Raw genomic sequence first — 144,179 nt, forward strand, 5'->3', positions numbered from 1 at the left:
AAACCTATGAGCATTCAGTACCTAAATACCTACCTGGATCTAAGTGATTTGTTGATAAAACACTGAAAATCAGATCTGGACCTTCCAAACTTCCAGCTGGTGACCTAAGCCCAAACCACCTTTGTCTGCCAGAGGGCAGGTGAGTGCTCACCCAAGAGCCAACCAAACAGCTTGTGGCTGTTTTACAGGGCTCTCTTTTGACTCCAGCCTAGCCTGGGAACTCCAGTGGCAATCAGAGGGCCTGGGAGGCTGGCAGAGGGGGAGACTGAGAAGAAGGGTTGTGTTCAGAAGAGATGTAACATCAAAGTCCTGACCACACACAGCAGTAGATATTCTACAACTTTTTTTCACAGAAATGGGGAGCTACCCTTGTTGTTTTTTGGCAGTTCCCAGTGGGAATAATTATATTGTACATGCCTTAAATTCCCTCTTTTGCAATGACAACTGGATGCAATTTCCTTAGGAGTCTCACAAATGAAGCGCTCATATTGTTGGAAGCCATTTAGTGAGTACTGCAATGTTTCCAGAGGTGGCAGCATCTCTGCAGAACCCCAAGTGATTTCTGGAAACCTTTCCATAGTCTATCATGCACTTTGGGACTCAGTCAGTGAGCAACATGTGAGAGTCCTGGGCAGCATCTTTTTGTTAAATGCACGCTTCTTATTTCTACACCTCAGACTACCAAGATAGCCTGGTTGGAGGCACATACTCTTGCAAGTCAGAATTTGAAATGCAAGCCTGAGGTTTTAAAGATTTCATATGTTCTTGGGATTTGGGTCAGGAAAGGCCAAACCAGAACTGAAACCTGCCCTTGAGGTTTGATTCTGGTTCATGCTTAACATAAATATTACTTTTGCTAACCAAATGCTCCCTGAATAACTGTAAGTAGCTAAGGATAAGTCTCAAAGGATTTTATGACATGGTTCTGTCTGATAGCACAGGACTAGATACAGTCCAGCAGATCCCTGCCATTTGTATCGTCCTGTGATTAAAGAGCAAGACTCACTGGAGAGGGTTGCTTAGGGAATCCTCCATACAGAGGCAAAAAGTTTCAATGGTCGTTTTTGTGGGGAAATTACTTGGAGGCCACATGCGGATGCACTAAGGTGAGATATTTGGCAGGAAGAGGCAATATTCCTTTTGTTCTGAAGACATAGAGAAGTGAATAAATACTTCCCATAGAAAAAGGCTGGAGGGCATGGAGCAAAATGCCCCTCTGACAATGGAAAGTACCATCTCCCTCCTGCCTGAACACTGCTCTGTGCTTGTGGAGATTGCCAGCATTTGATGCTACTTATTTTTCAGACTGTTCTTGTTTGTAGACAGGTGGCTTGCGAAGACCTTCCTGCCAACACCCCACCAAAGTATTTGACCACTGAGGACAGCCTGCAACATGCTGCCAGTGTGCCTTTGGGTAGCTAGTGAAAGAGCACGATATCTAAAAAGATCTAATGAAGTTCAACTCCTGCCAAGCACGTGTTTGGGTGATCTGTGAAATGTTCAGTGCATAAGGAGAGGAGGGAGGATCAGGAGAAAAGCTAATGCAGCTAGGACTTGAAAAGCAAGGTCCAGGAGAAGTAGATGACAGATAAAGGAGGCAGAGGAGGAACAATGTGTGTTGTGTTTGGGGGAAGGAGCAGAAGAAAGAAAGAACGTGGTTGTGTCTTTTCTTGTTTGGGAGGGAGGCTTCACATAAGATAGCTTGTTCCAAATACCCAATCTTTGCCTAAAAACACTCCCCCAGTTCTTGGGAACATCAGAAATAACTCAGTTATCAGCCAAACGCTTTGGTCTCTGTGGAAAGCACAGTGCTCTTACTTGGGGCGAGTCAGGCAGAAGGACCAGCGTGACTCCCTTCAGCAGTGGTGATGGGCTGGTGGCCGGGAGGACGTTAAACCCTCCGTTCTTGCCTGCCTCTGGATTCCTCCAAACCTGGGGGCTTACGCTCCTGGCTGCCACCATTTCCACAGGAAACTGCAGTTTTTCTCTCCTGAAAGCCTGGGACTTCCTTGGAAATGGCCCTGGGCTTGTGTGCAAGCGGCTGGTAGCCAAAAGCAGCTGAGGGTCCCTCCCCGCTGGGGGGCAACCATCCATGCAACACCAGTGGGGCTGTGCCCGAGGGATGGGGGCAGCCCACTTTTCCAGCTGCCTTGGTTGGCAGCTCATGCCGTGACACCTGGCCTGGCATTTCCTCACGTCTCTGAGATGCCTCCCCAGCCCTGCTTTTGCTTTCCCCTCCCAGGGCCAACGTGCCCCAGGCCTCAGTGCCGCCGGGGGAGCCAGCGCTCCCACCGACCAGCCACCCATCGCTTCAGACAAGGTACTAGTATTTCCAGGCCAGATGTTAAAATAATCTCCCCCTCCTCCTCTAGGTTTTAATTGATCCCTCCAATCTCCCCAGCTCCCCAGGAAAGGACTGGAGGTCTTTGCCGAGATTAATGAATCCCAGAGCAGGCTTTTCATGCCTTCAGCTGTAGGTCATTAGGAGCTGTTACGGTCTCTTAATGAGAACATACCCCCCAGTGCCCCTCGCTACCCCACACGTCATCCTCTCCCACAACGCCATGGGATTCAACGTGCCTTTTTATCCCCTTTTTTGGAGCACCCCTTTTGTGCCTCCCACAACCACTTAGTGCCCCTGTGGCGTGGCGAGGTCTCACGGCTGCACTCCCCGGCATGACCTCGTCATCGTTGCATCCCACAGATGCCTACCCATGTCCTGCGTGCATGCGGACATCTCTTGCTCACACTTGCATGCGTTGCCTTAACTGTGGGAACTCCAGGGAAGTCAGGCATGTAGAGCAATGGGGAGTGTTTTTGGAACAGGCTTGATTTTTTTCTATGCCAGGGATTTCTTGATTTAAGATGGTGCTGACTGTATTTCTCCCCAACCTCTCCTTCAGTGCTTGTGGCAGTGTGTTGTTTCTTAGAGCATCTTCCTGACTTAGGTGCTAAAGGTGCTGCCTGTTTCCTGAGGGAAGAAATCTCAGCCCCTTGGCAGATGACCAGGGAAACCCTCCTCTGGGACAAACAAACACGTGAAATCGGCTCCCCTTTCCCTTGGTTTCCTTCCTCATGGAAGGTGGGGCTCCCATCCACATATGTCCATCTAATGTCATGCTGATGCTTGATGCGGCTGTAGGAAGGGAGCTGGAGCCCAGGCAGGTGCCCTTTGATGAGCAGCACTATCCTTCCAGCAGTTATGGGTAGAGCACAGAGGTGGCATGGAGGCACTTCTGTCTTCCTGTTGCTGTTTTCCCCTCTTTTGCTAACTGTGATAATTCCTTAGGTGTCCTTATGGCAGGGCAGTCATCCTTCCCCTCACCTTACGTAGCACAGTATTTTCCAGCCTGTGGTCCATGCAGTTTGCGAGGCAGCAGAAGTTGGTCAGTGAATGGTGTGGAAAACAATACAAACCATAACCTTTCTACACACACATTTTCATGCATGCAATCAAAACAGGAGGAAACACAAAGAAATAAACAGATGCTCAAAGCTGAGCTCAATTTTTACTTGGATCTAAGTACAAATCACTCTGGTGACTGCACCATATGATCCCTTCAGTTTATTCAAACAAGGCTGGGCAGACCTTTGAGTAAAACACATTGAGAAATGCTGGTCTAATGCACATGAGGCACTGTGGAAACTATGCAGAACTGGCATGAAACAAGGTAAGCATATGCTCCTGAGGTGAACTAGGTGCTAAGAACCAAATCCTGCCCTGTCATGTAAAGCTGTACAATGTTGAAGGGCTGCCGTTGGCCTCTGAGGAGTTCATCAAGGCTGTACTGCATTTTTGTGGGTGCTGTGGGAGCATATTCTGCACAACACTGCGGGCTGGTGCCCTGGGATATTGGTGAGTTAGGATTTATGGAGTGCTGAGAACAAGGGAACAATGTCTCAAACTCCATAGATCCAGTAGACAAAACACCTTTCTGTCTACAGCATGGGAGAGGAAAGGTGCTGGCCACACTAAAACCCAAGAGCAGCTACAGGATATGATGGCTGTCCAACCCCTGCTGTAAATTCCGTCTTGTTTGCTTAGTCTACATGCAAAGAGAGAATTTGCCCCCAAAAGAGGGAACCAGTCTAGGGAGCAGAGAACTAGAATGAAAACTGGCAACTGCTACAACTTCAAAACTCTCTCCCTGCCTGGTCATGAGTGAGTTACACTTAACCACATCTGCCCCTATCCTTCAGTGCTGTTTGTTTATTCTTGGGGAGCAACATTAGCTATTCAGTCATCAAAGCATCAGGCACTGGTAGCCAAAGTCCTGGCCTAGAATCACCACAGCCTAAAATGCAGAGTCCGCTCTGCTGTGCCCCTCTTGGGTGTTGGCAATATTTGGAGATACAGCTCCACGTATATGGTGCCTGTGTGGTCTAATTACCCTTCATTGCTACTCTTGCCTGCCTGCTAACTTGCATGTTAATTTATTTGTCCCAAGATGCGCTTGTGCATCTGTTCCTTATTTCCTCTGTATGCTTTTGTTTTCTTGCTAAATATGAAAGGAAAGGAGATGAAATGTATTGAAGATCTTGATTTACAGCTTCAGTCTTTCACTAAATCTGCTAAGAACTGGCTTCTCCTCTCCCCCTCCTCTCTACTCTTTGTGATAGAAGGAAGACATCCAGTAAAAGCATAGCAAGCTGTAACGTGGGCACTAAAGCAGAGACAGACTCTTGTCATTTCACAGACCACAGCAGATAATGGGAATTCCAGGCCCCAAGCTGATCCTGGGCATGTTTTTCATGATTTCTTTACTCACTAGAGCAGTATCATACACTCATGATTTGATTCTTCACAAATGCTCTTATGTCACTTCAGAGCTGGTGGCGATGTATAGAGCTAGCTCAAGACACAGGCTGTCTAAAGCAATAAAGAAAAGACAGGAGCAGAACAGAGTGTCTACTTGAGAAGTCATCTCGAACTACTGGAGGTCTGTCCCTCTGACGTGCACACAGCCGGTCTCTCCCCTGTGAAACTCTGCTGTCAGCTGACAGTCTATCGGTGGAGCAGACCTAACCTGACTCCATGACTTGCTTCAGCATATTCCTTCTTCACTTGCTGTGCTCTGGCCATCGATTCTTCACTTGTGTATATGTCCTAGTGAGTGTGTGCCACCTGAGGGGAAGGGCAGAGTCACAAGAAAAGGCAAGGAGAGGACAGCTCACTGAGCAGATGTGACAACCTATGTACTTCAGGAGGTCACGGCCCAGATTCGACTCTCCTCTTCTCATGGTGAGATGGTGAGGCAGACTGAGCTGCTTTGGGACAGGACTGAGTTCTCCTATCCCCATTGCAGGATGTGGAAATGAGGGGATAAAAGACCTCTCACTCCAGGGACTTCCTTTAGCAAACCTTTTCAGTTTACTCAATCCAGTCAGTATCATGGGGAAGAGGAAGAGTTAACAGCTGCTGATCAAGCCAGAAGGTTGCTGTACTGCAGCTTGGTGAGGAATAGCTATACGAGCAACTGACTGACTCCCAGCCCCTTGAAGAGTGACTTTTGGGTGGGTAACGTCCCACCTAAAACCTCGTACCTGGCAACCCATGCTGCCTCTTGGTTCAGCAGTGCTGTTGGGATGAGTGGGATTTGATTCAGCTAGGACAAGAGCACCTCCAAGGAAGGTCACCGAGAGCCCTGTCCTGTCACAACTGAAGACCTGTATGAAGAGTAGCAAGCTTTCACTCAGCAGAAATTACTCCACTCTCTCGTTTACTGAACAATTTCTCACTTGCATACCCCAGGCCTTGCCTCACAAAGCACTGAAACCTTGAATATCATGAAAATGGTGTTTCTCAGCTTCTTGAAAGATCTTTACCTTGAGTTTATGATGCAGCTTGTTTGAACAGGCTATACCTAATCACTCACCTTATTTGACACCTGCCTGGGCTTTGACTGCAGAAGCAAAAAGAGAGACCAGCTTGTGCCCACTGACTATACATGGCTGCTTTGACACATCCTGCTACCGTGTGGGTCTAACCAGCATGCTCAGCCCTCCAGGGACTGGGAGCCATGTCACACGTGTGGAGGTGGGAGCAGCTCACCTCTGAACGAGGCAGCAGAGTTGCCTTAATCCAGCAGTCCTGGCCAGGCCAATTCCTGGCGGTGGGACGGAGACCCTCAGGCAAACACCTCTAATGTTTGATTTCGCTGATAAAGGAAGATGACAAGCACCTTGCAGAAGCTGCTCTCTAGCCCACGGGATACAAAACTCACCTGCTAGGTTGGCAACCGCAGCACGCCGCTTGGTTAGAGGCAGGATTGCTGCAGGTCGCTGGTGTGCCGCCTGGGGAAGCCAGTGTGAATCGTTCGTGTAGGTGCACCCTTTGAGGACCACTGCGAGGCCCACTTGCAGCTTCCCCACTCTGGCTTGCCCGAGGAGGCTGTCCCAGCTGGACTTGGCCCATTGCATGGAAAACCACTGACTGTGGCATGGGACTAAGTGAAATATCAGTTCCCAGCTTAACAGACAGATTTGTTATGTATACAATGAATTACCAGCTCTTTCAGTGTAATAATTGTTCACACATTGTTTCTCTGCCTCTTTCACTGTTTTTTATGATTCATGCTGTTTGGTTGCCCAGTTAACATTTCCAAAAAGAGGTTTTTAAGCTCCAGCCTTCCCCCCCCCCCCCTTTTTGTTTGCCTGGTTTATGGGCCTGAGAGAAGTGTTTCCAATCATGATAATATCTTCATGTTTTGTTGACAAAAGGTCAACCTAGGAATAAGCCAAACTGGTTTTAGGAAAAATATTTGCTTATTTTGTAAGGGGAAGTGTGTTGGAGATCAAATTTATGAGGGTGAAATTGAGTCTGGTTATTTAAAGGATTCTGAAATAGGAGCTTCCCACCCACTCACAAGGGGAAGAACAAGAGCTATAAATTGCTTTAAGCTGAAGGGAATGTAGAAATAAACTATGTTTCTGTGCAGAAGGTAATAGTATCCAAAGCAAGAAATAAAAAGAGAGATTAACAGACAACAGCTTGCTCACTCTCTCACACACAGCACTTGTTTCACACTAGCATTCCTTACAGAAGAAATGTCACAATTTGTCCCAAAATCTGACCTTCCAGTTCCACAACAACCATCCTCTATTGGCCAAACACTTATTCAGACTCACAAAAGAAAGATCCATCAATTTAGCTGGTCACGCAAATCCAGTTTGTAGCATGCTCTTTGCTGCTTTCTCTAGCTTGACTTTAAATTATTAGTTCTAAGTCATACTCTGCAAACACTTAAATGAATAAACAACCTTACCCATGCCAGTAACCCCACTGAAATCAGAAATTCTTTATTGAAATTTGCATGAGCAGTGTCACTGAAAAAGCATGTTTGGAGGATCATCTCCGAAAGACCTTCACTCCCTTCACTGAAAAGACTACCCCATAGTGTAACAAGTTGTCATCCATCTCACATATAATATAAATTTGAAGAGAGAATACATATACACATATATATACACACACACATATATACACATATATAGACATATACACATATATGGATGCATGTATTAGAATAATTCAGGTTGGAAAGGACTTCTGGAGGTCATCTTGTTTAACCCTCAGAAACCAGGGCCAACTTAGGTCAAAACTGCAGAATAGTTGGGGTTGGCAGGGACCTTTGGAGATCATCTAGTCCAACCACCCCTGCTCAACAAGAACCAGTGAGAGCAGGTTGCCCAGTGACTTGTCCTGTCGGGTTTTGAATCTCTCCAAGCACAGAGATCCCACAGCCTCTCTGGGCACCCGTCTTGATGCTGCAACACCCTCATGGGGAAGAATTTTTCCTGATATCTGAGTGGAACTTTTCTTGCTGCAACTTGTGACTTTTGCCTCTATCCTACCACCGTGCACCTCTGAGAAAAGTCTGACAAATACAGGTGTGTATACACACACACACACACACACACACACACACACACACAGAGTCACATCCTTTCTTAAGCTTCCTCCTCTATGCATTAGCTACCATTCAACAGACAGCAAGCTAAACGGAGCTGTGATCTGAACCAGCAGAGCTATCCTTATTTCTACTAACTCTGCACGACTGTGGAAAGAATCTGACATTTTCCCCTTTCTCCTGCCATTGCACAGCTCCAGTTGCTTTGTATTATTTAGACATATGCCCCTGTCATGGCTTGGGACATGAAATGTTTTTCCTCTTTAAACATGATTGTTACAAAATACAAATTGGAGCAAGAACTGTAGTTAAAAAAACCCTTTCTAATCAAGTCTCATTGACGCTAGTTGCTTGTTAGAAAACACAACAGAACATAAAGCAAATCTTTGCAGCTACCACAGACAGAGACAAGTCATTCTCAAAGACTTTAACTGGTTTAGGTTAATGCTACAGTCATTATAGATTTCAGCAAATTCCAGATGGAGCGGAACTAGGACAAAACAATGAAATCTCATTTGCTGTAAATTTTGTATTGTTTTTAAACAAGATCACGATACTGTTTATAAATATCCTGTGTCTCTCTGTATAGCCACCATAGATCAACTCCTCAGGACTGGGGAAGAGCTAGTGCAAAATGTTGCTGGATACAACACTTTGGAAGTTGTGTACACCCTCATTTATAGGCCCCTTACAGTCCTAAGAAGAATGAAGCCCAGTTAGGTCCCAGCACAGAGGCAAAAGTGAGGAAGCTCGCTGGCAATATTGCTGGGCAATCCTCTTGCCAGGGAAGCCATTCCAGATTTCATACCCTTTCTGTCCCCTAAAACAGTTCATGTGATCTGGCCTGTGAATGGAAGATTAGAGAGAAATATATGGCCAGTGCTTACAGGCATGCAGGCTATTTCTGATAGAGTATAAAGGAGATTAAAACATCTGTACCTGTGGGCCACATGCCTAATTCTCTCCCTAATGAATGTTAGAGCTCTTCTCATTCATGCTTTTCTTATTTTATAAAATGACAGCACTTATTGTCAGAGCTGTAACCCCTTACCGTTACTTTGTATCCTAAAAAGAACGGATCTTCACATTTGTCTTTGGGAAGCAATGCGGGTACTAATCCAAGACAGGATTTTAACTACCCTAGTACCACGACAGTTAACCAGGATAAATTTTTGGCACAATAACATTACATCTCCTGCCCATTTGCTATCTCTAAGTGGCCCATCCAAGTATCTAGAAAGCTTTTTTGTGGACAGGTGTGGTTCAAATTCTTCCATTTCCTACACAATAGTCATCCTCTCCTGCCTGCCTCCCACCCCAGACATCTCCCACATCTCCAGGGAGGCAAGACACTTGATGGCACCTTTCAATCCCGGCTGCCAAAGCTCTTCACAAACATAGTGAAGTCCTAGACCCAGCAAAGGAGATGAGAGTTTGCTAGTGTCTTTTAGAGAGATCACGATTTCACTTGTTAAATGCTTCTGTGTTCCTGTGAAATTAACCACATTTTACTGGTGGGCAAATTGGGCAGCAAGAGGTAAGCGCTGTAGGAAAGATATGAGGTTGCAAGTGAGTCAGGATAAAAGCTCAGTAGTTGATTCTGCTTGGGCCTGAGCCTGAAGCGTTTAATACTTATCTACATAATTTGAACAACAGAAGAGAATCCGCAGATCATCAGAGCTTCACGGTATGTTTCCTTGCATGACTGCTTCACAAGAACAGATGACAGTTCTCAGGCAACTCTGCTAATTTGGAGAGAGAAAACGGTTTCATCTGTTTTGTGGTGAGACACACCTGAGAAGCCAAGAGAGCTGTTTCAGGAGGAAGCACAGAAAAGGTCTGGGTACTTACAGCTGTGCTTTCAATGCTGGAAAACAAATCATTCCACCAACGACCCCATTATACTTAAACACTCTAGTGTGTAAGAGCCATTAGGATGTTACTGGCTTGCTGTTACAGAACAGTCTGGAATGTGTTTTCTTGAAGAAGTGTAAAGGGAATGGAGGTGGTAATTTATGATGGGGGAATAAAGAGATGAATAAGTAAATTATGAGGATTTCACATCAATATTTCCCTGTTTTTTGCAAAGAAACATCATCCCTGCTCAATCATGAGGTGATGGCTCTGCCATTTGCTAGCTGAAGTTCATGAGAGCAAATCTGAGCACTTCCCTGACTCTGCTCTGATTAGGGAGAACAAAGAGGGAGAGGCGTAGCCAGCTCCCCCCGGCTCCCTCGCACCGTGCCATTTCAGACTGCCAGCTCAGTAGCCAGCAGCCTGCTCAGCTCGCTCCAAAGGGCAAACATACCTCCTGCCCAAAACAGCTTACAGTCTGGGAGCCAACCCTTGCAGCTGACTGCTGGCAGAGGTAGGAATCCAGCCTGCAGAATCAGTTTGGGCCTGGACCTAAACCAGGCAAAACCTGGCAAAACCAGAGATATGACCTACTTTGTTTTGCAATTTTACCTTTGATGGCTCTTCAGTGAAACGCTCCAAAAGAAAAGGGGCAGCTGAAAGACAGGCACCCAACAAAAAAAATTTTGGTTCAGGTCCCACCGGGACTGAAGGTCCCGTTCAAATTCAACAAAACTTCAAAGTACGGATTCAAGTTCAGTTCCTGTTTGGGGGCAGAAGAGAGAAAACCATGGTCCAGACTAGTTTCTGGTAAAGTTCAACTCCCTGAAAAATTGCTTGTTCAACTCAGGAGCAAGACAGAAGTACCAAGGGAGTTTGGGAGGAAGGCTGAGTTGGGGATGGACCTGAGGATGAAAATTAGCAGAGGAACTGGCTCAGCACAATGTGATTCTGCCCCACAGGGAGCAATGAAGCTTGAACTGAACTCAAAATACAAGAGAAATAATGGCAGGACAGAGGAAGGCCAGCAGAAACAAAGCAGACTAGACTGAGTCTGGTGGGAAAAACAATACAAGATCAAATTAAAGCAGGAAAAGCTATTTTCAAGGGAAGACTTCAGAAGGTGTCTGCTAGTCTCTGCCTTCTGTGTGGAGAGAAAATAATCAATTGCCAGACAGAAGAAACTGTAACAATCTACTCACTAAACCTTTCCCTCTGGAACTGCCTTGAGTCTGCTCCATTTTTATGACAGAAGCTTGTTCTTAAAAATTTCCTTAGCATAAAGGTGTATGAAGATTTTGCAGTTCATATGGACATTACGTTTTGTCAGAGTCTATGTGTTACTTTTAAACCAAAGTACTGCACACACTAGATACTGACCATATGGTCAAGACTTCAGTATGACAATTATATTTATATATATATGTATATCTAGGAGTAGAAACATGATCCCTATAAAAAGGGAGGATTAGTGTTTTTGCCTAGAGTCAGGGGGGCTGATGAGCCGTCCAAGCACTCTTCATCACCTCGGTCAGTGCAGATGAGTTTTGACCTGCTGCTCCACAGCCTAATCTCAACTATACTTCCTCTGAGTAATCATCTGCCAGATGGATTCATATCATATGCTATTCTTAGCAGGCTAAACTCATTTCTAGGTGTTAACGAGAAACTGGATTTGGAACAGGTACTCAGCATAAACAGACAAGGCACTTGAAATGCCCTAAGACTGCAGTTTCAGCAGACCGCATCCAGCAAAAGCATAAACTTGAGTTTCAAGTGGTTTAACAGGTCAAAGCAGAGAAACAAAGCGATATATTCATGTTTGAAAGTGTGCATACACCTGCATATACATCCACACAGCTGCATAATCAGCAAACCACTTCCACAATTTAAAAGCATAATTAAGCAAAGCAGGCTGACATATAAGCTTTTCCTTTAACTTACAGAACACCTCTGACATCTTACCTCACTTTCATTCTGAAAATGAAATTGAGAGCTCCTAAGACAACACTTTATTATCAGAATGTAAAAAATAAATCTAAAAAGCCCTCATATCATTTCTACAGCTACACTAAGTACGTATGTATAATCTGTACCCTAGAATGTGTTGCTATACAGATATCAAAATACATATTGCTTTACTTGTAGAACTGCAAACCAAAATATCTTGCAGTCAGCTGCCCAAATATTAGGTGCTTGTGGGCCTTAGAGCACTGATGCCCTATAAATTTAAGAATATTTATTAGGTGAATACAGAACTGGAAGTTTTGTAGCAGAGGAAAGTAAGGATAATAATGAGGTAAACACATGTTGCAAAGAATATACCAACTAATTGCATGCTCTGCACAGGAAACAGCAGCTTTAAACAATCGCTTCTTGAACATGGAAGCAAACCCTGCACACTGGCTACAGGATGGTATACTTATTAACAACAACTCTCTGGGTCCTGTACTTTCTTACAATACTGTAAACTCAGTTCAACAAGTAGGCAACCAAATAGGTTGGTATGAATGCTCCTTTCCACTTCAGAAAGTGCAATGTTACATGCATGAATGTAGCTTCAGTTTTCCTTAGCTAAGTAAGAGGAGACAGTCTTCAGGGTACCATACCCTAAATCATGTCAAGGATTCCTTTCTTGAAGTTGGAAAAGGCACAGGGTGCAGTAAAATCTGTACATCATGAGCTCCATCTGGAGGTTATTTGCTCTAATCTGTGGTTTTGAAAGTGGAAAGAAAATGCTGTGGTGCCTGGGTCAAAATCACCAAGCCCCTCAGGGATCCTGAAAAAATGACCATGCACACCAGAAGAACTGGCTGATGGGCTCCTGAAACAGAAACTGAATTTGTGTCAAGTTTCATATAGAGAATGGCAGAGACAGAAACCCGGGCATGCAAGCAAGACTGTCCTGCTAGACCACGATTACCGACCCAGACCCAGGCTTGGGTGTGTAGCCTGCCACCCCCTGCTCTTAGAGACCACCACTGTTGCAGAAAGCAAGGGGAGCAATAAGAGCAACAGGGGTGTTGTGGAGCAGAAAGACCATGATTACTATCGGGTACAGAGGAGGGAAAGATGAGAAGGAGGGTGTAAAAGGGCTGGTGGCCCTGATAATTCAGGGGCCTGGCCTGACAGGCTAACGAAACAGAAAATACTGTTGCAGTGAAGACCGCCAATTAGGAAAGCTAGGCAAATTTTGCATCACAATGAACATCTTGTTGGCAAGGGGTTACAGGGGTTACAGGGGTCATGAGGACCCTTAAATACAAACTGTTTTTCTGAACTGATGGGGCAGTGAACACATCTCCTACGAGGGCAGAAGATGATGCCTCTAGAGAGCAAGGGTGTGTTGCTTTCACTAGTGAACTTCAGCCTTTACATGCCAGAGAGGAGGAAGGGGACTCGGCTATCAATACTTACGTTTTATGCGAGTTCTGGTAGTGTTAGATGTGGGTGTTGTTGAGGCAGCACCTTGTCCGTGGTGGTTTGTGCAGCCGGATGTGTAAGTGGGGTGTGTGTGTGTGTATGTCTGGGATACACGCTCAGCCTTGCTACTGGTTGAACTTGCAAATGGGAGAGCAGCAGACACATCCATGGGTCTGGGCTGGAGAGATATCTGGCTCCCCAGATGCACCAGGCTGGGCTCCAGTGGCCAGGCAGGAGGGATCCCTGGGTCCCAGAGCTGGCCAGAGGCAATGGTCCTATACATCCCTGAACACCTGTGCTGCTACCAAGGAAGACTCAGGAGCATTATGTCCCACTGTCTAAAGAGCAACTTGTCCTTCCTGGAACTGTTCATCCATTCCTTCCCCCGGCAGAGGAAAGCAACACTCTGCACTGTGTGTGATGCCCTGATAAGGCCATTTCTGAAATTGCCCTGAACACCTTGAAGGGGGCTGTTCCATTAACATCCCATCAGATGTGTGGGGATGGGAGAGAATTCAATAAAAGCCTGAGTAGTACAAGTGTGTTCTTCAGAAGAAAGAAGCTGCTGGGGAAGCAAGCTGGCAGGTTTATTGGGCCTCTTCTAAGTTCTGCTTTTCGGCTTATCACAGGGCTTTGGGTAAAGCAGTGATGGAATATGCGGAATATGCAGTTTTGAACACCCTGTTAAAATGCTCTATGACAGAGGCTTTTACTTCATTGCTAGTAACAAAATGGTGAACATTAAACAGCTTTAAGAGTTTGTTTAAAGGCTGATTTAAAAATTATTTCCTCTGGTCAGGCTGTAATTTGTAAGAACTGTGCTGCCTGCTGAAAATGGTTTTAAAATCCCTGGTTATTTCACAATCTGTTTTGCCTTTTAGACCAATGGCCCGGGTGTGTTTGGCTAATATGTCTGTCACCACTCAGATGTACATAACATTGTCATTATGTTTGGAAAACTGTTGCATATCCACCAAGTTTGCCTGCCATTGTGCATCGATCTCTGCTACAATTACCTTGTGTCTTGTGAAGTGCTTTCTTGCCACCCTGAGTAAGCATCCTTGTTTGCAAGACAGGTTGCCTCAGCTTCTGTTCAGATCAGCAGTTTGCCTTTTAGCAGCTTCAAAAAGGGGTTTTAGAGCTCCAAAGCTTCCCACCTCCCCAGGAGCATAGTAAATGCCTTTTAACAGAAGGTTCAGAGTGGGCAGGGACAAGGAGGATAGGGGTGCCTGCAGAGCCAGGCCTCAGGGCCCCTTAGTGGCCTCCTAGGACAGGTCTGTGGTCCTCAGGCATGCTCTAGCTTGTTCATGCCGCCCTCGCCACTTTTGGCAGCACACAGCCCTCTGGAACTGCTCCCCACATATATCTTAGGACTTCTTCAGCAGCCTTGTAAAGTAGGGGGTCCTGAACCTGTCTTTTACTTTTATTTAATTATTCCTGTTCACATTAAAACTTTAATTATTCATTTCTTTAGCTTTCATTATATATTTGACACCTACGCTTTTATGGACATATATCACTGAGTAACAGAATAGTTGGGGCTGGCAGGGACCTCTGGAGATTATCTAGACCAACCCACCTGCTCAGGCAGAGCAGCTTGAGCAGGTTGCTCAGGACAGCGTTCAGTTTGAATATCTCCAAGGACAGAGACTCCACTACTCTTTGGGCAACCTCCTCCACTGCTCAACCACTGCTCAACCACCCTCACACTAAAGAATTGTTTTCTTACATTCAAGTGGAATTTTGTGTTTCAGTTTGTGCCTGTTGCCTCCCGTCCTGTCCCTGGGCACCACCAAGAAGAGTATCTGCCTTTAGTCCCTCCCATCTGGTATTTACACACATTGATAAGATCCCCCTCAGCCTTTCCTTCTCCAGGCTGAACAGTCCCAGCTCTCTCAGACCTTCCTCATTTGAGAGATGCTCCAGTCCCTTAATCCTCCGGGCCCCTCACTGGACTTGTGCTGGTGTGTCCATGTCTCTCCTGCACTGGGGAGCCCAGACCTGGATCCAGCACTCCAGGTGTGGCCTCACCAGGGCTGAGCAGAGGGGAAGGATCACCTGCCTCAACCTGCTGGCAATGCTCTGCCTAACAGAGCCCAGGATACCCTTAGCCTTCTTTGCCACATATATATATTTATATATACTTTTAAATATCTTTAGGTATATAGAAATATATACCTGCTGTGTATATATATGCTGTGTGGACACATAAGTACATATACTTTTATAAATATATATAGAAATATATAGAGAGAGACTGAGAGACCAACATATATCTTTTTATACAAGAATGAACATTTCCTGGCTCAAGAGGAGCATGTAGCCAATCAGAGGGTGATCTGAGATGACATGGGTATCACAGTGTTAAAATGGCAACTAGCCAGTCACTAGAGCAGTATGAAAAAAACCACAGGAGTACGGCATTGTCAAAAATGGTGGCTTCTGTGGAGGTAGTGGGAAGGGGCTTTCTCTTCTGAGGGACTTCCTGGTAAACTGGAAGAGGCGGCTGATCAGGGCAACCAGTCACTAGGCTGCCTGAGAACATGTGGGGACTGACAGCATCAAATATAGTAGTCAGCCAATCCCAGATCACACCAAAAATCACCAAGGTCGAACCAGCAGAAGAAAGCAGTGATTGCAACAAAGGCTCGTTTAAAGGGATTTAAACAGGAAAAAAAGATGACAAGAAAAGCTTAAACTTATGCTCACAAAAAGTGATGATGAAAAAAACATAGGGTTAAAAAAAGTCAAGATTTCAAAATAATGTTTCTGTAAAATGGATACCACCCCAAGTGGTTTTCTAAAGGCATTCTATGTAGCAGTTACATAATTGGTCCATCTAATCCAGTAAAAGTGCAGTAAGCAGCAGAAAGAGTGGTTCTGAGCTTGTACTGGAGAATCTGTATCCCTCTCCTCCCAAACATGAAGCAGTTCGAAGTCAGCTCGGTAGTAAGACAAATTTAGATTCTTTCAGCAAACTTTTACAGCACTGTTTTTAGGTAGTCTTGTCACCTTTTCATAAAGATGCCTAATCACTCTCTTAACCTTACTTTATTCTTGCCTCTAACACCATTTGGTGGTAAAGAAGGTCATAGCCTAATTAGGTATATAAGTATATTCTTGATTAATGCAATTTCTAGAATGCCATCTCTGAATTTAAATGCCCCACTGTTCTTGCGTTGTAACAGGGAAAGAACAGACTTCATTAAAAGTTTTTCCAGGATATCCTTTCATTGTATCTTCTGTTACCCTCTTATTTAAGATAAGGAATAACAGCCTCTTCAGTTCTCCAGAGTGTTTTTGCACTCTTGTAACACAGTATTATCATCATTCCAAGTCCCCTTCATACTGAGTGTTCTAGCAACTGCATTCCAAAAACTGCATGAGGGAGGAGTGGAAAGAGTTGTTTTTTAATTAAAAGTTTTCAATCAGAAAAAGTGAATTGTAGGCTGTTTGCCTTAACTATTATTTTCAAATAGCAGCAATAGAGCAAAACACTTGTGTTTCTCATTTTAATTGCATAAAACCAGCATGAATAAATTTTATCAAGCCTGTAGGTATACAGAGGGTGTTTTTCTTTAACTATCTTTGTATACTTTTACATACAAAAGGGGAAAATGAGTCTACAGGTCCACACCAAATGTAAAGGACATGGTTAAAATTGGAAGGAAGAGGCAAAATGCGTGGGCAAGAGTCAGGAATCTTTAAAAAGGTTTTTAGAAAACAAACAGCAGATGCAATAATGAAAGCTAATAGTCAGAATGGCTGCTGATGTCCTTGAATTTGAAACAGTGTTTCAAAAAACAACTTTTATCCCTCACTTGATGTGCAGGAAAGAGTCCAAAGTAGAGCAGTCCTTTAAACCACAGAGCACTCTCTGGAGTCTGAATCTTAGTAGCCATATTTTTCATTTAGATGAGTTTTGCCATCACCACTTTGACCTAATGAACAAAGAGGAAAATGTTATATATTTTTTCCTCTGAGATGAATTTGTAGCAAAGTATGAAATAGTCTCTAGACAGCACCTGCCAGATGGGCACAACGAGAACAACAACATTTTGATTTACACTTGTAAGTGTGTGCAGGTGCGTTTCCCTTCCCTCTTCTGTTGTTCTCATTACACCAGCTTAGACAGAAAATAAGTCTTAACTATTAGCAGGCAGAGAAAGGAAATGGAGCTCCCTCTTATGGGCACAACTGGCTTGGCTCTCCCAGATCATACCTTCTCCAAGTTACTGAATCGGGTATTTTGTTCCATTTGATTCATTTGCCATGGAAGTGCAGTCTTTTCCTCGAAGGAGGATTCACTAGGTTATAGTTTTCTCTAGTGAAATTTACGCCCAGTTTTCTTATTCCTTCTGGAGCCTGTCCATGTTTTAAGCCCATAACAGCCTTATTAAAAAATGACTGACTGTCATGAATTTACCAAATGTAGGTTTCTCTAGTAAGTTCAAAGATTAGCCTTCATGCATGATCCAGGACATCAGAGCAACTGAAAATTCATTACATTGTTAACAATAACCACACTTAAATAGAAACACTTGGAACTGAAATAAAAAAAAAATTCATATATTGGATGCATGCACCAGTTATTCCATACCTCCACCAAAGAGTTAACAAGACCTCTCTCCAGAATACATGGCAAAGTTTGTAATCCAATGATTTTTGAAAAAAAAATCTACAGAAAGTTTTTAGGTTCCAGTCTTCTACAAAAACTGGGAATGCTAAGATTGCTGAAGGATTTATCCCTAGTAAAGTTTTGAGCTTCTCTACATGTACTACATGTGAAAGGAGGCACCAGAAAGATGCATTCAGTATCTCTGGAGTTAAACATACACTGCAACACAGAGGTGCAATCAGAGACTGTGGACATAGCTGAAGTACCAGGAGTAATGAAACTGTGCTACAGACTGTACAAGGTCAGTCAGGTCCCCTTTAAGTACTTATTTGACTAATGTGAGTGTCCCTATGCATAAATCGTATCCTCAATGGTTGTGTATACAAAATCGCTTCTTAGGAAATTCCTGTCACATTGAAAGCTAAAGAATGGGTTGAGCTCTCTGAAGTGTTAGAAAACTGAAAAACAAACTTAAGGTGCATCTGCCCATTTACTTGGCAAGATCAAGCTACTACAGAAATAGTCAGCATTTCACTACAAGACTTGCATAGCCATACAAGAAAAATCTGGGGCATAACATGCCAGAAAACATCAGGTCTGAGTAAAGTATTTGTGGATTTTTTTTTTTTGGCGCTACATTACAAGGAAACCCTGACTACTTATTAGATAGATTCTTGAGCTATAGGAATAAAAACCTTAAGTGGTTGATACCTGCAGGAGGAATCCATATGCAGTAATCTGGGTCATCATCTGGATACTGTGAGGAGAAAAAAGACGGTTGGACCTGCAAAAGGAGAAAAGATGTTAAAGGTGATGCAACCCGGCTGTGTCACAGTCACATAAATCTCTTCGATCCAGTTCATTCCCAGTAAGTCACAGAATCGTAGAAACGTTGGTTGAATGGGACCTCTGGAGGTCATCCAGGCCAACCTCCTGCTCAAAACAGAACCATTACCAACACTAATATCAGGTCAGCCACTGCCTTCATACAGAAGAGCTGGGCAGACTAGTCGAGGGAGATAAATTTAATGTAACACAACAGTTTTACTGAATAACAGAAGTGTATTTGACATTTTCTGTTTCAATGAAAACTTTTCCCTTCCTCCCTCCAGCTCCACTGCTGGATTGTTTAACCTTATCGCCCCAATGTTATGGTAGTGTCATTCAATATCAAATTTCTTTACACAGGATAAAACTTTAGAAGTTTCAAAAAGGTGCTTTAGTCATTTAAAGCACAATCCAACTGAAAACTTTGGGTTTAAAGTCATTTTCAAGTTGGAGTATATAAGAATTCAACTATTAAGTAAGGGTAACTTAGTTTTTCAAAAAAAATTCTGGTCTCACTGGCATCACTGATTCACTGCAATTTAAATACTGACAGGGCAATGCCTTTTTGTCCCCAGATTTTTCAGTTTTACCACATCAGCATCATTTTCTCAACAGCTTTTGTTTTCAACACCTGCAGATAGGTAATAAATAAAAAACCCATACAACTGTAGAGTAAAACATTGCTAAGAGCTCAAAATGTATCCATGTTACTCAGTACAGATTCCCATTACTCTATAGCATCATGACAGTCTTAAGTAGACAGCCAAAGCAATTTTTCATTCCCTCAGAATCTTTCCTTCCCCAAATTATCCTCTAAAATAGTTCTTCCGGAAGATTAGCGTTCTGGAAAACATTGTACTGTGAAGTTCAACATTTTTTAAATATGGTTTGTGAATAGCCACTTAAAATAACAACGTTGTTTTTCCAGTTTCATATGATTTGAAGTTATTTCTCAAATATTAAAATCTCCCCCCCAAAAAGCTACCAGCCCCTCCTCCCCCACAACATGCTGACCTCTGATTGTTTTTTTCCATGCTAGGTCTGAGCCCAAACACAGAGACAGCATGTGGGAAAAAGTGATTTGTAATAGGAGACAGAATACAGCTAAGCCACCTGGTATTCGGAAAATGCTCAGTGTTAGAATTCTTGGAGGAAGTTCTGTGCCGATGAAAGGTGCTGACTTGACTGCCTCAGCGTGAGAAGCTGCCTTGTCCTCCTACATTCATAGAAACAGTAAATCTTGGGCTGAAGCAGTATAAATTTACTCCCGCTTCTTTTATCAACATACTTTAGGTCAGCAATAAGGGACCATTCCAAAGGCTGCGCCTATCCTCTCCTTGGGTCCTTTGCCAGGACTAACAACAAAGGAGGCAGTTAGCACACACAGCTGCCAGGGAGTTAAGTTTCTTTAAATGAGTGGTGCAGTGTGTATGAAGAGTGTACCATCAATTTTAAGTCTTAAAATTAGATGGCCACCACAAAGAAATTGTCATGATGGTCAGAACTTATGGCCCACTTAGTGTAGTAATCTTTGATAGCAGCCAGCACAAGAGACTGAAGTACTCCAAAGGGAAGTACCTCACAATAATCAATTAGGCTAAGAGTGTGCTGTCAGAGTAGCTTCCTCCCACCTCCAGGAAAACAGTAATTGCCTGCCCCCCACAAAATTTGAAAGGCATATGCAAGTCTTATGCACGGGAGAAACATTATCTGGTACATCCATGAAATCTAATAATAATTGGGTTTCCAAAGACAGTAATTTCATATACTTGTCTCTTTCCCCATCTTCCAGAAAGGTGAAGTTTGATAATGGCAATACAGATGAGCTACAACTTTAGTTCCTCACCAGTCCAGTCTCTTCTGCATTAGCCAATGCATGTTTCCCAAGCTACTCCTCAAGCAAAGTTTTGCAGTGCCATTGGTATAGCCCAGAAAGCACCTGTGTTCTACAGAACATTTGATGCAGGGAAACAAGTGATTAGCAGAGGCTTAACACCAGCATTGCCAAGTGAAAAGTTGGAAAAATAAGTTTGTGACTGAATTGAGAGCCTCTGTTGTTTTACTATGGCTTGTATGAACACCTCTATCATTTGTGAAATGCTGTGCTTTAACTTCTCATTGGAGGCTCAAAAAGCTGTGCCTCAAGGTGGTGTGTGGTTCTGTATTTGGGTCTTGTAGAGCAGAAAAGCGCTACCATCACCAAGTCACACTTGATCAAATTGTTAGTCTACTTCACTAATAAGGAATCTCCTAAATGACACCATGACTCCTGCAGCTTAAGAGTTTCAATGAATCATAACTGACCTTGCTTGAGTTGTTTATTTTCTTAACTTTCTCAGATGTCTCTTCAGGTTCTTTACATACTGTCTCAGATGCTGAGAAGAAAGAAGATTTGTTTTTATGACACATCATAAATTACCAATTCTATCAGAAATAAGCTTATAGAAAGTTCAAAGATGGATATGTCAAAAAGGAAATCCAAGAAAGCTTACTGCAACAAAATTCACATTTAAGTCTGCTGAACATCCTGTTGTTTTTCCAAAGATTTATTGAGATTAACTTATGTTTATTACACTGTCAATCACTTAGCTGAACACCATTTAATGAAATCCTCTATTTGTGATTCTAACACATTTTTAGCTAATGGTAGATGTTAATTTTCTAGAAGCTTTTCTCTATTTGTAATCACTACAGTGACTGATTAAGAAAAACCTTTCCTAAAAGGATATGTGCCCAGCTACACTACTGCATTCTTGCCTAAGTTCCAAATATTATACCAGATGATAGAAATAGTAGGAAATGTGCTGGACAAACATGTTTAAAAATATATATATATTTTAGAGTAACATAGGTGAGAGGAAGACAGAAATGTGTAAGTATATCTGACTTTTCTGCCACTTAACCTGTGAAATCATGAGACTCATGACTTAAGTCTATGAATGAGATGGAGAAGACAGGACAACATGTTCTTAGGAGTCTGGGTTATGAATTTTCTATTTTTTCATAGAGATCTCCTCCAGATGTTCAGTACACCAAACAGGGTCTTCATCTTGATGATCTAATTTTTTTTTGTGCAAGGAGAGGAGCTATCCAGGTCATTAATATAGTGCTAGATAATGTTATGTAGTAATTAACACTGCAGAAGGACAAAACCTTCCTTTTGTAATGTGACAACAGATACTGAAAAAGAGTAAGGGGAAAACAGCATTATGTTTATGCTACTAAATTAAAATAATTTTCTTCTCCTTTCATTCTAGTTCTTTTAACAAAGAATCTCAAAGCTGTTGATGACTATGAGAACTACAATGGAGATCTTGAACATATTTGAAGTGACTTGTCCTCACCACCTCACCATATTTAGCACTAAATTGCACTGCTCACCTGGAGATTTCTCTTGCGAGGGGCCCATCCGAGATTTATTCCTCAGTATCTTTGGCTCAGGCAGGAAGTGAACCCCTGTAAAACAAAGAGAAAGAGCTAGGTGAATACTCTCCAGTAACTCTGATGAGTAGAATCCCTGAAACAAGGTACAAAAGGGAACATTCAGCTACATTCATCTCAAGAAGAAATTTTCTCTTAGAAGTCCTCCAAACTATTACATCTATCAAGTCCATCACAATAAGATATTAAAAGCTCATAACTAGTTAAAACATACTTTTCAGCTTGGCCAGCATTAAGACAAGAAGCTGGCATTATGTTTCTGTCACACACGTCATTTACTGAGACTCATTATTCCTGAATTTTCACATATATCACTTTGATATGTAAAAGGATGAATTACAGGTAAGCTGTACGGAGGCAATGAAAATACCTCTCCCTTGCTACTTTTAAAATTGTTTTTCCTCTTTACAAACTGATCTGAGGCTTTACATAGACATTTGCTTTCTAATTAAGCCACTCTCCCTGCCAACAACACATTGTATTTGTTATCATATGGCCACTCAATCTAATGTAAGCAGGGCTTACCAACATAGGACCTTTCTTGACCTTTCAGATTTCTTCTGTTTCACCAAAATCACGAGAAACAGACTGCTAAGCAGAGTTCTGACATGGACTAGGTGAAATTCAGCTGTTTCTCAGCTGTTAGCACACAAACTCTAGACTTGTGGCAAAAATTTATGGAAAACAAATCTATGGAGATACTGCTGGAAACTCTGACCCAAACCTTAGGCATTTCATGTAGCTATGAAAATTCAGTTACAGATTCAGTTTTATTACTAGAACAAAAATCAAAATCCACGGTTTACCATCCTGAAGGGATTCCAGATTCTTGATCTTGCAAGGAGAACAAGCAGTGACACTAGTCTCTTTTCCTGTTTCTTCCTGTGCTGTCATTTTTGTTTCTAGTTTTGACGCTCTGCTGTTTATTGTATCTGTTTCTTGCTCCTCTTCCATTTCCTCCTCCTCTTCCTCCTCCTCTTCTGGTCCATCATCTTTCATTTTTAACAAGCTTTCAGGGATATCTGGACGCTTGACAGGCAACTTCTGCAGGACAAAAAAACTTGGGCATCAGTGCTAGGATAACACAGAGGTAGGTGTTACAGATGTTCATTACTGCAGAAAGCATGCATGTTACTGTCACAGAAAGAGCTGGTAAGAAAACACTCTCAGGATAAAAAATAGTTAGCTTTTAAGAAAAAGCCATTGGTAGAGATAGAAGAGGAGAAGAGATGCATGTTCATTGAAGAGCAGAACAGTTTTGATAAGAGGGACTCTGGAAACTGAGTTAACCTTGGATATGATCTTAGCTAAAAGATTGAGAAAAACAGAAAAGAGTGAAGGCACAGCTGCTGATGTATAGCAGTCTTTTGGTCTGAGGTCCCCAGACTGCATCTGTATGATCCACTGCCTTTCTGACTGTCTGTGCCCCAGGAGACTGGGCAAGGGCGCAGAAGGGCTATTGCCAGCAGCAAACCCTGTCCAACACCCACTGCTTGCTGCCCTGTGCAGCTTCTGCTCCCCAACACTTGCTCCTCCATGCTATTTCCACACATGCAAGAAGACTGTGTTGTCACCTGCAGGCTTCAGAACCTAAGAAGATGACTGAGAAACTGTCTGGCTCACAGCACTGATAAGGAAGAAAAACAAAGTCTGCACTACAGCTGGTCTCTGTGCCCAACTTACCCCTAGGCTTCCAGTTTTCAGCTTGAATTTGCTCCCCCCTTTCATTGCACCGAAGAGAGGCAGGGTAATCTTTTTAGGCTTGCTCTCCGCTTCCAGACTGTAACTCCCACTCCTAATAAAAATCAAATACAGAGGAAAACAGTATACAAACTATCAAACAAAGCTTCTATTTACAAATGGGAAATATCTGCAAAATAAGGATGAATATAGAGAAACCCTTTTAAGCCCTCAATTGCAGAATACAAGAGGAAGTTGCAGGAGATGACTCCTAGGTGGCATACACCTGCCAGGATAGGAACATCTATCGAACAGACTTCCTTCAACTAATTTACACACACATACTTACATATGTACGTACTGTGTGTGTGTGTATCACACACGTGTATGTGTGTATATTATATAAAAATAAAAAACAAAAATATGAAGGCACATTCAGAGGCCAAACCTCAATTTAAGTAAATTAAGTAATTAAATCTCTAATTAAGCTGCTACTAGCAAATGATGAAACCAGCATACGCTCTCTTGAATTGAAGCAGTGTTGCTAGGCAGTACTTGAACAGCCACAATTGACTTCCAGGTGCACTTCAGGGCGTGAGTGTGATTTTCATTTTATACACAATACTGTAAAATTCTCCATTTCCTTTTGGATGCAGGTTGAATATAAAGACACTATGCTCCTGGTTCCCTTCCCCTCTCACTTCCACAGTATGGGCCTATCATACTGTTGTGTGTCTGCTTCAATCACAGGTGCAGCAACAGCCAAAAGTCACTGTGGCTCTTTAAAGAGACACACCAGGTAGTTTGTAAGGCAGTGCTGCTGTTGCTTTCGGAAAACTGGGATTGCACAATTGCCCATGGACAATATACAGTAACAGTGGTTTTACAGTTTAACATTACTTACTGGGGCTTCAGCTCAGGCAGTTCTGCAGGCTTAACAAGCTTTATTAACCCTTTCAGCCTCTGTTGCTCTTTCTTCAGTTCAAAAGACCGCAAATGAAGTTTCTTTCGTGTAACACTGTCTAAGTTGCATCCAGATTTTATTTCTGTCATGAATTCATCCAAAGAATCTTGAGCTGCTGGCTGGGACTGGACTAGGCAAGATAATGCGAAAATATATACGATTATTGGTGGGGAGATGAGGATCATACTGATCAAGTCCTACCTTTAGAGAATACGGTATAAATGAATCTCTACCTTCTCTGCAAGTTTGTGTTGAATGGTAAAATTACAGAAGTTGTCAGCCCTGGAAAGATGAAAGCATGAATCCTAACAAGAGCCTGACAGTAAATGTTCATTCACTTAGATAACAAAGCCTCTCTTTTAAAATGGAATGTTTCTTTATGAGTAAGTCAGTCTGTACTCTACATTATTCATCTTAACTTCAAGATATTCTGCCTCGTAATTAAAAAAAAGTTTCCTGGCTTCTTTCTGTAGTTGCAATCTAAAAATGTAACCACACTTATGAAGTATGCTGCACCACTGCATGGGTGTTATGTAATAATATTTGCAAACCCAGAAATGAATCAACACATGATTCTGCCTCCTCCCCCAGAAGACTGAGTGCATATAAGGATAGTTTTATCTGTTAGGAGAATCACACAAAATTTATTTTTGCTTTGATGTGTTTTTCTAACGAGAACACACTGTTCTATATTTCAAAAAAATAATGACAGTCTCTGTACTCCACCTATTTTCAAATATTAATAATTGTATGCAGTCTTGACTAATTAAAATAAAACTAAGGAAGAAAACCTAGAGCTCTAATGACTAACAAAAATAAATACAGAATTCTAACATATGAATTTCAAAAGATCAGAAAAACCTCCTTTCTTGGGCTTTAACAATGCTTCAGAAGTGCTTATATTCTGTTCAACAAAGAAAACTGGGAGGCAAACAAAGAAGAAAAGTTTTGTTGCTAGAATTTTAACAAGCCTTTTGACAGGCAACAGTTTTCTGCCTCTTACTATTGTATTGAAATTGGTACACCTAATATTTACATTCATCATTATAGACATATATCTATATATGCACAAGAATAATTATGTGACCAATGATTTATTTTTAGTTCAGCTTAACTATTTAGGTAGTACTTCATATTTTAAATGTGCACAAAGAAAGTAATCGTTAAGAGTACACGTTTAAGCAATTATACATGACTACTAAACATTTACACATGAAAGCCACAATAGTAACTGTTTAAAGATTAACAGAATTGATGGGCTCCGTAAAATAAGAACCAGTTTTACTACCTGACTCCACCCAAATATAAATGATGACAAAACATGTCATGTTAGAAATTCAGCTAGAAACTCTTCTTTTTCCCCTCATAAATATTTGTGCGAACTGAGACAAAAAAAAAAAGTTAGCACAAAGGTATTGTCAATGAACAATCTGAAACTCCTAGGAGGTTGCAGCTGAGGGGAATGATTCCTAACATTTAATTTAAACACCAAAATTCATAGCCCAGGTTTCTTGTCTAGTCAGATAATCCAGAACATTTAAAGGTGCTGTTCCACAGCTCGCTTCTTTAGCCACAGAACAGTGTAAGAGATCCTTCTCTGAGTGATCTTCAGTAAGTTGGACTATCTGTTTTGCAGATAGCTTTCTCTGCTTGATTCCTACTTGAGGAACCAACAGTACCCAAGATCAGGTAGTTTTGCTTACAGGGTTATTGTTAGCATTCAATATCTGTTGCAGCAGTTTTCTATGCTATTTAAGGAAAATTAAACATTGCTAGGAGGCGAATCAATCATGGCTATTATATTTTATATTCCAGGGGAAAAAAAAAAAGATGTAAGGCTATTTACTGCAACATCAACTTATCAATAATTTTCTTCTGAACAGGCAACAAAAACAACAAGACTGAAGAGCTCTACGTATTTGATTTTCATTCGGCTGCACCAGTGAATGACGGATACCAAGTTAATTCTGAAGACAGATCAAGTTAGATCAGTAATCAGTTCTGAAGAACTCTAGAGAACAATTTGTAAAATTTCTGCGGAGATCTTTCTGACAACCACTTAATCTCTCCAGATGCTTGGTAAAAGATGTTGCAATTTAGCCTGTCATTCACTCATTGGCCTCTCTACACACTTGCCCTTTGGCTACAAATAATCACTCAGAGCAGACCAAAGTGTTTTAAGGTTTCAGAACTTTATGTAATGCAGCAACTCTGCCAGCCAGCTCAAGACAACAGTAAGAATCACCCAGGATCAATAAGCATGCTCCTGGGTTACAGCTGTAACCCACATCTGTGATTAACCTGAGACACCCAAAGAAATCAGAGAAAACAAGAATATCCAGCACGCATGCACAAACTGATGATGCAATACTTGCTATGTTTTATCCTGGACCAGTTTTAGGAAATTCCCATGCAATACAGAGTGATTTAGTATTGAAATACCTTGCAGACTACTGGGCCCAGCAATAAATGCTGAGATGGCAATTTTTCCCATGCTCTAAACTAGCTGTATAACCAGTTACAACTTACCAAACTGTGATAATGTATTACACTTCTACTAACAGTATAAAGTTCTGATGAATGACCTGGTTCTTCCTTCTGCTAGTCCCTACTACAATATGATTTAATGGTCTTGTTGAGAAACAGTACCAGCATAAACAAATGCTTCATAACACGAGAGCTTGGAATTACATATCTCAGTCAATATAAAGCATTAGCTTTTCCTGCTAGTTAATCATGAACTACTTATCAGTAAAGTCAGGCTGAAAACAATTCCTTTAATGATGCTGAACCATCCTATCAGTTAGAAAGCTCAATGGATCAGTAAGCTGTTTTGAACAGTGATCTGGTATAATCTATCATCAACAAAAATGTTGATCCAAATGAGTTTTGGTGTGGGGTTGAATTACCAGAAAGAAACGTACCCACATAACGCACAGAAGAGAGCACAGCTGTCAGATTGCTGCTAGGCTTCTTGGAGGAAAGCCCTACCGACAAACTGACATTGCCACCTTTATTATCGCCAACTCTGTTAAAAAGCTTCTTGTATGAAGAATCAACTTAAATACATTTCCTTCATGCCTTCCTTCTACTCCACAAGACATCAATAACATACAGTGACATACAGCTCTGTGTAGTACAACTTTAAACCTGTCACTACCAGATACATATAGGAACACTATATTTGAATGTTTCTGAAATCCATGCCATTATTCACAAACTTTCAACCTCCTTATTTTTAACTCGCCCTTTTTTTTTGGGGGCGGGGGGGGGGGAGGAAGGGGGGGAATATCAAGTTTTCCTCCTAAATCCTTGTTGCATTCTGATTGTAACATTTCTATGCCAGAAAACAGAGGTGTCTGCTGCCTTTTCATGCCAGTATTAAGATCCTGTGATGAGAAGCAAACTTAGCACTAAAAAGGAACACCATGAGATCACCAAGTCAAGTTTCCTGCCTGAAGACAAGCTTGACAATATTTCTTCAGTCCAGGCAGATGTCTGTGGCAAACCCCCTCACTGCAGAGCTAAGGGACAAATGTCTTCTCCCCCCTCCCCCCCCTTATCAATACAGTGCATCAGAACATGCCTCTGACATCACCTAAGCTGAGTAAGGGTACTGAAGAGCTGCTAGAAGCAAATGGAAAGAGAAGAGTACTCTTCTCCAATATTTCAGTTCCAGTAAACATCAAAATTATGCTAACCAAAGTAGGATGGATGCAAGCATTCAAGTGATTATGCTTTTGGTCACCTTTATGAAACAGAAAGGGCACAATGTTAGAATCTGAATGGCACCCTTGTAAGTTAGCAAGTTCACTGAGCGGGGCGGGGGCTAAGCATCAACTACTTTAACTCTACATTTCTCTTTTCCCATCTTTCCTTCTTAAGGTGCATCTTCAATGAAAGAAAAGAAATAAAGGATACTGTCTATATTCTGTCAATTGTTTGCTCTCCCCTTATAAATGGTTTTGGAGGGAATGGAAAAATTTGTTTTTCAAATTGGGCTGGTTTCACTAAAATGGACAGACAAACAATAATAAGTACTCAGCTCCTGTTAAGCTCCAGGAGCTTGTACACTCTCCTCCTTAACTTTGATGTTGTATGCTTTTGGAAAAACTTGCATTCATTAGCAAGTGACTATACACAGTGCATACACTCTTCATCTAATACATAGCATTAAGTATCCTCCTCAGCTAACTCAACAACCTGCAAATCTTCCTATTCCTTTGACAAAAGGGGACACTAAAAAGATGCATTTAAGACAGACATCCATAAAATATATTTTCTTCTCTCTAGTGTTCTTAATGAAAAGCACTACAATCAAAGAGACTTCATGCCTTACCTTTCCCTGAAGCCTTCAGCTTCTCTGTTATCTCAGAAAGCTCATTTTCAGCTTCATTTAATTTTGTGACCTATGAAAGAACCACATGCTTAGAAGATCTTTTTATCTTCTTTAAAACCCCCTTTTAAGAGATCCTCAAATATGCTACCATATTATCTCCATTTTTTTATTTCTGATCTTTGACCAGGAGTTTCTGGGCTAAAAAAAAATTATAGGCTAGATTGCTCCTAAACAACTTATCAGTCCTTTCACATAATGAGCACACGCTTTTCTTCCTGAAGCATAAAAATATGCATAATGCTTCCATAGCTACATTAGACCACCACCCTGATTTCCACTCCCCCCCGCCCCCCAAACCTTCTCCTATACCCTACTGTTTGAGTAGGGCTCTTAGCTATCAAACCCCAGGCAGTCCAGGCTGCTGCTTCTCTGGAGCAGGATGAGATCCTTCTTTGGGATGTGCTTTGTGCACTTGAAAGTTTGCAATTATTTTCTGATGCTTTAAAACTGTTTTAAAAGTGTCTTGTTCTGGTACTTAATTCATCTACTGTTGTGATTCATCAAGCAGAAGGTCATACTACACAGGCAAAAAACAAGGTAGTATGCTTCCACTATGATAAAGCAAGCAACCTTTTCAGGTATTTGACAGATATCCCCCACAAAGCAAAAAGCACTTTTCAGAGTTGCAAAGTTCTCTTACAGAGATCTCCCCTAGTTTATGTCAAGTTCAGGCTGGTATCTGGTGACAGAGCCTCAAGGACTGAAATCTTCTTTTCCAAAGAGACAACACAAGCAGCTGCAGGCTACTTCTTTTGCAGGATGACTCTGTCCTAAGCCATAACAGCTCTTGGTAACATGGTAGTTCATTCTCCATGGCCAGTCATCCTCTTTGCTTAAGGTAATGGATGCATGTCAATTAGCAGCAGTCAGAATGATGGTTTCTGTGAGGTGAACACTAAGCACTAAATGGAAATAACAAACTTTTTTTTTTTTTTTCCTTAAGAAGCGTCTACAGTTTCTTCTATATCCCATTTTTCCTTCTCAAAAGATTGAAGTCTCTGATTCTACAGTCACCAAATCTAGTCTGTTTCCATTCTAACTTGGCCAATTGATAGTTGAAGATGTGAAATGATTAACTAGAGTACAGGTGAATAAAAAAGAGCTTTCCTTCTTAGTAATAATATGCATATGAAAGAGTAAGCCTGGCATGTCACAATAATTCTTCTTACCAGAGTGTCATAAGTGTCTGGTTTTTCTTCTATTTTACCAGCTTTTTTCATTCTGCTGAGTCGTTTCTTTTCTACAGCGCCAGTTCGATCAAGGAAGGTATCATCATCACTGTCATAAAAATCCTCATCTTCCCAGTTCTTTGATTTCCTTTTTCGGGATACTGGGAAAGGTAAGGAGGAATGCAAGGAATAAAGTGATTACAGACCACTGAGAAATAAAACAGATTCAAGACAGCAATCTCATATCACTAGTTTAGGCCTTCTAGAACTATCAGAGTATTTGACTGGTTAATCACCTGCTTCTTGCCGCAGTACTCCCCTAGCATCCAGTAGCCTGCAAGCTTCCAGCGCACACTGTATCATTGCTTCTTTTTTCTTTCCCGCATGGAGAGCCTCTGCCACCAGCTGCTTCCCTGATGCATCATCCACAGGCAATCTGTTCAGTTCAAAAGTTTGGGAAACAGCTCCAATAATGAACAGTTTTTCAAGGATACTACTCAGATACTGTATTTGTTACGCTGACATTGTTCTTTCTATCTCACTCTAGCCTCTTTTTCCGGATTAAGTATTTTCACCTTTCATTTTATACAGTACTAATCAAAACACAAGCACAGATTTCCCAAAACATGCAGGCAAACTTTCATTCCACTAGTCTGAACAGTAAGTCTTCCTGTATCCATTCCCAAATCATTCCTCTAGAAATGCTGCAAGATAATAGGTCAAACTTCAATCCCTGAATTATTTTAAGCATCAAAATTTTAAGCAAAATTTTTTTTAAAGCAGTACAGCCATTACACAGAGACATATCTATCTGATTTGATTCGATTCTTACCTTACACCTTCTCCTACCTAATGATAGGATGATGTCAGTGGCCTCTTGCAGGAACACATCAAAAATTGCCTTATACTACTTAACAGGAATTGGGTACACAGTAGAATAAAAACTCTCTCTCTCCCCCTCCGAGAGAGCCTTGTCTCTTGCTTTCCTGATTTTCATCTCTAAGGAATACCAAATGCTGATAGACAAGAAAGAAGTGCAGACATTGAAACAGGCAGTGATTGTTGGCCTCCTTATTCAGTATCGGGGCTTAGGCCTAATTCCAATTGGCCTCCTTGGCAAGTGAGACAGACTAATAATTCCTTCAGCTTTTGTTTGTGAACTCAAAGCTGGCCTCTGTGTACATAATGTTAATGAAGGTAAACGTACTTGACTCTGCATAGCCAGCTATTGTGCCCACGATCATCATACTCGTATTCTAACTCTTCTCCTAGAGAGGAAAAGAAAGCAAGTTGTTGTAGTTACCTAAATTGCAATAAGCAGGGACAAGTTTTAGAGAAGACAAGAATGTTATTGTTAAACAAAAGAAATAAGGTGCCCATATCAAGGGAGAGGATTTGCTTTTTTTAGCAAAATGATCTTCAGATGATACTATGCTCATTTTGTTATTTTTCTACGATCAAGGCTTTTTCAGGTTAGAGATTTATGAAGTATTCCTTCACCTTTAAGTGACTTGTTCAGGAATATGCAGGTCACAGAAATGACAACCTTGCATCTGCGTGTATTAAAGTAAATCTTACTGAAGTAATAACAGTTTACAGTCCGGACTCACAGATATGATTTATATTGAAGATAAATTTATTTTTCACTTTAGAAAATACCCAAGTCATATGCAAGCTTCACTAGCAACCACTGAAAGTTTAAATCAATTCATTATTGCTATTCGCCTTTTAATACTTTTCAATTGTCTCACAATCATAGCCATCCCCAAACAGAACAGTCTGGAATTTGATTGTTTTGGATTTCTTAAATATGGCTTCAAAAGATTAAAGTGGTTTTAGTGCCACTCCAAAGGAATGCAAGATGTTCTCTGCAACTCCCAATTTAAAAAGGAGTAACTCAGCTCTACAGTGGTGAGTTAAGGGGTGGAGGAGAAGAGTAATGTAACAGAAAAGCTTTAGCTCCCACATTTTAAGTTGTAAAGAAAAACAAGAACACAAACTCCAGACTTTCCTGAATTGGGGGGGGGGGGGGAAGAGGGAGGAGGGGAGAAAAACCCCTAAACAAACACATACCTTCTCTGTCAAAAAAGCCCTGTAGGGCCTTCCTAGGATCTTTCATATAGAAGGCATCTTGTGCCTCATGAAATTCAATAGCAATGGGGTTTTCTTCAGCCTCATCCTCCTCGGCATCCTCCCCTGGAAGACGACATACAAAGTGCAAACAAAATGGAAAAAACATTGGAAAGAGTATACCAGTATATTTCAACTTTTGTTAGTTTGAAAGAAATACCAGCTACACCATTGTAGAATAAGTTTCCTTAATGTGAATATTGTTTCTGCATTCAATCCTTTCATTTTACTATTAACTATTTCATAATAAGATATAATTTTGCAGATGAACTTCTCTAAAGTGGTGAATTATAGTGGTTTTATGGGTTTATGCATTTCTGTTTAGAAAAGCAGCTTATTTTGTACTCAAAAGCTCATTAATTACAGTTTGACTAACTTTAAGATGTGGACTTCCTCTTAAAAAATTAAAGTCAGGTGTATTGTATAGCAGTCTCAAGCAATTAAACTCTACCTTTCAGGGAAAAATGTGCACACCATCACAGAAACACAACATATAGCATAAGTATCAACTCTTAGTTTCATATCCTTTTCAAGTTGCAGCCAAATTACCTTCTCCCTGATGTTAAGAGAAGTTCTAGCATAGTTCTTGTCTGATACAAGTTTGTCTCCTTTTTTTTAAAAGGAAAAGGACTACTTTGTACTAAAAGCCTTCCGCTGAATTTGGACACCAAGCATTCTCGTGAAATTCCAACACCAGTATTCATGAAGACTTGGTTTAGAAACAAAACAAACAAAAAAAGCACATTCAAGGTACATCAGCATATTTATACGGAGATGCATTGTCACTTACCCATTCCCCACGAACAGCTCATATCACTGTTCTGACTGCTCTCATTTCTCTTCTCTTCTTTTTCATCTTCCTCGTCAGAGTCCTCCCCCAACATCGTCTTTTCTAATTTTGCTTGCTGCTGCTTGCGCAGTGCCTTCAGCTGAGTTACAGTTAATTCTGACTCAGACTCCTGGTCCTCTTCAGGTCCCTATGCAGTACAAGTCATAAACTTCAAAGAAGTGTTTTAAAAAATAAATGAAGTATTTTTTCCAGACATGTAAGTTAACTACAGTAACACAAATAAGTTATAGTGCTTTTCAAAAAAGGTAATTATTAGACTATTTGTTACGGTTTGCAGCCCCCCGATACATTCATTTTAACATTCTATCCAGAGGGGGGAAAAAGAAACAAGCACTACTGTGTACTAGGTGTATTAGTAGGCAGCTCGATCTGAAATACGACTGTTTTTAAAGGCAGAATGCAAAGACTTCCATAGATCTGTTACCTGTGGCGCACATAAGGAGCTAAATGGGACGAGCACCTAAAGTCTGTTAGGTGCCTGCAGGGTGCTCTGAGCACTTTCCAGGCTCCTACTAGAAGGAGCTGCCCTTGATCACAAGGGAACATGACCGCTCTGCTTTCCTGACCTACCGCACTGCAGCGCGCCCGGGGTTTTCGGGCCGCGTGTCGCCGTCGCCCCGGCCCCCTCCCGCCGCGGCCCGGCCCCGGCCCCGGCCCACCTGCAGCAGGAAGAGGCGGGAGCTGCCGCCGAAGCGCAGCCCGTGGCCCACGCGCACGCGGCAGTAGGTGCGCGGCGGCACCCGCGCCTTGTTGAGGAAGGTGCCGTGGGTGCTGCCCAGGTCGTACACGTAGAAGCCGGCGGCGGCGTCCTCGCCGGGGCGGCCGGCGCCGCGGTACTGCAGCACGGCGTGGTGCCGCGACACCGACGGGTGCTCCAGGGCCACGGCGCAGCCGGGCAGCCGCCCCGCCAGGAACCAGCTGCCGCCGTCCAGCCGCACCGAGCCCAGCGCCACGCCGCCCTTCAGCACCTCCAGCGCGTACCCGGCGCCGCCCGGCGGGCGGCTCCCCCACGGCGGCTCCACGTAGCGCGGCGCCGGCGCCGCCACCGGCCGCGGGGCGCCGGGCCCCGGCGGGCTGGGCCCTGGCTCGCCGCCTTCGGCGGCGCGGGGCGGCGCCGGCAGGTCCGGGCGCTTGAAGGCGGCGGGCTCGGCGCTGCTGCCGCCGCCCGCCGGCTCCGTCTCCATGGCCTCCGCCATCTTCCCGGTCCGGCGCTAAATAGAGCCCGCCGGGCACGAGCACCGCCGGCCCCGGAGGACCGCGGGGGGTGAGTACCGGGGCGCTCAGCACCGGCGCTGCCCCGCCGGCGCAGCCCCGGGCAGGGCAGGGCGGGAGGCGGCAGGGGGAGCGGCGGCGGCGGCGGCGAGCGCGTCCCGCCCTCCCGCGCTGAGGAGCGCCGGCTCCGGGGGAGCCGCTTCTGGCGACGGACCGGGGCCGACTTCCGCCCCGGCGGCGGCGGGTACGGGCGGGCGCGGGCGGGCCGGGGCGCTGCGGGGGGACCTTGCGGCCGCCGGAGTGGGGCGGCCCGGGCGGGCGGGCGGGCGGTCCCGGGGCGAGGGGGCCTGCGGCAGGGCCCTCTCCAGGGGCTGGCGGCCCCGGGTTTCCCCGCACAAGCCGGGCGCGACCCCGGTTCCCCCACCAAACCGGCCGCGCGGGCAGCGCCGAGGGCAGCCCCGCTGCTACGGTGGTGTGGTTACCGGCTCACCGCTGCACCCCTTCCCTTCCCTTCCCAGGAGATGCGGCGATGTAAGCTGTTGAATACGAGCGCTGCATCCCACCACCATCAGGAAAGCTGCGTTTCTTAGTGTGGTGCCACGCGAGAACTTCCCTGGCATTGATTATTTGCTTTATTCAGAGCATCAGCTCAACGCCAGTTCTTGTTACTGTCCAAAACCTATTTTTTCCCCCTGTGACAGGACTCTTGTTGTACTATGATATTTGTTAACCTTGCTCTGGGCCTTTGAGGACCCTACGTTATCTGTATAAAAATGCTGCGCTATTGGGGTGAGATTCCCGTTTCATCTAACCAGGCCAATCGCAGCTCCTTTGACTTGCTTCAGCGTGAGTTTCGTACTGTGGAAGTCCAAGATCCTCCGCTGCATCAGCCGTCTGCGAACAAACCCCGGCCCACGACCATGCTGGACATCCCCTCTGAGCCCTGCAGCCTCACAATTCACACCATTCAGCTCATCCAGCACAACAGGCGGTTACGCAGCCTGATTGCCATGGCTCAGGCCCAAAACCAGCAGCAAGCGGAGGGCATCAAAACGGAAGACAATGAACCTCTGCCATCTTGTCCAGCCTCTCCACCTCTCCCCGATGACCTGCTTCCTCTGGATAGCAAGACCCCAAAAATGCCATTTCAGCTGAGGCACAGTGACCCAGAGAGTGATTTCTACAGGTGTGTTGCTATTTGTGTTTGTTTTTGACTGCAGGAAAGCTGAGTGTTTTTAAATACATGTGGAGTTACATGGATTTCCTTAAGCTGAAGGGACAGAGTGATATGTAAAGATTAAAATAGGCTTAGAAAAGGAGAGATGTGGATTTCTCCTGCCTTGGAAATATGCAAGTTGCTTAAAATAAATGTGTCTTTGTTTCCTGTCTATAAAACGTGGATGTGTTGTGCTGATTGCTGTCTTATTAATGTTGAGCTTAATGTTTGTGAATGGTTTTGCTGACTTCAGTGGTATTTTGTTTTGATAAGGTTAGGATGTGAATTCTTATAGTTAGGTCGCTTATTCATAACTAAATTAGGTTCATTGTAACTGAAAATTTCTAAGATGCGTGTCTAGGTGTTGACTGATTAGTTGTAGCTTCTGAGAAGATGCTTTGATAACTAATACTTGTTAGTTTTTAGTGGCCAAGTGTCTGTGATGCAAAAACTACCCCATTTCACCCTCTTTATTGGTGTTTGGTAGTCTGGTCAGATGTGGCAACGACTGCTGGCAAAGGAAACTCCTGTCTCTCTGACGCCAGCTCCACCAGCCAAGGGTTGGAGAAAATATAAAGGAAGCTTGTGTTGCTTCTTTCTCTGCAGCCAATCTTTGTTTAAGTAGTATTACCATTATTTCCCTGTCTACCCCTCCAACATGCCCTAAATTCACAAGTAGGTATTGCATTTCTTGTAGAATCTCTTGATGCTTCATACGTTGTATGCATTTATTTTCAAGGATAAATCCTCACCCCTCTAACATTCTGTTCTTAGATTAAACAGTGTGCTCCCATGAACATGATGTAGGAGAGAATAATACATTTTAGTTTCGTGAATGTGGAAAACATATATCAAAAAAATATAATTAAATTAGTTTGCCTCCAAGACCTTTAATGACCTGAGGTGGTATAAAATACAGTTTATTGAAAGATGCTGCTTCTGGTGACATAATCTCTCTGAACTGTAGAGCATTGCTTTAGTCCTGCTTTTGGAAGAGCACCATCATTCTTCTTGGAAGGAATAATGTAACTTGTCTAAAGGCATGAAGGGGAATCCAGTCCTGTTAGAACAAAGTCTGAGCCCTGTGATTCCTGCTCTTTTTGGCACTGTGGTTAATAGAACTGAGCCAGTTGTGTGCTGCATGCAGTACTCTGCTCTGTCTTCCCTGTTGGCTTCAGCTTTAACTTTAATTTTCTGTGGCTCTGAGCCATGTTTTGGGATCTGCCTTGTCTTTTTGTTGTCCCTTGCCAGTATCTGGGGTCAGAATAAAGAAATGTTATTTAACAGTCAACCACATCAACCACATGGGGGAGTTTAAGGACTAGATTGCAAAAGCTTGATAGGCAATTTCAAAATGAGGTGTTTTGTGGCTGGCAGAGGGTGACTTTATAATGGACTGCAGTATAGACTCAAATTTAATGTGTGCTTGCTAAACCAAACACATTTATGCTTTTCGAGAAGAAAATTTTCAGATTGCTGTTGTATGTCTTTTCTTACTGTTTTAAGACACTTACATGAATAAGAACAGCAGCTGCAGTTATAGTAACAAAAATAAATTTAAAAGGTTTGCCAGTGCTTGTTCGTAGTGTGTAAAATGATTTAAGGAAGACCATTCTTCCCCTTGATGAAAGATAGTACTTCTTAATTTTATGGTGCCTTCTTATGTGCCATTGCTGGATTTACAGAAATGGACTAAATGGATATTTTAGTTTTGTTTTCTTTGGCAATAACTTGTGTCTCAGAAACTTTGTGTCAATATATTTACACATAAAAAGAAAGGAATATAAGAGCAGCCATTGTGAATCAGACCACAAGTGTCTTTAATATAGTACTCTGTCACGTCTCCTTCTGTTCCCTTGTTTTTCATTTTGATCCTTTGACCTCACATCCTTGTCTTCTATTTCACTGTTGTCCCCTGGATTCATTCCGTTACTCTTCTCATATTTTTTCCTCTTAGCTGCAGCCCCTACTTCCTCATCCCTTTTGAAATAAGGAGGAAACAGAACCTAATTTACTGCTATTTTTCGGTTGTTACTGTCTTTTCAAACCTGAACAATTCTGTACCACCAGCGGATTTAATCAAGACACTGTTCCCCTCCTGCATTTTTTCCAGGCTGTTTATAATTACCTTGGAAAAATCTCTGTCCTGGCACAGATCCCTGCGCAAAGCCCTCAGCTCCATAATGGAGATCTCTACATACTTGCTTGTTGATGCTTCCTGATGTCTTTGGAGGACTCTAGTAGGCTTATGAAGCAGGACTTCCATTTACAAAAGCTGTCTTGACTTTTCCTGAGTGTATCTCATTTACCCATGTGTCTTCTAATTTTGTTCTTAACATTTCTATGAATTTCCTTGATGCAACAGAATATATTAGGCTTCCCAGCCTGCAGTCCTCACATCTCTTCTGAAATCATTAAAAGAAAATGTTTTCACATTTTCTGTCTTCTGGTCCTCATGGACCAAGGCAGTTTAAAGCAGGAGGAAACACACCACAGCTCTTCAGCTGTTTCATCCTTGAATTCCTTTAGTATTCCTAGGTGAATTACCATCTGGTCTTGGTGATTTTTAACTGTTGATGTTACTGTCCTCAAGGTACACAATAAAGGATTATCATTTGGTTTTGGTTGGTGCAGAAACAGAAGGTAAACTTAAAGCATAACTTATGAAGAATGACTAAGGAGCTGCAGACTTACAACTGCTGTTTGAACAGGAGACTCTTACTGTAAAATGGATACTAGCTTTTCCTTCTTCTCTGTTCAGCTTCCTCCAGCTAGCATGGATCTGCCTTGCAAAGAAATCCTATCTACTCGTTATGTGCCTCCCCAGATGCTTTTTCTTGTCTGTATGTGGCTGTTTCTTTAACAGATTTCTCTGCCACTCTCTTCATTTGTGTTCCCGACCACATTAGATATATGCTTTGCACTGAAAGATTATCTGTGAATGAAATTGGGAACTCTCAGTGGGAAGACAGCTCATGGCTTGCGGTTAGGAAATGTCGGTACTGAAGTAGGAAAGCAAGTGTTGGTGGCAGAGTAGGTTTAATGTTGGGAAAGATTTGAAGCAGTGGAAATTACAGCATGCAGAACAAACTTATCTTGCTGGACAGAGCACCTCTGCTTAGCCCTGTAAGCTGTCTGGTGTTCAGTGTTGTCCCACTGGGACCCAATTTATTTTCCAAACATTATCTATTGAGCAGTTTCTATTTATGCCTGTGCAGCCTTCTGTAGATGTATCTGAGATGTCTAAAAAGAGGCTTACTCAGGATGAGGGGGAAAGAGGCCCTTTTTCCAGAAGAAACTTTTATTTTTGAGATAGTGTGCTTATGTTCTTTGATACATTCTGTGACTAGTTTAATCTTGTTTTTCCAATGTTCTCCATTATTTTATTATGCTGTAGAAAATGGCTGTGAAGTGACCTTGTTGCACCTCATTTGGTAGAAATTCGACTCAAAAACATAATGTTTCATAAAACAGACATGTTCATAAAAAAAACAATCCCTCCCTCCATCTGCTGCTAACTTATGCTCACCTATGAGAGAACATAGCACTTCATTACTTCAGTTGAGTGAACCTCAGCTGTTGCTCCTTGTACTGACTTGGCCCAAACATTTCCCCCTAAAGACAGTTGCTCAGGAAATGAACCATGAGATTTCCTTTCCTTTAGGAAAAATAAATAAATAAAAGGCCTTACAAAGGAGGGACTTGGGTGAATGGATTGTGGTGCCTTCGGTGGATGGCTTGTTGTCATGTTAACTGACTGGCACAGAAAATGGGTCTTTTGTGAGTTCTGAAACCTTATTAATCCTGAAAATAAGCCTGATAGGTGTAAACTGGCATATTTGTCCCTGTGTTCCAGTGTGAAGTTCTGCGTGTTGCAGGTTCATTAACAGGAGTGGGAGAAGACTAGCCTTTGGGTTTGATGAATTTGAGGCTTGGCAGGTAGATTTCCCTCTGGAAACATACATAGATGATTTCCTATCATCTAGTGTTGGTGACCCATAAAAATCTAGTTCTCTTGGAAAAGCAAAACTGATGAGTGACAAGTTGCCCAGTGTTTCAGAGCATTTGTGATAAATTTATACTATACCTTCTGTAAAGATTATCATCTCCAAGTCACAGGCCTAGCTGTCAGTCTTGTCAATCTCTGGTAACTGAATCTTAGGGATGCAAGCTCTCTTATTTGCTTGCGACTACATGACACTGATAGTGTGTTAAAAAGGCTTGGTTTTGGATGCTGAATGGGAGCCTTTCAGGAAAGCAGTAAGTGTTGCAGAAAGTGGCCTTCTGCATAATGACAGTATTCATAAGGGTGCTTTTGGAGGTGCTGGGCATTTGGGTGACATCTAAGACCAAGGCTCTCTATCCACGATGGTCAGGAAAAAGAAGAATTTTTCTGGTCCTTCTTGGGAAGGTTTAACAGCTGCTCTCAACTTAAAATGTGTTGTCTATGTCTGTTTCTGTTTGTTTGCACTCTTATTAGGTGGTACCTGAAAGTTAAAGAAGATGAGGACGAAAAAAATATATTCTCATCTGTTGATTTGTATTAACGTTTATAGCAATATTTCAATTTTCCCTGTCTAATCAGGATTTTAATCGCCTTCTCCTATTGTTTATCATGGGAAACGGGAAATCAAGGGAAGAAAAACTAAAAACAAAACAAAACAAAATTGATTGATCTCGCCACAAAAAGAAGTGAGAATTTGGATTTGAGTGCAGTACCTGAAATTTCTTTTCTCTCTGTCTTTAATTGATTAGGCTTCAAGTTGATTATATCTCTTTCAGCATAGTGACTTGGCTGCATTTTAATCTTGGCAATTAGTTTCTTTTCCACTGGGAGTTTAAAACAGATACGACATTCTCTACTGCTTCTGAGCAGTGATATGCATTGCTAAATGGTTGCTGTATTCCAGGTTAGAAGTAGGTGAGTATCCTGCTTGGGTTTGCTGAATTCTGTGCCTTTTTTAGGTTTGGCCATAGTATTTTGCATGAATGGTATTGTGTCAGTAACAGCTGTTTATTTGTTTCTGTATTAATGATTATCAGTTTGGTGGTTTGTGTAACATAAGATGCTCTCAACTGATGATTGCTAGACAGCAGCGAGGTATGTCCTTTATTTGTGTTAAAAAAGAAAAGATTTCCCTTCTCCCCCCCGCCCCCCTCCCCCCCCCCCTTAAAAAGGAAAAATCTCCCTTCTTATATTTTGATGTTTTTTTTTTCTGGAGATCTAACCTCCTTGTTCCAATGTGGTATGAGACATGGCTTTTTGTGAACTTCTGAAATCTGTCACTGGGAGGTGGAGGGGGGAGTTAGGGAGATGTAAAAACAGCATGGATGACACTTTGGTTTATAAGAGAACTGATGATCTTTTAATCATTTTGTCAGAGCACCTGCTGTCTTCTTTCCAAAGTAGTCACATGCCTGAGTAGGAATTGGGATGCGAGTCATTTTCCAGCGATTAATAACTGGGATGAATTGATGACCTGAGATCCACATGATGTTCTTAATACCCCCTTGGTAGTACCATCATCTGCAGCTCTTAATATGGTGTGACTTCCTCCCTCCCCTCCAGTCCCCTTTATTTGAATAAGCAGAAAGTGCTGACCTGGAGTTCTTGAAAATGAAACCCCCTAGGATTTTGGTGCTGGTATGCTCTAAGTTGAACTCTCCAATTTCACTCCTCTGAAATGTTATCATTTTTACTGCTGTGTTTCGGTGGTTTTGTATGGGTCCTCTCTGAGAATCAGAGGGGACTAAGGTTCTGTAATCCAGTTTTTCAGTGAGACTGGAGGGTGCCTGGTGCATGTGTTGTAGAAACAGGGTAGTGGGAATTTTAGCGAGACTGGTGCCTCCTTTTATATAAATCATCGATGCTGTTCCGGTACTGTTTAATCAAGTTTTGTTAATGGAAGAATTATGTGGCGGCACACAAATAGTGTATGGTGTATGGGAAGTGGTGAATTCTCAGGGAGGGTTGTATAAGATGTTAGAAGAAATTGATCAGAAACAAATGAAGGATGAAATTGTTAGCTTAATTCAACCATTGATGCTGAATGAAGTATAAAAAAAAATAAATACCACACTTAGCAAGAAAGGAAACTTGATTTTTGACATCAGCATCTGAAGACAGTGTTACTGACATGGCTAAATAAATTACATACATTTAGTCATGAGTTTAGAAATCTGATTTAAGTATGTTTGCCTTTCAAAGGCCTTGTCTTATCTTCTCTTCTTCCTGTGTGGAATTTCTATTTGTTAACTCATCTTGCTGGAAAATTCAGTTGCCTGACTGTGAGTGAATGATGTTTGAAATGCTCATGTTAGTTGTTCTCTGCCTCTTCTATCCTGGATTGCCACTTCTTAACCGCTTAACAACACAGAAAAGAGGTCACCCAACCCAAGGCTAAGGAATGCTGCTCTAAGGTAGGACCTCTTCAGGCCTCCTAGCAAGGGTTTGTGGTCACTGCTTACATTGCATACTGGGATAATTCTTTCCATTCCATGCCAAGTGACTATTAGAAATGGGGGTAGGGAAATGGTCTTTTTGGCCACAGTGTAGCTTTATGAGGTGAATGTATAAGGGTGTGTATTCAATTTGCTGTTTTTTATGTGCATTTTTTGCATTATAAATTCATATCTTGTCTATCCCAGAAGCCTCTGTACCTGACTATTAGGCCTGTGACATCAGAGATAATAAGGAAGAGAAATGTAACTGAGAGGGGAAATGTTTTGCATTTATGCTATTTAAAATGCTTTTTTTTGTTTTTGTCAAGGTCCCATTTAATTCACATCTCCAGGAGAAAAGCTCTTGGGTGGGAAGGGAGTTGCTTAAGGGTTGAGAAGATTTGCATCCTACATACATGAATCACCCAAGGATTTTTTGCAGCATTAGAAGGGAAAATGAGACGTGGCAGTGCTGATTTTGAGGGAGGGGAAGAAGGGAACGCAGACAAAAGTCTTCTAGATATTATTCCTAGGTAATTGAGAAGCTGTGGAGAACCCCAAACAATTTGCTTTCACTTTCTAGCTCACCTTAGTAATGAGAGTATCTTTTGAACTGGTATCTTTCTCTCAGTTTTTGGAAGGAAGCTATTTTTGTCCTCTCTGTTTTTTTAGAGGAAGAGGAGAGCCTGTGACTGAACTGAGTTGGTCCTCCTGCCGACAGCTTCTCTACCAGTCAATGGCCACCATCCTCGCTCACACAGGCTTTGAGTGCGCCAATGAGAGCGTCCTGGAGACCCTGACAGACATTGCCCATGAGTACTGCTTGAAGTTCACCAAACTGCTACGCTTCGCAGTGGATCGAGAAGCTAGACTTGGGCATACCCCTTTCCCTGATGTCATGGAACAGGTCTTCCATGAAGTGGGCATTGGCAGTGTGCTCTCACTGCAGAAGTTCTGGCAACACCGCATTAAGGATTATCACAGCTACATGCTTCAGGTGAAGAGAACAATAGGGAACTATAAGTGCTAAGAAAAGTAACCCCAGTACAATTGTTTATTCCTCTAGCAAGTCTTGTGTCTTACTGTGGTAAAATAGAGTTAGAAAACCTCTTGGTGAAGGGGAGACATCAAGGCAAGGGGAAAACAGGATTTTTTTTCCACAAAATTGACTAGAAGAGAGAGCCCCTTACTCGTGTCCCCGCTTTGGCTAAGAATGCTGTACTGATGGCCTGCCTGTGCTTAAGAGGAGAGCTCCAATTCATGAATGGCCCAAACAAGAATACCAAGTAGAAGTAAAATCAGTACTGACTGATCAACTGAATTTCTGCTTTGATGTGGCATTTGGCTGCTTAACATTTCAGAAAGCTAATAAGCAGGCAAATAAAAAGTATTTTCTGTGCAGTGGGTTGGTTGGCTTGAGCAAGGGAGTGGTTTAAGCTGTACAGGAGGTTCAGTCTGGTAGAGAGTATAGGGTAGTATTTTACTGCTCTGAGCTGTTAAACAGTTGCTGCCTTCCACTCTAGTGGGGACTGCCTTTCTATGGATAAAGGAGAGGAATTGTTAAATCTCCTTGGAATGAGAGGTGCCATATAAACAATGATTGTAAGAATAAAGAAATAGTTTATTTTGGGCCAGGTATTCTATGAAATTAAACAGGTGCATTTTATTTAAATGATAAAAGACTTTCTGCCCTTTATGGACTCACAGAAACACAGGAATGTGAGGTGAGAATTCTGTTCCTACTCATCAAAAAACAAGGCTTGAATCAAGTAGCTAGTCCATGATCAAAGACAAAATCTGCCATGTCTAATCTTTCCAGGGGTTATGCCTTTCTCCTACTCATGGTATCTGATTGCCAGTTGACTCCTCTTGTAACAGTTTAACTTGTGCTCTTTCTCTTACTGGGCTTGCCACATTGTGACTTACAGAGGTAGTATAAATTGGAGACACCTGCAAATGTATGCAGTATGTAAATCATGATGGATTCTGAGGTTTTACATAAATGACATAATGTCATAAAATGACATAATCAAGATCTGTCCTCACTGAAAACATTTTTGTTCAAAGGGGCTGATTGCATTAGTTGAAAGATACTCTTGCATTAGTCAAAAATTTTTTTTTTAATTTGAAAGGTTATGAAACACTGAGTGTAGTTAGCAGTCCCATCCTGATACCTAGATGTTCTCTGTGCTAGAATTTGGGTTTTCTGCATTGTTCTGCTGATGCAATTAAATTTTGTCCTGCAGCTGGTCATGGTCTAACTCGTTCTGTTCTGCAGGGCTGGGGTCCACAGTAGCCTCTATATTTGGAAGTATGTCTAGAAGGAGGAAATAGTCTTTGCTATTCTTTTTCATTCTTTTTTCTGCTGTTAAAAGCCTCAGGCTTTTCCTGACTACAGTTTCCTGAATGTTGGGATTCAGTGATACGAACAAGCATCTGTTAGAAGCAAGGTTAAATCTGAAATTTTTACTTTTTTAATTGCTTATAGTTGATAAATTTCTAGAAGTAAAGAGCTGTTTCCAAATTGCATTTCTGTATTTGTTTCACTTGTGTGATTGGAGAAAACTTCTACTGTGTTCTTGCTCTGGATCTGACAGAAGGTAACCAGACCTTGCCAGTTGTGACTACAGAAGCTGATGAATATGAGAGCTGCTTGATTTTTAATGCTGGAGTAAATTTGGTACTGGCAAAGACGGGGACAGTCTTGTAGTTAAAACTAAAGGGCAAGGCTGAGGCACTTTGCTTTTGTTTCTCGCTCTGGTTAAATTTCTGGATCTCATCATCCATGAAATAGAGGTGCTCATATTTATCAAGCAAATATGTTAATGAATTAACCCTCTTTTTAAAGTCCCTTGATACAGGATAGAAGGTGTTCTTTAAGGAGGGGAGAATCTTTACTGTGTAGCTGATACCTATTTACTTGAGATGAGGTGAGATGTTAGTAATGTTCTGGGAAGAGAGCACACTGCAGTGTAGCTGCCATCAGAGTTGCTGAAGTCACTCTGAAGTCTTCAGCCTCTTTTTCTCTCCCCCGATGATCTTTCATAGGTTAGCAAGCAGCTCTCAGAAGAGTATGAGAAGATTGTCAATCCTGAAAAGGCAGCAGAAGACACAAAACCTGTGAAGATTAAGGAGGAACCTGTTAGCGATATCACTTTCCCCATAAGTGAGGAGCTAGAAGGAGATCTGGCTTCTGGTGACCAGTCTTTGCCAGTGGGAGTCCTTGGAGCTCAGAGTGAACGCTTCTCTGCCAACTTGGAAGTAGAAGCTTCCCCGCAGGCTTCAGGTAGGTGTTCCCTGCCACTGCTCAAATCAGTCCCTCAGCTATCCATGTGGTCTTGTTTCAGTTTTTAACAGCAGATTTAAATGTGAGGAAGGGGAGGGAGAAGAATGCTTTATTTTTTAGTAAAAATATTAGAGGGTGATGGGGAAACACCCTTACTTAAATTCTAAATATAAAACAAAAAGTCAAAGGTATCAATTATTGGAATTTGTTAAATATTTAACCCAGACAGGGACTGTGAAAAACAGTGTTTCATATGATGTTTATTTTTAGGGGAAGGTGAAAGTGCTTGGGTTTGGTATTGTTGTGAGGTAGACTGTTTTTCTACAGTCTTTATTATTGTTTTGAAAACTGTGGTGTTTTTTGCAGATGTAAGTACTGGGGACTTTTGCCCAGTCTGATGTAACAAAGACAAAAATAACTTTTGGATTTTTTTTTTTTTTAGTTTAAAATAAAAGAAACTGGGTTTTTGTCCTTATTTGTAATAAGGAGGAGAACTGGATTTTTATTTTTTTCAGGTAGCCTGGGATTCTTGTCCAGAGATTCATACTTCTGAAAAGTTGAAGGCCATATTCCTTGTGACAGGAATAAATTCAAGACTCTATATGGTGTAGGCACGGAATGAGTAAGGGAAATAGTAGTGATATTTGTTTCTGTCCTCCATTTTTGGAAGTCATCCTAGTAGCAGCAACCATTGTTTCATGAAAGCTTATGTGAATTAGGTGACTTATATGAATTGGGCTCATGGGACTCTCTCCTATTCTAGATTCTCTCCCCCAAAGCCTGCTACAGGTAGCTGCAGCCATGAAAAGTGAGATGATGAATGAAGTGGTTGGGTTATGGAGACTGCACTCTGTTCCTCAAAGTCATCCTTCTATGTTGGATGTACTGGAGCATACTGGTAGCTAGTATGGGAGAATGTGCTATTGCTGTGCTTGTTCTATATCTATATACAAGTTTTATTCTTTGCACTATTTCGTAGTGCTAAGTTTTATGGAAAATGAAGAAAGCATTCTCTTCCCAAAGATAGTCTGTTTTGATTTTTGTATAGAACCTGCTGAATTCCACCAGTCACTGCAGTAATAAATGTTTCACTTAAAAATCCAGTTAACAACCATGGAGTCTTTTCTCCTATTAACCCTAATCTAAGTACCATTTATATTGAGGGGAGAGTAGACCTCTGAGTCTATGAGTTGTTTTAAAAAATAGAGCATTCTGCTGAGTTTTAAAAAACACAAATCCATCTGACATTTTTTCTGGAAGCTCATATTGTTTTCTGTAGTACTCTGAAATGCGAAGCACTCACAGTTTTGTGGGAGAGGGAATAGCAGACTCCTCTGGCCCATCTGGGGTTGCGAGTGATTCATCTGAAAAGCTTGGTATTAGCATCTACCACTTGAGACCCAGAGGTTAGCTTGCTAGCTGTATATTAAATGCCTCTTGCCTCTCTGATATTGGATTGATGTTTTCTAATTAAGAATACAAGTGCTCTGTTCCCCCCTGAAAATCCCTCTTCGCTTCACAAGAGCCTTTGGAAATCTCATCACTGTAAGAAGTCCCAGTCTAGAGCTGGGCAGGCAGGAAAGAGTGTAATATCACATGGAGTGAGAAAAAGCTGCTGCAATTGGGACACCACCATCTTAAAAATACAAGTGTGAGGTCCATGAGGAGGGCAGCAATGCATCACTGTCTGAGGGCAAAACTGACATTACAACTTTTTATGTTTTTCTTGTGTTTCTGCTTATGCCTGATTGTGGGCTAGCTGCTTAATTTCATTGCAGATGGGGAAATGGAAACAAAATTGGGGATTCTGTTCCTCTACCCAGTAGGATAACGTGAAGATTAGCTCATTTGTAAAGTACTTTGAAGTTAAAGTGCTTTGAAGATGAAATGTCCTGTGTCACTGCGTAAGTAGTGTTAGTCATTAGTGACACTCTCAATGACAGGTGATAGAGCTGAAAGAAATAAGCCTGAGTGATGAAGAACAATTGATGAAAGAAAGAAACAGTAAATTTAGGGGAGAACCTTTGATTATTGTGTAGACTAGGTCTGCAACTTGGTAGAACTGATAGCATGTTAATGATGTGTCCCTTGTCCTTGAGAGGAATACATTCACTCGTAATTAACTTAAAGGGGCCTTTTCATTAAGGTTGCTGGACATCAGCAAGCACTTTCATTCTTGCTTGCTGTCTAACTCCCAAGCTAAGGTGGGCTGTGTTGTCTGCACAAAGATCTCCTAAGCCCTGGTTTGGGGTAAGCTGTTCTGGAAGATTCCTGACTCCTTCATAAGGGAAAGTTCACAGTACAAACGCATGATGGAAGACTTGTTTTCTGTATAATTAATAGTAATAGGGAACTACAATAGGTTTGGCTCAGCACAAGAAGCTTGGTTGTGCTTTCAAACTGTAGCCAAGCCCCTTGAGACAAAAGGTTTGGAAAATTCACTGAAGCTGGTTTCCTTGTTTGTGTTTTATTTTCCATGTGAAATTAACGCTACACTAGAGGGATCAGATTTAAAAGTGAGAGGAAATTTCAAGCTTTATTAATTTCTGGGCTGTTTATGCCCCTCTCAGCAAGATGCCCAATTAGTATCAGTTGCAATAGTAGCATTTTTCTCTCTCTTAAAAACTATAAATAAGCAGATATAATGCAATCTGTAATTACTCCTTTTGGGGATAAAACATTTTCTATTTTCAAGAAGTACACTTCTGTATTCTTGTACATAAAATTCTCAATCTGCTCAGATTGCACACTAGTCTAAAACTAGGAAAAAAAAGTATCACAGACTGTAACGCTGGTGTGGACTGGCAAATCTGCCATTGTGGAGTTAATTAAAATGGGAAGGTTCATTTTATTTGCCTGTTTAGCCAACTATGTGATAGCAACTTATAATTGCTGCTGATCTGAGTTAGGTTTGAACAAGTGACAGAGGAATTAAGTTTGTGGTGTATATTTTGAACTATTTTGATTTCTGAGAAGCAGTTGGGTTTGGTATTTGTTGTTTGAGTCAACTTAATTCTGTGGATATCCTGCCTCAGGTCTGTTAGTTCTGGCTAGAATCAGGGGGAAGAGAGAGCATAGAAATGACACAGTGAGCAAAGATTTGGTAGATCATTAATTGAGCCTTCACAGACTTCTTAAAAGTGTCTGTGGTTCAAGATTTCAAGTTATTATCACTTTTTAATGTTATGGCACTATTAAAAAGCCCTAAGTCCGTTCAGAGTCTTACAATGCAAGATGCCCCACAAACATAAAAGACTGTAGTTTTATCTTGACTAAACTGTCTTGCAGTGTTTTTGATAGGGTTAAATGCATGAAATGAGTTCAATGAGAGAGCAGGGAAGAGCAGGTGGGAGGATGATAGCAATCAAAGGAAGATCATGCAATTAATCTAGATGAAAGGTTTGATAGTTCTGAATGTGTTTTAATATAATTGTTCTAATCAGTCATTTTTAAAAATCCATGTGATTCCCTGGACTCTTCAACTCCCTTCTTTGTAAACATCACCTGGGATTCACCATCTAGTTGTTCTTTTGTTTTGTTTTGTTCCCCCTGCCCCTCCCCGATTCCCTTCGCTGGCATGGCTAGTTCCATTAAATTAATGTGCAGTCTATTCCTGTGGCAAACTGTCCTGTGATAACGGCCTATCTCCCAGCCAGGTGTCCGCTCTCTGTAAGATTGAGCCAAGAGGGTTTCCTTCCGTTCTGCAGAAGGACGGGATGAGATCTGTAGGTGTCAAGTACAAGAAGGCAGGCAATCTGATGACTGACTGACTGAGCAGTTCTCACGTCCCTGTGTCCCCATGCTGAAAGTTGTATTTGAGTTCTGTGCCCTCTCAATTCACCTCCTCTGCAAAACTGCAAGAAGTCCACTGTGGCTGACATCTTAGAGGGGATTCCTGACCTCATCATCAGAGATAACTTAAGTCTTGCTTGTGCAGGGTGTAGTCTGTGTACTGTTGGCATATTCATTGCTGCTGAGACACTCCTTCCTGGAGAATGATGGGGGTTCTTTAGGTTGTTTCTCATGGAGAAAACCACATAGTAGACTGCTGTGAAAGGATAGTGCCAAATTTTTTAAAGAATCAATTACTGAGCTACTTAAAAAAAAAAAAAAAAAGCCCACCAACAGACTACTTATTTATTGTTTCACACTGGTTGTTGGGGGTTTTTTGTTTTGTTTTTTTTTTCCCCAGATAGACTGTTCACCTGTTCAAAGATTACTTCACCTGTAGCTTTGCTTTTGTTCGTTCTTTACCAGTGCTGCTGTCCCTTGCACCCACTTGCCATTTGTAATTTATCCTTCTACTCTGTGACTACTGTGTGCTTTTTCTCTCTCCAGGGGCTGAGGTGAATGCTTCCCCTCTCTGGACCTTGGCTCAGGTGAAAATGGAGCCACAGGAAAATGAGGAGGGCAATGTACCTGGGCACGGGGTCCTAAGCAGTGATGTCTTTGAGGAGCCCATGTCAGGCATGAGTGAAGCTGGGATGCCACACAGCCCCAATGGCTCTGAGAGCAGCTACGGTTCTCATTCTGCTGACAGTCTGATGGGCTCCTCACCTGTCTTCAACCAGCGCTGCAAGAAAAAGATGAAGAAGATGTGAAAAAAAAAAGAGGGCCTTTTTATTTAGTCCTGATGCTGTGTAATGAAGACTTGAAATGAGCCAAGAGAGTACTGTGATGGCTATGATACGTGAACAAGGCTGGCCCTGGTGTCTGAGGGACCTTGCATGATATTATTATGAGGTTTGATGTGTAGTGACCTTCACCTCCACTCTTTGTCGGCTTCTGTGCTCCGTCCTGACTCATGAGATTGAAGATCACTCTATACATTTGTTGGTGTCATGGCTTGCTTGGATGAATGAGGAAGTTACCAGTGAAAAGTAGTTGTGAAGAGATTTGCTAAGTCATAAAATCAATGAATAATATGGGTTGGAAGGGACCTTCTGTGGTGTCTAGTCCAACCTTCTGATTGAAGCAGGACTGATTAGAAGAGGTTGCTCAGGGCCTTGTTCAGTTGAGATTTGAATATCTCCAAGAATGGAGATCGCAGACCTCTTCGGGCAACATTTTCCAATATTTGATCACAATAAGAAAAAAACAATTCTGACATCTGTTTGGAATTTCCCATGTTCCAGTTTGTGTCTGTTGCCTCTTGTTCTATCACTGTTCACCTCCAAGAAGAGTCTGACTCCATCTTCTCTAACCTGCCCATTAGGTAGTTGTAAACAGCAAGAAGATCTCCCTTTAGCCTTTTCTTAAGGCTTATGGAAACCCAGCTCCCTCAGCCTCTCCTTGCACATCCTGTGCTCCAGCTTTGTGACCATCTTGGTGGCCTTCCCTTGGACTTCCTTCAGTAGGTCAGAGCCCTTCTTGTAAGGGGGAGCACATAAGTGGACACAGTTCTCCAGACATGGTATCACAAGTGCCGAATAGAGAGGAATAATAATTTCCCTCAACTTACTGGTTACACTCTTGCTAACACAGCTTCCTATACATTTGGCTTTTGTTGTCACAAGCGCATGCTGCTGACTCCTATCTGACTTGTCCACCAGGACCCTAGGTCCTTTTCTGCAAAGCTGCTTTCTAGCAGTCAGTGTCCTGCATGTAGCATTTTATGGGGTTTTTCCATCCCAGGTGCTGGAATTTGGAGATTGCATTTGCCTTTGCTGAACTTCATGAGATTCCTGTGAGTCCATTTCTGCAGCCTGTTTTGGTCCTTCTGAATAGCAGCCCTGTCCTCCAGCATTTTTACATATTTACCCTCCAAACTGGTGTGATCCGTAAACTTGCTGAGAGTGTACACCATCCCATTGTCCTAGTCATTAGTAAAGACCTGAATATTAAAGTATTGATCACTGAGGGATGCTACTAATTCCTGACCATCAGTTGGACTTTAGATATATCTTGCTTTCATATGCTTGGAAATGGTTTCTAGGAGGATTTGCTCCAAAGCCTTCCCAGGGGCTGAGGTTAACCTGACCAGCATGTAGCTCCCTGGATACTTTTTCTTTCCCTTTTTGAAGATGGGTGTGACATTTGTCTTTTCCTAGTCATCCAGGAGCCTTTGCTGATCGTGATGACCTTTCAAAGATGCTAGAGAATGGCTTACAGTGTCATCAGCCAGCTCTTTTAGCGCCTTCGGATGCCTCCTGTCTGGCTGTATGGATGTGTGTATGTCCAGTTGACTTAAGTTCTTGTCAGTTCAGTCTTCCTCTATTGTAGGTGATGTTTCATTCCTACACCCTAGTAGGCCAAGGGACCTGAGAGGCCTGAAGGCCAACATTATCAGTGAAAACAGAGGCAAAAAAGGTGTTGAATACATCAGCCATAAAATACAAAGTGCATCCTTTGTCACTAGGTTCCCTGCACCATCGAACAATAAACCCTCCTTTTCCTTAGCTTTTTTTTTGCTGCCAGTGTACTTACAGAAGCCCTTCTTGTTCTTCACATGTCTTGCTGGTTTCAACTCTAGCTAAGCTTGGCTTTCCTAAGCCAAGCTGTCCTTGCATGCTTGGGCAGTGTCTCTATATTCCTCCTGGTCAGCCCATTCTAACATCCACCTCTGTGTACTTTTTTTCTGTGTGTTTGAGTTCAGTCAGGAGTTCCTTGTTCATCTATGCTGGCCTTCTGTCACACCTGTTTGACTTTCTGCTCAAAATGGACCATTCTTGTACTTTGAGAAAGTTGTCTTTGAAAATCAGCCAGCACTTCTGGTCCTTGTTAGAAGGCCAGAGTAATCCCCCAAGAGATACTGTCACGAAGATCCATGAATAAGCCAAAATCTGCCCTCCTGAAGCCTAGAATTTGTCTTGTTCACTTTTCTCAGCATTTTAAACACCACAATCCCATGTTTGCTGCAGCCAAGACGTTCACATTCTCAAGCAATTCATCCTTGTTAGTAACAAGTGCAGTAGAGCTTAGTCCCTAGTCTGTTTGTTGATCTTCTGATCAGAGAAGTTGATGGCCAGCTGTTCAAAGTAGGATTTTCCAGAGAGAAAGAAACAGTTTTTACTGTTACTTAGAGCTGATGCTGACAATGAAAACTTTTTCTTCATTCCATGGGATTGAGTGCAGCAGCTTCAGGCTAGCTGAGTTTTCCTATTCAGTCTCTATCTTGACAACTTAGTTTGAAAGAGAATCTATTTTGTTGCTTGTTTTTATGGCCCAGCTGACTGATGACAATTTTTTTGTTCTGCACAATCCTCAGTTGATCAGCTCAGTCTTTAACTTGATTCAGTGAGTATCTCTCAAAAAAACTAGAATGAACACGAATCAAGAATGAACAGCCACTTAAAAAGGCTCTGTACCTATAACCCATTGGGATGTTTGAGGGAGATTTACCGAGCCTCCCATTTGTCCTTAAAATTGCAAGTTTATCTTTGGAAAGAATGAGCTCCAGGCATAGTATTTTTTTTGTTTCTGTATAGCATGCCTAGTCTTAATTCTTATCTTCCTGACTGTATTTCTCTTCCACTTTAGAGGAATTTTATATTTGGCTTCTGTTTCTATATGTTTAATAAGATTGAGTGACCACAGGCTTTTATGGATACTAGAGTTAAAATTGCACTTCACAGTTTTAAAGGTTCCTCCTGGGACCTAAATTCTAGCCATTTGAAGCGTAGTTAGTTAGATCAGAGGACTGGTGTATAAGGAAATCTTTAGTTTGATCCCTCTGAGTTAATATTAGTCAAGCTGCAGCCTCCCTGTTTGTTTCCTCAGCTGTAAAAAGACAATAGTACTATTTGCCTCTTAGAAATCTGTTTGAGATTTAGTTAATATTAAAAACAAAACAACCCAACACTTTGATCCTTTGGAGAGTATTATGATAACTATAAGCTTTCCTTCCATTTGGATTGTTGCTGCTACTGGATTTAAGCAAAACTACTCAGCGTAAAGAAGTGCGGCACAATTATGCTATGCAATTGCTATGGTATAATGCAGGTAGTTTAGGTGGGGTCATCTCATTTGGATGTCTGCATCTGAATTTGTTGCTCTGGGCCCCATTTGTAGTTGAAGAGAAATAGTCATTTTTAGGACACCATTCATCTGGCCCTGAAGTAGAAGTCTAAAACAAGTCAGATGAATGGTGTTTTAGAAGTGCCCATTTTTTTCATTGTCCATAAAGTGAGTTCAACCTCACTAGCTTAGGTGAAGACTTCCACAGCATCAGTATGAGTTAAGTGACCAGACTTTAGCCCTTCCTGTTCAGGAATTGGAAGAAATTTCCCTTGCTGGGCAGATGTTTTTCCTCTTCTTTTACGCGTTGAGTTGTGCTTTCCATAGAAATTGCAGTACTGAGCTAAATGTAGACTGCCCATCGGATCTAAAACAACAGATCCAGTGTTCTCGGCAACACAGAGAATTTATCTGACTGGGGACTCAAGGCTCAGCCTGCTTTCGGTCTTGTGTCTATCTTTGATATTGTATGAGAACACCTGTAATCAGGCCTTGTAGCGTGTGTGCTTTGCCAGACTGTTGTAGTAAAGTATTTGTGAGGCCAGGATACCTAAGGAGAGTCCCCTGTGCCACTGCCAGGAGCTAGACGACAGAGTGGCTGCTGCCAGCATCACTAGCTCATTTGCAAGACTTGGAATAGGCTAAGAATGAAAATCTGCTGCTCTCCAGGGCTTTTGTTAAACCTCTTAAGTCTCAATCTTAAGTGCTTTCTTTATATTGCTCAAGTACAGATGCTCTGTCTTACTTTAATCATGCCTTTGTATTTCACGTCCCCTTTTCCACACCCATTTCACCCTGTAACACACACGCTGCAACAAGCCAAGCCTGAGTGCTTCAAGTATATTTAAATACAGTGGAAATTCACCCTCTATTGATTCTACTGTGTCGTTGCAGTGTAAGAGAGATGTGTTATTGATTCTTTTTAGGAGGCTTGTTTATGCAGAGAGATTAGAAATGCATCAGCTTAGCTTGTACATTTAAAAAATGATGGCAGAGTAAAATCTCTACCTCCTGTTCCCCATTATGATAAGTGTTGCTTCTGACATTTGTGTGCTTGAAACTTCTTTTTGTGCATGTGGAAGCTTTACCTTCTGGGTGAGCCTTTCCCCACCAAACATTTATATCCCTTAGATTTACAGTAGCATTTATCATCCATGAAATAGTGAAACTTCAAGTCTAGCTCAGTAGGTCAGATACAGACAATATACTCTTCTGAGGAATCAAGTAAGATTTTACTAGGTGTTAATGCAGCCTTGGGCAGCTATTGAGGAGTTCATTGACCATGTAACTCAAATTTTAGATTATAGTGAGATTATGCAGTTAGTTAGAGTGAAACCCTGCTCTTGCAGTGGTTGTTTTTTGATGGCTGCTGGTAAAGGGCTGTGCTGACTCACCCTCTTCAGTAGTCTGTAGTTTTGTTGGTTGTCTCATCTTTCTGTCTTCTCTTTCCAAAGGTGAGTGGATGGCAAATTGGAATATTGAGCTTTGACAATGTCCATATTGGCACGTCCAGTGGCATTGATGTCTTCAGGGATTTATTTTGTCCTGAATGAAATTGGTAGGAGCTTTGATATCAACATGGAGAGCAAGATCTGTGAATTACTAGGCTTGTAAATTATTTTGCACGGGAATCGTACGGGATTGTATATGAGCGATCGCCACTGTTTGCCTTTAGAAATATCTTCTCTTTATTCCTTTTGAAGAGTTTTGCCTGGCATCCAACAAGGGTCACTGTAAACATCAGTGTAACAACTTCGGTACACAGCTGTATGTCAAACTCTGCTACCTTGTGATTTAATTCCAAGACCATCCATACTACCTTGAATATGCATGATGCTGTGTAGAAAAAGAGATGCTTCCTGAATAGAAGTTTACAATTGAAAAAGAAAATGGGAAAATAAGATTAGGTAGTGTAGGTGAGGCCAGTCTGATTATGTGCTTAATTCTGAGACTAATGCACGTTATGTGTGAAGGATATTTTATTTAAAAAAATATTTTTTACACACTCATCAATGGAATATGTAACTCTGCCTGTGTTTATAGGGAGCAAAATTGCTTGGAAATATTTCAGGGTTTTTATTTTCTTTCTCTCCTGGAGAGAGCTTATTTGTAATTTGTAAGATAATAAAACCATCTCTAGAAATCAAAATCCTAAAGGTGTTGTGTGGACTTTTTTGTTTGCTTTGAAGAAGGGTGTGGTGAACACAAGGCCCGTTCTTGGAGTTCTGTCTACTCTTGCATGGAATTTGGAGTATGCCTTTTGCAGGTCTGAGCAAGGTACTGAGATACCTCAGTGAAGAGACAAGGGATGTTTTATTCCAGGATGTGGCCAGAGAAACTGGAAGTCTTATTTTTCATTGGTGTCAGAGGGAGGAGAGGAAAGGGTGGTAGTGCTAGTGAGCCCCAGCAATGATACTAGTACCACAGTGCTGGTATTGGCATTCATCTAGCTTAAACAATTTGTTATTTCTGAAGCACTACTGTTTATATTGTAAGACTACGCAGGAGCCCTGTTCCAAGCATTGTGATTTGCTCTCGTAGGTGCTAGCCTGCTTATTCTACGTAATGCTTTTTTATTAGGGACTGCTTTACACTGCAATGAATGCAAAACAGAATATTTTCCCCTCTGCATGTCATAATAGAGCTGAGGAATGATGTTTCACACTTGAAAGCCCTGCCAAACAGTTGAAAATAGCACCTCATGAATGAAGATATAGGCCTCTGTTACTTGGCCAGGAGAGAGGAAACAGTAATAGTACCTCCCATCACCTCTTTACCTGGGAGCAGTCTGTCCATACAACTGCTGTCCACTGAAGCATATACTAATGAATTAATTTACCAGTCAGGGTGAACTTTCCACAACGCTGACAGGGTCTGGAGGAGGAGCATAGTAATCACCAATCCAGATTACATCCCACTAGACTGAGTGTGAGCCTACTTGCATCCCAGTTTTTCTTCCTTCAACTCCAGGAATTGAAGGGCCTGTGCTTTATAATCTCTGTACTGCAGCCAGTACACTTCTAGTGATCTACTGAGTGATGGAAAATATTCTCAGTGGGAAGAATGATCCATGTTGTGGTCCTATGGAAATCAACAGGAGTTTGACTACAGCCTTTTCAGTACGATGTTTGATTAGATTTATAGCACAAGCCAAGTTTTTCTCCCTGAAAAGCTGGGTTTGCTTATAAACATCTGGGAAGAGGTCCCCATTTTCCCCCTTAAAATGTTCTCCTGTGTGTTCTGCCATCCTGTTGGGTAGCAGTTTGGGTACTGTCTGAGGCATGCAGATGGCCAAAGGTCCCTGCAGTCATTAAGAGGGGAGCCTTAGATTTCAACCATGGGTCTGAACGGGAGGTGTGGTGCTCTGTTCTGTAATCTGCACCTCAGCATCAGCTCTGGAAAGGGCCTTTCTCTGGGTGCCAAAGCAAAAGCGTAAGGGATCGGCTCCATTTCAGACTGTGCTGCGGTAGCCTTGAATAGGCAGGCTGCTGCAAAGCAGAGCGTTTGATAAGCGAGATCCCAGTGCGGGAACCGTGCTTCCTGGGGTCGGCTCGTGAGCTCTCTTGTGCCTCTGATTTTTGCTCCTGTGCCCTGCTGCAAATGCAGGGGGGGCTGGTGGGTCCCCAGGGCCTGTGGCGGGCTGGCCGCATGGTGGTGCTGGCCGCACGCAGCTGAGGGGGGCTGCCAGCCGGGGGGACGCTGCAGCCCAGGAAGGGCTTTCTGCAGCTGCAAAAGCAAACCCTCCCCTCCCCCGCCAAACCCCAAACCATGCCGTTTTCAGTACGTCTTTTATTTTGGAGATTAGAATCGCCTCCGTTTGTTGCTATGGAAACGCTCGAATGAAAGAAAATGACCTCATTACAATTTATGATGAAGTCTCCCTTGGGGCTGGCTTGGTGCCCCAGTGCCCTTGCTGCGAGGGGCTCCGCTGCTGGGAGATTGGGGCAGGGGGGGCACCTGGCCCTGGTGTGGGTGTCTCTGTGTGTGTTTGGGGGGGGGGACGACAAAGTGATAGCCCCTTTTGCACTCCTACCCAGCTATTTGCAGTGCTTTTGGGCCTGTTGGCTCAGTGGGCCAGACACAGCCCGTGCTGGTGAACCAGCCTTTCCGGTTGGAAATCGGCTTGGGGACTGTGGCTGCTTCTGCGCCAGGGCTACACATGCTGTTGCTCCGTCAGGGTCACTGCAATAGGCAACTGGGCCCCGTTGGTGAGCTGGAAGAGTGGTTGGATGTTGTGAGCGGTATTTCTTGCTTCTGGTGTCTGTCAGGGCCCTGGCATCCACCCTGAGTGCTTTTCCCTCAGATCTTGGATGCTCTGATCCCACACCATTTCTGTAGTTCTGCCTCGCTCTCAGCTTTGTGCCCCATCCAAACATCCTGCTGCCTCCACTCATCCTATGCCACTCCTTTATCTAGGTTTGCCCATGATCCCTCCTTCTACCCATGTCCTTCATTTTCCTCTCCAAGTCCTGCCAGCATTTCCATGCTCCTACTGTCTGCTGTATACTGTCGCTGTCTGTCTCAAATCAGAAAGCTGACTTAGGAAGCATGTTTTTCTTCAAGTGAAAAAAATCTGGTAAGATTATTCATCTTAGTTTTTGCCAAAGTTTTCTTATGTTTTGGTGGAGGGGAGAAAAATTGGAACTTGGAATACTTTGAAAGAAGGATGCTCTCTAAAAGGGCTAAATGTGGCTGTGAAGAGACTCCTGGGAGGAGACCTGCCACCCCTTGTTAAGAGCATTATAGAGTCCCCTGGGCTAATCTGTCCCCTTGCCCATGGAGTCCATCCTCCTGTGAGGCAAGGCAGAGGTGGGACACTGAACTGTGGGGAAACTGTGAATTTTTGGTTCATGTGCTGAGATAATCTGAGCTGTTGTTACTGTAGAGCAAGTGCTAATGACTTTACACTCCTCTGAGAGGCTGTGGAGATTGGTGAGAATTGAGCAGCTATTGCTTTCCTCTGGTGTAACACTGATGGCTCTTCTCAGCTGCTCTTTTCTGTTGCTACTGGACGAACAGGTGCCCCAGCACAGAAGGAGTGCTGGGTCCCAGGTCCAAGGTGCAGCTCCTCCATGTCTGATGCACCCAAGCCAAAGGAGGGCAGGAGGCAGGGCTTGCACCGTAAGAGAAGAGCAGGCAGGGGGGTGCTGCTGTAGCCTGAGCGGGGGCATGGAGCACGTACTGGGGTCTGTGAAAAGATGGGGTCTCCCCAGTAACCCTTGGAGATCCTGTACTGCTGGATCTTCAGATTGTCTTTGGGATCTGAGGAAATAAAACAGGCAACTTATCCTCTCAACCGGGTAAGCTGGATACCACGCAGCCCTTGCAGACTGAAGATTAGTTCAGATCTCAGAGGGAGTTCGATCTGGGGGCAGACAACTTTTCCTTACTGCTCCAATTGGCAGTTTCTTTTTAGGCAAAACTCACCAGAAAAGAGCTGCTTAACAGAAAACAAACCCTTCTGACTGCCTCTGCACCCTCCCCCCCCCCTTTCATTAAATGAAAGGGCATATTTTATAACCAAAGACCAATTCTCTCATTGGCTATTGCTCTGGAAAATGTCTCCCTTTCGAAGCCATTCCTCTAGTGTCCCTTCAAAGAGCGTAGGGCAGCAGGCAGTGTCAACTCAGTTCTGGTTTTGGGCAAAGAAAGATTTTGACGTGGAAGGAGAGCAAGGTGTATGACCTGTGCATGCAGGGTGGGAGTTTGTACGTGACCCTGTCTGTTACCCAGCATTGCTGAATACATTTATTAAAATGTAACCTTATGAAAGATTTTTCAAATTACAGAAGCTTGCCCTTTCTTGGTATGATTTTGAGTGGAGTGTGAAAAAGGCTGGAAAAATGATAGTGTTTGTAAATCTAACAAAAACAAACAAGCAAGAAAAACAGTTTTTATTGTTTTTGTTATATTTTCCAATCATGGAGCAGCCACAATGTTGGTTTTGGTGTTGCTGATCTTGCTGGAGGAAATTTGATGTGCTTGGTAAATGTCACCTGTCTGCTACTGTTGCAGCTCTTTTGAAGACAGTGATGGTGAATGTTTAGTGAAAATATTTTTATTTTTCTGCAGTGCCCAGTAGCGAATGAACGTAAATGAATGTAAGCAGACCAGTTTAACACTCTCCATCTTCCCCCATTGTCATTTTTGACTCTTGTAATACCATAATTTTGCAATTATTCTAGTCAATATAAACTCTTCTATTGTACAGCAATCCTGAATTTCTCAAATAAAGAAAAGAAGCCAGGAAGCCAACTGATGGTAACTCTCAATGCCTAAAGAAAATAACATGAAACAATTCTAACCTAAAAAGCTTAGTAACTAAAAACTTCTTTTGAGACTTCCTCATACCCAATAAAGCAGCAAAGGCACACGTCCATTTCCCAGCTTCATTGATGGTCACATTGAAAGTAAGCTGCATTTATATTTTGGTATCTGAATGTAATCTGTGATATGGCTGAGATGTCACAGTCCTACTAACTATTGGTGCCCTATAACACAGTGTATTTTTAAATAGTCAGGTAGAATAAAATATAATTGTCTATTGAATGGATTTTACTGTAGAAAAGAGTGAGTAAACCAGCTATATCTCAATATATCCAAATCTTTCACCATGACTTCAAAGAAACTGGAGAAATTAAATGAATAAAAAGATGTTCTCCTTTATGTATTCAGATCCTCTAGCCTAAAGCTCAGAGACTTTGCTGCACTCATTTCCAGTCTTCAAAAAAATGAGCTTTGCACAACAGATCAGTGGGAGCTCTACAGCTCCTACCAGTGTGATTTCTTTTCCTCTTTTCTCAGTCTTGCAATTCTGTTTGCATTTTCAGTTTTGATAAGCTGCATTCTTCTTGGGCTGGATGAAAACTGTACTTCCAAAATTAATTCCCCCTTATAAGGTATCTAATTAGACAGAATCACCCCTACAAAGGGTACTAACTAATGGCCCAATCCTGCTGAGCACTCCTGAAACAAGTGGGAATTGAAGATGCCTGGCCTTGCAATTGCAGGCTGTAACAAAGGTTGCTTGCTGCCCTGGCACAATACCCTTATGCACAGAATCTCTGTTAACTCTAATTCATAAATTCTTCACGAGACTGGTATCTTCCAAAGTCTTAAGTAAATTTCAGAACCTAGAGACACAGACTATGGTTGTGTTCATGGGAGTTTATAGGATGCTTTAATGAGACACAGAGGTAATTTTGCAGACTCATGCTGCAAGTAGATATGTACCCATGAATGATGGTGTGGGACTGTGAAAGAACTGCAATTTCTCTTTTGAAAGGTAGATAGAACAAAGACAATGACAGTATGCACAGAAAATCTGTGAGCAGCCTCAGTTGGAGGGAAACCATATGCTCTTAGAACATCTATTGACAACTCTTACAATGGTAGAGGATGTAAAAGTGAAAATAGAGGAGAGAGAGAGAAAAGATGAGACAAATTCTTCTAGGAATTGTAAAAGTAAAAAACTCCAAGTTTTGATTCCTCCCTCTCCCCCTACTCTAAATCCTGCTGCAACTTTGAGATTTCAATGATTCAGAGTGACCTAAGAAAACCTAAAGTGATGAAGACAGCAATCTATTTAGATATATATTTGGCAAATACTGATATGGTTAGCATTTCTATATGCATTTATCTATGGAGATATATATATATAACATATATATGTGGCTATGCAGTTTTCATCCTGTTATTTATACTTCTCAAAGGATTCTGAATATTTCCCACTACTGTCAGCATGTCAGCTTAGTGTATGACTAGAACAGTTTTGGGTGCTTGAGATTACCATGGGATACTCCTAGGCTTTCATCTAGCAATTCAGATAAGTGCTTTTTTTAGTGTAATTTTAAACATAAAAGCAGTGGGGTGCACATGTACTTTGAATTATGCATTCAACTCAGTGCTCTGCTGGATAAGAGCAGTACAGCAGAATAATAAGCAAAATTAAAAAAATACTTATTGTGATAGATTTATATCAGAATTTGCAGTTCATTTCTCTGGACACCTGATGCCTCTAGCTAGCTGGTGAGATTGGACTGCTCCAGGAATGATTTTATATTCTGCTGATTTGACAGCACCTGTCATTTTCTTATACACAAGTGTCTATATCACTAAATCACCTCTGCCATCATTAGTACTAATTGGCTCCCTTGCTGGACCCTCAAAAGAGCATGAAAAGTCTGAATGGAAGCTGAAGGTCTATCTCCCCAAAGAACAGCACTGATGCACGTTCTTGGGACAATCAGAGAATATAAAACAACTTCTGTTTTCACATTGCTCTCCTTTGCTTAGCTACAGAGAGGGTTTCAATATCCAGGGCTGTTACTCTAGCCATTTCTGTCAGGACTGAGTTTGCCCACAGAAAAGCTGATACAAAACATATTAGCCACTAGTAATAGTTTACTTTTAATACTTTCACATTTTTCTGCTAACAGGTGCTTGTGTGTGCAGCTTAGTGCTCTGGCCAGGTTATGATCTGTGGTAAACAGGAGAGACAAAGCTGGGACATGAGCGGAATGGAAACACCATGGGTGTCACCATGAAGCCAGTCATTTAGAGAAAACCTTACACCTTTCATTTAAGCTGTGTCATGGTTTCTTATACATCTATCCCATGATGGATAAGAGAAAGCTAATGTGTTCTTGACACACTGAAAAAAAGCATATGCAAGAGTAGGTCTTTTTACAAGAATTTCTCTTTCAAGTCCCTCCTGAGATGTCCCTAATTATCCTGGAAACTCTCTATTTTCCGTGTAGCTAATCAGTATATAATCCTGAAACAGATCTTCATTTTTGGGCAATGATTCTTTGAGGACTAGGTAAAAATTCATCCTGTGTCTTGCAAAGACATTTTTCTATCCTTTTTCCAAAAGGAACTATAAGTTTTTCACCTTAATAAGGACAAGGTAAAGGGACAAGAGGAGAGATAGAGTTGACAACTATAGTTCATTCATCAGAATTGGGCTCCATTATTTCAGATTCCCTGCTAGAATTTTTATAAATATAAAATTTTGAAATCTTCTACTGGAAAATGAGAACTGGAGCAGGCTGTTGAGAATGGAGGTGCCTTGATTTTGTTCCAAGGAAACTGAAGGGGGAAAAATAGAGTCCTTCCAACAGAAAAACAGTCTTGCTCTTTCACTGACACTTCCAGTGCCAGCCTCACCAAATATGGTGGAGTTCTCAAGGGAAATAAAATAACCAAAAGGCACAGAAATCATTTAATGTATTTTCAAAGCCTGTTCTTAATCAAAGCTATTTATATTTTCTCTTCACCTTGTCAGTTCTAGGCCTGAGGTTCTTTCTATCCTTTTCCTTTCAATGTATGTAGGTGAATTGCAGCATCCTTTCTGCTCTCCTCCATTTTCCTTAAGGTCTCTACTTGGTTTCCAAGTGAGATGCATATAGATTTACTATCTGGCAGAACACAGCATCTCTATTCCATTCTCAGCGCTAAATCTCATGCTTCAGTCGCCTTCCTGCTTTACAGTTTTTATTTGCATAAATGAACAGATTGGTACCAAAAGAATCCGGATAGGCAGCTCTGAAGACTTTAAGCCTCTTTTCATCCACAGAGCAAAAATAACACAGCAGCAATGTGAATGGGATGATTGCTATGTTGGCTAACCTCAGGAACTGAACTGGGGAACTTCAAGAGCTAAAACCATGACCTTCTTTAAAACCTGAGATATGAGGTCTGTAAGAGATCTCTAAGCTCTAAAGATTGTATATGCAAAGGAAGCTCTAGCTCACAGATTGGCTGCTCAGTTACATGATTTTCCTCTGAAAATGAGCTCTTCCACCAGTACATGCTGGGGGCTGACTGACTGGAGAGCAGCTTTGCAGAAAAGGACCTGGGGGTCCTGGTGTACAGCAGGTTGGACATGGGCCAGCAATGTGCCCTTGCGGCAAAGAAGGCCAATGGTATCCTGGGCTGTATTAGGAAAAGCTTTCCCAGCAGGTCGAGGGAGGTAACCTTTCCCCTCTATTCAGCACTGGTGAGGCCACATCTGGAGTGCTGGGTCCAGTTCTGGACTCCCCAATATGGGAAAGACATGGACATACTGGAGTGAGTCCAGCAAAGAGCACATGATTAAGGGACTAGAGCATCTCTCATATGAGGAAAGGCTGTGAGAGCTGGGACTGTTCAGCCTGGAGGAGAGAAGGCTCAGCAGGGACCTTGTCAATGTTTATAGATATCTGATGGGAGGGTGTAAAGAAGACGGAGCCAGGCTTTTCTGAGTGGTGCCCAGTGACAGGATGAGAGGCAATGGGCACAAACTGAAATACAGGAAATTCCATCTAAACATAGGAAAGCACTTTTTCACTGTGAGGGTGGTTGAACACGGGAGCAGTGGAGTCTCCATCCTTGGAGATATTCAAAACCTGACTGGACATGGTTCTGGACAACCTGCTCTAGGTGCCCCTGCTTGAGCAGGGGGGGTTGATCTCCGGATGATCTCCAGAAGTTCCATCCAACCATAACTGTTCTGTTTTTCTGTGAACCCGTAACTTTTCATCCTATTTTTGTGCTGCTGGTTATTTAGCATGTAAAATCTTGCACATGCCCCTTCTGAAATCTGTTCCTTCCCCAGGCCATTTCTCCAGCCTGTTAAGATCATTCTGAATTCTAATCCTGTCTTCCAGTGTGCTTGCTGTCCCTTGCAGTTTAGTGTCTGCAAGTTTAATGAGCGTAATCTCTATTCCATCTTTACCAAAAAAAACGAATAGAACCAAACTGAGGAACCAGACATGCAGAAGTCCATGCAGTACATCCTACCCTTCTGACAGTGATTACTAATCACTGCTCTCCACATACAGTTATCCCATCAGGTCTACACCCAAGCTTTCATCTAATCCCTATTTCTTTAGCTTGCTTGTGAATATGGCATAGGAGACAGAATCAAAAGCCTTAAGAAAATCAAGATCTCTGACATTTACCCCTTATCCATAAGGCCTGTAGTCCTGTCATAGAAAGAAACTCAGCTGGTTTGGCATCATTTGTTCTTAGCAAGTCTGTATTGGCTGCTACTCATGTCCAGATCCTAAAAGTCTGTTCCCATCAGGAGAAAGAGTTTTCCTACAATGAGAAAAAATTTCAATGAGAAAATGTTTTCCTACAATGAAGTATCATTTGTTAGAACACAAACATTCAAGAAAAAATCAGTACGTAAAACAAAACATTAGTCTATGTTTACGATTAACTGATCAGGTGTCAACCACATCAATATCACCCTAGGTAGAACTGCCTGCAGTTGCCTTTGCAGAAATTTTAAATCCCACACCAATACTTTCCTTCTGTGCTTTATATGTTGGTGGATATGTCTTTAGGTCTTATCATGTCCATTTACTACTCCTAACCACAGGGATTGAGTCACTTTTAAAATAGTTACAGACTTTTCATCCTGTAAATCCCAGTTTACAAGGGTGGCAAAAACAAGGCTGGCAAATAACTGAAGGCAGGTCATATGATTCTCAAAGCTAATACTTTCTCCCATTGTCTTTCCAGTAAGTGCCAGAATGTCCTTATCTGGGAAAACTCTGTTTGAAATAAATAGATTTATTATTAATAATATTTCCACTAGCTGTAATATTACTTGGATTTCAATCACTAGGTTACATTTCACTATTTTTAAATTATTGCATAGGACAGCATGATTCAACTCATAGCCTGCAGGCTGGATCAGCTGTTGGGTCACTTTCATCCATCTGGCTTACATCTCTCTGAAGCGTGCAGCATCTCTCAGTGGGAAGCAATGCACTGACCCCAGGTCAGCTGGGCCAGCCGGGTGCTTCATGCTGCCTTCACAAGTCAGAACTGAGTCAACACATGGCAGCTGTTCTCTGAGAGACAAACAAAATGGTAAAAAATACAGGATCTTCCCAGGAAGGTGGGAAACGTCATGGCTGAAACCTTGGCAAGGTCCAGCCAGAAGGTACCATATCTGCTTTGGACTGGAGATCCCTGTTTGAGTAGCTCTGCCACAGCCATAACTGATACCTGCTCATTCAGAGAGTAAATAAAGCTGAATTTAAGAAACAGTAAATTCACAATGAGACAATTTTTCTGGGTATTTTGAGCTGCCACAAAGCAGGGATCAAGCCTTCTGAATTCTCCTCTATCCTGGGCTGGTGATTCACTCTGTGACTGTAAGCAAATACATTATAGGTCTTGTAAATAAAATAGGGGTAAAGATCCATCCAACCCTAAGTAAATTAGCTGGAGAAATTAAGATAAAAAGTTATATATTATTAGAGGGAAGCTTTTCTGCTAGTAAATTCTTTCTCATATCAATACCTTATTGTAACCTGTCCTCCTTCCTCCTTGTCTCTACTCTGCCTGCTTCTACATGTTGTGCTTGACCACCAGTTACTCTGTTCTTGTACTCAGAAGAAGGAAATGTCAGGCCGTGTCCCACCTCTGTCCCTCTCCCTACAAGTGCTAGGATCCAAACAGCCCAGCAGGGAGCCAGCTAGTTAGTCCTGCCCAGGAGGGTGCCCATAAATGCACTCAGACTATTGAAGACCCCACAGTCTCATGAGGAGTTTAGGACCACCGTGTGAGCTTGACAGCTCTATGAGAAGCAGACCCTGTATTCAGCCTGTGGTCAAGGGGTTTGGGAGTCCTAAAAATGTCACTGGCAATGAGATCCTTCTTTAGTTGGAAGGAAGGAAAAGATGCCAGTGAAACACATCTCAGCCCAGATATGTATGGTTGTCGTGCTTATCATTACCATTGTTCATTTGCTGCAAAGCAGGTGTTAGCTCAGAAAAAACATAAAAGCCACATTCAGTGTTGTTTGTTCCTTGTTAAAATGATCTGGGCCCCTGTGGGCATGTGTTGTCTTAATATTCTGGTGCTGAGAAGTGCCACATTTTCATAATGAAAGCTGTTGCAGGAAAGCAATTCCGACCTCAGATAAAAGGAGAAGATTACACTTGCCACTCGAGTTATGGTATTAGAACAACTGATTTTATTTGTTTTCATTTCATTTTCCCTGTCAGCTGCTGCTGAACCTCTGTGCAACATTCTTTGGAGATGTTAATTGTATTTTGTGTGTCTGGATCCCCCTAAGAAATGACAAACGTTTTCACTCACAAATTAGATGTCTCTTTTCATTTAAACACCAACAAGGAAAGCTAATTTAGGAATGGTGGAGCCGTTGTTCCAGCAAGGGCCCTGATGTATGATAGAAGCTGACAGATTTAAGGGACATAGAGCAACAAACTCTGTGTTGGGAATGCAGAGCTATAAGATGCTCATTTACTTTTTCCCTCAGCTGGTTCATCAGCAGGAAAAAAGGGTCGCATCCGTGCAATAGGACACAACAATAAAATAACTGTATTTCATTTAATTTTCAGGGGTACAGTCAGGTAGTTTATGTCCAGCATTAAAGCAGACACAGCAACCTTGTGACAAAGTTCCTGGGAAAAACTGTAGATGCTTTGCCTCAGGAAAGACTGAAAGGCTTGTTCTAAGTCTTAAATGAATGAAAAGGAGGAGAGAACTGGTAAATCACATGCAAAGAGATGGGGAAGATATTGAGTATATGGATTTGTGCAACATGGGTTGTAAGGAATTTACTGGTGACGCTCCAGCCAGTTGAATTGCTGAATGAATGGGAAGGTGACCAGAGCACACTTTTTTGACTGAAGACCAGGTGCTCTTCAGGCAGGGGCACTTGGGAAAATTCACCCAACAGCAAACTCACGCTAGAGATACAACCGAGGATGGCCATTTAGCTATGGGAACTCAAGCCCAAATTTGAGCACAATGTCTAGCAGCAACATAGACAAGTATCCCAAGAACAGTTCCCCTCCCCATGCTAGTTCCTAGGACTTTATAATGACCAAGCAGAGATACATGGATAACCCATCTCAGATACTGCATCAATCCTTAGACAGTGGGAGAAGACTTTGCATGGTTGTTTGTGCAGTTTTGACAGGGTTTGTAAAATTATATTGTTCTTGAGTCTCCATTCCCAAACCCAAGTGACCTCTGAAGATATTATCACCTTTAAGCTGGTATTGGTATGTCTCTGCAGCACAGATGCTCAGAAGGTGCTAATAACTCTCTGCCATAGGCAAAACTAATAAAAGCAGCTATGCTGTAATGATGATTGCAATGGACATTCCACCGGATCATCTTGAGGCCTGCTATGAACCACAATGTCTTCACAAATAGAATTACCGTCTTGGCTAGAAGTCTTACAGTTGTGCAATTCATATTTCTTGCACATTTGCTTGTGAGTTGTGTTCCTGTGAGAGAGATTTTATCAGGTGCCCTACATGTTCCTACAGCAGTATGTGCACCAGGGAAGCCAATGCAAACAATGCATTTCATTAGGTCTCTGACTACCATTGGTCAGAAACAAAAATCTTACTACATTCATCCTTCTGGCTCTACGGCTCATTTGGGTTGGTGAACGTATAATATAATTTCTATTAGTGCTGAGGTTACAGGGACCATTAGATAAAAAAACAAGCAAGTTACCTTACTTCTGCATTCAGTCACAATGTCTTTCATGGACTTGAGTACCTGGAGGACTTTGGAAGGCATGAAGTGGTTATAGCTAACAGACCATATGTATGTCCCTGTTTTGCAGAGAGGAAAGATGTCAGGTCCCCAAACCACCATTGAAATCATTGTGGAGAAAAAAGACAACAGCACAGCATGCATCCCCCTTTCAGGCAACTCTTACTTCCAGCCTTCAGGTTCCATGTGGCCAGACTGCCTGTGAGAAAAGAGGATGTGAATGTTAGGTAGGAGTGGAATATCTTCCTCTTCTTTGCAGATCAGGCTCCAATACATGTTTCAGACCTGAAGTTCTTCTTCCATGTGTTCAAGGTCTGTTGCTCTTGATTCTCTTTTTTTCCACACTGGTATAAGTGTGCTCTGAGCAGAGGTAGCTTTGCAGTGTTTAGGCAGCAGACACTTTCTGATGGGCTTCGTGTTTCTTGTGAAAAGTGCAACAGTCTATGACCAGGATCAGTCACTCTGTTCATCAGTAAGCTGCTTGAAGATGGCTCCAAAATACATGTCCTACCCACATTTTTTTGCTTCAGTGCTCAAGAGAACAGAAGTCACCCCCATAATTACTGCAGCAGGACTGCCAGTCGCTACAGATCCTGTCAGACTGTGGCCTCAGCTTATCCATTATGGAACAGGCCTTCTTAACTGTAGGTTGGCCAAAGTAAGATGTTTTCAACTTCATACTCCTTTATCTTTTCCTGGTAATCCAATAACTTGTTAAATGGGAAGTTCAAAGGAAATAAAGCAATTTTTGTCACCCTCTTTTACTTGTGCCAAGTGTAACATAGACTGCTTGGGAGAATGTGACCTGTTAGTATGGAAATGAACAACACTGTCTGTGTCTGTCCTGTCAGTGGTGGCCCTGCAATGAAGATTGTCCCACAGCTTGGAAAACCTGCTTCAGGCACAGTCCAAATATACCCAGCACAAGGGAACCTGTTAGTCTGAGATGCTCACTGGGTTAGTGGACCACCAGGCATAATCACACCACTGGTCAGCCAGGAAGCTGAAGGGACAGGGTCTGTTCCACTGTTAAGGCCATCCCCTCTGTGTAGTGTAGTTACGCAGCCATTGACACCTGAGTTTTCAGCTGATGACATGAGAGAGTCACTAATAGCTCCACTATTTTCTAATGCCATCAGGCAATAGGCAGGGCTGCAGGAAAACTTATTCTCAAGGGAGATCACTCTGGCCCCTTGCATCACTTACAGTGTGTCTCCTCAGACACTGAAGGCACACATCATCTCCCAGCACAGCCTATGGACTTTAAACTGGATTCTGGCAATTTTACTTGTGCTAAGTAACATCATCCTCCATAAGTGGTCTTACTGCAATCAATGGAGTAAGTTCCTACATGAGTGAATAAGTCAGACAACATCTGGTCCTCAGGAGCTGGGAGTTAAAAGTCTAGCAAGCAAGCTGATTAGAGCTTATCTGCATAAAAATGGAAATGAGTCAGAGAAGGTAGTACCATATTTGAGTGCAAATGCAAGCAATTAGCTCAAAGCCATTACTATAATGGCTAGAAAGACTTTTTTATTATCATTACTGAAATGCATTAGCAGTATCTTTTTTAAAAATGTAAATACACACAGTACAATCCCATCTATTTGCCAGAGCATGAAGTAACCCCATTTCAGTGGTACGTGCAAAGAAGTCTGTGGATTCTCTTAACCACCAAACACAGAACAGTACAGAGGAATAAGAATAAAGGCATTACTAGGGAGCACTAGGGAAAGACAGCTGTGATTAGGTACAGATACCAATATTTACTCAAACTGAAAGCCAAACTTTCGAAACAATTTCTAGAAATACCTGCCAGGCACTACCTACATTCCTAGCTTCTCTTTACAAGAGCTACCACTTTTCTCTTGTTCCTCAGCAGGCCCTTTGGGAGGAGGCTCAGGGCACGGGATACATAGGTCCCATCAGAGCATATGTCAATGCCAGAGATTTTCAGAGTTGCATTTGGGGAATGGATGTCAAATGCATTGAAAGTCATCTATCCATTTCAGGGTATTCTTGGACAGCCTTGGATTTTTGTTCAAAGAAATTGTAAGTCTTCTCTCTCCACTTTATCTAATTAGCATTTCTAAAGTGTATGCAACTTTATCACTAAAATAGATGGTTATGGAATTCAAACTCTTTTCTATGAAAGTAGGATGAAGATGAAAATATTTGGTTTTGTTTGAGCTGGGGAGGTGGAGGGGTAGAGGACTTCTCCCCGACTGTGAATAGCAGTGGGTTGATCTTTATGTTGTTTTTTTCTCCATCCTCTTTTCTTCCTTGAAACAAGAGGGAAAAGAGAATAAAAGAAGAAAGCAACCCCCAAATTAGATACTCTAACAGTTGTTTTGGCCTGATTTGCAGAGGACATTCCAGTGGGAGCTGGGAGGCAGGGGCAAAGGAGACCAGGACAAATCACTCTGAACTCGTCCTTTCTCCTGAGCTCTTTCCATAGCGCCCCATTTCCCCCATTGACCAGACAGGCTGCCAGCTTAGAGGGACCTATGATCTGGCCCATCTTGGCTTTTCTCATGTTTTGATATTTCCTGTTGGAGTTCTTCTGTTAAGAAGGTGGAAAGGTAGTTTTTTGTGCCATTTTTTCACCTAGTCAAAGCAAGGAAGTGCTGCCCAAGGTTTTGGAACTCATCTACAAAATAGATAGCATAACCCAGTTCTTTGCAAACCACTTTCACATCTTCACTGTATTTATCTGAGGGGAAATGCAGCGTCAGAATTGCTGACATAGTAGCATGGAGCATTGCCCATATGAAACCAACCTTACATACACACAGGTGGTTCTCAAGTATAATTCAGAGACGATCAGTTCCCTGCAGGATACATACTGCACTGATGTAAAGCAAATCAACTACCCATGTAACTTAATCCAGTAAGCATGATTACATCCCTTCACATTTTTCCAGTGCTGACAAAGCCTAAGACAGGAGAAATGCTCTTTTAGAGAGCCGGTGAAAGTTTCCATGTTTTTCTGAGGCTGAGCATCACTTCTTCATTTATAAGTTTGGAATCTAAACTGTGCATTCCTTGGGAAATATTTACATTTGTAGGCTTTCTCTTGTGCAGCTACAGTGGTCAGGGGCCTGTGGGTATTGAGCTGTGCTGTCACAGCTCTGCAGGACAGATGCAGTTTTAGAAGAACTGCCCTTTTGCTAACATAATTTGTTAGAAAAATATCTGGAAAAGTGTAACTTTACCATAGCTGCATCTTCCCTAGCAGTATTTTGTTAGTGTAGTATCTCTGAATAGCTCTTTTGGCAAAGTCACTGTGTACAAACAGTTTTATTCATACTAGTAGCTCTACAAGTATCTGAGCTGTTAGTATGAACAGAAGGCACTCCAGTGTTACAGTCCTTCAGCACGGCTATTTGAAAATACAGGTATTTGCTTCATTAGATGGCAAGATGGAGACTTTTAGGCCAAACTGCTTTTCAGTACATGTTTGTGGTTCTCACTGAAGACAGTAGAACTAGGAAGAGGTGGGGTGGTAAAGGCTATTTAATCTTCTGTGCAGTAGTTTTCCCCACAGGCTGGTGGTAAATTCACCATATTCAATCCTTGTGGAAGTACATCTGTGCATATGTGTAATTTATCTTCCTTCAGAGGCTTCAGTGAATCTGAACCTGGCCCACAGGTGATATGAAAGACATTGTCTCCTGAATAAAGATGTATCATATTTTCTACTTGTCGTTTTGGATTCAATGAGGTGACAAATGTAAGCCTGTTTTATATTACTGTGTGGCTGCTGTATTTCTCACAACTGCTTATCATGGGTTGTCTGACAAAGACGGAAAGTCCTAGATTCTGTGTTTCTGTTATTTATATGCAAGGCCATTCTCTGTAATCCTTTCAGAGAAATGACTGAAGCCCTAGGCCCTGCCAGCTCAGTCTGACACTCATTTCTCCGCCCGAGGAGCTGCCACCCCCCAGAATGGTGTGGGGCAGTGGGAGCCAGGCACTGCTTTCAGCTGGAGCCCTCTGTGCTTCAGCCAGGCCCTTGGGTCAACAGTACTTTGAGTCACATGCTTAACTTTAAGCATGCAAGTAACTCCATCAGTGCCTGGTTCAGCTTAGGCATATGGCCATTTTCACCAAAGTCATGCTACGACCAGCAGAAGCCCTTTGGGCAGCTGTGGTATGTGGCCCAGTGCAAAGCTAGGCCACGCCATGAGGCAGGATCTCATTGCAGAGGGTTGCACTCAGCCCTCTTCCAGCACAGCTCAGATGCAGGGAGTGGGGCAGCAGCAAGTGGTGGAGCTAAAACTTCCTGAGCTTGCACCGGCTTGTTACAGCAGTGTCACTTCACCCCACTGGTGGTTACAGTCTGTCTAGACAGCAAATGGGGGTTATTTTGAATAGGCTTTTACCCAGAGTTTTTGTGGAGTAAATGGTTTGAAAGGAATCTCCTCCATGTGAATCACCATTGTTGTCTTCTGCGGATACCAGTACACACGGCAATGACTTATTTTGAAACAGGTGCTGGTGTTTTGTGCTCATGTTATTCATTGTAGCTATTTCCTGAAATACTGTTATTTGCCTGTTTTTGTTTTCTTTTTGTTTGTTTTTGTTGTTGTTTTTTTCTTTTTTGCTGCTGTTGCTGGTAGGTTTTTGCCAGGCAGCACTGCTTGAAACTGCTGTCTGTAAGCACAGAGGGCATCCTATGGTCTGTCATGACAGCTGCTAACCCCCAAGGCTGCTGCATGTGGGCGTGAAGTCATGCCAACATGTGGCTTTAGTGATGGAAACCAGCTGATACAATCCTGGAAGGTTTTGCTAACAGGAAAAGAAGACAAATGTACCTCCTCAGTGTCTTTGTCTGGGACATTGTCACTTGATTCAGTGTCATTTTTGGACTCAGAAAACAGGGGATGATTTCTGGGACAGGATTGTATTGTGGACCCCAGAGAGCCCACAGGTGTGGCAGAGTTTTGGCATGACAAGGGCCAACTTTCCAGAGGTGCCTTAAAGTGGGAAAAAACAGAGCACCAGCAGGAAAGGGCCTCCCATGAGGACACAGCCATTTCCTGTTTATTACTTCCTTCATCCTTAACCATCCTCTTTCTGATTTATCTTCTTGAAAGACCTCTTCCACTCCCAGCATATTTGCTGCATGGAAGCAAGAGATGTAGCAGGAGAGGGCTATGTCACCTCCCTTTGTTTCTCCAGCACAAAGTTTCTATATGGAAGTGAAATACTCCTCCAAGCCTCTGGCTAGTGAACAGCTGCCTCTCACTGTTTAAATGGAATAAGGAGTCTTCACCAAATGAAAGAACATAACTCCTGTTATTCCACACACCACAGCCCTTTAGAAAAAAAATGCTGATACTTGCTTTGACAGAGGAGCCCTGCATGGGTGGGTCTGGAAGCATTTCACAAGAGCGGGGTTAGTATGTGGACTGCTGCCCAAGCAGGGAACAGCGGGGTGAAGCAAGCACAGGAGGATGCACTTCATTTCAGCACAGAATGGACATCAGTTACTGACACAAACCATTAGTGGAGCTGTTTGTTATACCAACTTAATCGCATTTTCAGAGAGAATGGGGGAAAAATAATAACTCCAGTTCTTTTTAAAATGATAAATAACCACAGGTCTCTCTCCCGCCTCATATACGGTACAGTTCTAGGCTGGGAGAGAGAAAGGTGCTGCTGGGTTGTTTGGCTAGCAGAAATAGGCACTAAGGCATGAGCTCTTTTCTTACTTCCAGGCGGTGGGAAGAGTTTCTAGTTCTCATGGATAAAGCACTGAGCAGTTGCAATATAGCTCTTTGACCTCAACTTTCATATCCATCATTACTCCTTGCTGCATGCTGCTTTTTCTGCTAGGGCCATTTTAGTATAGCAGACCCTCAGAACTGAGTCCCCCAGCCCATGGCCATGGAAATTATTTATTTCCTTCATTCATTGCATTTAAAGGAAGGCTCTGAACTAGAAATTCCAATAGTTGGTGCAAAGGGCTGCAAAGGCAATAGGTAAAAATATCTAATCTTGAGCACAATCTTTGCCTTAAAGCTTGGATCATTTTTTACCTCACAGTGCACAGGGACTACACGCTTCCTGAGACACCACAGTCAGTAAGAGAGGACTGGAAGGAACCAAACTGGGTCTAGTCCCTGAGATCAAAGACAACCCAGTGCATGGACTAACTGTGCATTTTGTCTGGAAGAGATTGTACAGCAATTGTTCTATATACCCTCACATAGGACAAGCCACCATATGGGAAACATGATCGCATGGATAAAATATGGGGTATTTCGTTTTGCCATGCTGAATTGTGTTATTTTACCACAACAGGCTTTTACTGGAGTTTCCCATGATGCTGCCTTAGTTCTTGAAAAATCACAAGATTGGCCTGGAAATCATGTGATTAATAAGAAAATATTAAAGGTAGTTATATTTTTTAAGGTCCATTAGGTTTCTAAGTCTGTTTTATCTCATTGCAAACAGAAGGAGAAGAAATGCCCTTAACAAATAAATAGAAACCTGAAGATCTAGATGGTAGGCTTTTAAGATACACTGTAAATATTGCAGAATTATGATGAGCTCACAAGATTTTTCAAGAAAATCTGTCTCTTTAAAATACAACAACTCAGAGATCAGGAGCATAACTTAGTCTTGTGTTTGGAGAAATATGCTGTAACTGCTTAACGAATTATAAAAATAATAATAACAATTAATAATAGGTAAAGGCTGAAAAAAGATGAATCACTGTATTAAAGAACCCAGTAAAAATCTTTCCCTTCTTTTGTTTCTTGTCAAGGATCCTGTATTGACAGCCACATGTAGTATAACAACATATGTCAGAAAAATTCTGTGAGAGAAAGCTTGGTTACACAGATTTACAAACCTTGTGTTGGGAATCTGGGCCACGATATGACAGTCTCATGAATCCCTTATAAACTATACCCTACACAGCCTACTGAACCATGAAGGACCTGCCATTTCCGCAGGGGGAGAGCATGGCTTGGCAACATGATTAGAGTGTGTCTGGCTCTGGGACTGAGCAAAGAGTGTCAGAACAAGTTTAGGGAGAGTGGCATTACAAAAGGGACCTTGTGACACCCAGGGTTGGTCAGTCGTGGAATAGACTGACTCCTAAACACCATATCTGCACAGATGATTAGACAGAGAATGATTTCCGAACAGTTTCGCTTTGAAAATGAACAGCCCACTCCATGTGAATTTTCCAGCTGTTGTAGGTGAAGATCTTAATGCCTGGCTCTTCCAGAAGGCTGTGAAAGGACAGCTGGCTTCTCCAGATGTTGCCCATAGTCGACCACATCTCTCATGGGGTATATAAGCAAATGTTATCCTATGTATTTATTTTATGGTGCATTTGTTTTCAGAGTGAATTTATCATTCACATATGAGCCTACACCCCACAGCAGGGTGTATGCATAAAAAAGATCATTCCTCTGCCCCAGGCTTGGCGTGAACTCTCTGTGCTCTGATCCCAAAGAAAGTAACATATAATGCAGGAGCAAGCAGAGAGGGCATGTCTACTTTGCCAGCAAAGCAGAAGTCCCAGCTAAATGGTTAGAAAGTCTGCCCAAGGCATACCTGAAGGCTGAAAAGTCCAAAGGTGTGTGGGAACATTGGGCATATGGTAGCATTACCCTTTCCACTTTTAGCATCCTTTTAGAGACATATTTCTGCTGGGTTGTTTACTCTGAACCAAACAGTTCTCTACATCAGGGGTTGATTTTCAGTTATAGTAAAGCTCCTTTTTTCTGTCTTGGGAATGTAAAGGAGCCATAAAACAATAACAAATTGCATTTTTGACTACATGAAGTCCTCTTTACATTGCCAAAGCAATGAAAATTGGTCTGATTGTAAAATGAATCTTAAGCCTAAATTGAAAATTGTTGTTCTCTTAAATTGAGTCATCTTCTCCGCCTGTCCTCTGAGTATGAGATCCTGAGAGCTGGCTCCATCCTTCATCAGTGTTTGGAAACTCCTTAGCACGCATGGCAGGCTGCTGTAAACATGTGATAAATAAGTACAGCGCTACGGGTTATGACTTGGGCTTTGAATTGGTTTGAAGGGACAGTGGGCACAATGCCCAACTCAGGGTTCCTTATCCTTCAAGCAGACAGGATTTTTAATGAGAAATTACTGAAACAACAGGTATTGGAGAAGGTTTCTAAGCTGGCCAGTGATGCAGTGAGATTTCCTTACTTCCCCTCTCTTTTGTTTCTTGATGAAACTTGTATTTTTTTCCTATTAGAAAATTCATCTTCATTACCTAACACTTCCCTCATTTTCTCAGTTCAGTCCTTATGCTACATTTCAGCCATATAGGAAACATGTCTTTAAGGATTTCCACTATTCTCCCACAACAGCTAGATAGAAAGCTCTTTTGCCTCAGTTTTCAATAGCATTTGCATACAGATGCCATTTAAGCCTCAATTCATCCTTTTTTAATAGAAATGGAAAACCTTTCCTATACCGGCCAAGGTCCCTCTGGGCCAACCTTTGCACAGACACAGAGCAAAATGGCACTTATTGCTCACAGATGCATAAAATCTGTGTTTAAACTATATGATACAACACAGAGAAGGGGAGACACAATGAAGCAGATGTGGTCAGTGTGATTTCAGCATAGCAGGAGAAAGAGAATCCCATAGGGAAGGACATTTCTCTTTCAGAGCTGAACCCTGAAATGGAAGTGGCCTCTAACAGACAGGCCTATAACAGAAAGTCAGTTGCATTTAAAAGTCAGCTTGATTTAAAATTGCAACACACTCAAGGAGAGCATCTGTCTTTAACCATCATTGCTGTGCTCACCGCGGTTTCAGTTACTCACACTTTTAATGAAACCTCTTTATCAGCTCTTAAATATACTTGAAAAAAGGAAGAGAAGAGGAAAAAATTCTAGGTTGTTTCCATAGCTATATCTCCTTCCCCATAATCTGAATGACAGTCTGACACCAAAGTTTCTATTGTCAGCTGTTCCTGAGAAGGGATAAGCAATGAAAAATTTCTTGAGGTTTCCAATTACAAATGTAATGATCTCCACAGAACAGAAAGCAATATCTGTCTGTAATACAGACAGGTTGAAACAGAAGATGTAGAGGAGGAATAATAGAAAGGAGAGCATGACACACACATACAAAGACGCTTCTGACGTCTATACCTCAACGATCCTCTGTCATTATTTGCTGAAAAACTCAATTTACTTGTTTGTGGAGGAAAAAAAGGAAAAAAAAAAAAAGAAAAAGAAACAGAAACAGAACTGGTAGGTGGAGAAGGGGGATGTTCTCCCTGCTTTCCATCGTCTTTGTGCTTTTTGGAAAGCTGACCTGTTTTACACAGCTGGACACTCTTTCAGATATCTAATGACATATAATGTCTAATGACAGGTAGCAGTTGGCATCTTTTAATTTTATCAGAGTGCTGATATTATTGATTTTGGCATTTCTTGGACCTCATTCCCATCCCAGTTACATAGCAAAGTCAGATCCTTGCTCTGCATCTATCCCAAGGTTACCAAGAACAGAATCTAGCTCAGCTTGGGCAGCCAGGTTGTGTATCATCTTCCCCATCTCCCCAGTTGCAGGAAGCATTTGTCCAGGTCTGGAGGGAATATGATCAATATAGTAGAATCTGTGCAGTGTGCAAGGTTCCTTGTCAGGTTATCTGTAGCATTTTGTTGGCTCCCGCTTTAAAAACTGAAGCAAAATCAGAAACCTTTTCCTTTCTGCTAATTTTGCTTTACCCTGTTTGCTTTCCTGCTTCCTAAGGGCTTTTGTAAGCAAGCATTACAAAAATGTTTGACTCATGAGATGCATTTGCAGACAAGAAGTTGATGAGTTAGAGGGTAATTAATGCAACCAGCAGAGACACCAGAACAGCCTGGTTTTGCCAGACTGACTTATGGCAGAAGTGTTAATTAGTTGGCTTAGTTGCTGTTTTTTTCCTGAGCTTGTTTTAACATTTCTTTTGCATCTGTTTTCTCTAAAATGCTTGATCCTGATAACTTACTGTGGAGGGGTTGTTCCCACCTATGATGAGAGTGTTAGTTCTGTACCAGGTGCCCAGCACTGAAAGGCTTTGGAAAGAGAAGACTGGAGGAGTTTGGCTGGAGTGCTTAAAATCAGTGCCCTTAATGTGATAAAAGGTTTGCTGAGTCCAGCTGGCAGTGTTTAAAGGTTGCAGTAGTGCTTAGGGGGTTACAAGAGCAACAGGAAGTTTTCACTGAACCCTGTAAAGCAATGGGCAGGACGCACCACAGTGGTGAAATAAACAGACTTTTGATACAAAGGGATAAACAGCTGCCAAGTGAAGCTACTCAGATGTCAGGCAGCTTCAGCATCACAGAGCTGAAATTATAGCTGCTCGCCCTCTCCACCTCTTCTCATCTGAGGGTCTTAAAGCATGTTGAAGTTAAGCTTTTAGGCTGGAGGAATTTAACTCTTTCTGCACCCCTAGGAAGAACGGTAGCATTCTCTACTTGACTTCACTGATGAGAAAACTGTGATGAGCTGAATATAGTGTTAGGTATCACAGAGCTGAACGTCAGAAGAATGGACGTTTCAGAGAGCTTATTACCACGAGCTGCCAGCTAGGTCTCTGTTCACTGGCAGTCTGAATATAGCCTTAGTACTTTAAAAACATTGGGTGACGTTTTGAGTATTGACTCTAACAAGTAAAACATACACAGATATGTCCAGCTTTGAGGAAGGGAGGCTAGGATGATAGTCAGCTACCTGGGCATCCTATTTGTTTTGGGTGTCTCAAGGGTGGATTAAGGCTCTGGCACAAAGTAAATCAATTCCTCCTCCTCTACTTGGCTTCGCCCTGCTTGTTTTTTTCCTTCCCACCTCCATGAAGACTCTCCACAGCACTGTGAACTGGCAGGATTTGCCTCCCAATGTGGATGCACCTTCAATAGCAGCCTTGTGTTGTGGCCTGTCCTGCGGTGTCCAGGAATGCAAAGGGTGGGCACTGCTTAGTTTGCTTCTCCTTCTGATGTCACAAGTTTATTTCTTCTTCGAAGATTTTTCTAGCCTGCTTTGTGAAATGTGGGACATTCAAGGTATTTTCATCCTTTTTCATTGTGTTGCAGGGGTCTGCTCTTTGCTTATAGGCTTTGTTGTTGTGGCTAGGTGGGCAGGATGAATGAAGCTAACTACACAGTTCTACCAGTAAAAACAGTCCTTTTGTGGACTTCGTAGCTTATTTTAGCTTGGGAACTGCTCTGAACCAATCTGACAAAAGCCATGATAATCTGTATTTCTACTGGAAAGACTTGTTGGCATGATTACAGCTCTATGCCCATACTGGCCAGCCTCTTTCAGTGTATGTGCAGCCTTCGAAAGTGCGGACTGACAACTTCAGGCTCCAGCCAAACGACTGGGATGCATTTTTTCCTATGTGGTTTAGTTAAGTGGAAGAGAATAGCCTTCTCTGCACATAGCATGGCATGAAGCCTGTGTTACAGGATTTATAAAAGCCAGAATTTAGGGTCTGTCCCTGCCTGAGTGTTTCAAATCCTGGCGCAGAATATACATAAATCTATACTAGAGCCCTAAGAATGATTGTGATGTTGTATATAGTGTTACTAGTTTTGAACAGACTACTGCAGAAAAGGACAATTCACAGGAGGATTTGTATCCACACTGAGACTTGTATCACCACAATTACACTGCTAGCCAAGAAAACTAGTTTAAAGCTTGCTCTGGTTAATTTGTGACCTTAAGACAAGAATTTAGTGAGAAGTGTGGGTCACAAATCCTGATATGCTCCATTCAGGAAATCATTTGATTAAGACCCCATAGTGCTCTAAAAGTTTGCTGAAGATGTACAAATGGAGATGTGCAAATGTAGATCTTCAGATAGCTCTTCTATGGTCTTGTTACCTCAGCTTCAGAGACCATGGAAGTTGTCACATCTCATGTCCGTGGGCCCTTCACCTGTCACTGGTCTTCAGGATCAGAGAGGTTCCCCAAATAATAGTTTCCTCATTCTACCTCCTTGCTTCTTAGCTGGGATGGGTGTATCACATGCAAAAGTTTGCAGGAAGGAGAGGAGGAGTCAATGACTATCCACAGCTGAAACTGACCCAGCTGCCTGAACAGGTGAGGTGACCTTTACTTTAGGGGGGGTGCTCTTCAGCACATGTACAGAGCAGGAAGCGGAGCAGATGGTCCAGTTTAAGCCAAACTTTGGCTATTAGATCCCAAGGAGCAACAGTAGGAAAATGTGGGTGCCAGGGCCTGAGGGAGCCCAGGAGCGGTGTGCACATGTGGACACACAGGTGTGGTAACAAGGGAAGGGGGCTGGTCACTAAACTCAGGAGGTGTGGGGCTCAGAGGAAGGTGCTGAACTGGTTTTTCAGTTTAGGTGAGATGATACACCTAAATAGGTGAAAATTCTGTTTACTGAAGTCAAGGCAAGTGCAGTCTAAACAATCTGATCTCTAAGGATGGAATTTCAGCTCCAAAATGCAGCTTAGTTTAAAATACATAGTCTTATTTTTTGGGGGGGGGCTTCTGTTAGGAATGAATTTGTTTCAGACTTTCTCCTGTACTGCTGTGAGCTCAGTGCAGCCACGTTGTGCAGTGCCAGAGAACCAGAAAGGATTAATGGACAATGAAAGTGATTCAACCCTAAGGCCTGAGAAATACTCCTCTAATGCCAGTTTTCCAGCTGAGCAGTACCCTGACTTCAGTGGAATTACCCCTGATTCATACCACTGTAAGTAAAAGGACAATCAGTTCTGGAAACAGATCAAACCAGTGCTGGCTTTCAATTTGACTTAGCTTGTTGCTCACATTTTAATTTTGCAATAACAAGGGTGACTTGGATACTGATCCTATTTTATTTCAAATACCAGAATGTAGCTTTGTGGAAACATTGTTTGGATTTGGGGCCCATCTTCATCAGGCAGAACCATCTAATTTCACCATCCATACTGAAGAAAGAATAAAAACTGAACAGCCAATGTCACCGAGGAAAGCAAATGAAATTTGAAGAATGTGTTAGGTTTAAGATGAGCCATAGAGACTGGAACAATTAAATGTTTACAACCTTAGCTTGCTGTGTTAATAACTCAAGAGAGGAGACATCAATTTTTTTAATGTGATTTCTGCCTTGGTAATGTTCCTTTAAGAAGTTTGAGGCATAGTGAGATACTATAAGGTTTCATTCTCGTTGATGGGGTCTTTGCTGTGAGCGTTGTTATTCTGATCAGCTTTGACATCGTATAAAATAGCACTTATTCTCCAAGTAATCCGAGAGGCTCTTCAGAATTCATGAGGTTTAAGTCCAAATAATTATATTTATTGATCTCTGCTATGTGAAGAAAATTTCCAATCTATTGCAGACTTGTTTGGTGTTAGACCTCAAATTAGGCTATGTCAGGAATTTCTCTTTTTCTGTCTCTGTTTTTTTGATGCTTTTGTTAGGCCTGAGATTGTTCACTTGATATTAAAGGCTGTCAAAACTGCTGTAGCCAAGTAGGTAAAATAAGATGCTTGGTGCTGTAAGCAAGCTCTGGAAGAGGCGGTCCCTCCAGTGGCCCAAGGGGCCAGAAGGAGGGAGTCAGATTCTGCAGTTCAAAACTCTGATACTCTGCTTACTGCCCTGCCACTAACTTGGTGTAGGAGACTGGGTGCTCACCTCTCTGTTCTCTCTGGAGAATAAAGTGGGGAGAATGCTTCCTTGGGTATGGTGAGGTTAAAGCACAAGCACTTTGAGATCCCCAAATGTACCCTCTGCTCAAAGACTGCTTTAATGAAAAGGAGGTTCATGTTCCTGCTGGTCACGTCGTAACTAAAGGGTAGTTACCAGCACGACTTAGGTGTGGGGGAGAACATCCATCCATACTACATCACAGTCTAAACTCATTCCCAGGAGTACCAAATCTTAATGAATCCTTGCTGATGTGGAGCTTCTGTAAACCATAAGTGGATCAAATGTGTTCTCAGGTAGTCCTTTGTGCTAAAGGACCACACAACCATAGTGAGAGAGAAGACTCAATACCTGAAAAGCAGGTGTTGCAGATCAGGCCTCAGGTGCACAGATAAAGCTTCAGGTGTACACGTTCCAAGGAAGAGGTGAGGTCAGGGATCAATAAACTCATTTGGGTGCAGTTGCATCAGGACTGAACTTTATTTTTGGAGTCAGCTACAAGAAACTAGCCCAGCACTTACTCGCTGCCTGCCCAGCTCTAGCTGTCCCTTTTTTGCCTTAAGCAACCAGGTTCAGTCCCTGGTTGTTGAATGGGGATGGCCAGCAGAGGAGACAATGCCAATTGTGTATTGTTCTGTTCCATTATGGTGGCAGGCACAAATCACTACTCATGAAACTACCCACACTTAAGTAACCACAGCACTTCACTTGTTATGTGCACACATTAAAATCAATAGCTGTATTCTTCTGCGGGAATAGAACAATTGAATTGACCTTGTTGAGGAAGTTGTTTCTTGTGACAGCTTTGAACACTCTGTGTGTGTGATAAATTTGCTGCACCTGAACCAGATTTTCTTTCCTCAGAGGGAGGTGTGGATGGATGGGACCTGGCAGGTACTAGGAGTTGTTTCTCAGACCTTCTGCTACAGGGGTCGTCCCTATCGTCTGATGAATGGTGTGGCATACATAGGTAAACATGTTGTAAATGCATCCAGTGTCCCTCTGTGAAGTCCAAGGCCCAGGAAGAAACCTAGAGTCCGTCTGGAGAATTCACTCTTTAGACATAAAAATTTCTACTTCTGCAGGTAGATCAACAAGCACCTGAGAAAGCAAAACATGTACCGTGAGCTTTGCTTCTAGCCTGGAAATTATCCAGGTGCTTAAAAAAATATGTCTAACATATTTCATTAGCTCAGTAGTTCAGAAGCAAAGTCAGTGCATAAAAAAGCCATAACAAAAGTCACAGGGATGTATTAATATGTACTGCCTCATGTATTGGATGTTGGTTGGAGAAAGCATGGGCTTTAAAGCTTGCTCCTCACTGTCTCCTTTGCCTCTCTTCTCCACATGAAGTCTCTGTCACTTGACATCTTAGGAAGGAAGGCCTGGCAGGCGCTCCCTGTGCTGGGGCCACTGGAACAGAACTGGCCACGAAAAGGCCTTCCCAGTGCTCTGGGTTACGTGGCTCCCCTGCCCCTAGGCTCCGCCAGGCTAGTGCAGGACTTGCTGTGCCTGGCAAGTGATTAAGCAAGCAGGAAAGGGATGTTTGTGCTGCAGGCTTCCTTTGAGACTGGAAAGTGTTGGCAACAGTTTAATAAATGATGTCTTTCCCTAAACTATGCCTTTAAATTTAGATCTCAGTTTAATAAGGCAGTCACCACATGTTCTTTCAGGGCACATGTATTATTTAAAAAACATTTATAAAGGATTAATGCACTCCGGAGCCCCACTGACACAAATCCCTGTCATTTCCAGTGCCAAAAGCCAAAACAGACCAGCTTATTCTAAGAAATCCTTTTCATCTGTGTATTTATCTGTAAATCTGGCACTGGGAAAAATGCTACACTGACAATCTTTTGTTTATCTACAGGAGTCCTTTGTTTATCCAGTAAACAGGAACAACACAAGCAGTGGTAATACCATCTCTTCCCATGCTCAGCCAATCCTTTTTGTTTTGCATATAGTTAGTATGTTTGTGCAGAGGATCTCAAAGCTTTTGATAAATTTATGCTTACTTCTATCTTCTTTGACAATGCAGTTTGTTCGCCTGTCCCTCTGGTGTCGTGGGTAACAATTTGTAAATTGTGAAGTGTATCTGTCTGTCTTTTGCAAAGTATTTGCATATCTGCAGGTGTTGACAGCTAGAGGGCTGTTGCAGAGGGAGCTGCCCTTAAGTCACAGATAGCTGTGCAACCAGGAGTGAGTGGGTTCTCTCCCTCCACCACTCTGCAGTGGGCTCCCAGTGACTGTCCTCACTGTCCTGATGGCTGTGAACTTATTGGACAGCCACAGATTTTGTTGTCCCTTTAGCCTGAGCAGGCAGCATTTTTAAGTGGAACACAGTTTTGGCATCCCTAGTTTGCAGAAGGGAGGACTGATGTCAGCAATGCTGGAGATAAGCTTTCATATGGAGCAGTGTTTCCTATTGGAAAAGGAGTGGGAGGTTTGCACAGGATCTTAAACATCAACTTCTCTTTTGCTGACTTCTGGCACACTTTTCTGGCACACTTGCTTTGTCAAAAATACTTTCTTTGGTTACTCAGGGCCTGCAACAACCTTGCTGGGGCATTGGGAGGATGGGAGAGATTGGCTACCATTTCTTGCTGTGTCTGGCACTCCTTGTGCTGCCCCTGTTGCTGCTGTCCATCTGCCACGGGTGTCAAGGAGCACCAGGGCTCCCTCCTCACCTTTCCTCTGTCCCAGAGCTCTCTGGTTTGCTCTGCTCTTTTCTGGGACTGCTTCATTAAGCAGACACTGGATGTGACAGGAGTGATAGGAGGTTAATAGTTTCACACAACCTTATGCCCCAGGCTGGGGGAGCAGAAGGTAGGTCATAGGAAGCAAGGGAGGAGCCTCAAGCACAAATCACAACTAATCAGAGAGAGGGGAAAGAAAGGGAGGGAGAGCCAGGCTATGACTGCGATCTCAGCCCCGCAGAGAGTGGCAATGACGAGACAGGAAATAACCCAGCCTTGCTCAGGTGGTGTGACACCAGCCTGCTGGGCCCTTACCCTGCTGGGGCACCCACTGCCTGCCTGGGCTGTCCCCTTGCAGAGGGGCAGGGGACCAGGCAGCCATGCAACCCCCCCCCCCCCCCCCCCCCCGGCAGCACAGCTAGAGCCCCTGGCTTGGGGCTGTGAGTATCTGTACCTTGGGCCAGCCTCTTGCTCCTGGATTCACCACTGCTCCCATCCCTGCTTGAGTGAAAGGCTTTTTCTTGTTCAGCTCCACCTCAGTTCTCTGCCCAACTACTTGGTCCAGAGGAAGCAGTGGGGCAGAAGAGTAGAGATGTTAGGCTTTGCCATTAGCATTTCAGAAAGCAGCTGATCATTAATGATCAAGGTTTGGTTGGCACCTAAGATCTTTGCAAATTGTTGTTGTGTTCAATTCCTCTCCTGCCCTTTCCTTTCTCTGTGCTCTTTTCCCCCCACCTCCCCTTTGATTCAATAAATCAAAGCTTAGCACCAAATCTTGTTAAATTCCAGCTCTCCTGTTATTCCCTCTCTGCCCTTTGGGAAATGAAAGTTGGGAAATATATTTAATAATGAGGGTTGTGACATGTGAATAAAAAACATGAGAAATGTAAACTAGGAGAATGATCAAAAATGACTCATTAGCTCTGATGAGCAACTATATTGTTGCTAATAGGGTGGCCTAACGAGTATAGAGTAATAGGAAAAAAACCCTGCTGTGGTACTGCTGTTAGACTCTCAGCTTGGGTTTGGAATAAGCAGAGAGGAGAGTGTTTAAATCCAGTCATTTTCACTCCAGAATAAGCCCTCTTTTTCTTTCTTTTTTTTTTTTTTATTCTACATGCCCCTCTGGGCATGGGGAGAAACTGATCACCAAACTTTTTATAACAGCTTTTCCTAACAACTCTCTTTCTTTCCTTCCACACCCGACAATTCTGTCTCCTTCATCATTTCCTTAGATGTCATACTTCTTTAGCCTTTGTCTCTTGCAGCTGTCTTCCGAATTTTCATCTCCTTTGGTCTTTACGTCTGGTGCCCAGAGCTGGAGGATACACCAGCCTAGGCCTCACCGGTGTGGAGTAGAGCAGAAAGATCTTGTGATTTTGTGCAGGTGATGCTTAGTAATAGATGCCAAAATGAGACTGGATTCACCCTGAGTTTGCATTTCACTGTAACCTCAAATACATGCCTTCACGTATCATTTATTCCCTGTCTGATGTCTCAGCATTTGCTTTCTCCTTTCCAAGTTTAATACTTTGTTGAAGGCTTTATTGAATTGTGACTTGTTGATTTTTAGACCATTTTTCCAATTTATTGGGATTATTTTGAATTCAGGTCCTGTCCTATGACTGTCCTCTTAACTGGGAGCAATCGGCAGATTTTATAATGCCCGCTGTCTTTTGTTGTTCAAGTTACTGATAAAAAATTGGGATAGAGCCAGGACGCACCAGTTCTTTGGGGATCCACATGAAATCTTAGATTGATAGTTAATCACTGATACTTTTTTTTTTCAATTAATTGCACTTACAGGCAATTTCACTGAGGCCAGTAACCCCCACACCCTGATCTATGGATTGCTGATGAGCCGCAAAGCCATTGTACATGGTCTGCAGGTGATCCAAGGAAGCATTCTTATTGTTTTCCTATCAAAAGTTTGATGATAGGGCCAGAGAGAGTTTGCAAGGGAATTTATGGTCAGTTACAGTCAAGACTCCAAAAACCTAGAGTACTGCTAAGCTAGACTGTACTTCCTTAGTTTGCTTATGGTCATGTGGAGCAATATTGAAAGCTTTGCTAAAATCAACATATACTTCAGACTAGTCTAAAGCTAGTTACCTTGTCAAAGAAGAAAATTAGTTTGCTCTGAAATGAACAACTGATCTGATGCTCATTTTGTTGAAATGAACAACTGAATTTTTTTTTTCTTGACATATTCATTATGCTGAGTTGTTTTTTATCAACCTGTTTTCCTTTGGGTTTTTATATATTGATCAGGTAATAGTCTGTTCTAGTATTTTTCCAAAGAGTCTGCATTTTTCCATGTTCCCTTTTTTCTTTATTTTAAATAAAGATATTATATTTGCCCTCCCTGAGTCTTCTGGGATCTCTCCTGTATCAAGAATTTCAGGAGTAATTTCTGAATGGATCAGAGGTTTCTACAGCTGGTACCTTCAATGCTTGGGAGCGGATTTTGGAAAGCACTGATAATTTGATCATATCTCATTTACCTCAAAATTTTGTTCTTTCTGTGCTCTGGCTTGCATTTATGTCCCCTTGTTCAAATTAATTTTTGAAGTATATTATGAGGTCTGAAGCAGAGATGGATTAGGCTACTTCACCTTTTTTATATTAGGCATTGTTTCTTATTTTCTTTTTAAATAATAGCCTATACATTCTCTTTTTCTTGCCTCTATTGATACCCTAGCATGTTTACCTACCGCCTTATGTCTGTTATTAATTGTAATTAATTTTGTGCCTTAGCCTTTCTGATATTTATGCCTTTGCTATTCTTTTATGCTGATCCTTAGATATGTGGTCTAGCTTTCACTTTTTCTGTAATTCTTTTTTGATTTTCAGGTCCCTAAAAGAGCTCTTGATGCAGCTATAATGGACTCTTATTCTGCTTCCTATCTTTCTGTCACAATAGGATAGGCTGCCATTGTGCTTTAACATGGTCTTTTTCAGTAACTGCCAATTTTCGTGCTCTCCTTTATGCTCAAATCCCCTTCTCAAGAGACCTTATCTCTCATGTTGTGGAGTTTACTGGAGCCTGGGAGGGTGAGTCTGCATTTTCCTTGGGCTTCTCCTAATTCTGCCTCTCTTTCAAAATACTGGGTGCTACCATTTCATAATTACTTGCACCCAAATAACTTCCCAGAATTTTAACTAGTAGCTACCTACTGATGGCAATGAAACCTGAAAGAACTGCTCCACCAGCATCTTCCTTCTCTGAAACAAATCCCCAAAACATTCAAACAACCCGGCATGCTGTCTGTCTCTGCTGTACTCCTTTTCCAGGGCCAGGGGAGTAATGTTGCCTGTTACCAGCCACAATTTTGCCCTTTGGCTGCTTCTGTTAATTTCTAACCAAAAAAAGCACAGCTTCACCTTCTCCCTGACTAGATGGGATGCAGTAGCGATCTCTCTTGATGTCATCCTTCGTCATTTCTCTTTTCTTCACTTAAGGAAATTCTCAAGTTGGCTTCAGGGTATGGGTATGTGCAATCCCAGATCTGTTTTCATTCTGCTGACCTTCTCCTGGGCAGTCTATACCTTCCTATCCCAACATCCCAACTGTACCCCATCGGTTATGATGTGTGTTGTGATTATTGTCTCCTAAGAGTTCATGTTCTTCTTCTCTACTGCTTGCACTCCTAGCATGTGTGCAGATCACTCACATGCTCAGCAGATTGCCTTGGTCCTTCCTCTTGTCTCTCTCAGGATCCCCTTGACATTTCTCATCTTCTGTACAGCAGATCTTTGTTCTTTTCCTCACGTGTAGGTTTTGACCCTGTGTCTTTCAAACTCCATGTAAGGCCACCAGCACCCATGAGGTCAGTAGGCAAGTGTGCAGAAATGTGCTTTTGCCTCCTACCAGATGGATTTCAGCTCTTCCTGCAACCATCTGCATGGTCCTGGGGGCAAAGGTATGTCCTGTAAATGGCTATAGGCCAACAAATAAGTCAAAACTGTCAACTGTTTTTCCACGGAAAATCTAAAAAACCTGCAGCGTTTTAGTGTCTGCCATGAAATTTATTGTTTTCCAATAAACTGAAAATGTTTTGGTTTACAAAAAATTTCCTTTCCCTTTTTTTATTTTTCCTTCTTCTCCTCTGGAAATTGTCCAGGTTCTTTCACAATAATTCCCTTAAAACTTAAAGTAAATGACACTTCTCTGAATAAATTTATTTTTCTGTAAAATGGCTTTGAAGGAAACTACTTAGCCAGCTCTGCAATTTAGTGATTTCCCTCTGCTTAGAACAACTTACCCCTCTTCTTTTTCTTTGTGTTCTCTATCTATCCCAGAAGGTACTGGATATCCATTCTGCAAATCCTATGATGATGCTATCACCTGCATTTACAAGAAGCCAGGCAAGTATGTTTGCCCTTTTCATTCCCTGTTTAATTTTACTCCTGCCTGTATTAATATGAGCAGTTTTCTGTATTTGAGACGGGCACTAGGAAAGAAGAAATAAAAATCTTTACCCCAAGTACTGCTAAGCAGAGTATTACCTTATCCTCTTCTTATCTCCTGTCTTCATGATGCATATTCAGAAGAATTTTAAACAGCTCAGAGGAAATCTGCTGTGTTCCCATACAGGAGGGAGATGGAACGATACGGTCCTGTTCCCTACAGGATTGTATAATGTGCTTCATATTACTGTGTAGTCCTACTGCTAAACTACAAAGTGTATAGAACAAGGCAGAAAACACTTGCTAGAAGACAGAGGGAAGGAAGGGAGGGCAGAATGGCAAAGGAAGTAAGGTGTGAGAGAAAGATGGAAAGAACACAAGCCAGGGGGAGGGGAGAGGAAAAGAGTGTAGAAATTGAGAAGAAACAAGGCAGAGAAGGATGAGATGAGGAAAAAATACTGGAAATACTCAAAGAGGGAGGTAATGACCTTGCAAAGCAGTCTGGGGAAAGACAGAAAAAGACATCAGAGTAAATGCTTTCATTTCACTAAATACAATGCTTTCATTGTGCTTTGACTCAGGACTGTGTGGATGAGAAAGAAAACACATGAGAGAAAACAGCAGGTGGAAACCAGACAGAAAGAGAAGACAGCAAACTCAGGGACTGCAGACCAGCAATGCACGACAAAGCAAAGCAATAATGGGGAGGAGAGCTGGGGGAGAGGTGCTGTTGTGAATGGGAGGCAGGTCAGTGAACACAGAGCAGGAGATATGCAGTTGCATCTGGATGAAAAAGAAGCTGCTGAGAACTCCAGCAGGGGCAATCCCAGCTCCCCATCACACAGTGCTTTTTAAAGTTCATTTAGTGCAACCCATAAGATTGTAGCTGATGAGTTTTTCCCTTCTCACCACTGAACTGATTTTTCATTTCACAAGACAAATTGATATACTGATAGTATAGCTGCTAGGTTGGAGGAAGGTAGAACTCTGAAGGGCATCATAGTAAGGAACAGGATGCTAAAGGGCAGCCTGTAGTGAAACGTTAATGGGGAAATACTAATCAGTGCATCGTGACTTTTGTTAAGTGTCTCTAGATAACAGAGCTCCTGGAGCTTTTTCAGACAAGAAAGAGAGGCGTGCTCGTGGCATACTGTTCACTGACACAGCACCAGCTGGGTGCTGGAAACATTTTTCTGACTAGCTGCTGCGCAGAAAAAGGATTCCAGCTATCCGTGGTGACTGATTATCTTGATTTTCAGAGATATGTTCCCGTATGCCCAGATATTACTGCCCTCTAGCTAAGGGGGCCACATTTTGCTCTGAACTTGTCTCATAGCTGTTATCCAACAGCACTCCTTCACTGTCATCTCACACCACCGGATACATCAGATCCATCTCTGGTGGGGACAGTCCCCATGCTTGACAGGTAAACAGATGGCCTTTTAGCAGACTTCACCAGAGCAGTTACCATATGACACACTGCAACAGGGAGTCTTCCTATGCCACGTGACCCAACATGCTCGGCACCCCCAGATGGGGATGCAGTATTATACCCAGGGAGCAGGTTGCTGGGGCTTGTTTGAGTACAAAGTTCTGAATGGCATGTGGACCATGGCCTCTTGGGCCACCAGCGATCTCCAGATTGCAGCTGGGACTGCAGTCTGGTGAAACCCCCTAGTGCTGCCCTGTGCTGACAGCACAGATATAACTCTGTTACAAATCTCAGCAATACAGCCTGCTTTTTTTTTTTTTTTCTTAATGACTGACAGAAGCAGCCTGTGTTTTTAGCTGCTGAGACTTCTGGTTCAGTCTCCAACATATTGGCTGAGATGCTGGTTGTCAAATGAGCAGAATGGAGCCCCAGCTGGGGCCCTGAGTTGCAATTGTAATACTAATGATAATTTCAAGAAGCACAGATTATCAATAGCTCCTTTTTGAATCTGGAAGTATGTGGAGAATTCAAAGCAGCCAAGCTGGGATTGCAGGTATCCCAGTTCACTTACATTGCTGTTCTGACGGGGGCAAGGAAGCACGGATGAGAAAACAAAGATCATTATTATTAATTTTTATTGCAAGTGTAACTCTTTCCTACCTCAGTAAAGACTCATTTTGGGGTCTAGTGATTAGCTCTGATCTGATCAATATCAGGTTGCCATTTTCTCCACCAATGACACTTTCTTAATGCCTCTGAGAGATACTGGCCACAGGGTCATCTCCCTGTTGAGCAGCCCATGGAAAGCTCTGTGTTTCCTCAGTCTGAAAATTAAACATTTGGATGCTGGTAGCTGCTCTGCTGGCAGTTTCTGTTAATGATGAAGAATTACCTATTATGCTAGCATTGGGCAGCTTTGACAATTCCATTACATATTACTAATAGTGCTATTAATGTATGGCAGCTTATCCTCATAGTCTGTGTGTGTGTGCGCATGCACATATACGCGTGGGTGAATGCGGATGCCCAGCGCGAGGCAGGGACAGTGTATAGACAGAAAACATAGCTATCAGCAGAATGCAAACAGTTGCTGTTGTCACCTTTCCCCGTCCTCCTGGAGACCACACTGTCAGTGATTCTGGCAGGGGGAGTAACTGGCTTTGTTTCCCCCATGGAGCAAAAAAGGAGGGAAGCAGACTGATGGAAAAGACACAGATCCTTGGTCCTGTGGCATCCTCCTTTGCTGGGTAGTCTATCTGTGATGTGGGAAGCTGATTCCTGTTCCTGTCTTTCATTTTCTCTTCAGTTCTGCTGCCCTTCTCTCATCTTCCATCCTGGTCTTTGAACTTCAGCCTTCATCTTAACAATTTAGTTTCTGGAAGCTATCTACACATTAGATTTCCTTCTGGGCAAAGTCTAAAGCAGTGGTACAGGGCTGACAAAATCAGGAACCATAGAATTACTTTGTTTTCCGATGTCCTCAGCACCAATTTAGCTCACAGGATTAATGAATGAAACAAAATTCTTGCAGTGCTATCATAATGTAAAAGACATTGACTTGACATGACATGCATGTGACTAGTGCAAAATTGATCCCCATTTCAGAGCAGAAGAACTCAGCAGTATAACACTGGTGGCTTTTAAAAGATACAGCTGCTTTGTAGGACCGCCTTCTAGATGCTAGCACTTGCTGGGGTCTTTACAGTACTGCAGAGCTTAAAGACACAGCCCTCACTTGCTCTCCCAGCCTTTTTTCACATCCCTCTCACAAAAAACTTTCTCCTGCTGTCTGGTGCAGTGCTGTGGGCAGGTGTGAACATTTCAGCTGACTTAGCCATGACCTGGCCTTTTTTCTTAATGTCAGTGGGTCAGATAGGATGAGAATTTCACCTTATTCCCCTGCTCCCTGATTTGCCTCATCATGAAATATGAAGAAGGTTATTAAGCTTCTGAAAAAGACACTTCCCTTTCTTACTTTTTCCTTCCCACTCTTTTGATCTTAGACTATCTGCAGAAGAAATATGCTTAGAAATAGCTTGTGCATCAGTGCAGGCCATTTTTTTTGTGCCTTGAAAAATAGGACAATACCTTCCTACAGATATTGATTGTCATTCCACATCTGTGCTGTCCTCCTAACTTCAAATCAATTTGTACTTTACCAAGCTGCTTGATGTCACCTCATGACAAAATGCAAACTTTTCCCCTTCAAGGCTATTTATCTCTTTCTCTTTGTAAGGTCAGTGAAAATCACTGTTCTCTGGCCCCCCCAAAGTAATTCACCTAGTGGAGGAAATGATGAGGCAGTATTATGTCTTTTTCAACAAGTCCCCAGTAACATCAAAAACCCCCCGATAGGCCTGAGGAGGTGGGGAGAGAAGGGTGGAATTGAAGATGTTACAAGAGTCAAGTTTGAAAGCAATCAAGGGAAGGCTCAGAGTTTATATCCTGGAAATGTCCCCTCTTCCTGAATCCATTTACGGACATTTTCCACTGTTACTGAGGGGGAAAAAATTAATAATAATCCAAGCAGACTCACAAACAGCAGATAGCCATGAGCCTGAATTGGAAGGACAATTTATCTCCTCCGCCACTTTGAAGCCTTTTACCCTCAGGGAGATCCCTTGTCTAATGAAATTAATTGAATGCATCTGCAGCCTGGGTACTTCATCTGAATTTCTGTTTTTACCTTACTTAGAAGTAGCCATGCATCCGTTCACCTCCAAAATTACCAATGCCAAAATGTGTTGCACACTGCTCAGCCACACACAAAGTAATATCACAAGTACAGGTGCCTCTAGCTGTCTCTCCCACTGCCAGTCTATGCAGCCACTGAGCTGCATACACTGAATGCAGTCAGACATCTCAATGTGCATGCACAAACGTACGGGCTTGGACATACCCTCACCACTACACTGTCATGCCTACCGCATGTTACACAAAATGCCTCTCTGCCCACACACGTTGCTCAGTCATTATAGCAAGGTCACTCTCATCAGCTCACCATCCCACGTCATGTCAACTGCACACCCACCACTGTAGATCTCACATTTCAAAACCAGTGTGAAGCAAGATCATTGCTCGTGTCACCGAAATCGGGAGAAAAACTCCTTAACACCAATGTCAGGTTTCTTTCTCTTAGTAGTGTTTGATTATTCCAATTATATAAAATGCAATATTCTGACCATCCTAGAGGGGCAGGTTTAAAAGGAAATCCTGTTCCCCCTAACATTACCTGTGAACATATCCAGCAGTCTGACACGTTCAACTTCTTTGCCAATCTTTTGCCTCTTCGTAAAGATTTTCATGGTTTGTTCCCTGATTGACTAAACAGTCTGTTAACGTCATGGCTACCCCAATTAAAATACTAATAATCCGTTGATTGGTTCCCATGTTTGATTAATCAGTTAACTCTTAACATTCTAATTGTAAAAGCATGCAAAAATTATAAATAATTCAGCAACACTCTCAAGTCTCGGGTTTCAAACTATTTTCTGCATTCTTATTTGAAGAGGATTTTTATCTGATGGAATGACCTTCCATTGAGGTTCTTTCAGCAATGATGCTGGCTTAACTTGAGTGTAACGCACCCAAGGTTCAATCCCTTCTATCTTGAGTGCAGTGTAAGTAGTTAGGAGTACCTGGAAAGGTCCTTTCCACCTCTCTTGTAAAGGTTCAGAGCTCCATGTTTTTATGTATACGAAATCTCCGGGCTGATACTGATGGACAGGAGTGTCCAACGCAAGTGGTTCTGTCAAAACAATATGCCATTGGAGAGCCGCAAGGACTTTCCCTAAAGAAATCAGATATAACTTTAAATCTGTTTTTCCCTTTACATGCATCTCCCCTGGAATCAACGGCACTTGGTATGGTTTTCCATATAATACCTCATAAGGACTAATCTTACTTTTTGATCTTGGCTGTATTCTAATTCTTAAAAGAGCCAGCGGAAGGGCCTGCGGCCATCTTAAAGAAGTTTCCTGACATATCTTACTGATTTACTGCTTTAAAGTTTGATTCATTCTTTCTACCCTCGCGCTTGATTGTGGTCTCCACAGGGTATGCAAATCCCACTTGATACCCAGAATCTTGCTTAGCTGTTGGACTATATCTGCCACGAAATGCGGGCCCCGATCAGAGGACATTCCTATCGGTACCCCGAATCATGGTATTATTTCTTTGAGCAATATTTTAGTCACTTCCCTAGCTTTATTGGTGTGACAGGGAAAAGCTTCCGGCCATCCCGAGAAGGTGTCAACAAATACCAGAAGGTATCTATAACCGTCTTGTCGTGGTAATTCAGAGAAGTCTATTTGCCAATAATCTCCCGGGGAACTTCCTTGCTTAGTGGTCCCTGGAGGCGGTCTTTTCCTGTTCATAGGATCAATTTTTAAACAAACAGGGCACTTTGCCATTACAGATTTCACTATTCCAGTCATTCCCACACATATAATCGAATTTTGAAGACTAGAAATCACAGCTTCACTACCCCAGTGTGTTTCTTCGTGTCTCTTTTTTACAATCTCAGTCATTATCTGCTGTGGAACAATGACTTGTTTCGTAGGAGTTATTAACCAACCCTCTCCATTTAGGGTTGCTTTTAACAGTGATGCTAATTGTTGATCTGCCTCACTGTAATTAGGTTTCAGATTTGGGAGCTTCACCTGTTTTACTGGTACCAATGCAAGGATGCCTTGTCCAGCCGCCTCTTTGGCAGTTTTATCAGCTAATTGATTACCCACATTTACTGTGGTTTGTCCAAACTGATGTGCCTTACAATGCATTATTGCCACTTCCTTAGGTTTCTGAATATTCTGTAGAAGTTGGATAATTTCTTCCTTATATTTAACAGGTGATCCTTGAGCCGTCAGCAATCCTCTTTCCTTCCAGATGGCCCCATGTGCATGGACTACCCCAAATGCATATTTTGAGTCAGTCCATATATTTACCTTTTTCCCTTCAGCTATTTTCAGGGCTTGCTTCAATGCTATCAATTCCACCTTCTAGGCTGACGTGTTAATTGGTAAGGCCCCAGCCTCTATTACCTGTGTTCGTGGTGACCACTGCATATCCGACCATCCGTTTCCCATCTCGCACAAAGCTGCTACCATCTGTAACCAGTTCCAAATCAGGATCAGTTAATGGTTCATCTCTTAGATCTTGTCTGCTTGAATATATGTGTTCGATGGTTTGCAGACAATCATGTTGCAAGGGCTCGGGGTCCCTTACTTCTGAGTTCTAAAACATCGCCGGGTTGATTGCTGTGGTAGTTTTGAGTTCCACATCGTTCTGTTCCAACAAGATAACTTGATATTTGAGCATACGGCTTGGAGACAGCCAATGTCCCCCCTTTTGTTTTAAGACAGAAATTACCATATGAGGAACATATACTATAATTCTTTGTCCTATTGTTAATTTTCTAGCTTCTTGGATTAAAAGAACAGTTGCAGCTACAGCACGCAAACACCGTGGCCATCCTTTACTCACACTGTCCAGTTGTTTAGAGAAATATCCTACAGCTCTTCTCCACGTTCCCAGTTCTGAGTCAGCACACCCAAGGTTAGATGTTGTCGTTCATGTACGAATAGCTCAAAAGGTTTAGACAAATAGGGCAGTCCCAGTGCAGGTGCTGACATCAGGGCCTTCTTTAGATCCCTGAAAGCCACTTGGCATTCGGGGGTCCATAGTATGTAATTCTCATTTGACCCTTTCATAATTTCGTAAAGGGGTTTTACTAATAGCCCATAGTTGGGAATCCACAGCCTGCACCATCCGGCCATAACTAAGAATGCTCTCAGCTCTTGTGCAGTTCTTGGTTCTGGAGTTCGGCAAATCGCTTTTCTGTTGGTTCCCAGTCTTCGTTGTCCCTGTGAAATCTCAAGACCTAGATAAACCACAATCTCTTTCCCTACTTGAGCCTTACTTTTTGTCACAAGATATCCTCTTTGTCCTAGGAAATTCAACAGGCTTATGGTCATCTGTAGGCACTTTCCCCTAGTCTCCGCAGCCAATAAAATGTCATCCACATACTGCAGTAATGTTCCTTCCAGATTTTCCTTTTTCCATCATTCCAGTTCCTTGGCCAATTGATTGCCAAATATTGTTGGACTGTTTTTGAACCCCTGAGGTAACACTGTCCAAGTAAGTTGTGTTTTGCGTCCAGTGGTGGGGCTTTCCCACTCAAAGGCGAATATCGCCTGACTGTCTTTGTCTAGAGGTATGCAGAAAAAGGCATCCTTGAGATCAAGCACAGTAAACCATTTATGGCTCTCCTTTAGGGATGTCAGCAAGGTATATGGGTTAGCCACCACTGGGTGAATATCTTGAACAATCTGATTCACGGCTCTTAAATCCTGAACCAACCTGTATTCCTTGCCATTTTGTTTTTTTATTGGTAATATTGGGGTGTTATATTCTGATTCACATTCTATCAATAATCCATAATTCAAAAATTTAGTTATTAATTCTTCCAACCCTCTTCTAGCCTCCCACTTAATAGGATACTGTTTTTGTCTTACCGGTTTAGCTCCAGATTTTAGAACAACCTTCACTGGTTTCGCCAATTTAGACCGACCTGGAATTCCGCTAGCCCATACAACTGGTATTACTGCATCCTCTGCTTTGGCAGGAATCTCATCCTCCGGTTTCTGCATGCTCTGTAACATAAAAATTCTCGCTTCCACAGCTTTTGCTTCAGGTATTAGTAGTTGCACCTCTCCATTTTTAAAGATTATCTGTGTGTTTAACTTATCCAATAACTCCCTACCCGTCAAGGGCATCGGACATTCAGGCATATATAAAAATTGATGAGTCACCCATTTTTTCCCCAATTTAAATTTTAAAGGCTGCAAAAAGAGCCAATTTTCTTGTTTCCCTGTAGCACCAACAACGCTTACAGCTTCATGACTAAAGTTTCCTTTACAAGTATTAAGTACAGAGTAAGTGGCTCCTGTATCAACTAAAAATTCTACTTCATCATTTCCCAGCCTCAGTTTAACCAGGGGTTTGGCTGGGGATGATTCCCCCAGTCCCCTTCAGGATTCCTCATTTAATGTCATGAGTTTGATGGCTCACAGGACTGGGTCTAAGTTCCCAGCTTGAGGACATTCCCTCTGCCAATGCCCCCTTTCTCTGCAGATTGCACACTGATCTTCCGCAAATCGAGGGTGCACAAAAGGAGGTAACTTTCCCCTTCCCCTACCTCTTCTCACACCTTGGTAACCCCTCCTTGTGCCTTCCCTTTCTCTATAGGCTCTTTCAGGAGCCCTGGTTAAAACAGCAACCACTCTCCCTTCTGTCAGGTACTCCCTCCGAACATGTCACATTTCTTTTTCCTTTTCCCTATTATTAAAAGCTATCCAGGCCACTTCTAACATTTTTCCCAGATCTCTCGAATCTGCCCCTTCTAATTTTTGAAGTTTCCTTCTTATGTCTGGGGCCAACTGTCCCATAAAAATTGAAGCTAGCTGCTGTGCTTCCTCTGTTTTTTTTTTCAGGATCCAGGTTGGTATATTTTCTGGCAGTAACTTTTAATCGTTCCATAAAAGCAGATGGGGATTCAGTCGGTTCTTGTTTGACCTCATATATTTTGGACCAATTAACTGCTTTTGGCATACCATGTTTTACACCATACAATATCCATTTCTGATATCTTGTTAGAAGTCCCCGGGGTCCTGGCAGGTTAGGATCCCACCCTGGGTCTGTAGCAGGAAAATTCTGATCTATCATTCCCTGCAAATCCCCACCAGCAAGTGCTCCCTCCGCCTGTTTCCGAGCAACATTTAATACCATCTTCTTTTCAGTACTATCCAGCAGGGTGTTTAATATTACCTGCAAATCATTCCAATCTGGATCCTGAGTCCTAATTACAGTTTCAAACACTTCTGCCACTTTCTCTGGATCCTCTTTATAGTTTCCTGCTATTTCCTTCCAGGACCTTAACTCCATTATAGAGAAAGGCACTTGAACTGTTACAGGTCCGGTATTTCCAACCGCCTGCCGAAGGGGAGCCTGTAAAACCTCCCCCACTTCCCCTTGTCATCCTCTTGTTCTCCCTGCAATCGGGCTAAATCCTTCTGCCTCTTCAGCCTCCCCAACAACATCCTCGACATCCCCCCCCCACCTTTGTCGGGGGGCGACCAACAGCTCCAAATCCTCTTCCTCCTCCTGTTTACACTTTAAACACCTCCTTCCGATACTACAAGCAGAACAACACCTTTTCAACTTTTGACCCTTTCTCTCCTTCTCTAGTGCTAGTATCATTGGATCCTTTGGAATCATTCCACAATCTTTCTGCCATTCGGGGTGGTTTCTTAATGCGAAAAACAAATCTACGTACATTACTTCATCCCATTTCCCCTCCCTTCAGCAAAACAACATTAATTGTAATATGGTATTGTAGTCATTTTTCCTGATCTTCTAAAGTATACATGATTACAATGATTACAATATTCAATTAATTGTTCTCTTGGTAAGCGTACCTCCTGGCGGACCTGCCGCCTCTTTCTAATGCTTTAAAATACATCCCAGGGGTGAATTCTTCAAAATCCCCCCCCTCTTTCGACGCTTGGTTACCCATAATCACAAAATCCACAAAACAAAGTGCAATAACGTTCCAAATGTCAAATTGCCACACAAATCGAGCAATTCGGGACTCTAACCCGACTTGGTGGGACTCTAACCCACAATTGTGCACAAATACCAACCCGGGTGTTCCACAGACTTTCATCTAGCAGAACTATAACCTTACCTTCCCCTTGAGGTACCTCTACAGCCCAACCCTGCGGGGCTTTCGCCGCGTCTGACGGGCAGGCAACCCAACTTTTTAAAGAAAGGAATGCCTTTACCTTTCCCAGGGGTCTTGTTCAGAGCTCTTCAGTCCGGGGATCAGAGGTTCTCCCCGAGAATCCCTCGGTGCCGGCTGGAGGTCCTGCGATCCCACAGATCCGTTGAGGTTCAGAAGCAGAGTCCCATCTGGGTCGCCAAAACTGTCACCGAAATTGGGAGAAAAACTCCTTAACACCAATGTAGCATTAAGAAGCAGGCATTCTCTTTATTACGGTGCCGGGTACACGGGGGATAGCTCCACCCAATGTGCACACCGTGTGTCGCATCATCTAAAGTTTATATTGCTCTATCCTATGCATATGCATTAAATTTCCAGGAATGATTATACATATTCATTCTATTTCCTAGAACTAATTACTACATTTACATAATCATTACGCATGCGGTCTGAGTCTCCGGGGGTCTTCTGCGGGGGTCTCTGGTGGTCTCTGGTGGTCCCTAGTGGTGTCAGAAGAGGTGTCACTCAGCGTCTTGCCATGAACTTTGCTCTACTTTTCCATACATGGTCTCAACTTGGCCTGCTTCCTTGTTTGAGAAAAGCTGTCTTGTTCTTAACCTTGGTTCCCACTGGCTTCTGCTGGTTTATCTGTACTTTCTCAGGATGTATCATTCCCAGCTGCACTGGTGTCCTTGGGTATGTTTGTCTGAGGCTCCTGTTGAGACTCCTTCTTGTCCGAGCTGGTAACAGTTCCCCCATTCCCCCCCCCCCCCCCTTTGAGACTCTTTCTTGTCTGGGCCTTTTGGTAACACTAGGTGCTTTAGGATCACACTGCAGTCGGCCCAGGAGGTTTGGACTCTCCTCAAGTGGCTCCTTTTATTCTCCTCCTGTGTGGGAATTCATTTGTTTGGAGCCCTGTCACAGACAAAACAGTCTCCCCTCAGGGAATTTCACTTAATTTAACTTATTGCCAATTAGCATAAACTTTCAACTATCGATTCAAGTACTGAGAAACAAAAAAGACAATTAAACAGTTAGGGAAGCACCTTTCCTCCCCTTTCCCCCAGCTCCACACCAGTCCAGCACCTTTCTTCCCTTTTCCTAGCCTCAGCTTCCCCTGCTTTCGCTGCACATTATGTCCAGGCCCTCCCCACTGCTTTGGTGAGGCGACGTCCACCCACCTCCTCCGCTTCCCTTCTCCAGCCGTGAATATGTCCGAGCAGAGGCACCATCTCCTCCTCTGACTAGTTCTAGTTTTGGTGCATGGTGCTATTTTCATCCCTTTTGGAGCTGGCCAGAACCGGCTGTGACCGGCACAGGGCAGGTCACAGCCTCCTCCCACACAGGGTGCCCTTGCAGCCCTGCTCCCAAAACTCTGCTGTTTACACCCAATACTCTCGCCTCTGCGAAACACATGTTTAAAGCAGAGTTTATAATGCGTGTGCATCCAAACAGTTCATAAAAATCACTACAACCTTAATATACATTAATTATAAATGCCACCCTTCCTACCACCCACCCAGCAGTGCCGGTGGCGGCTTTGGGGTGCAGCAGCTGCTCTGTCCGTTGCTGAGCTGGCTGGAACCGGCTGTGACCGGCCCGGGGCGGCTCCCCGCCTCCTCCCACAGGGTGCCCCACTGCCGAAACCTGCCGTTTCTGCCCGATACAAACCCCTATTGCCCTGCAACAGTACTAAGAGTGATGTAGCGTTGCAGGAGGATATGGCTGGAAAGGATCACGTACAGCCACAGCCTCTAGCCCTTGTGACTGCAGGCTTCCAGGCAGTACAGAGCCTTTAGTGGAGAAAAGTCCCTAAGCATAACAAACCTGAGACATTTAGGATAACGGGTCAGATATGACAAGAATTACAGGAAGAAAGTAGGAGCCAGCGACTTCGTCTGTATGTTCTGCTTCTTGGAGCTGAGCGGGATGGACGTGCAGCTAGCCGAGAGATCAGGAAAAGGTAAGAAAAGCTCATGCAGACTTAACACTGAAGAGATGCTGGGTTTACAGCACTGGAAACTGAGGTGAGTCATATTTCTTCATTTAGGCAGCAGCTGTGCATTTGCAGTGTAGGCTTCTCACGTGTCCCGAAAATATGTCTCAATGTTGACTCAGAAGAACTTTCTCTAGAAACATGAGATCTTCACTATCCGTCTCTTGAGACTGTCAACAGGCCTACCAGCATCCCCAGAATTTTGGAGACATGGACGTTTGTTTATCTAAAAATCCTCTATATGTATGCAAACTTGCTTCATTTCCACTGGAGGACTGGGTAGCTGCTTCTGGGCATTTGTGGTGGAAACTGGGGAACTGACTGCTGCAGGATGTGGTGGTGGCCAAAAGTATAAACAGTCAAATAAACTTAGAAAAAGTTATAGAAGAAATTATGTCACAGGCTGTTAAATACAGAGCAATATCTGCCACAGAAAGTCTCCAAACAACAGATTGCCAGAAGTTAGGAGAGTGTAACTGGGAAAGGGTCAGGCTTATTTTCATCCTTCTCTTACGCTTTTCACCTCCATGTTAGTTATTGACAGTTATTACAGATACTGGAGCAATTTGATCTTTGCTATGATGTAGAATAGCCATTTCGGTGCCAACTGCTGACCCAGGAGAGTCTGAAGCCCTCAGTGGAAATGATATAGTGAATGTAAAGCTCTGATGCCCAATTAAAATGTCCTGTGCACCTTCCCCAAACAACTCTGCCGATCAGTCAGACGTGGAGAAAACAAGAAGAAGCTAAGCTGTAGGCATCAACATGGTAACGTTTGCTTGTGTTGAAGCGAAGCATTGGATTGCTCTAGGAAATCTCTTGCCTAGGTGAGAGCTGCCTTGCAAGGTGGGTAGGATACACACGAGCAGATGTCCCTAGAAGCAAACTGGTCATAATACTGAAGAGATCAGTACAGAGGACAGCCCTACTTTAATGTAGGTCTAAAGCAGAATGATGGAGCCAACACAGCAGGTGTTTAATTGACCAAATGTGAATGGGGGAGATTGGTGACAGGCACTGTAAGTTACCTTAAAAAGCTAGACACTGCAAGTCAATTGGTGTTATTTCTTCCCTCTTCTCCAGCTACAGGTCCACAAGAATGCCACAGTCATTTGAATATGCTTATATTTATTTCATGTTCATTGTTTCTGCAGCCTTCTTTTCCCTTCCCCCAACAAGCTGTATTCAATTACTGTGTTTTTCCTTTGGAGCGGATTATCTGATTTTATACAGATTTAGTTGTACATGGCTCTGGGATCGCATAAAAGTGCCAACAATATGACAGTGGTTTGCGTAGGCATGAATGCTGCATTACGCGGATAGCCAGCAGTCTGGCTTCATCTTGAATAGATGCAGATTTGTTATGTATAGATGTGTGCTTATTTGCTGAATACTTATGCTCTCTCAGCTCTGGGAGCTTCCAGGAGGCAGTCGTGTTTGCATGACAGTCTTGTTCACAGGGAAGAATAAAGTGCTTGTGCAGAACCTTTGGCCCTAAGGCGGTCAGATGAGGGAGGTTTTACTTTTCTCATGAAGGTTGCACTGAAATCAGTACTGAGCAAACCAAATTGAGTACCAGAAGCCTGATTTTTTAATGGTATTTAATTTCTTTGTTTTTTTAAAAAGGACCTGTAGCTTATATGCTCCTCTTCACCAGTGAAAAACAATGTGATGTTGCTAGCAGGCTTCTGTAAGCTTTGCTGGGAGTTTGATGCTCTTTGATGCAGTTAGGATAGCTAGATAAGGATTTGAGCCTGCACGTGTCCTCTTTCTTCGGAGGTCTAAGGACACTCACTCCTTCCTCACTCCCTGTAGTAGGTGATGGCATTGCTGTTCTGCAGTGCTTCAGTCATTTGGAAAGTATGTGGCCCTGTTTACATATAGAAATTTAGAAAACCCCTTCCCCTGGGTCATTTCTTTGTCTTGTTGTAGGAGAGTTCACTGTGTCTTGGCCATATCATACAGGGCAGACTGTGACCCACAGAGACTCTCAAGATCTTTTGAAAGGGATGCTGCTGTGAGACATTGCCATTGCAGGGTTTGGCAAGCAAGAGATGGCCAGGAATGCAATGTATGCAAAGAAATCTCCCTTATGGAGAGAAAATAAATAGCTTTTATTGGATTAGCTCAGGGGTTCATTTCTCTGGGCTTGAATTCATGTCCTGTCAGTTGCACACAGCCATGGTAGTTCTAAGTTAGTTCTGAAGCTTGTGTGTCTTGTCCTGGTGTGCCACTCTTTATGTATTATTACTTCATTTAATAAATCTTTTTCACTTGTCACTCCATACCTCTTTCTCTTCCCAACAAGCACCACTATTAGAAGCAATTAAAAAGCGGCTTCATTATCTGTTTCTGTATTCTGCAGTGCTCAAATACTTAATCATAGAGCAGATCAATGTGGATTCCTATTCAACCTGCCCTGCTCTCCTGGGATGAAGAGGCCATCATCAGTGAGGGGTAATAGATTGGCTTTTTTTTTAACCTCACCAAGACTAGCCTTGACGAAAACTTTATACTTGCCAAAGGTCCAGAGAATTGCAAAAAAACCACCCCCAAACCAAACAAAGGCCTCTCTTGCTTCTTTCTGTGAAGCAATATAAACAAGGGGAAACGATGCAACGTTTTCCCATTATCTGCACCCTGTTTAAAGCAAACATGCTCTTCCCCAGTAAATGTCTAAGTAAAATAAGGTCACAAAGAATTGGCTTTTATACCAGACATAAAAGGTGCACTAATACCCTCTGTAAATAGAGATGGGATTTGATTTATCTGGATGTATTGTGCAGTCAGTGAGGTAGCTTAATGACAAAAGACTATACCACCCTGGAGAACTTCTGGCTGTAATACTGAGGGGGAAACAGCAAGTTCATTTCAGCAGTGTGAGAAAAATTGTAATGTCCTCTTATGAAGCTGCAGGGAGAAAGGTATTGGTGATCTCCAAAGCAAGTCCTGCTGTGCCCTCCCTGTTGTTGCAGGGATACAGACCTGAGAGGAAAGTAAAGGGAAGTGCAAGGGAAGTGATCGTAGGGCATCTCTTGTCCTATGTTAAAGTAAACTGTGGAACATCATTATTCATAAGGAAACAGCCCATTGTTAGAAGGTCTGGAGAGGAAGAGGAACATGAGCAAATAGGCCTGGGCATCCTCAATTTTCAAGCCACATAAAACTCTCTAGGAAAAAAGTTGAAGTAGCAAGAAAGAAATAATCTGAAGGGTCCATCACAGAAACTTTGCGTATTGCTCTTGTCTGAAGACTTCTGCCAATTTATTCCTTTCCACTGTTTTCAAGTAGAAAGAGAGCTGAGGAGATTTTGCTTTCTTATGCAGTGGCGTCCAAGTGGCTTGGTATTTGCTTGAACTTGAAGGGAATGAAAAGTGGAGCCTTCATCAGTGTTTAACCCTTGTGTAAATCTAGTTGAGTTCCTGGGGAAAGATGTTCTTTTGTACTCTCTGAATGCAATGTAAAAGTGGAGTGGTGTGGCAAGGACAGGCGAAGGAGTGTATCTTGTATCTATTCAGATATTTATCTCCAGAGACCTCTCTTCAAAAGCTACCTTGGTCACACAGGAAAGGAGTATGGTCTGAAATAGCTAGGAATGGGATGAAAGGAACAGGAAAAACAGGACTTATACCAGGAAAAAAACTTTAAAAAGAGGTTTGTGGAACTGGAACAATGTTTGTTTAACCAAACATTTCTCCAGCTCCAGTTGCAGCCACTGGAACTCCTGCCTGCCCAGGTAGAGCTTCCACTGCTACATCTGTCATTGCTTCATATCCATATTTTTGAAGCTAGAGCAGGAAATGAGGGACCCAGCTCCTCAGCAGCTATAAATGATGTAGCATCTTGCAGTCAAATATAATTTTGTTGATTTACACCACTGAAAGGGCCAACCTCCCAGATGATTTTTGTGTAATTCCTGCCTGAGTGTCGTTCTGAGCAAATCTGGACCTGACTGTGAATCTGACAGATGTTTGGAGGGCAGATGCACACTACTGGGGTCACTGGACTCAGAAGCAAGGGAATCTAAAAATATGTTATGATTGAGGATGATGAAGACTGGCATTAAATCTCTTGTGGTTCAGAGATACAGCTTAGAAACACATCAAGAACCCAAACCCTACTTGCTTTTCTGCTTCATGAAACAGTATCAATAACACTGTATACTGATACTTAATTAATTTTTGTTTTTTTTTAATATTAGTGCTAAAGGTACTAATTTTAATGGGATTCGACTGGGATCCCGGCCCCTTTGTGCCAGGTTCTTCCTGTATACCTTCCAGAAAGCTTTCTGCTTCACAAAACAGATAATCTACAACCCTCAGAGAGCCAAAAGAAGAAGACATCTAGAAAAGGAAAATGGTGGTGACAGAGCTGGAAATGTAACCAGATACTGAACTGTAGTCTAATTGCCCTATCCACTAAGACACAGCTGTTGAGAAAAAAATGAAGGCATTTCTTTGTGGCAGTCTTTGACCAGAGGATGGTTGTGATTATGTGCCAAATCTGGTTAAAATTAAGAGTAGTCTTTCCTCTGCTGCCTGAGGCATCCGGATCAGTCTCTTAAGGAACAAATGTGACTGCTGTAGGAAACTGAGACAAGTCCTAATGTAGGAGCTTGGCTTTCTGAACACCCAATGAAAGCTGTATTTAGTCACTTTTTGTTGTCTCCAATAACATTCATGTGGGCAGAAGAAATACAGGAGGGGAAATTTCATAGTAATAAATGCAAAATACTATGATTTCCAAAAATGGAACAAATAAACACTGTACAACTTGTATGGGAAGACAGAACAAAAAGTTGACCTTAGCTGAATTGTCTTTATTTCACTCTTTTCTCCTTAATTCTTTTCTCCTTAATGATCTGTTAATATGACTGTTCTCACAGAATCAAGGCCTACAGATGCTGATAGGGAACACAAGACTGAGTGTGATGGTGGCAACTGAGTCACAGGAGGGCCTCTGCTTTCCAGAAACACTCCATAGCATGAAAATGCTGGAGAGCTAATGCATCTTGCATTTCTGTGAACAGTAAGCTGGTTCAGTTATAATGATCCTTCTAGGACAACACTGAGTTGCCAGGTGGTACTATGTCTCCAGTGTAAGGAAGAGCCGTCTTTCATCCTGAAGGAGAACTTGTGTTGAGAAGTCTTCCTTTCCAGAGCAGTCACTCTTCAGAATGACTTTAATGGAGCTGTGGGTGCAATGCCCATCCAGCTGGGTTACATGCAAGGGAAAGCCCAGCCCATGCCAGGAAGAGAGGCTAACAGAGAGGAATGCAGGAGCTTTTGAGAATTCAGTGCAGGGGAAAATGGGAAGGGAGAGTTTGTGGCATCCAGCCTCTTGTTACCATAGGGCACAAGGCATACCATGTATAAGTGAGTGTAATCTCAGAATGCTTCCTTGCATAGTTACTGGAAGAATTGGAGGAACTGACTTGAGAGAAGGCTGTTGGGAAAGGTATAGGAGGGCAGGAAAGCCAAGAGTTAAAGTCTTTTCTGGACAGAGCAGGGCTGCCCTACAGTCCAGAACTGCCATAGAGCTGAATGAAAATGCCACTCTCCCCTGTACCCCTGTGCCTCCTCATACTCCTGTTGTCCTCCCTGAACCACACCTTGTAAGGTGCCACAGGCACCCTTGTTTCAGTCCGTGCCACTTCTTAACCAGGAGAATTTCCTGTGTTTTACTGCAACTAATTCATGGCTCTTCTGTGTTACTGGAATGACAGATGGCTTGGAGTCATCTGCACAGTGTAGCAATCTGAATAAATGAAGTGGAATGACTGGAGCCTCTCCCTCTCCTTTCTCACAGCATCAGCTCCCATCTCTTTGTTTGGTCTGTCAGTAGGAGCATTTTTCCTCACATGCAGGATATTCCCTGTGACCTGCACCTGTATAAGCCCCTCGCTGGGTGACCACAGTGAGCAGTGCTTGAAGCTATGTGGGAACAGCAGATGGGAGCTGTTTATCTAGCTATTTGACCAGTTAGTGAGAGCTCTCTGAGCTGCATGGACTATGCTAGCTGCTGGATGGTCACTTCAGGTCAAAGTGATGATTTTTGTCTACGTGTATTTTGATGCTTTGACTCCTAGGTCAATGTGAAGACTTGAGTAGTCAAGTGACAGTGCTTTGAAAGCTGTTCTCTGGACCTTGCATTCCCCTGGATCTTGTATTGTTTGGATTTGTTCGTCTGCAAGGATATCTGCATGGATATCTGCAACCTGAATGGATGTCCAGGTTGATTCTGAGGGTTTTTTTTCTGAAGAACAGGTATTTGTTTCCTGTGTCTATTATTTTTTCTGCAGCAAGTTTCTATAAGCTGCCATTCACAGTTGATGTTTCACTGTTCAGTACTGCAAACATATCTAGAGGTTAAAGGAAAAGTTACATTAGCTAAACAGTAAGACAACAACAGAGATCTTTGAACCCAGTTGCTGGCTCTAGCTGCCTGCAGTACTCCTACTCCTTAGTCAGTAATGAAATGGTCCAAGAGAAGGAGCCCCTGTCAAACTGTATATAGTAAGTCACCATATGGAGCCAGCAGGAAGCTGTACCACAGCTGCTGGCAGCCACAGCGTTCAGGAGAGAGCCATCTCATAGCAAATGATGATGAGACAGGGTCAGGGCGTACATCATTTTTGTAATGTCTCTTGGTGCTTTCCAGCTTTCCAGCAGCCAGGAAAACAAATTACCTCTGGGCACAGCAAAGGTCAGAGTTGCCATCAGCTAAGTGAAATCGCTGGCTGTAATGGTCCCGTTGACATTTTCCTCTGCGGCAGCTGCTGTCAGCACAAGGTGCTTTCATTAGCAGTGGGCTGGGCTTTGTGGGAACATTCTGTATTTCATTTCAGTAAGAGGCACTTCTCACCCGTCAGCAAGGACAGAGAAGGAGAGACTCAGAGAGACAACATGTGTTTTGGTGAGGTGCTGAAATGGCCAGATGGGCCATAGCTTGTAGAAGGGCGGGAGGGAAACCCAACTGGTCCCAAGAACAGTGAACAGCCTTTTAAATCTACAGGTATCTCTCTCACTGGTGTTAGCCAGAGGAGTTAACATCTCAGAGTAGGTGTCCCTTTTGCAATTTCTCTGATGGGAGAGCTGATTTAGTAGGTATCCCTAGTTCTTCCTCTGCACTGCTTGTTCTCATTTCTTCTGTTTCCCATTGCTGTTCATTGTCATCATGGTTTTGGTTAACGTGGACTGTGCGGCTCTGTCAGACTGAAAAGGCTGATCAATTGAATTCAATGGTAGTTTTCCTTAGACTTCAGGAGGGGCAGGATTCCACTCCTTGGCTTTTGGAAGGCTGATGGCATAGGCACCATCCATGGGGAGTACACATAATGGGAATTTATTGTGCACTTTCTAATTTTAAGGGTGCAATGTAGGAGTTTGCGTTTTAAACATCCGCCTTTCCTAGGACTTCTTAATAGTGTGTACCAGCTGCATTAAAATATCAATAAACAATACATTCCTGCAGCACTAACATTCTCTGGTCTTACCTACTTAAATTGATCAGTGTCTACCAGGGAGTATGGGACCTGCTTCTCCCATCCAACCACTGTTTGTCCCCCCATATAGTCAGTATTCAGTACTAAGAATTCATCACAAAATAATTCAAGGGGGGAACTAAAGCTATTTAGACTTTATGGTATATACCTCATAACATTTTCACTCCTCCTGAGAATCTAAATTAAGCAGCAACCTGAATGATGGGATTGAGGGACTTAAGAAACAGGCTGTGATCCTGAATTTTTCTTCAGCTGCAGTAGAAGCTGTGCATGAGAAGACATGGGCTTTTGGGTTAGCTAGCCAGCTGCCAGCTCCTGTGTATTAAGAAGGCACCTGGCCCTTTCCTACAGGCCTGTTTTGCCTCTGTTTGGGTTGGTTCTGGCATTGGAGTCATGGGTCATTGCTGGAATCAAACCATCTTGCTTTGCTTTCCAAAGAGTGAGGAGTTTGAGCATACCTCTGGAGAGGCCCCAGCTTTTTAGTGTCTCAGCTTCCTCAGCTTGAAACCATAGAGAGTAAAGTTTTCCTCATGCCTGCAATGTCACCAAAATGTTAGCTCAAAGGTTTGTAAGATCTGTCTGTTCTGACCAACAGAAACTCAAAATCTTTCTGTGATAGCCTGTATTATCCTGTAAGCAATGAACTGGTGCAGGCAGTCCTGTTCCCAAGGGAATATGTTCAGGAAGCCCTTTTGCATTACTCTGGAGACCCAGTGTAAGGGCTGGGGCTGGAGAGACCACTGAGACTGCACTACTCTATGAGTGATTGCAGTGTGATCATGGGAAGTCATCGGCTCTGCCTCTCCCTGAGGATGAACAGAAGAATTCTGTTTCTGGAGTCTGGGTATTAAATGGCGAGTCAGAAAATGTGAGTATTTCCCTGTTTTTCCCATGAATTTTATTGTTAAATGACTTAATTACTCCACCTGGAGTAAAGTAGCCAGAAATATTATTTTGTACTGAAAGTTGAGCAGTGATTTATATCAGGGCAAAGTGGAAGTCAGATACTGTTGTTCTGAGCTGGTAGCTGGTACCTTGCTGGTAGCACAGTAGACCTGTGGTACTATATATAATGAGATCTCCTTTTAGCCCTCACCCACTGTTTGAGAAAATGTAATTGTCCTGTTATACTTAAGTCTGGGGCTCCCTTAATGTCAAGTAAGAATTCCTTACACACTGGCCACAGCCCAATGATTTGTATATGTGCATTTAGCATCTAACTGAAGCATGACACCCAGAAATCCTTATTTGCATTTCTCCCTGCATCATCATGCTTGCTTTCCTGAGGTACTCCCTTACCTGCCCAAGCTGCTGTGCTCTCTTTCGAGTCATTTCTTCTGATCTCTCCTCCAACTAATCAGAGAAACAACCCTGAGAGGCATCATGGATCTCAGCTCTGTGATGCAGCTGTGTAAATTCTCTTTGACGTTCAGACAGCCTCGATTTCTCCCTGACTGGAATAGGAGTCAGTGAGCTGGAGAAGAGGAAATCATTTGCATTATGCGCCCATGACAGTGAACCAGCATGAGCCTTGTGCTGCAATGGAAAATGCTTTGTGCTTTAATATGTGGAGGAATCATAGTCCAGTTAGGTACCAGCAGACAGCGGAGCTGAGTTCTGGCTTTGGAAAACGTGGTCCTGGAGTGTGGGGATTAGCAGTTGGTGCTTGCTGAAAGTTGGAGCTTCCAGTCCCATTAGACTATGCTGCTTCTCTTTGAAAGGGGACAAGTAGCATATGAATTGGTTCAACTAGTAGCCATCTAAACTGCAGTGATGAAAATTCAAAGCCACTAATCATAATCACAGTCATCTAAGGGAAAATCTTTGGCCCATTTTATTTGACAAATGATCATAATTGCCCCTTTTGGATGTAGAAGCTATGAAATTGTTTCTTAACTATGGTTATCATTTGCCTGCCATTAGAAATGTCATGAAGACAGCATTACCTTGACATTTATATATGTCCTACACATGCATATATGTGTACCCACACATAATCATACCTATGGCCAGAGAATATTAATAGATTTGCAAAGGCAAGCATCAAGATGGAGACAATGCCAGAATTAAAACTGCTCAGGCAGCTTCACTTAGTGGTTTGTGCACTTGTGCTATGATAGTCTTTAATTACATTATCTCATATGTTTTATGACCCCTTTCAAGGCTCAAGATAGACAATGTTCATTTAATGAGCATCTGTTCAATATTTAGTTTTACCCTCACTGCTGAAGATGCATCCCATTTCCTTATTACTGGGAGCTAATCAAACCCTGCTCTGAAGACAGAATGAATCATTCCCCCCCTCTTTTTTTTAATGGTGCTTGTCATTGATGTAACTGAGCACTTCTTTCCTTAATTTGTCTTCAGACAATATCATGAATTGGACCAAGGTGCTGTTTTCCACTCTGTGGAGCAAGGGAGCGGAGGGAATAGGAAATGAAGGTCGAAAGGGGCTGTTAGTTTTTGATGCCCAGAGTGTAATAACCAGAATGCCTTGAGATGTGTGACATGTTCTGCTTGCAGTGTGGCACCACCAATATCTGCAGCAGCTTTGAATGTGCTTCTGCCAACCAGATGCCCAGATAACACAGTCGGGAGCCAGAAAATAGCTACATGCGTAAAGATTGCTTTAAGTGGCTTGTGCAATGTTCACACCCTTTTGTGTTTGCAGTCACTGTCTTCATTCTCTGCATATCTTCCAACTTTTTCAAAAAAATAAGACAGGATCCTGGGTTAAAAAGGAAGAACCAAGGGGTGAAGAGACCTTGTATGAAATCCTTAGGGGGCTGAAAAAAATCAGATTAAAGTAGCCAGCTGAGGACTATATTATAATTGTGCAGAAAAGGTTGCAAAGGCACTTTTAATTATAAAATATTCTGTCCTTTGCATCCTTGAATTTGCAATCATAAGAATGTCTTTTGCAAATGTGTATCCATGTGTGCATACATATATTTGTGTCATTTCCCAAGTTTAAAAACAAAGTAGCTGAAAACAAAATTTTCATCGTGTAGCATCATAGAACCTCATATGAACCATCACCAGGGCTGGAGCACTACAGTGTACCACATGAACCTCTGCTTCTTGAGTTAATGGAGTACCTGGTAGCAAGAGCAGGTTGTCATCTTCAGTCTAAAGCTACTAGAGGGGAGACACCCAGTTTGCCAACAGGTACTCACAGATACTTGTTTTCAGCAAATTACAGTCGGGAGTACTGGCTTCTTATTGAGGTGCTCAAGGTCAGGTATTCTGTTGGATGAAAACTCTTCTGTGAGTGAAAGACAGAATTTGCTATATCCCCTTAGTCTGCCATGGCAGCAAAAATAAACAAAAAGGGAAGACAGAGCAAATACATGGGAGTTCAATGGGAATTTTCTAAGTTTAGCTGAATGTGGCAAGAGATCTGTGATTTGAACTTCTTACTTTCTGTGTGGGATGTGCTTAGTATTTGTCGAAAACATACTGTGCTATAGATTTGATTTAAATGCATGTTATTGCAGGCTGGCACGTTAGTTTTATACACAGAAAAACCTCGTTAAATTGCGCTAAGGACCAGAAGTCCCATGGCAGATTGATACAGTTAATCGAGTCCACATGGGAAAAAATGCAGTGACCCCTAAGGAAAATTGGTTTTGAAGCTGATGTGTTAAATTTGGAACTGATTTGGAAAGGTTTTTTGTTTAACAGCTTATAGTAAAACTTGACAGTAGATCAGTGAATCCACTGAAGCACATGTTATAATGCAGTGGGAATCTGAAAACTTATGATCTTAGTTCTGCTTTTCAAACCTTGCTAGAGAATGGGGAAAGAGCCCTGCATTTGAATGAGAATATTCAGGGATATTCAGCAATGAACTGTTTGTGAGTGTGTTTTTCAGATCATTTCTTCTGTTCATTCAAAGTTGCCAGACCTTTGTTATGGTTAATTTACTGAATGGTTATCATGGCTACTAGATGCTTTCAAGGAAAGAATAGAAGTCTCGCAAAGGACAATTCTGGAATCTCATTCCTGCAGGGAAAGATTTCTTCTGATCTTCCACTTGTAGTCATCTTTCCCTGTCTCAGTTATTATTTGTGAGTATCACAGTTTGGAGGCTACTCTTGGTTCTATACAGAAGAAACAGCACCTGGAGCTGAAAGTCGAGTTATGGAGTTGGAAAGATGGGAGTAAGCACCAAAAGGTGAGGTAGGGCAAGGACACAAGTAGTGGGATTTTTTGGTCACATTTTCTGTCATGGGACTATCCTGCTGGCTCCATCAGTAGCGTGGGTATTTTCCAGGGTATCACAGAAGGAGCATGTCTGAAAGAGCAGATGGGTACAGCTTGGAGGATGCACACACAGAGGTGACAGGAAAAAAAGACCAGGGACAGCTGCAAGAACTGTGGATGATCAAGTCACTGAGATGGTGTTGCAAGTGAGAGATGGTATTACAAATGAGAAAATGGCTGAGATAGGACATGGCAGGAGGCTTGAGCAGGAATGTGGGCAAGGGCTCTTTACCCATTGGTATCTTGACTTTATTATGGAAAACAGCTGCCTAAGGAGATGAAGATGGCTTTGCTGCATGGTGACTGAATAAATCTTCTTGCTGTTGTATGATGAGTTCTCAGGTGTTTTTTTGCATGAGGTCACTAAAATAACTTGGAGAGCCTTCTTGTGAACAGCTGACTACATCACAACAAACTAGGCTTCGTCTTCCCATTTACTCCAGCTTCACTCTGTCTCAGTTGTTTAAGATTTAAATTATTTCCTGATTTGTGGATCTCATTATATATATTCTTGTTCTTGAAGATGTGCTTATTGCTGAAAGCAAAGCTCCAAAGAAAGTTTTTTTCAAGGGAGCCACCATAAGTCTTAAGGAACCATCTAGCGTTTTGCACAGTGACTCTGTCTCATAAAAGAAGTCATCTCTGCTTGCTGCTCTACAAGCTGTCTGGACAAGCAGGAAAAAGGGGACCACATTTCTCCTGTCAATGAATAGGATGCCACAGAGCAGAATACTCTTGAATCTCAATGGTTCACTGATTTTCAGCTGGAGAGTTTTGAGGTTTGGTTGGAAACAGCATCTAAAGTCTGCTCCGTACATTACAACAGGCCTGACAACCACAGCTAGCTCCTGAGCTTACCTTGGTTTCAAGCACATAGTAAGGTAATCTAGGGGAAGTCATGGCTTTCTCTACATTTAGTTGTTTTTTTCCTCAGTGCTACTATATTGCTATATTGAGTTCAGGCCACCAGTTTTTGAATCTCTAGCATGAATGCAATTTCAGCTGTTCATACTGCATGGGACTCAAGTCTTGAACATTAAGTTTTGCAAGAGGTGCCTACTGTATCCTAGATTTGACAAAGCCTGTGAACTATGAGTAGTTCTGGCTGCATCTAAAGGAGAGAAAGTAAACGCTATATTTTCATGCCCATATTTCAGACAATTTCAACCTCTTTAAAATACTAGTACTTGAAATAAATCCTCAGATAACCCTTAGCTGCAGATAAACTGCACCTTGTGAAAAAAAGGCACAATAAAACAACTGGAGGTCAAGGAATCAGAGGAAAGGGAGGAGGCTATAGGAGAACTTTGGGGTAAATTTCCCTAGTGTTTCCTCCACACATATATAATGCACAGTGATGCTGGATCATGAGAAGAATCTTATTTTTATGATTTTAATGATATTTGCTGGATGTACATATGAAGATATGGGAGATCACTACACATTTGAAGCAGCATTGGTCTCATTTTCAGTTTTCTTTTGAGTTTGAGTTCAGATTTTTTTTCTCTTTTATGTAAGCTGCTTCCCCTCAGCCTAGCTCTGAAATGCACATTTTGGAAGGTTTTGTGTGGGATGCCTAACTCAGCTTGAACAGAACTCATTAATCTTCTGTGGTACTGAAGTGAAAGGATTAATGAAAACCCCTCTTCTAGATTTTTAGTTATTTTGCTCCTTCATTTTTATTTCTAATTTCCAGTTTAAATTAATACTAATAAAACCCCTGGAACTCACCACCCACTGCCCAATTAATTAATGATAATTTTTCAGGAACTGGATAGTTCTATGGATTAATTTTAAATCACTGGTGAGCTTATTGTGAGTCTTGTGATCAAGGGGGTGCTTCTCCAAGCCACAGCTATTGGAGGCAAGCCATTACGATAGAGCCTCTGCTCTCCTTAAAAATAAAGCAAAAATTAAGGTCTGAACTTCTCAGTTTGCAAAAGTAAGCTTGAAAGTTTGATTCAGTCACATACTAATTCTCACAATCCAGAAGGGAGATAAAAAGAGCCCAGCAATTATTTGGAAGTCTCTTTGTTATTACAATTGACTTTGTGATTTTTGGGTGTTTGAGTACTGATTTCTGAGCTCCTCAAACTGGCACCCTTAATATCTGTTCAACACTTAGGTCATGGTGCCCTTCCAAGCTAGGCTGCAGTGTGGTCTACGCAAAAAGAAATGGGAAATCTCAGTCCAAGTCTTAACCACAAGGTATCTGTTTATACTTTTTTAACCCAGAAGCTAAGTTCTAAAAAAAAATATATATATATCTTTGGTATAAATTAGCTCATCTCCAAACCAAACTCAGTAGAGAGAATTTGATTTATTTATACCAGCTGAGAAACCTACTTTTGGTCCTCAGTCCAACTCTTTTCATTTACACCAAGCAAAGAAATGCTATTACAAAGAGTAGTTATTAAGCTTGATATTTCAAGAAAGCTGGTTTTACTGCCTCTTAATTGAACCTATGTGTTTTCAGAAGTGGCATACTTTAAGGCTAAAAACTGACTATCTGATTGTAAAAAGGCTTGTATTAAGGTGGCAGCTCTGTGTGCAAACATTTGCAGCTAATTGCAGGAAATCTGAGTGTAGTGTCAAGGCCAAAGAATTAGGTACAAGTGATTTACACTTCAAAGATATTGCAGTAAAAATCAGCTCAAACATTTTACTCTTGATTTTGCTACTGCTTATAAAGGTGTAAACCAGGAGTAAATTTACTGACGGCATGAATTGTGCAAAGGTAAAATGACTGAAAGAAAGCTCCCTAAAGATTTGCCTGCTTTAGTAGAAATGTTCTCTGGGGCTCTTTATGACTGGAAATAAACCACATCACTTAGTGGGTAATACTGAGGCCTGTCCCAACATATTTGTATTTATTTGATGATAACCCTTCAGGCAATTGTGGCTTTGTAGAGAGATTCTGACAGAGCCTCAAGAGACTTCTGCACTATTCTTAACTCTGCCACTGGCCTTTCGGGAGATCCTGAGTAAGTCATGCCACCCATCTTTGCCTCAGTTTCCCTGTATGTAAAATTGAGGTAAGAATTTATGAAACAGGTGTAAGAATACCAACTTTCTCTGTAAAATGCCTGCAGCCCTTTCGGGGAAAACACCAAATGGCCATTTAGTATTCTTGTTGTTAATTTAAGCAAAGACACTTGTCATCTGAAGTGAAAACAGAATTGAATGGGAAATATAAAATGAAATGTGTAACATTCACTTAAAAAGAAAACAATCTGTACACCATGAGGCCTGCAGGCCAACAGGTATTCAGTTTTAAACCTGTCACACAAAGATCCAAACGCTGAAAAGTATTAACATGAATATATAAATTATGATTTACTAAATGTTCCAGTGATTTCAATACCAAGGGTATGACAGTGGTGTGAATGAAAGGGGAAGCAGATCTGTACCACACTGAAGGGGATACTTCAGTTGCTTAAGCTGTTGCAGTACTTAGGAAATAGTTCAGAGTTCCAAGAAGGGGTGACTTTGCCTTCCTTTCTTCCAGGTGTTTGAACAGACTACCAGCATGCAATTTATTTGCAGGTTGCTGTTCTCTATTGCGTAAGTAGTTGCCTCTCACTCTCCTATGTATATAGATTGTCTGCGAAGCAAGTCTGGAGTTCTCTGTGGTGAAATTGATATTTCAGTGTAGGATATTATTATTTGACCTTGTCATTCAAGATTCACAGAAAACATCTGAGTGTGAGGTTTTTTTTCTAAGATCAGATGGAAGATCCTGGAGGCTGTGTGCATGAGTTATGTTTTCATTATTGGACTGGTAAACTGCCATTTTTGTACACAAATGTAATAATTTAGTGAGCCTGGTGTTTCTTCTAGGACACTCCTTGAGAGACAACATTGGCAGGCACCTCAGAAAAAGGCAGAGGGGGAAAGATTTTGAAAGGACTTAAAAGCTGTATGAAAACTGAAATTCTGATCTCACCTCCTTAGTATAGGCAGTATTGCCTCAGTATTGCCTAGTACCAGAACAATAAAATGGCAGTCTGCATAAATCAAGGACAAGTCAGGGATAAATGCTGTTTTATTGTGTAATTTGATCAATTTAATCTGATGGATAGTTCAGTTGATCAACCTTCTGATACATGCTGTTGAAAGGCCTGGTTATCACTGGTAAGTATACTCAGGCGGTCAGGTAGTTAGTACTGTGTAAGTTCAAAATCTTTTGGAAGGATGCAAGCCCAGTATTTTTTCTGAATTTCACCTTTGTCATTTTCTCTGAGTGTTTCTGTGGCAGGTGATCACCTAGCACCATCTCATGTGTCAGTATAACATCTTTTCTTTTCTTTGAGATGCAAATTCATTGCTCATGAGCCAAGTTAAGGGGGATCAGTAGAGATGATAGGCACAGCAGAGAAATGCTTTGGAAATATCATGATGATACTGCAATCTCTTTTACCCCTCAAATTACATGTGACGTTTCATTTAAAACCTAAGGTGCTATAAAAGAAGAAATCCCTTGCTACAGTAGTAGTGATAAATACGCTGGACAAGTCTTCTGTCAGAAAGATTTTCAAGGTTAATATAGGGAACATGCGAGCTGTTGGCAAGACCTGGGGAACTGGGGATGTGCAGAGATCTCTGGATCTTTGATGAGAAAGCTGTTCCAGCAATGGTCTCAGGATAGGTTGCTCTTCAGCCCAGCAGTTTCAGTTGGAACTGTGCTATTATTCATGAATTTGTTATAATGCACACATCAAAGTTTTTCCCCTTGGAGGAACAAGGGGAAAGGCTGCTGAAAGAATGGAGTGGAGGCTGACAGGACCAGATTTTGGTACATCTGTTGGCTGTCATAGTCATGTTTGTATTTACAGCCATGAGAGCAGAGTCATCCTGAGGCACAGCCTGAATTGTACTTGCATATGCTTCTTTTTGCACTGCTATCAAAGTGGTGGTCTTACTACAACTATAAACCTAAGGAGATGCAGGCCGAGCTCACAAATAAAAGCCCTCCAAGGGAATTTGTAGAGTTGAGGGTTGGTTGCCAAGTGATGACAGTCTTCCCAGGGACTAAAAAATGCCTGAGGAAACTATCAGAGACTGCTGTGGCACTGGTGGTGCCATCTGTCAGGTGTGATAGGAAAATGAAGCTGTGACTACTTGGCATCTCTAAGTATCAAATTTCACTTTTTAATGATATTATATATAACTCTGGGGTTATTTTGAAACTGCAAGCTGGTTAATCATATTCTCTTCCTACATAAGATTTCCCCTATAGTTTCAAATAGAAATGTTATCCTCAGTTCTTCCTCTTAAAATATGCCAGTGCATAATGCTGTTTGTGCAAATTGCATTTTAGTGAAGATATATGATTCCTATATACATGTACAGGCAAGTTGTCAGTTGGTGTGAGTTTGTGCAGCCTGATTTACCTCATCTGAGGCTCTGGTCTCCAGCCTTTGAAATGCCTCTGGAGACTTGAGGTCAAACATTTTCTTTTCACGCCTTTCAGGCTCTTATTTGAACCTTTCCCCAGCTTTTATTCCTGTGTTATCTGAACACCTTTCTTGTAATCACATTGATCATAGAATGCACCCTCTCAGATTTTATGCAGTTCAGAGAGTTCTCACTCTAATACCCTGGTCAAGTCCTCCAGCATCCAGTTGTTTCCCCAACCTGTAGTGCTGCTTATGTGGAAACAACATTATGCTAGATAAAAAGCCTTCAGAACAGGAGGCTTTTTTCCTCCTACCTCTCTGTGAAGTAAGTGACACTGTTTCTGCTCTGATAACTAAGAATATATATGCCAGTGCACATGCAGGTTTGTTGCTGTTGCTGTGTTTGTAGTGCAAAGTCAGATTCAGATCTACAGCAACATCTTCTATATTGTTGATGCAGCAGGGTAAAATCTGCTTGTCTCAATTATTGTAGAATAGGGAATAGCAACATGCAGAGTTGAAGTTACTTTTTAAACATGAGCAAACACAGGTCTAGATTCCAGGCACACCTGTGCCCTGTTACTGATTCCTCAGGTCTTCAGAAAGTCATCTAATCTACTTCTGCTCCTCCCCTCTGTAAATATGAAGACCATACAAGTTCTATCCCTAATGGGGAAGCAATGTGGGCTAATTAATAAATATTTGTAAGGTGCTTTGAAGATGAAGCCTTATACATCTTTTAATTACCTGATACAAGCTAGATCCCAGGGGAGTGCTCCAGAAGGTCAGTGCTCCATCCTTCACCCCTGCTGCTGAGGCTGGTTTTGGGAGTGATCCTGTATTCCTCTGACATAGCAGATGAGGACCCCCCCCGGGGTCATGCATGGCATTTTCTTGGAAGTGAGATTTTATTTTTTTTAATGAAAGAATCATTTTGTTATCTCTGCAGAAGTAGATGTTTGAAGTCTGCTTCTGTTTCCCTTTGATCTGCACTGCCTTGCATTTTTCATTTGCAGCCAGACCATTGGGCTGAAATGAGCACAGGAGATGGGGCAGTTGGAAGGAAAGATGAACAGTGCCCACCCCAACCCCGCTCTTCCCATTACAAACATCTTATGGAGACCTGATCTGCCCCATTGCCTTGGTGCAAAAAGCCAGAGAGGGATTTCTGGGCACTTCATGTGCTTTTCTAACCTAAGTAGCACCAACTGTTTGGTATTTTAAGTGAAACAAGAATCAGTTGATGCAAAATGTATCATGTACAATACAACAGTAAGTTGCCTGGAGCACATGGACTGTGGCTCAGGTTCCTTGCTGGCTTCCATGCTGTTTCTTCTGCCACGCCAAGACCTCCCAACACAGTTGCATTTGCCACAGCAATGTGTTTTTTTTCTTTTTGTCTTAACCCCTTTAAAAACTGCCTCTAAGTGAGCTATCTATGATGCTCAGAAGGAAAAGACCCAGCTTTCATAAAATCTGGGAGGGTGCATTCTATGATCAATATGTGATTTATAAGAAAGGTATTCAGATAACACAGGGATAAAAGATGGGGAAGAGTCTGGGAGATGGTTAGAGAATTGGAAAACAGTCCTCCTTGGAGCTCTGTCTGATTAGTTTACAAAAGAGAAAGTTAAAGATAGGCTTGAGCAATCTGACCAGGTCATTCATTTCATTTAACTTTCAATCTCTGCAGTATAGATGTCCATAGGTGTCTAACTCTGGCTGAGATGAACCACCCCGAAGAAGGACCTATTTCTCATCCTGAACTATAAAGATGGCTCAAGCAGATGTTGACCTGTGGACTGGTCCACCTTCAGTCAGGTGGATTGTACCCCAAGGGCCTGCATGAGAAATAGAGAACTCATCTGATAGAAGAATCTTCAGTCCACAAGATAAAAAGATCCAGGGACTAGAAGGTAAAGCTGGACTGGTTTACAAGGGAAATATTAAGCAAGTTTATTACAGTCAGGATAATTAGAACCAGGAATGATTTATAAGGAGTGTGGTGAATTCTGTCCCACTGTAGACTGGAAAGTCTAGACAGGATATTTATCTTTCAGTGGTGCCCCTATTCAGAGAAGTGTGAATTTGAAGAAGTTCTCTGGTTGATGGTAAATCAGAGACCAGATTAGATTTTTTGGATGGACCTTTCTGGCAAAATGAATTCTTGTGCCATTAGTTCCTGTAACTAGACCTCAAATCTCAAAGTGAAACTTGGTAACCACTGAAATTCACATGACTTTCCGCCAAAAATATGTGGGTCAACAAACAGCAAATACTGGTATGAAATCATGCAGCAGCCTGGACTGTCTGAATATGTTTGCAAAGAAAAGTAAATGGGACTGGGAAGCTGTTTCCTTAAGTATTTTAGGAGCTGACATAATTAGATTGTACTTTGGGCACCTCTAATGTATGCTGGCAGAGCTGTCATGCCCCCAGCAACTTTAGGTGCAAGGGAATGCACTGGGAATTTTATAGTGTCTCCTTGCTTTCCTCTCTCATGCCACAGTGTATGCACATGGGCCAAAACACAGAATCTGACACATGGAAAGTGCAATAATTTTTAAAAGTGATCAGAACTGCAAGGAATCCTCTTAATGGATCAGAACTTGGTGGGTGACAAGTGCAGAGGTCAAGCCTGAGAAAAGTGTTGCTCTGGATATGAAAGAAGAGAAAACAAGGGGATCCAGACACAGGGAATCACCAGAAAATGGTGAGGCAACAGTGGTACCCCCCCCCTCCATTATACATAAGCTTTTCTTCTCTTTCAAGCTGAGAATTCACATCTCATCTCTGATCAGTCACCAAAGTCAGTCTCTTCTGCTGTTGCTGGTTAAGGTTCTCAGCAAGCACTTTTCTCCAATGCTATTTTTTGCTTTCAGAGAGAACCTCCTATCAACATGCACAAATACCTCATTATCTTCTTCTGGAGCTCTCATTATAGCTCCCCTTTGCGCAGCCTACAGAAAGGTTAGGCTGCCTGATTTACGGGGTCTGCCACCTCTCAAACTGACCACTCTTGTCTCATCATTTCCTCGTGCTCGCTTGGGCTTGACCTATTGTTGCTGTCTTAGATAGCTTGGAAAAATGTCCACTCCCTGTATAAGGAGCTTTTAGAATGCTGGATAAAATTATTTATTACATGCTGTGTATATATATGTGTGTGTCTATATGTTTATATACATCTGTGTGTGTGTGTGTGTGTGTGTGTGTATATATATATATATATATATATATATGTGCAGTTGTGTAAATGGTCTTATCCTGGAGACTCTTAAATAAAAGGTCTATAGCAGGTGCAAAACCAGTCCCTCATAAATCCTTGACAGGTTTTCTGTTACTATGAGTACCTTTGTACCTGTGTGCTATCACAGTTTATCATTTCAACCTTCTCCTCCCAGACCTAATCTTTTTCCTTCAATCCTCTCCCCCTTCCCAGGGTTAGTGCGCTTCCTAATCAGAATGTTAATTTGCACACTTTCCTTACAGAACCTGCCTAGCTGCAAAACAATATACACAATATTTTAAGTTCTTTGGCTTTTATCATTCTTTCCAACAAAGTCTGCAATAGACAATTAAGTTATCTACCTTAGTGTGCTCTTTGGGGGCCTCTTTCTCTGTTAATTTTATGCTTACAGGACACAAAAATGCAAGCAAACTTGTATCATAGCTATGCCGATACAGCTCCTAGTAGTTCCATCTTCTTTCCTGACCTGATAAGTATTCTTGCCAGAAATGCATTCAGGAATCAGCTGAGGTGCAGAAATCAAGAACCTCAGTCACAAGACACCCTGTTATTTGAGTACTAAAATTGTGCTTGGGGCTCCAGTGCTCTGAGAAGCTTCAGTGGCCCGCTTCATGAAAGGCTTTGGCCAAGGATGGTTTTGCTAATGGTATTATCTTTTGTCTTGCTTGCCACCAGTGCTCTTTAGCAAGGACACAGGGCTCCAGCTTCACAAGCAAAGCGAAACATTTTCTGCATCTGTCTGTTCTCATTACAGCCTTAAAGTTGTCAGAGGAAGAGATTAAGGCTGTGTCATTTTGGGGTTTTGTTACTGTCTTTGTCAAGAAAATGAGTTGTCACAGAATCTCAAGGCCCGATCTCTTCTCATTAGGTGCTCTTCTCAGCCTGAGACTTAGGGGAGTTGTAATGAGAAGAGAAATTGATGCATAATGAGCACATTCCCACCAGTGGCTACCCCGGTGGCAACCTGTGTATTTCTAATTCTTGAGCCTGCTGGAATTTAGGGATATGTTTGTGTTGAGTAGGAAAGAAAAGGCATCCATTCTGTTTTCTGTGGCCTCCAAATAGTCCTTAGGGCAAAACATAAATGAATAGCATAAAAACAATCAAGCAAAAAGACAACACTGTAAATGAGTGTTTCATTTACATAAAGACAACATATATCATAGTGTTTGTATAGATAGAGATATGAAAACAAATCTAAACAACCTCTTCTGAAATGCAGTGGCTAGATAGCTTAAATTTTTAGTCATCACTAACTTAAGATGGAAGCGATATCTTCAGTGTCAATGCCTCCTGGTACCAAAAGTAATTCTTAAAACTCTGAAGCCCACTCTGTTTGGAAAAAGCAGGTATCTCTCAAGTGGGAGTCATATGGGGGAGACAGTGATGAAGTTGAGTGGCCAAAACCAGTTTCCAGCCCTAGGTCTCATGACTTGCCGTACCACCTTTCATGCATAAGTGGTTGTGCCCATTGACAGGACTGTAAATGAATCAGTTTGGTTATAACATGGTCTGAGGCTAGAAATTAGTCAAACAGTTGGCTGGCGCTGCCCTGGAGATCTCTAACATGAAAGAGGTTCCATGTGTTTCTGAGATGTGCTTAGCTTTTAGCTGGCCTCACAGTAGTCCAGGGATACTTCCAAATGGAGCAATAACGAGTCTTCAGCCCTTTGTTTTCAGTACCCTAGTTGCAACAATAACCTGATCTGGAGTCATAAACAAGCCTCTTGAACTCTGGGTTTCCAAAATCCTAATCTGAATGAAAGTTGTAGACTCTCAGACCTCAGTAATGACATTATAGTTGTTGAGAAACTCCGGTAGTCAGTCTTATGCCACAAAAAAGTTCGGCTAGCAGGATACAAGCACTTGCTCATATGAGATATTAACACATGGATGCCTGCATTAAGGTGATAGCTCGGAACTCCATCCTAAGTCAACACAATGCTATATGATTTCTGACACTTTCTATACAGTGATCAAAATAGGTTACTTTATTCAAAAAAGTTAATATTACCCTCTGTATGTACCTTCAGCCATTCTGTACCGTGTGTTTGACCTGCATCTTGATTTGGGTGTTCATACTTCATCTTATGATATCATTAGCACATTTAAGCTGGTATAAACAGTTCATCTGTTGGTCATAGCTTCTGTAAGGCCTGTGCTGGTTAATGCTTTAGCAAAGCCTTTATCTGAGCAATATAGGGACTGATCACTGCTCTGGCAAGACCAGCAATGCTGATCATCACCTGGCAATAGCTATAGCCTGAAAGCAAGTGCAGCCCCTGAACCTAATAGCTTCTACTAAGCTGCTGATACTCTGCTCTCTCCTCACTCCTACAGATTGCTGCAGATCAGGTAAGAAAGAAATTTTCACCTCTTCCCCCCACCCCCCCAAACCCCTTGTTTTGGTTTTGCTAATGCTTTTCTGGATATGTCTAAGTATAGAATTAGTGTTAAAGCTTTGAAAGTAAAAGGTTAAAAAGCTTTAGTTTCTTGCTGGATCTTCAAGTTCAATAGACTGAAGCTGAGGGCACTTCATCCATCAAGGGGATTTTTTAGTTTGTTCATCTGACCATTGATAAATTTTAAGGGAAGGTGAAGATTAGACTTAAGGTTTGCTTAAAGCAGAAGAACAATAGAAGGATGAAAATTCCTCTTAATCTTTTAGTCTCTGCAAACATCATCCCTCATTTGTGATGCATGATCAGAAGAATGTACAACAAGAAACCAAACTTTTCATTTTGTGCTTCTCAAAGCTCCAGTCTTTAGCCCAGGATTTGTAATTTTGGTATGAGCAATTTAGGCACCAAAGTTACAAATTATCACTTAGGCCCTTCAAATACAAGTGTTCATCCTAGTCCACTGGAATCAAGAAGACCCATCAATAAATCACATTATTTGCCCACTCATTTTCAAGCTATATACTTAGTTTCAATGGTTACTGCAGTCTTAGATATAATCATGGCATTAGTACTGTCAGCTGAAATTCAATAATCCTTGAGCTCTTGCTAACAACAGTCATGTGTACCTAGACTAACAGGCAGAAATCTGGACTCCCTCAAATCTTTTTTCCCTATCCTCTTATGTGAGCACTGACATCATGATAAGTTAAAAATATGAAACGGGTGATACTAGCTGCTCTAGAGTGTTTCACAGAACATCAACTGTATAATCAGTTCTCTGTTTGACAGTACGTAGCACAGAGAATCTGATAATAAACTTGTTTTGGGTTTCTGCACCCTTCTCTCTCCTCCTCCCATCCCCAGCTAAACCTAAAAGTGAAAAAAACTGGGTGGCTGATACTTTCACAAAATATACTGACCTACTGTACATGAATTTGAAACTGAGAGAAGTAAACAAAAATTTATCCTCCAAAACAAGTACTATGAAGAACTAGTTTTGAAAGACCTTCAGAGAAAAATGTTAGCTGTGGAGTTCAGCAAGTGAATAAAAATTTGCAATAGAGATATTACAGGCTATTGCATACATATGTATGGATATGTTCCAAGATGTTAAAAAAGTCCGAAAGGTAATCTGCCTAGCAGGAAGAAACCTTCCCTAGATTTCAGCAGGATCTTTAAGCTTAGTGATGGCTGAGAACAGATCACCAGTACTTTCACTAAACATGAGTCACTGGTCCTTGCCAACAGCATTTCCCACTTTGGGTAAGTGGGTTCTAAAAGAGCGAGGTGAAGACTGAGCTATTCAAGCTTGCTTTTTGTGCATCTTACTGCTGAATTCATTTTTTGATTGTGTGGTAAGTACAGGCAGGTGATCAGTCCCTGTGCCAAAGGTAAACATGGTGAATGTCCCTGCTGACATCAGTCCTCCTTTTAGCTCAGCATGCCATGAGATCCTCAATTAGCTGTCATCTTTTCTTTCTCAAAACCTTATTTCAAAGTCCAAACTATAGTATAGCATAAAAAATTGAAATAGCTATTAACTGTGCCAAACAAAATATATTTTGAATTCATATGCACACACACATCCTTACTTTGCAGCCTGATTGAGATTTTGTAATATAATATTTTTAAAGAACATATTGTTGCACTTTTGCTGACTCCCAGCTTCAAATGCTAGGGAGCAGCATAAGCACCTAACAACATGCCTTATGGAAAGAATGGCCGGTGGAGTGAGGGATAGTAGATCCTTTCTATCATCTGAAACAGTCTGATGGTCCCAGGAGGGGGTTCTGTTTCTGCCACCATAGCTTTGGCACAAGTAGGACTGTGGTAACGTATGAACACAAAGAGGACCAGAAAATGTTTCAATGTGAAAGTGAGAGTATTTCAGAGACTCAGAATTCTTTGCATTCCCTTTGATTAATGTCTTCTTTGCACTGGAGCAATTAATACATCAGTTCAGAGGAAAAGAAGGGCTATTTTCCTTATAACAAAAAGATTTAGAAATGAGCAAGTCCAGACTGATTCATCCCACAAAAGAAATTTCCATCTTCCTCTAAATGCCTTCTTGCTTCTTTGAGGAAAAAGCGATAAACATGCACATATTTAATAAATGAGACCATGACATAGAATTCAGTGCCATTCTTAATATTAGAAACAACTTATTTATAGAGGTGTAATTCCATTCTTCATTTTCCTCCTAATACAGGTACATGTTACATACCTGATTTTGTAATGTTAATGAATGATTAACAGCCAGTACAGTCATACATTAATATGGTTATAAACCTATATGTTGAGTGTGTTATAGATATAAACTAAGATAGTGAACCAATAGCTGGAGCCAAAGTCCACACACACACACACACACACACACACACACAAAACAAAGACAAAAAGAAAAAAAGAAATTAAAGAAAAGAGTTGGGAATGATATTGCTTTTCCAAGTAGAATTAATGTTATTCTATATGTGTTATTTACAAAATGTAAATGATGATCATGACAGGGAAAAAGCTCTTATCCTAGAACTGCATGTATTTTTGCTGAATTTAAAAAATCCACAGAGCATCTGACAGCTCCAGTAGAGCCAATTGTATGTGCTGTGCACTTACAGCCTTTCTAATTAGAATGGCATATGGCCACAAAGCAAAAGCCCTATACAAGGCTCAGCCAGCTTTTTCAGCAAACTCCAATTGCAAGATTGGAATTCTGTAACCAGAAGAGTAACAAACCCAAGTTGTGGATGAATCCAGCTGGAAGGAGAAGCACATCTGAGAGAGGACTCTTTCATTAAGTGCCTTACTAGCAGCTCATCTTCTCTTAGGGTGAAGTTGCTTAAATTTCATCACTTCTGCTGAAAATTACCTTGACAGCATGATCCTGAGAGAGGTCACCCAGGTAACAATGGCCCAAACCATCAAGGGTTTTAAGGATGAAAAATAATATCATAAATTCTCCCAGGCCTGGGTAGGGTTTGAACAGCTCCTGGCTGATGACAGAAGTCCCCAGAAGCTTGGCAGAGGCACCTGCCCCACCAAGGAGTGGTTGTTCCTGCTGAGTGGGGACCACAGAGCGTCCAGCTCTAAGTCCAGGATGCTTCTCTCCAAGGTCTCTACTCTGTGTCTCTGCTTTGTTGGATGAGAACTGCTTAAAACTGGCTCCAAGAAAGGAGGAGAGAAGCTAGTGTCAGCCACGGAAATCAGACTGATTTATATTCTGATGCAATCAGCCACAATCATGAAATCCACTTAACTGGGTGAGGACTCCAGCTACTTTGTTCAATTACACAATTATCATATTCCATTTAATTCCCAAATCAATTCCTGTATTTAGAATTATTTAAGATGCTTCAGCAATTATGCCCAATTATGTTCTATCAGTAAAGCAAATAAATGCTGCCATGTGCCTATCAGATGGATTCAATGGAGGCTGAAGGAAAAGAAATCCCTAAGTCTTCTGCTTCAGGCAAGGACGCAAATGACTGTTTGGGTGCTACAAAGACACTTGTTGCTGTGTTGCTGAGATGAAAACCACACAAAGCCAAATCTATTGTTAACCATTCAATCACTTCAGGCCTGTGCCACCTCACATAACTGCAAAGGTAATGATCACTTTTGTTGGATCTGCTGGCCATTTCATTTCTCTGCTTAACTTTTGTAAAAGGCTCTGAAAAGATGAAACTGTGGAAAAATCAGCCTTCACTGAGGCTGCAGTTGTGTATAGCCTCTCGCCCCCATGAACATGCTTTGCATTGAAAAAGCCACCAATGTTGAAAATTGTCAGCTCTGCTTTTTGGCTATTTTGTTTATTTCTTGTAGTTGTTCCTTTCCATCAGTTTGAATATATGGCTTTCAGGCACAGAAAATGGTTTATTTAATGCCATTCCATGCTGCCTTGCAGAACAACGGGTTTTAAACTAGGGACCTCTAATGCCAAAATGCAGCTTCCTACAGCTTGAGCTGAAGAGCAATTTTGTCTGCTATTAACGTGAGCAGATTATTAACTCCTATGTATGTAGTTCAAAAGAAACACGATATGTTGTACAAAGCTATGATGTTTCTACTAAAAAGAATCTTTATTTAAAAAATGAAGGCTATTTTATCATCTGTACCCACCATCATGCTGAAAAATGATAGACCTAAATGACTGGACAGCATCTTTTTCAGCTGCTGAGCACAAATACCATGCAACTATGCTTCACCTATACAGCTGCTATAGGGGGATAACTGGTGAACACCATGCAATTATTAGCTGCAGCAGTTACAGTAACGTGTTAGATTTGGCAGAGCCAAAGTGGGTTTAAAAGTCACTATGAGGTAGCCATTGCTCCTAGAGCAGAGACTAATAAAGTGTTAACCTTGTAGCCTGTATATGGGGTGTTACCCCTGCAGCACACACCAGCACTGTCTGATCACTGATGAGCCAGGCTTGCTCTTAGCATTGTTGGGCCTGAGATGGACAAGGGGAGAACAGACAGACTGCCTGGAGCTCTTTCTTGGCAGTCCCAAGTAAACAAAACGAGGGACTTTTACTGCATTTTGGTACCTGTATTTCTCCTGGTAAAAGCAAAAGAAGCCTGAAACTCTTTCCATTTACCCCAGTGTAGGTCAGGAATGACTCAGTGAGCTCAGTGGGGTAAGTGATATGAGGAATCAACCTCTTTGTACACTGCCCAGAGCATGTAATTAAATAGTTAATGATTAGCAGGCAATTACATTTAATTTGTGCTCCTGTAATTTGAAGTGTTATTGTGGGGGAGACTGTCTTTTTCTCTCAGTCTTTCAATTTGTCTTCCTGTTGGAATTTGGGAAACGTCCTTAAGCGCATGCTCTATCAGCAGCAGAGTGGCTTCCTCAAAGTCTGGTCACCAGGCTCCCATCAGAGCTCCTGCACAGCCTACAGTGCACAGCCAGTTCTGTAACAATAGCTGGGTGCAAAGATTTGCTCCTGGAAGTTCAAACCCTGGCAGAGGGAACTTTGGCTCCTGCATTTACGAGAGGACTTAGAAGAAGGTGCATTTTTCTCAGACCTTTGAAACAATCTCCAGATATCCACTGATTTAGCTGGCAAAGGATGGGGTTGGAGCCAAGAAGACACAGAGTCAGGCCACTTAAGAGAGAGGGTGGGAGGGTGTCTTGCCCGTAGAAGTTTGTACTGTGCTGTCTAACTTGTGGCAGGACAGGGGCCAGGTATGTTGCTTTGTTCACAGTCTTTAACTGCGTTTGTTGGGCATTTACGCAAAATGGGACAAACCACAAGATTTGCTAACTTGGAGATTTTCAAAAGAACCTATGATCCCATCAGGAGAAAAACTGGAATAAAGAGGCAGAAAGAAATTAAGGAAATATTTCAAAGACCACAGAGGGAGTCAGAATTTGCAAACAAGATGTCCCTGGAGAAATGCTGAATTCCTACCTTTGCTCAGACCACTGAGGAACTCCTTTCATACAGAGGCACCCTGCCAGCCATTCAGCTAGCTCCTGCGTACCTCTGATTGTAGTACAGCAGGCCACTGAACCACTAAGCAGTGGTAATCTGGTGCTACATTTTTGCATCATGGATTTTGAGAAAGAAGCAGGCAAGTTTGGGGGCAGGATATTTATGCACAGAGCTCCATGACTCCCAAAGTCAGCAGTCAGAGGGCTAAAAACTTGGTGTTTTTCTAGTCATGGAGGATGGTGAATATTATGGATTGTGTGCTGAGAAATATATTATGCACTCATCTACATCCTGCAGATGATGCTGCAGTCACTCTGGCATAGTTATTAAGAACCAGCCCAAATGATATTAATAGAAATATAACATTACTGCTTAATGATACTGTGCCATTAAAAAGGCATCAATAATGACAGGATGGCATTACATATATAGATAAGCCATTGAGTGTCAACAAACTAATGAGTTATATTTATATCCCATACAATAATGTTTATCTATGTGCTTGTGGAAAATAAGGGAGACTGTATGTTTTATGAGGAGGCCTAATATTAGAACTAATTGGAGTCTGTGAGCCAGAACATCTCCTTGCATTAAATACGTCTGCTGCAGAAATCACATGCTTTCAGTGGCTTTGCTCTGGGACTGTGGGAGGGAGAATGCTTTAAAGAAAGTAATGTATAAATGACCAATAAGATGAAATTTAATGCATTTTCTCCATGCCTGTTATTTCTTGGTTTTGCATTATTTCATCCTTTTGAAACAATAAGTGAGTTAGGCACTTCTCAATGGATTCCTTTTTTTATGGCCTCAGCTGAACCACCTGATCTGTCTTCTTCTCTGTCATAGCAAACTGGGTGCTACGAAGACCGATCATGAAATGACTGTGTACTGCTCAGAGCTATGGACTTAAGGACTTTATAAAGGCACCTAGCTAGGAAGACTGACAGCAAAGCACATTGCTGCAGATGTCTTCTCAAACACCCAGTAGCATCCTGCGCTGGATACACCATTTTGGGCAGTAATCCTTTATGAGTTTGGTAGGCCTTAGTGCCTCAGGGGAAAGAAGATTGCTGGCAACACGAAGGATTTTTGGTGCAACATGAATAGGAGTCAAATAGCCTTAGAGGTATACGGGGATGATCAGGGCTTGCAAAAAGAGCTAGAAAGTTCTTAACTAGACACTGCTGAATATGTAATGCAATCACCTTAGGCATATGCATTTTTTATTAAAAACTCATTAGATGAATGCATAAACAGCACTGGGAAATGGTCTGGCACCTGGGACGCCTCTGTAGTAGGGAAGTATCTCAGAAATAGGCTATAGAGTTCAGCTCCCCCTCCCCTCTGTGTGCAAATGGAGAGACCTGGAAAGGACGGGGACCTAGCAAAGGGGAGATGTGGTTTTGAAGCTCTTAGGCTGAGTGAGGAGAACAAGCTTTGAGATCTCTTATAAGGCTTTCATTCAAAATGTGGCCTCTGTTCCCACCATCGTCTCCTTTCCTGTTTTGCACAGTGACTACTGTGTTTTGTGTTGAAGCCCACCTCAACTGAAGGTGGGAGGGGAGGGCACCTAATGGATTGGGTCCCTTGGGGGATGTGAATGGACATGAGGTACCTGTTAGCCCTGATTGGCACTTCAGAGAACCTATGTACTTAGGCAGCCAGGAAGCTCTGTTGATCTAAAATGAATGAGATGGTTGATTTTAGGTGTTGGAGAGTGTTGTCTATGTTGCTCTATGAGTCTTGTATGCCAATTGTCCACCCAAACTGGGTTGTAGGCCAAGTGGTCTTGCCCTGAGGTAATCTGTCATCATCTGAAGTCATTTGATGGTTATTTGGTGATTTATATGAAATGATAGTCTCACTCTCTTTATTCAGAGGCATGTGTCTGCATGACAAGAAGTATCCCTGTGACTTATTCTCCAGAGACAGGTATAGTATAACAGATAAATGGACAGACAAATCTATGCTGTTTCTAATGTCTGCTGCCTCTGGACAGAAACCAGGAGAAAGGCTCTGGAAATGAGGGTACTGAAGCCAGCTGGTCTCCATGGTGGTGCCCCACCTCCATGGGAGTTGGTGGGGAAGCCGTCCACTGGTCTTAGTAGAGCGTTTGTTCTGGGGCAAGTGGGAGTATTAGGCTTCTTCATGTTTGTTGGCTTTACAGTAGTACATTGACTGTCCTCAAGACAAGCAGGAAACCCAGCCTTTCTGACTCCTAATATTGTCAGGCCTGTGCAAAATTTCATAAAGTAAAATAAAATAGTACCTGCAGTTACAATTAGATTCCATGAAAAGCCTGGGAGAACCTAACTGTGAAAGGTTCTTAATGGTAATATCTGAACCACTTAACTGCTCAGCTTACTTATCCCCTGAAGCACCAGAACAGCATCACCCTCCAAGGGGAAAATAGAAAACCCCGAGCTGGTTCTTTGAGTTGCTTTCCAGGCAGTTCACATTGTTCTCTCGTCACTAGTGTAGAATGCTGTAGCTGGCAGGTATGTGCTTCTTGTGAAAAGCTTAAGATATATGAATGCTGTGTTAACGTTTGACCTTTATCTCTGTGTAATGATGGGGACATTTATTACAGCTTCCTCCACCCTGCACACATTTCTATAAAAAATAATGGGGCCCTGCACTGGTGCCTCTGGTTCTTCCTTGTATCTGAGAAGTGATTAACGCAACAAAGTAGCTAATTAAACATTTTGTCAGTGTGGCATTCAGAAATAATTGAGATTTCTAATGATAGTGCCATGATAAATGAAGGAGTTAATGTGTTCTGATGGCACCCAGACAATGTAGATAAAATGATCAACCTGCATCTCAGTTCCTTTTTGAGCATCCCTTTCCCCCCTCCCTGAATTCCTGTTGCTTTTCCAGGCAGGGCAGATCATGGAGCTGAAGAAGCTGAGATCAGTCACAGTTGGGTATCTCAGTATAGACAACCTGAAAATAATGGATAACCAGGTGTGCTCCTCCCTGGCTCACAGCAGATCCTGCCTTGGGAAAGAGGTCTGGCCCCAGTTGTACATGCAGCCTCCAGAAACCCTCTTCAGAAACATTTCCCTGTATTAGAGTGTGCAAGGTAGGCAGAAGCATGGTAGAAACAAGAGGAAGACAGAGGCGCGCGCGCGCACACACACACACACACACACACAAGCACTGCTCAACATGCAGCCATCTAGATGATAGGAAGCAGAATCGCCATCTGGCTGGAGCAATATGACGCTTTTATTGTTTTCATCTGCTGCTGACAAGCTAAAAATAAAAAAAAGACTGTGAGAGAGAAAGCATATCTGATGAACTTTAAGGGAACAGTCTGCTCTGCTGCACTGGTATAACTACTGGCTTGGGCTGAATGAGCCATGCTACAGATGCACCTGGGTGTAACCTAGTGCAAAATTTGGCCCTGGAATGCTGTGAATAAACAGATTTTGCTGCAGCTGTGGGGTGATTTAAAAAAATTTATGTTGATTAAACTTTGAACAGCATTTCTATTAAGGATCTGTGAGGAAATATGGTACTTTATCTCCCTCCTGGTGTGCACATGAATTTAGAGCTTGCAAAGTGTGTTGGCAGAGATGGAGGCTGAAGTCTGTTTATTCATGAGGTTCTAATACTGTCACCACCACCACTGCCCTCCACAAAATGAGCCCTGTTAGCATCCTGGGACAAAGTTGCTTACTTATAGAATGGGCCTGGCCTTGTGAAGTCAGTAGGATGGTAATTGCTCCTTCTCCCTTTCTCCTCTTCACCTCCCAGATACTCTCTTCCAGACTTCAAAAACTTTTCCAACTCAAAACTTTGTTGCATTCAAGCCTATTCCAAGATAAACTGTGGTTTTGACAAATCAGTATTTTCTAATGAAAAGCTGATTGCATTGAAACATTTCTAGACCAGCTATAGTGAGGACAAAGTCATTTTATATGCCTTTGAGACTGCTTTGTTTGAGGTGTCATAGGAAGATAAATGCACTAAAGTTTCTCCCATTTCAGGTGATGTGCTCAGATATTATTGCAGCAGGGCCACATTGGAATTGAGACAAAATCTGGCCATGAAGATCCAGACAGCAGCTCAGCTGCTGGAAGTAGCTGATAGTCACTGTTACTCTTGATCAAATGTAAACTAGAATTGCTGCTGCTTTCAGAGGCAGTGGATATGGGGACTACAGGTTGTACAGGGACTACAGGGACTGCAGTACAGGGATGTTGCATCCTGCTTTCAGCAGAGGTTGTTCTGTCTCTCCATATCTTTATCTGCCGGAGGTGAAGGCAGCTGTTATTGCAATAGCTGGCAACTACTGTGAACAGAAAGGTGTTGCAGGCTGACACTTCTTTCTGCTGGCTCTCCTATTAAAGATGAAGGTCATTTCAAACTGATGCTTAAAACCATTACTTGGGCAAGGTTTGGCTATCCCTATGGTCTTCAGGAGTCCCCTGGGGATGAATGCAAGCTTTTATGCTGTGAGGATTTGCATGTCTGGGTTTGGAAAGATAAGATCAAGTGTGAGAATGCCCCCTTCCCCTCCTTTACAGTTATTTGAATTTATATTGTGATTACTGTAGTGATGTTGTTCTCTTTGAGATGCACAGAAGAAGAACAGCAACAGAGAAAGAGCCCCCAGATGCAGAGTCTTAGAGCTTAAGCACAACAGCATTTGGTGCTTGCTGGTGTTTGTTGTATTCCACACAAATGGTTAGCACAGAGCATTGCACAATCAAACACAGTGTCTAAAAAGAGTGTTTCCGCAAAACCTAGGGCTGTATACCTAGGACAGCATACCTAGAAAACTTAACCCATAGTGTTTGCAAGGATATAGTGTTTGAAAGGTGTCAGGTGAAGGGCTTTGTTGAAGAAAATGCCATAACAGAAAAGAAAAATTTGTGATAGAAATGAGAAGAGAATTCCCATTGTAAGCTTCATGGTAGGAAGCACTGAAAATACCCAGTAAAACTAAAGGGCAGCACTTAATAAAGCAACAAATGTATTCCATTTTTCCAGTTTATTCCATGGTATACAACAGACTCATGGAACTAACTGCCACAGGATAGATTTTTGCAATTAGGTTCAAAGGATAAGCAGAGAGGTCTGTGAAAAATAAAATTGTCCATTTGCTAGAGTATAACAGAGGTAGCATCCACTTTTTATTAATAGTTTATGAACTAGAAACTTCTATCCCTTTCTGGAGCTTCATTACAGTGGATGCTATACTGATGCACAGGGAGAGTCAGTCCCAGCTCTAAAGAATTAAAAATCTACATAAAAATTCAAAGAGGGCATGGGAGTATTGGTAATTAAATGTCATTCTAATTCCACTTCTTCTATAAAGTTGTTTGTGCTTTTTTTTTTTTTTTTTAAAGTGGAAAAGAGCTTGGAAAGAAATTTCCCTGACAGACAGTAGACAGATAACATATTCAAGGGGTATTCAGAAGTTAGGGAGAAGGGGAAGGACATTACTTTTCCTCTGAAGTTTCAGGTGGTGACTGTTAGACATTGTACAAAAGATGCTGTTTTCTGGTACAGAAATACTTCTGTTGATAAAAGGTAAAACATAGGGGACAACCCTGGAGAAACACAAGACAGGAAAAATGGTATTCATCAAGTAGTGTTTTACTGCCAGTGCTGACTACTCACACACTGTGAGACAGACCCTCTGTAAACATGAGACTGCCTTTAAAAAATCAGGAGATTTTGAAATGATAAATGTGGGAGTTTCCTTGATGTGCTTTCTGTTTCTGATTCCTTTAGGATTCACATCCTGAAGTCCTACTCCATGGCCTGGAAGACTTGGGACTTCTTCACGAAAGGAGAGCTGGGATTCTTGCAGTCTCCTGATACTAAGAGGTGATGCTGGAAGAAAAATACTCAGAGACCCATGACTGAAATCACAAAAACTGGCAGTGCTGATTGATTGGAAAAGAAGGTGATTTTTTCCTGTTTTCTGATTTAATTGCCTATGTTGGAAGCTGTTGGTCCTCCTGCATGGTGAGAGGAAAACCACAGATTCAGTATTTTGGGTAGAAGTTGTTGCAGCCAACCCAGCCTTCCTTTGCAGCCATGCAATATGAAATATTCTGCATGTGGAATGACTGCCATTCATAATGCTACATTTAGCCCAGTCAGTGTCAACACTTGCTCCATTTTCAATTGCTGCTGAGAGGAACCCTTTTTGGCACTTCCATTTGGAGTGAAGGAAAGCAAAGTCATTAACCCATCCATTTTTAGACTTCAAAGCTAGTCACAGCCCACTGTGGAGAAACAGTCTATCAGAGTATGTCTCACAAAGGCTATTTGTTCAACACTAGCCGAGAACAGAAATTTTAAAGGGGTAGTATATATCCTCAAGTTGTCTGATTTCATTTCAGAGGGAGATTACACTCAAGTGAGTACAGAACATGAGAGTGGAAACCTGAGATATGCACAGAAGAGAGCCAAGGCAACTGATCTCTGTCTGGAGCAGAAGTGAGTCCCCAAGCTTGACATCTGACTGCTGTCCATTTGAGCATCCCAGGAGGAGCTTAAGTTGTATTTTCCTCTCAGAGAGAGGCAGTATCAGCAGAAAAGTGACAGATGCCAAGATAATTTGAGGAGACAGAAAGAAGTGGGATATTTACTGGCCTGGAGATAGATAGTTTTATTTTCAGCTGCTATAGCTTTCATCTGTCTCAATGAATTCAGGTCAGAGTCTGCTCTTCAGTTTAGTCCAGAGATTATTGGTCCGTAGAAAATGCTTGTTGGGTAGCATTTGGGTATGGGCCATGGGGTTTACTGTATTTCTCTTGCCCCACATGTTGTGTGTAGTCACTCTCCCAGGCAGGATGACATGCAACAGAGCATGGCCAAATGTGATCAGACACTGCCTGAGCTGTGTCCTCTGGCTGCTAGTGATTCTCTGAAATCAGTCATTGCTGTTTTGTTTGCTCTTGGTGAACATAGGGCAATAGACTTTTATTCCTTCTACGTTAATGAGGTAGCACAGAAGGAGCTAAGCAGCAGTGGAAATAACATAGGGAACAAGATTTTGGTGGTTGTATTAATGGGGAGATCATGACTCATTTTAGAGACTGGATATAGAGGAAGTGAAAAGTTGGCATGGGACACAAGACTTGTAAGCAGAGACAGAGTTATTGGTTGCTGTAACACCTGCTAGATGGTAAGTCCTCTGTCTTCCTACTGCCTGGGTAAACCCTCAGCAGAGTCTCTTTCTTCCCTTAGAGGAGAGCTCAATGTCAGGTTCATCTTATCTCTTAAGAAGACAATTCAGTCAGTGTCCTGGCCAACTCCATATGCACCCTGGGGACTATTGAAACACAAGGATATATAACTTGTAGCCCTGCATTTTGCCAGACTGAATTTGCTTCTGTTTGTCTTTATGTATCCCTCCATACTTCTGCTGACAGACTTAAAGGACCTTAGTTGTCTCTGTCTCTAATATGGAGCAGAAGGTAGTTAACTTGACAGTCTTCAGTACAACCCCAAATAAAATATGCATATGTTAATCTATCATCAGCTGCCTTTCCCCTGACCTGAGCCTCTCTGCTCCCAGCTCTTTTTCTGGATTGCCTGTCTATGTTTCTGTCTTGAAATCCCCCTGCTATGAAAACCTGTCCTTATCCTGTGATTCTCCTGTCTCACACTAAACTGTCTTAGGACTCATGTGTGTCTCAAGCAATGAGCTGGTCTCATCACAGCTGGCTTTGAGAACCTCTCCATGAGGACCAAGCACAGTGGCTCTGGCCAATTGCTGCAGCACAAACTTAAATAAGAACCTTGAAGGTGCAGGCTACCTTGGTATAAAGACCCCTTAAACATGCAAGCACATGCATGTGTACACACGCTCTCACACACATATTTTTTTCCCTGCTGAATATTTTAGACTTTTGTCTGAAAAAAGTGTCTGAGGCAATAAGAAAAAAGAAGACATTGTTCACATTGAAAAGGTGCTGCATCAGAAACCTAATTTCTGTCAGAAGATTAATCCAATGGGAATTTTTTGAGCAGTTCAGAGAAGTTTTCTGTTTCTTTACTGATACTTTGATTGATCAGATTTGTACCTCTGATTTTTTCCTTAATGCTATTTTTGTCTGTTATATATTTCATTAAGTCCATACCCATATTAATGATCCATATCCACATTCGGGGTTAGCTTCTGTGACTGTAGTTCAAGCTTCAGGTACAGCCTTTCTCTTTCATTCAGAAGATGTAGTCATGAATATTCACGGCTCTGTCAAATACTGTCCAGGTGTTCACCTATAAATATTCACAAGTCATTGTTGTGTGTGAGCGTAAATCTGCATTATCTAAGCATGAATGTGAAATCGTCCAGATAGATCATGAATATTCATTGTCTAAATAGACTCTGAATTGCCCATAAACTGTCTCCCATTTTAGCAACTTGATCTAATGGTTCTTTCACAGTGAGTCTACAGCTTTACAAGTGACTCGTAAGAGTGGAGACAATAAAATTTACCATTGTGAGCACCAGTTACTCATGAAGTTCTGATCAAAGTACAAGGCAAACACAAAGTCATTCTACATTTTCTGTCTGAGAGTGGAAATGAACAGGAACGTGGTCCTGTGTACCTCCACTCCAAATTCCCTGTTGTGGGTGTTCACCCTTGGTTCTCTCTAGACTCAGTCTGCTTCCATTAGGAGTCAGAGCAAGATTTTCTTTCTCCCAGAACCACAGAGACAGTGTACGTGGGACTGTGACATTTTGTAAAAGACCAGCTCTGGTATAGAACAGTGAAAAATGAATCCCCTCAAATCTAGGAGGAGTCAGAAAAGAGTCACTGGAAAATCACCAGGGGCAAATAATATCCTGGCAATGTTTTCCTTCCAGGAAACCCTGTCTGCCCTGGCAGACATTTTCTATCACTTACCTCCACGATGAAGCAGGATGTATAGGAAGAGGTAACAGATATTACGAGTCTTGTCTAAATTTAAGACAGGCCTAAACTTAAGCCGGACCCAAACTTAAGTCCTGGCCTAAGATTAAGCCCAGCCTAAAGTTAAGTCAGGCCTTAACTTAAGCCTGGCCTTAAGCCTGGCCTAAATTAAAGCCTGGCCTAAATTTAGGCCCAGCCTAAAGTTAAGCCTGACCTAAACTTAAGCCCAGTTGGTAAATTGGAAAAATCGAACTGTTGAATTTTTAGAGGTCTGCAGTGCTCTAGAAAAGTACTTCTTTTTCTCCAGAAAATGACAAGGATGTCTGGCTTACATGTAAATATCTACCACTTAGACATCAAAGTTGTAGATGTCTAACTTCAAATGAGGTACTCCCAGTCTTTGTGCCTCTTTTGCCTTTCAATGAAGTGAATAGTGTTCATTCTCCTTTCCCATGAGCTGAGGAGGAATACCTTACAGTGTGCGGTGCTCAGAGATGGGAATAAGAAGTGTAGGAAGAAAAGGCATATGGATACTGTATACATACTGCTAGAACAACCAAAACTGCCAGGAACTCTAAGCCAGAGCTTAGACCAATAAAGCTAGTGTGAACTTGACTCCTGGACCCAAAGCCCAGGTCAGGTTTAGATCTACATCCATCCTCTGCATGGGCCTCTCTCATAAGGTGGTGTTAGGTGAGAAACAATATGAGAGCCTGTTGGAAAGAAAGTGTATCTGCATGCATAGTACTGAAGCAAAATACCCCTTTCTGCTTTGCTTGTCTTGCAGAGCTGATGTGCTGCTTTTTATCTCTGTCTGTAAGAATCCAGGAAGGTGACAGGCACAGGAGCAGGTGATGTAAGAGAGTACATTTTTGCACTTATATTGTTAGCACCCAGCAGTGGGTATGAGTGATATCATATAATAAATAATCCAATCCCTGCTCCATTGCAGTTTATTTAAAATTCAGAACATTCTGGTTCACTCCATCTCAGATATATACAGTATAGCCAACCCTTGCATTTCCTTGATTCACCCATGCTTTATTTCCTTTGTGACTCTATGGGTATTGTGGAGCAGGAATCACCAGCCAAACGTGCTGGTCAGACTAGGTAAACTTGATCAGAATTCTCGTAATGTCCATTTGCTGTGTAACTGAAAAGACAATTGTTCTATATCAATCAGGATATTGTAAAAGCTAGGAGGCCTGGAATGTTGTTATCTGAAAGTACAATGATGTCAGTGTTTGTTTTGATGGTACAATGCTTGTAATATGCTTTTTCCTTGGAAGAGTATGTCTTGTAGAGGGGCTGGATGCAGTGGAAGTTATGTGAGATTGATCAGAAACTAAAACGTTATCAGTACTAACAACATCATAGAGTTCAGAGGAGCATTGTGCCAGGTTTGGAGGAGATACGATTTGCATGGGAGATCAGAGTCTTTGACCTAAAGGTCAATCTAAGCTAATTGCTTGTGCCATTTGTTCTCTTCCTCACTGCAGAAAGGCAAGGTGCTATGTTTTTCTAGTTCATCTGTTTGTAAGGAAGTGCAACTGGGCTCTGGTAGAAAGCAGGAGGCAAAGCAGATAAAATTGCTGAATGTTTGGTCAGATGCCTGTTTTCAAAAACCATTTCTTTTGCTCCGGTCAAATACTTTCTCAAATTCTTTCCAGTTCTCAGCTACAAAGCTCTCTGCTTTGTGCTAGCAATTTGCTGAAAAAGAAACTCATAAAAACTCTGGCAGGCAGGAGACATGGACCTCATTTTCCTCTTGAATAGAGGGAAGATACTGCTTGACATCTAAACAGAACCATGTTGTGCTGCACCTTTGGCTAACAAGAGAACAGAGAGTGACCTAGAATCCTTTTAGGGGAAGATGATGGTCAGGGAGAAAAAGGAAGAACAATCTTAAGAGCTTCTCAGAGCCAAAGCAGAGCCAGCTCACATCAGGAGGGTGATGTGCTGAGTCGCTTTTTTAAAGAGGGAGCTCTAAAAAAATAAAATAAAGATGCATATTCTTCCGGAAAGTGTTAACAAACTGAAAACCACAGGAACAAGAGTGATTCTGACAGGACCCTGTTCATGCCAGAAGATAGTGGCTATGCAGGCTTGGATGTACAGCAGCATGATGAAAATGTCTGCATTTGTGTTAGGAATTGCAGTCTGTTCTCAAGCGCCTTACAAGACTTCACTTAGATGTGAAGAAGGTCATGGATTACACCTCTCTGAGATTCACAAAGTCTGAACAATGTAGATACTAAGAAAATATAATTATTTTTAATAATATTTCATATCCTAAAGCTGCTACTCATGGGTCACATCAACCATCTCAGTGTACTCATGGCTGTACTGGAGCATATAATAACTTGGGCTGGCAGCTGAGGAATTGCACATGACTGTGAAAAAGGAGTGGGACCCACCAGCTGGGTTGGAAGCTACCCAAGATAGCAGGACTAGCCACAAGTCCCACTGTGGGGTGTTACATGGGTACCAGAAATCATGGCCTTGGGTATCATGTTTTCAGAGATGAGAAGTAAACACATCACAACTTTGCAAAGACACATTCGGGACCGATGAAAAGAACAATTTCACTTCCTGAATGCCGATACAGAAGCAACTGTTCAGCATAGCTTGGAAGAGTATCTGCATGACTGAATCATAGCATGCAATGGCTGAGCTCTACATTTACTATCTCTGTAAAGAGCAGGGCCTTGCTGATTAGGGATGGTTGGGGGTGAAGTTAAAAATATTCCTGCTTTTGAGGGAACTGATCAGGGCATCATAGGGAAGCAAGGCTAAGCAGTGTAGGCAGGAATGAACTTCTCTTGACCAATTTCACAGCTTCAGTGTTTTTTGGAGGAGACAAGGGGGACAGCTTGTTTTTTCTTTTGTGGGTTTTTTTTTTTTTAGTGTGTGAAATATTTTTAGAATGCAAGTTCTTAACTTGATGGAAGATAGGAGAGAAAAAATATCGAAAACTGAAATCCTCACAAGATGCAGTTCTGACCAAAACTGTGCGCTTCTGATCCCACCAAGTAAAAAACCCAGAAAACAAAACAAAACAAAGAGCCAAAACCACCTCCCTGAGACTGCAGATGCCAAGGACAGGAACTGTCTTTGCATTACAGGGGTACATCACCTATCATAGAGCACTAAACTAAGGTTTCTTAGTCCCCAGACCTGCTACACAAATAATGCTGTTCCAGCCTTCCTGCCTATTACCTGTGCAGTTACAGCACTGCCTGGTTGTTTCCCAAAGAAGAACTGATTTTGTTTGCTAGTGTCTAGTTTCTTCATTGTTCACTTTCCTGATAAAGCAGCTTGCTGTCCTCTCAGATGTGTTGATTTTACACCTGTGTCACTCCACTGATGTCAGGGGAATTGCTGCTGATTTGCTTCAGTGTTGGCAAGATGCAATTGAAGGTATGAGTGGTATCACCTCTCAAATCTCCCTGTTTCTGAATTAGTACAATCTCATCAGATCATCTTACTGCAAACTTTATGCCTCTCCTGCAGGTGGGGTAGTCAAATCAAGCCACCCTTTTTTCATTGTCACCCTTTCAATTTGTGCTTCTGACTGAAAAAAAGCCTGCAAAGAAAATTTTGTTCTCTTCAACTGTGCTTAGATCTGGGACTCCCAAGCCTTTCTAATGGGGGGACTAAATATAAACAACAAGTTGTTTGGGAATCATCACAGACTCACTAGTCCTATCTGTTGCCAGAATCCTGTAGCAATGACAGCAATTGCTAGAAAGATGGAAAGTGGGATGTTGCTTCTGAATGTACTTGTAAATGCCTGCATGTGAAGGAGTGCTGTTGTTTTGGGGAAATGCGTTCACATCTCCTTTGGCCATTGTTTCATTTGCTGTGCTCTACTATTTCCTTTTTCCAGTGGTACCCCTCTGAGGCAGTGAAGAGCCCCTAAAATGGGTCTCTGCCCCTAGGGAGAAATCTGAGTATTTCTGTGTTGTTCTAGAGTCAGAACCTGTCACATAACATCCACGTTTCCAGAGCATTACACTGTGTATGGCTCTTGACCCTCTTTTCATCAATATGTACTTTCTTCTTTATGTGTTCAAGTCTATGAGGCCATGAAAATGGATGTAGATGGCCTTACTGTGGAACAGGCTGTTATGGAAATGATCCATTTAACCATTAACCTATGTAGAAAACATACATAAGAAATCTCAAAGACTGTTGAACTACATGTTAATGATGGGGACGACCCCTCTCTTCCCCCCTAGGAATAAATATTTACAACTTCAGAAGGTACTGCATATCACTAGCAAATGTTTCTGCTGAAGAAGTTGAGAAGTTGAGCACTGATTTAAATGAGGGCAGGATGTGGCCTGCTATTTGCTGAGGATGCTTAAGATGGTATTTTTATGAAGATAAACTGTTACAAGAAGACTTTAGATAGTTTGTATTCTCTGATGTTTTCAGATGAAAATGGCAGCCTGAATTTTTTCAGGCTTTTGCATGCAAGGGGCAGGCCTTGCATTCTGACCTTGCAAATAGCAGGACTGTAATTTGAACATTGTTTCTGTGTTCAAGCAGATGGAGAGCTGAGGATAAAACACGACATTGACAATGTCCTTTCAACGTTTTGATTGGCAGGTCTCTACTTCCTGTCACTCATAATGCCCGGAGAGGAAGCTATCTCATTAATAACAAAGAAAGAAAAAAATGAAGGCTGTTGTTGTCTGTAATCTAAGTGCATGTTATAACACTTTGCTCACACCTGAAAGGTGGAATAAACACCTGCATTTCAATACTCAGGAAGAACATTCCATGTATATGTTTGTTGAGGTTTACAGTTCATGGTTATGGCTGCTCAAAAAGAAGGTAGCAAGCATGTATGCTTGATTACACTATGAGCACTCTGGGAATACCCCAAATTACATTGTGTCCTACTGCACTGTGTTATCTGTTGTCTTTATTCAGCAGGTATTGACTGAAGGATGAATTTGGGTATGGATTTGGTTCAAATACACTCAGCTTTGAAAGTTTACACTGTCTTAATTCCGTTTATTACCAGCTTGAGAGTGCTGGACTTTGCAATCTGTTTAACATTTTCCTGAACACTATTTTTTTTATTCATTGAATGGTAGGTAATTAATTGTACCTCTTTAAAGAAAATGATTTGAACTTGAGAGCGAATTAGACAGAACATCATGTAGTTGGTAGATAATAAAGAGTATTGCTGTACAGCGCCTATATATAGCTTTAACTGGACGGCATGGGTACCTAAAAGGTGACCAGCTTCAGCTTCAGGGAGCACAGCCCAGGCTGATGTTGCCTATGTGTCTATGACTTGCTTGGGGTGGAGATGCATTTCTGTTCTCTCTGAGGAACACAAACACTTGAGGTATTGCACCATGGTGCAGGATGCATTGCTAGAAACTGTCTGAAAATGCCAGGGTTATGGCATTCTGTAGACGTGTGAAGGAAGATGAGAGAAGAAGAGGGAAACCACCTCAGAAGACAAAATAATTCAGATTCACCAGAAGTTTATCAGTTCCTGCCTGCCTGAGAAGGCAGATAGCAAATCTAAGTACCCTTTGACAACCTCCGAAACAGCATGTGGCACATAACAATGGAGAGTAAGATGGGAGCCCCTAGAAGTAAAACAGTAGAGCACGGAAATTGAAACTGAAGGGAGAAGCAAGGAAGAATTGCTGAATAACCCTTTCGAGCTGGCATATTAAGATGTGTGCTGCCACTCTGGGTGGTGAGTTGAAAATGTGCCTGTAGTGGTCTATGCAATGTTTTAATTAAACTCAGCTGCTCACCTGTTTTTCTTTATGGCACCCCAAATGATAGTCTCCTTGCTCAAGTTTACAGTGACACTTCTGTATTTTCAGACCAAAGCAGATTCTTTTTTTTTTAATGAGCAAGTCCCATTTCCCCTTTAGGGAAAACATAAAATAAGTTACCAGCTCTGCTGATGGATTTCAGGTTAATCTTCCTTGGATTGCTGTTTTTCCCTCTCTGTAAATATATATAGGAGTTCTTAAATGAGAAGCTAGAAGGCAGAGGGGTTTTGTAGCTGCTTTTTCCTAGTGCTGCTTTACTCAATGGACCTTAGCAAAACCTTTTCTGCCATCATTCCTTCTCTCAGCATTCCCTTTCAGCTTTAAGGTACTCAGTGCTTA

At 42.2% G+C, this 144,179-nt stretch overlaps 2 protein-coding genes across 3 annotated transcripts; one reads left to right on the plus strand and one right to left on the minus strand.

Moving 5' to 3' along the window:
• Nucleotides 1–16,685: 16,685 nt before the first annotated feature.
• SLC4A1AP (solute carrier family 4 member 1 adaptor protein) lies at nt 16,686–34,495 on the minus strand. Its single transcript, XM_067293182.1, has 14 exons — nt 33,926–34,495; nt 33,207–33,393; nt 32,360–32,482; nt 31,494–31,554; nt 30,583–30,722; nt 30,287–30,447; nt 29,058–29,127; nt 24,659–24,848; nt 23,758–23,869; nt 22,881–23,118; nt 22,015–22,089; nt 20,938–21,008; nt 18,517–18,589; nt 16,686–17,128 (listed from the first exon to the last, which is right to left on the minus strand). Exons 1-14 carry the CDS (start codon nt 34,460–34,462, stop codon nt 17,079–17,081), a joined length of 2,088 nt encoding a protein of 695 aa, XP_067149283.1. The 5' UTR covers nt 34,463–34,495; the 3' UTR covers nt 16,686–17,078.
• Nucleotides 34,496–34,506: 11 nt separating this feature from the next.
• SUPT7L (SPT7 like, STAGA complex subunit gamma) lies at nt 34,507–55,526 on the plus strand. 2 transcript variants are annotated; one of them, XM_067293183.1, is made up of 5 exons: nt 34,507–34,530; nt 34,997–35,664; nt 42,808–43,132; nt 45,184–45,421; nt 49,760–55,526. In XM_067293183.1, the coding sequence occupies exons 2-5, from the start codon at nt 35,252–35,254 to the stop codon at nt 50,020–50,022; spliced, it is 1,239 nt and encodes a 412-aa protein (XP_067149284.1). In that variant the 5' UTR covers nt 34,507–34,530; nt 34,997–35,251; the 3' UTR covers nt 50,023–55,526. The 2 variants fall into 2 exon arrangements, with proteins under 2 accessions (XP_067149284.1, XP_013799402.1); XM_013943948.2 differs by lacking the exon at nt 34,507–34,530 and having other exon boundaries at nt 34,866–35,664.
• The last annotated feature ends 88,653 nt before the right edge of the window (nt 55,527–144,179 follow it).

Source organism: Apteryx mantelli, chromosome 3, assembly GCF_036417845.1.
Source record: "Apteryx mantelli isolate bAptMan1 chromosome 3, bAptMan1.hap1, whole genome shotgun sequence".
Lineage (NCBI taxonomy): Eukaryota > Metazoa > Chordata > Aves > Apterygiformes > Apterygidae > Apteryx > Apteryx mantelli.

Excerpts from the sequence above, each read along its gene's own strand:
- SUPT7L (XM_067293183.1), top strand. The coding sequence starts at position 35,252 with ATGCTGCGCTATTGGGGTGAGATTCCCGTTTCATCTAACCAGGCCAAT. Across the intron at positions 35,665-42,807 it reads CCAGAGAGTGATTTCTACAG|AGGAAGAGGAGAGCCTGTGA; the intron begins GTGTGTTGCTAT and ends CTGTTTTTTTAG. Across the intron at positions 43,133-45,183 it reads ATCACAGCTACATGCTTCAG|GTTAGCAAGCAGCTCTCAGA; the intron begins GTGAAGAGAACA and ends GATCTTTCATAG.
- SLC4A1AP (XM_067293182.1), bottom strand. The coding sequence starts at position 34,462 with ATGGCGGAGGCCATGGAGACGGAGCCGGCGGGCGGCGGCAGCAGCGCC. Across the intron at positions 33,394-33,925 it reads CCCGCCTCTTCCTGCTGCAG|GGACCTGAAGAGGACCAGGA; the intron begins GTGGGCCGGGGC and ends TGTACTGCATAG. Across the intron at positions 31,555-32,359 it reads GGGCTTTTTTGACAGAGAAG|GAGAAGAGTTAGAATACGAG; the intron begins GTATGTGTTTGT and ends TTTCCTCTCTAG.